Source organism: Spermophilus citellus (genome assembly GCF_964194105.1).
Source record: "Spermophilus citellus genome assembly, chromosome: 13".
Lineage (NCBI taxonomy): Eukaryota > Metazoa > Chordata > Mammalia > Rodentia > Sciuridae > Spermophilus > Spermophilus citellus.
In genome coordinates this window covers 25,300,461-25,439,632 of record NC_138193.1, presented here as the reverse complement: position 1 = coordinate 25,439,632, position 139,172 = coordinate 25,300,461, and the positions used below count along the sequence as shown (strand labels likewise).

General features: G+C 50.3%; 7 protein-coding genes across 16 annotated transcripts; 3 read left to right on the top strand and 4 right to left on the bottom strand.

Moving 5' to 3' along the window:
• Positions 1 to 55,845: 55,845 nt before the first annotated feature.
• SFTPB (surfactant protein B) lies at positions 55,846 to 63,157 on the top strand. Its single transcript, XM_081264281.1, has 11 exons — positions 55,846 to 56,193; positions 56,492 to 56,619; positions 57,702 to 57,773; positions 58,087 to 58,212; positions 58,730 to 58,900; positions 59,108 to 59,197; positions 60,334 to 60,517; positions 60,630 to 60,790; positions 61,558 to 61,638; positions 62,058 to 62,135; positions 62,808 to 63,157. The coding sequence occupies exons 1-10, from the start codon at positions 56,133 to 56,135 to the stop codon at positions 62,118 to 62,120; spliced, it is 1,137 nt and encodes a 378-aa protein (XP_081120407.1). The 5' UTR covers positions 55,846 to 56,132; the 3' UTR covers positions 62,121 to 62,135; positions 62,808 to 63,157.
• Positions 63,158 to 66,422: 3,265 nt separating this feature from the next.
• USP39 (ubiquitin specific peptidase 39) lies at positions 66,423 to 102,228 on the bottom strand. 3 transcript variants are annotated; one of them, XM_081264419.1, is made up of 13 exons: positions 101,919 to 102,228; positions 100,931 to 101,000; positions 98,723 to 98,817; positions 97,039 to 97,175; positions 96,060 to 96,212; positions 87,520 to 87,745; positions 86,253 to 86,330; positions 83,914 to 83,981; positions 83,184 to 83,372; positions 79,616 to 79,758; positions 69,012 to 69,147; positions 67,546 to 67,632; positions 66,423 to 66,844 (listed from the first exon to the last, which is right to left on the bottom strand). In XM_081264419.1, the coding sequence occupies exons 1-13, from the start codon at positions 102,184 to 102,186 to the stop codon at positions 66,797 to 66,799; spliced, it is 1,698 nt and encodes a 565-aa protein (XP_081120545.1). In that variant the 5' UTR covers positions 102,187 to 102,228; the 3' UTR covers positions 66,423 to 66,796. The 3 variants fall into 3 exon arrangements, with proteins under 3 accessions (XP_081120545.1, XP_081120546.1, XP_081120547.1); XM_081264420.1 differs by having other exon boundaries at positions 83,232 to 83,372; XM_081264421.1 differs by lacking the exons at positions 97,039 to 97,175; positions 98,723 to 98,817; positions 100,931 to 101,000; positions 101,919 to 102,228 and having other exon boundaries at positions 87,520 to 87,705; positions 96,060 to 96,196.
• Positions 102,229 to 102,880: 652 nt separating this feature from the next.
• Positions 102,881 to 109,133, top strand: LOC308632362 (UPF0561 protein C2orf68 homolog). 2 transcript variants are annotated; one of them, XM_081264430.1, is made up of 4 exons: positions 102,881 to 104,059; positions 104,139 to 104,254; positions 104,922 to 105,073; positions 105,434 to 105,974. In XM_081264430.1, exons 1-4 carry the CDS (start codon positions 103,953 to 103,955, stop codon positions 105,554 to 105,556), a joined length of 498 nt encoding a protein of 165 aa, XP_081120556.1. In that variant the 5' UTR covers positions 102,881 to 103,952; the 3' UTR covers positions 105,557 to 105,974. The 2 variants fall into 2 exon arrangements, with proteins under 2 accessions (XP_081120556.1, XP_081120557.1); XM_081264431.1 differs by lacking the exon at positions 105,434 to 105,974 and adding an exon at positions 108,834 to 109,133 and having other exon boundaries at positions 102,884 to 104,059.
• Positions 109,134 to 110,679: 1,546 nt separating this feature from the next.
• Positions 110,680 to 114,552, top strand: TMEM150A (transmembrane protein 150A). 5 transcript variants are annotated; one of them, XM_081264424.1, is made up of 8 exons: positions 110,680 to 110,806; positions 111,221 to 111,375; positions 111,778 to 111,825; positions 112,118 to 112,204; positions 112,720 to 112,787; positions 113,065 to 113,192; positions 113,506 to 113,683; positions 113,876 to 114,552. In XM_081264424.1, exons 2-8 carry the CDS (start codon positions 111,311 to 111,313, stop codon positions 114,121 to 114,123), a joined length of 822 nt encoding a protein of 273 aa, XP_081120550.1. In that variant the 5' UTR covers positions 110,680 to 110,806; positions 111,221 to 111,310; the 3' UTR covers positions 114,124 to 114,552. The 5 variants fall into 5 exon arrangements, with proteins under 5 accessions (XP_081120550.1, XP_081120549.1, XP_081120552.1 ...); XM_081264423.1 differs by lacking the exon at positions 110,680 to 110,806 and adding an exon at positions 110,815 to 110,944; XM_081264422.1 differs by lacking the exon at positions 110,680 to 110,806 and having other exon boundaries at positions 110,819 to 111,375.
• A 661-nt stretch (positions 114,553 to 115,213) lies between these two features.
• RNF181 (ring finger protein 181) lies at positions 115,214 to 117,162 on the bottom strand. Its single transcript, XM_081264432.1, has 5 exons — positions 117,007 to 117,162; positions 116,093 to 116,223; positions 115,824 to 115,933; positions 115,604 to 115,678; positions 115,214 to 115,356 (listed from the first exon to the last, which is right to left on the bottom strand). Exons 1-5 carry the CDS (start codon positions 117,090 to 117,092, stop codon positions 115,297 to 115,299), a joined length of 462 nt encoding a protein of 153 aa, XP_081120558.1. The 5' UTR covers positions 117,093 to 117,162; the 3' UTR covers positions 115,214 to 115,296.
• Positions 117,163 to 119,845: 2,683 nt separating this feature from the next.
• VAMP5 (vesicle associated membrane protein 5) lies at positions 119,846 to 126,919 on the bottom strand. Of its 3 annotated transcripts, XM_081264427.1 has the most exons (4): positions 126,763 to 126,780; positions 125,429 to 125,704; positions 120,657 to 120,794; positions 119,846 to 120,288 (listed from the first exon to the last, which is right to left on the bottom strand). In XM_081264427.1, exons 1-4 carry the CDS (start codon positions 126,763 to 126,765, stop codon positions 120,079 to 120,081), a joined length of 627 nt encoding a protein of 208 aa, XP_081120553.1. In that variant the 5' UTR covers positions 126,766 to 126,780; the 3' UTR covers positions 119,846 to 120,078. The 3 variants fall into 3 exon arrangements, with proteins under 3 accessions (XP_081120553.1, XP_081120555.1, XP_081120554.1); XM_081264429.1 differs by lacking the exon at positions 125,429 to 125,704 and having other exon boundaries at positions 126,763 to 126,919; XM_081264428.1 differs by lacking the exon at positions 125,429 to 125,704 and having other exon boundaries at positions 120,657 to 120,857; positions 126,757 to 126,913.
• Positions 126,920 to 128,902: 1,983 nt separating this feature from the next.
• On the bottom strand, positions 128,903 to 131,975 carry VAMP8 (vesicle associated membrane protein 8). The gene is made up of 3 exons (XM_081264433.1): positions 131,660 to 131,975; positions 130,217 to 130,375; positions 128,903 to 129,232 (listed from the first exon to the last, which is right to left on the bottom strand). Exons 1-3 carry the CDS (start codon positions 131,660 to 131,662, stop codon positions 129,089 to 129,091), a joined length of 306 nt encoding a protein of 101 aa, XP_081120559.1. The 5' UTR covers positions 131,663 to 131,975; the 3' UTR covers positions 128,903 to 129,088.
• Positions 131,976 to 139,172: the final 7,197 nt, after the last annotated feature.

Genomic DNA, 139,172 nt, shown 5'->3' with positions numbered 1-139,172 from the left:
TCTTTTGGCAATCTGGAAAGATTAGCGATGGAAAAAAAAAACACCCCAAAACATGAAACAACAGCATCGACAAAAAGAAGGAACAAATCAACAGTTAAGCAGGTCTGGTGCGGTGCCCACACCTGTAATCCCAGTGGCTCGGGAGGCTGAAGCAGGAGGATCAAGAGTTCAAAGTCAGGCTCAGCAAAATTGAGGTGCTAAGCAACTCAGTGAGACCGTCTCTGAGTAAAATACAAAATAGGGCTAGGGATGTGGCTCAGTGGTTAAGCACCCCTGGGTTCAATCCTGGTATCCAAAAAGAAAAGAAACAATTAAATAAATGGCTCAGAACGGAAGGCTGCACATTTCCACCTGTGCTCAGGAAAATGGTAAAAACGTACCCATGTCACTATGAGCACACCATTGAGATTTCAGAGCCCTGGAGAGTAACAAAGAGATGACAAGCTTCGAAAGGAGAAGCAGAACCCATAAGAAAGATCCAGATCAGAATGGTGTCTGACTGCTCAACCCTGAGAGCAAGACACAGAAGCAATTCCACACAGAAATTTGTCTCCTATCTGGATTTATAAGCCCAGCCAACCGTCAATCAAGCAGGAAGGCCAAAAGAGGTTTCCAGACAGGCACGTGCATCCTTCTCTCCAAGCTACCGAAGGGTGTGTGCTACCAAAGCAAGAGAAAAATCCAGAAAGAGGGAGCTGGACTCTAAGAAGCGGGCGCTCTGGGCCAGGAGAGTGGCAGGAGCTGTCACCTGGTGGTCCTCCCTGTGGACAGGCGTGGCCCACAGTCTCCACCTGTTCCACCTGGGAACAGGACAGACCTGGAGTGTGGCCCAGGCCCCTCATGCTCTCGCCCATGTGCTGCCAGGACAGAGGGTTCTGGACAGGCGGGCCTCAGGTGGGATGGTGGCCTGGAGAGTAAACGCAGAGGAAGTGAGCAGGTGATCAGAGGAGGTCGGAGTGACCTGGCTTCTCCCTCCCCCTCCCCTCTGATGGCCGCTGGGCTGCCACTGCCTGCCTGGCTTCCCCTGGTGCTCTCCTCCTGCGGGTGTCCGGGGTAGCTCAGCTGGGGTGTGCTGCCTGACTGGAGGTGGACCCTGGCATGACTGGATTCACCATGATGCTTCCTTCAACTCCCCTCCCCCGCCCCCCAAAATGGATTTCCTCACTCTCTCAACCACAGAAGAGCCTTCAGCCAGCTCCTGCTTCTCCCAAGGCCCACTCCTGGGCACCCTGGGCCAGCCAGGTGCCAGTCACTGGCTTGGTCCTGGTCAGAAGGAACAGGGTTAACCCCAGGGAGGGTCTGGATACTGAGCCCACCTCCTGTCTCCAGCTCCTGACACCACCTGCTGCTGGCTAGGAGGCTCTGCCAGGCTCCTTCTGGACAGCTCAGGGCCGGCTCCAGCCCCGGTAGGCTCCATTCCAGGACGGGCCTTCAGGGTAGGCTGTTTGTATGATTCAGGGGGTTGGGGTTTGTTCCATTTTAGGAGAGAGGAAGGGGAAAGAGGAGGGAGAGGAGGAGGATGGGAGGAAGAAAAGGAGGAGAAGGAGAAAGGGAGTAGGAAGGAGAGGAGGAAGAGGGAGACGGCTTGCTCCTCGCTCGCCCTGGGCAGTGGGGGAGGCAGACAGAGAGCAGGGCAGAGACCCAGCAGCCACAGGCCTGGCACCATGGGGCTGCCTTGGCTTAGCCCAGAAGCTGGCAGCCCTTTGGTGTTGTGAACTTGGGGACCCGTGCCGTGAGCAAGGGGACTGTGGGCAAGACGGGTGTCTCTGAAACCCAACCTGGAGAGGTCTTGAAGAGCAGGTGCTACGCCAGTGAGGAGGCAGCAACTGCTACACACTGTGACCTGTCAGGAGACTCGTGGCTGCCAACAGGTGGGCTGCAGCCCTCTGCTCACCTCCCCGTTCGTCCAGGGCTCTAGGTGCCATTCCCAGGATTGACACCTGCCAGCAGACCCTGGTCTCTTCGGGGATGGCACTCTGGAAGGCACTCTGAAGGGCCTGGACTGTGTCCACTCTCAGACCCACCCTCTGGTGTCAGCGTGCTCCACAGCCATCTCCTCGCCTGCCCAGGGCCTGACTTGCTCTCCTAAGCTTCCTGGACCCCTGAGACCCATCTGGATGCACCTCAGCCAATCTGTGGCCCTAATATGGGAGAGAGGCCTCCACAGGGACCACCAGCTGTGGCAAAATCCAATATCTGATCACACCTCTAGCAACTATTTACAGAGAACGTGTAGTGGTGCGTGATCTGTGCTCAGGTGCTTTGCATGTGAGCTCAGATTAACCTCCACAACATCCTGGCTGGGTGGTAGCTCACTCTCCAGGAGGGCTCAGCTCAGGAGGCCACTTTCTCAGGGATCGTGCTCCAACAGATCGGGATGGGCCTGTCAAGGTTCATGACTGAAGACAGCAGAATCCTCTCGAGCTAGGAGGAAGGGCTGGCTCAAGAATTTCTAGAAAGGTGGAGAAGCAGGCTTTAGGTGGCTTCCAGAAAACTCCTAGGGTCCAGCTGCTGAGCTGGCCTGGTGTGGAGCTGGCCCTCCTGCCAACTCCCAGACCCAATGCCCTGGTGTCCCTATATAGCAAAACCACTTCCCCGTGGCCCAGCTGCTTCACTGCTCACTGGACTCAGATCTCCATAAACCTAAATCCCACGTGGCCAGAGAGGCTGGGATTTCCAGGTCCCTCCTAGGGAGAGCCAGAGCCACAACGTGGGAACTGGTTTTAGGCAGCTTTTTTGCTGCGTAACCAAAAGATCTGATAGAACAATTTTAGGAGGATAAGTTTATTTGGGGCTCCTGGATTCAGAGTTCTCAGTCCGTAGATGGCCAGCTCTATTCCCTGGGACCCAGGGGAAGGCAGAACACCCTGGGGAAGGTGTGGTGGAGGAAAGAGGCTCAGGACGCGGAACCAGGAGGCAGAAAGAGCCCTGCTCATCAGACACAAAGACATACTCGAAGGGCACACCCCAGGACCCTACTCTAGCCACACCTGCCTGCCCCCAGCCACACTGTTGATCCCATCAGGGGGTCAGCCACTGATTGGATCAGGGCTCTCACGGTCTTCGTCTCACCTCTGAAGGTTCTTCATTCACTCCTACATCTAAACCACAACAGAGCTGAATGGGTGTTCAGTAAGCATGGCCAGCCCCAAATGACAGGCCTTCCAAGAGTGACAATGTGCTCAAGGGCTGGTCCCCTGACTGCTTGAGTCCAACAGGTGCCCTTGGGAATGTGGCACCGCTGACCTGGAGGGGAAGACTGGAGGTCCTTGGCAGTGAGCCTGCTTTGGGGACGCTCTGGGGCAGGCAGTGCTACTCCCTGGGAGCTGTGGTCCCAGGGGCTGTGAGCACCCCCTTCAGTCCCCAGCCAGGTGAGCACAGAAGCTGCTCCGGCTTCCAGAAGCTCAGACACAAGTTGGCGCAGTAACTGTCTGTGAACCTTAATAATAGAACAGGGGCTTCTGCCGTCAAGCCCTCTACTCCATTTACTCCTAGTTTGACTTCATCGCACTTTCTGAAGCACTGGACTAGGACGTCACAAAATTTTTAAGAACTGATCCTTCAACCACAGAGCTTGAGTAGCTAGCTGCACCACCAGGATCATTTGCCCTGCTGACGGCCCTGGACCTGTCCTTCCTGGCCCTGCCTCAGAAGCTAGGAGGCACTCACAGCCCTTCTAACGTCACTTGTCTGCTAAAGCTAGCCAGAGGCAGTCCTGACATTTGCCACTATGAGGACTTTAACATAGTCACTTCCACTCTGCAGATATCAAGAACAAGCCTCAGAGATGTCAAGAAATTTGCCTCAGCCTGAAACTAGCAACCTGCGCAGCCAGGCTGCTCCCTAGCCCCAGCCCGTCCACTGCGCTGGGCCGAGACGTAGAACAGCAGGCACGGGGACTCAGAAAGGGTTTTGGGTATTGCTGAGGGATGGGGAAAGAGGTGTATTAAATAATGTTGCTGGACAGGTAAACAGGTAAAAAAAAACCCCAAAATGAACAAGACAGGGATGCCCTCTCTCACCACTTCTGTTCAACATGGTTCTCGAAACACTGGCCAGAGCAATTAGACAGACGAAAGAAATTAAAGGCATAAAAATAGGAAAAGAAGAACTTAAATTATCACTATTTGCAGATGACATAATTCTATACCTAGCAGACCCAAAAGGGTCTACAAAGAAACTATTAGAGCTAATAAATGAATTTAGCAAAGTGGCAGGATATAAAATCAACACGCATAAATCAAAGGCATTCCTGTATATCAGCGACAAATCCTCTGAAATGGAAATGAGGAAAAACACTCCATTCACAATATCCTCAAAAAAAAATAAAATAAAATACTTGGGAATCAACCTAACAAAAGAGGTGAAAGACTTATACAATGAAAACTACAGAACCCTAAAGAGAGAAATAGAAGAAGATCTTAGAAGATGGAAAAATATACCTTGTTCATGGATAGGCAGAACTAACATCATCAAAATGGCAATATTACCAAAAGTTGTCTATAGGTTTAATGCAATGCCAATCAAAATCCCAACGGCATTTCTTGTAGAAATAGATAAAGCAATCATGAAATTCATATGGACTCAGAATAGCAAAAACAATGCTAAGCAGGAAGTGTGAATCAGGCGGTATAGCAATACCAGACTTCAAACTATACTACAGAGCAATAGTAACAAAAACAGCATGGTACTGGTACCAAAACAGGCGGGTGGACCAATGGTACAGAATAGAGGACACAGAAACCAATCCACAAAACTACAACTATCTTATATTTGATAAAGGGGCTAAAAGCATGCAATGGAGGAAGGATAGCATCTTCAACAAATGGTGCTGGGAAAACTGGAAATCCATATGCATCAAAATGAAACTGAATCCCTTTCTCTCGCCATGCACAAAAGTTAACTCAAAATGGATCAAGGAGCTTGATATCAAATCAGAGACACAGCATCTGATAGAAGAAAAAGTTGGCTACGATCTACATACTGTGGGGTCGGGCCCCAAATTCCTCAATAGGACACCCATAGCACAAGAGTTAATTACTAGAATCAACAAATGGGACTTACTCAAACTAAAAAGTTTTTTCTCAGCAAAAGAAACAATAAGAGAGGTAAATCGGGAGCCTACATCCTGGGAACAAATCTTTACTCCTCACACTTCAGATAGAGCCCTAATATCCAGAGTATACAAAGAACTCAAAAAATTAGACAATAAGATAACAAATAACCCAATCAACAGATGGGCCAAGGACCTGAACAGACAATTCTCAGAGGAGGACATACTATCAATCAAAAAGCACATGAAAAAATGCTCAGTATCGCTAGCAGTCAGAGAAATGCAAATCAAAACCACCCTAAGATACCATCTCACTCCAGTAAGATTGGCAGCCATTAGGAAGTCAAACAACAACAAGTGCTGGCGAGGATGTGGGGAAAAGGGTACACTTGCTCATTGTTGGTGGGACTGCAAATTGGTGCAGCCAATTTGGAAAGCAGTATGGAGATTTCCTGGAAAGCTGGGAATGGAACCACCATTTGACCCAGCTATTCCCCTTCTCGGTCTATTCCCTAAAGACCTAAAAAGAGCATGCTACAGGGACACTGCTACATCGATGTTCATAGCAGCACAATTCACAATAGCAAGACTGTGGAACCAACTAGATGCCCTTCAATAGATGAATGGATAAAAAAAATGTGGCATCTATACACAATGGAGTATTACTCTGCATTAAAAAATGACAAAATCATAGAATTTGGAGGGAAATGGATGGCATTAGAGCAGATTATGCTAAGTGAAGCCAGCCAATCCCTAAAAAACAAATGCCAAATGTCTTCTTTGATATAAGGAGAGTAACTAAGAACAGAGCAGGGACGAAGAGCATGAGAAGAAGATTAACATTAAACAGGGATAAGAGGTGGGAGGGAAAGCGAGAGGGAAGGGAAATTGCATGGAAATGAAGGAGACCCTCATGGTTATACAAAATTACATACAAGAGGAAGTGAGGGGAAAGGGAAAAATAATACAAGGGGGAGAAATGAATTACAGTAGAGGGGGTAGAGAGAGAAGAGGGGAGGGGAGGGAAGGGGAGGGGGGATAGTAAAGGATAGGAAAGGCAGCAGAATACAACAGACACTAGTATGGCAATATGTAAATCAATAGAAGTGTAACTGATGTGATTCTGCAATCTGTATACGGGGTAAAAATGGGAGTTCATAACCCACTTGAATCAAAATGTGAAATATGATATGTCAAGAACTATGTAATGTTTTGAACAACCAACAATAAAAAAAAAACCCAAAATGTCTGGGGAGATAATATTCTCCAAAGAAACAAGACCAATGGGACTCACTATAGGACTTGGCTCCCATGATTGTGGTGGCCAAGAAGTCCCACCACTGGCCATTGGACGCCAGTGGGTCTGAAGGCCCGAGAACCAGGGGTCCAAACCCACAGGCTGAGAGTCATCCATTTCCAAGGTATTGATCACGATCTGTACTTGGTGACACCCAAGCTTGTCTCTCCAGCCAGACCTCTTTACCAAACTTCAGATTGGCATGTCCACCCCAAGCCTGCCCCTGCAGCACCACTCTCCACTCATCTCACAGCTGGGACCCCCAGCCACCCGTTGCACACGACCCTGGAGTCAGCCTCACCCTCCCTCTCCTCCCTTCTCTGCATGGGACTCCTCCATACTACCGCCCCTCCACTCCTTCCAAACGGACCTCCAGTTCATCCATTCCTCTCCATCTTCATGCTCACAAACTCTGGTGGTCATTAATGGGGTCCGGCCTTCCTTGGGACACAGTGGGATGACTCTTTCCCACCACATGTGAAGTCAGGCACACCTGCAGGACTGGTTTAGTCAACAGCACATGAGAGGAAACGACTCCTGTCCCTTCTGGTGGGGAATCATAAGAGCCAGGACACTCACCTCCTTTTCTCCTGCCATGGAGATTAGAAATCCTGTCCAAAAGATGCCATGCTGCCTGGATCCCTGATGCTTAAGACAGCAGATCCCCTCTGCCAACCCAGGAAAGAGAGCTAACATTTGCTAAGTTAGGCCATTGAGATCAGGGGCTGTTTTGTTACTGCAGCACACCCTGCCCGTCCTGTCCAAGAGCCCAGCTCCACAACAGCCTGCTACTCCACTCTCCCCCTCCACACGGCAGGCAGCAGCAGGTATAATCGGATCCCAGCATTCCCTCCCGAAAACCCCAAGCACTTTGTGCTGGACTTGGGTATCCAAGCTCCCTTCTGTGACCCCAAAGGCCATGCCATCTTGGGCCTGCCGGCCACCTGTGGTCTCACCCCCTCCTCACTCATTCAGCCCACCCTCCCCACCTCAGGGCTCAGCACCTGCTGCTCCTTCCGCCTGGCACAGCTGATGCCCATGCCCAGTTCACATGCACCTGCTCCAAGGCCCTCGACGTGGTGTCACAGTTCAGTTGTTTCCTGGTTGCTGTCACCATGAATCGGGATCACATTTTTTGTGTTTTTCACTAAAGAGAGCTCCTAGGGCCATGCCAGCCCCGGAACACTTTGTGTGTTGGGGAGTGGCTGAGCGGGTGGGGGTACTGTGAGAGCAATTGTAGGTGGAGGTTGGGAGGCCAAGACACACTGACCACTCCCTTCAGGCCACCAGCCCAGGCTCCTCTCCAGGTGCCTGTGAGACACTGGGGCCCTTGGACAGCCTGGCCTGGGGCAGGAACCGCCAGGCTGAGGAGTGGGCAGCCCATCCTGGCGGGGGAGAGCACTTGGCCGCTGTCCAGAATGGTCCAAGGTCGAGGTGGGGCAAACGAGCCCTGCAGAGGGACAGCCTTGGGGAGACTCCACAGCTGGCTTCCCTTGCACTTCCTTCAGGATGGCCAGTGTAGGCCTGGTGCTCCCAGACCCCAGCGGCCCCTCTGCAGCCCCTCCGCAGCCCTGCTCAGGAGCTGGCCGTCCAGCCCTCTCCCTGACACCTCCTGGGCAGGAGCAGAGGACGGCATCCCGCCTCTCACAGACCAGACTCTGCAGCCCAGGGTGCTGAGGCCTCTCCCAAGGTCACATGGAGAATGGAATTCCCACCCAGGCCCATCCCAGGTTCAGGCCCTCCCCCTGGGGGGTCACACAACTCTCCCCACAGCACTCCGACCCCAGCTCTGGGCTCTGACCTTGGCCCTGGACTCCGAGGCCTGGCCTTAAGGGGCCTCCTGTGGCCTCCCTGGAGCGGTCACTCACCTGCCTCTGTCCTGGCTACTCGAGGGCCTGGCTTACTCTCCAGACCCCACCGCTGGCCCCTCGGGCTAGGCCACTGCGTTCACCCCACCTGAGGACCTCAGGAGCCTCCCTCTGCTTGGAGGTTCCTACAGCCCAGGGAGGAGCAAGGAGGGAGCCACCTTGAGGACCAGGCAACTGAGGAGACCAGGGACTCCTGTCTTCCTGTTGTTAGCAGCCCAAGGGGGCACGAGAATGCGTAGAGATGAAAGGCAGGGTGCTCCCCGAGAAACGGCACTGTCTCTAAAGGACACTCCACAGGGCCAAGTGACAGCTGGTGGCACATCCTCCATACAGCCCGGACGCCCTGGCCTGGGGCCCGTGCCACGCTGGACCCAGCAGCCCTCCCACTGCGGCCACAGTAAATGCCAGTGTCTATTCCTCTCTGGGAAGGGCGGATATGTTCTCTGATTCTGTAGGAAAGCAGGAAACTCTGGGAATACTGAAAGTCTCCCATGGCATTTGCCCCTCGTCCCATTAGCATGGCAGCCCCTTCCTCCTGGAGTCCGCGAGATAGGGAAGATTCCCTGGGTCCTTAATTACAGAGGCCAGACGGATGGGGGGCACTCTCCCGAGCAGGGGCGTACTCAGCACCAGCCTGCAGTCAGGCCTGGCCTTATTTTAAGCAACCTGTTAATTTGGAAACCCCACCACCCTGTCTTGCTCCCCCTGACGGTGCTCACAGACCTCTCCGGGACTGTGCGCTGCCCTGGGCCTGTACTTTGCCCTCCCTGCTTAGCTGCATCAGAATTCCAAAAGGATCCTTCCTGCTTCTCGGGTTTAATTGGGTACAGGCTTTTGAGAACTCACTCCTAATGCCACGGGCTATTAATTAACATGCTGGGAAACCTTCTCCAGCGCTAATAGCTCCTGCACACTGAGGTCTCCAGAACTAGGGAGGGCGGGGATAGTTCCCAAGTGGGTTTGTGGGATTTTTTGGGGGGGATACTGAGGATTGAACTCAGGGGCACTTGACCACTGAGCCACATCCCCATCCTATTTTGTATTTTATTTAGAGACAGGGTCTCCCTGAGTTGCTAAGCGCCTCACCACTGTTGAGGCTGGCTTTGAACCCATGATCCTCCTGACTCAGCCTCCGGAGCCACTGGGGTTACAGGTGTGCCCAGGTTGTGTTCTGTTTTGTTTCTTTGCAGTGCGGGGACTGAACCCAGGTGTACTCTACCACTGAGCTACACCTCCAGCCCTTTTTATTTTATTTTAAGACAGGGTCTCATTAAGTTGCAAAGGCTGGCCTTAAACTTGCAATCCTCCTGCCTCAGCCTCCCACGTCGCTGGGATCACAGGTGTGTGCCACCACACCTGACTTCCAAGTGTATTTGACCACCGCAAAGATCCATGTCCAGTAGGTAGGACATCTCTCTGGTGGCCCCCCATTCAGCTACAGCTTCCTGGCCAAGGTTGGCCCCAGCATCAACTCGTCCCCACCACTGTCACTCCCCTGTTGAACTGGATCTGACCCTGGACAGCAGGTTTGCACAGCTGATCTGAGAAGCCCAGCTCTGGCCTGAGCAGCCATGACTTAGGCACCTTTTGAAAGCGCTCTGCCTGCAGCGATGGCCACAGGCACCTTCCTCGGACACCTGGCCCTTGGAGGGAACTTACACGGTGAGGAGGGCACTTAATCATCAGTTCATTGTGTTTGGGGTCTGATGGCTTGAGGAAGTACTGGAGTGAGCCAAGAACTCTGGGAACACTCCAGGCCAGAGCAGAACTTCTACAGAGCGCCTTCCCTGCTCGGCTTCTCACGGGGACGGACTCTGTGGGAAAGTGTGGCCCGGTTTTTATCTTTTGACTTACACCACCTTTTCCTACAATATGACCTAAGTTTGAACAATACCTGCTTCTTTGTTTTCTTTACTTGTGAATGTACATGTGTGGGTGTGAGAAAAAACAACACTCTCCAGGACAGGGCAGGGCAGAGCCTGTGCCCGGCCTGGGAAGGCGGGAAGAGAAGGTACTGTAAGGCCCTGGGGCTGGGTCAGTGCTGGCCCTCTGACCCTCCAGCTCTGCCCTCCCACCTGTGTCCACCTCAGTAGGCTCTCATGCACAGTGCCCACGGCCTCAGCTTGCCCAGGACCAAGGGATCTCCTGGGGGCAGAAAAGGGACCAAGACACAGGTGGGTCTGTGAGCAATGCCGCATCCTCACTGCACACCTGGTGCAGGTAGAGCCAGCGCTGCCTGCTGAGAGGTCAGCCAGCTCCACTGACGGACACGGAGCACCCCACCTCTCTGCACTGTGAGCCCCTCAGAGGCCCGAGGCCCAGGGACCAGCGGGCTGCACCACGTTAGCTTCCATCCGCACTCTGCGGATCCCTGAGCCGTGGTGGGGAGAGGGGCATGGCCACAAGGGTCCCACAGCCCTGGTGCCCGTGGCAGTGAGCTGGGAGCTCTGTCCTACCCTGGAGACTCTGGGGCAGGTGCCTGGGCAGGGCCCAGGAGTGAGCGCGTGCTCTCTCTCTCTCCCCTAGACCTTTCCTTCATGGTTTCTTTTGTAAGGGTCCAGCGAAACGTCGGAGAAGGAGAGACCACACGAGACTAGCTCCATGCAATGGCAAGGGGGATTTATTAGGGATCCGTTCCAGCGCGCTGGGGCTCCGTGCTCACTCAAGAAGGGAGAGCAGCCCAGAGCCCAGAGCAGAGGTCAAGCAGAGCTTAAGTACACTTTTTGGAGAGGGTGGGGGGCTTTGCATACATCAGAACAAATCATCATGAGGCGCGGGAAAATTGAACAACTCTGATACATGATTAGTCCATTCATTGGCGGGAACAGGCTGGGCAGGGGTGATTGGTCACTTCTAAACTGGGTACACATTCAAACTGATTGGTTCGGGCCCTGTGACAAACTGCACAGGGCCCTAGGCTGAATGGCCAGTAGGGCGTTGTCTTAACTATCTCAGGAATCTGGGTGTAACAGAGGAACTTAATAATACCTAATCTTTTACATTTTAATTCAAGCTTTCCAGCTTAGAAACTTTACCCTTTCACTTTCTAGGCAGGAAATTTTGTCCTGACCATGAAAATTCTCATCCCTCTCAAGTACTCTATTGTCTCTGAGATTTTCTAGATCAAAATGGCCTCCTGGGAACATCACACATCAGATGACAGACTGTCTTCATGGAAAATTCTAATTTATGAAATGCTACTCTAAGTGTGAATGAGTGGTACAGCTCCTGGGTGGGGATATATTTTGTCCCAAATTGGAAGAGCCAGGTGCTGTGGCACAGGCCTGTTATCCAGCGGCTCAGGAGGCTGAGGCAGGAGGATCATAAATTTGAGGTCAGCCTTGGCAACTTAGCAAGGCCCTAAGCAATTTAGCAAGATCCTGTCTCTAAATAAAAAGGGCTGGGGATGTGGCTCAGTGGTTAAGTGCCCTGAGTTCAGTTCCCAGTACCAAAAGAAAATTAATAAATACTGAAAGGGTAAAGTTTCTAAGCTGCAAAGCCTGAATTAAAATGTAAAAGACGGGCATTGTAAAGTTTCTAAGCTGCAAAGCCTGAATTAAAAAGTGAAAGACCAGGTATTGTTAAGTTCCTCTGCTACACCCAGAACCTGAAATTCCTGAGATAGTTAAGACAACGCCCTACTGGCCATTTAGCCTAGGGCCCTGTGCAGTTTGGCCCGAACCAATCAGTTTGAATGTGTACCCCCCCCCTTAGGAGTGACCAATCACCCCCGCCCGACCTGTTCCCGCCAATGAATGTGCTAATCATGTATGAGAATTGTTGTTCAATTTTCCAGCGCCTCATGCTGATTTGTTCTGATGTATGCAAAGCCCCCACCCTCCCCAAAAAGTGTACTTAAGCACTGCTTAGCCTCTTCTCTGGGCTCTGGGCTGCTCTCCCTTCTTGAGTGAGCCTGGAGCCTCAGCGTGCTGAATTGGATCCTCAATAAATCCCCTTCTGCAATTGCATGAGTCAGTCTCTTGGTGGTCTCTTCCTCCGACTTTTCGCCGGACCCTTACAATACAAGTTATCAAATTGGATTCCCCTTCCTTCTACTCTCCTTGACTCTCCCCGCTGAGCCCCAGGTCAGGAAGCCTCCTGGCCCATCCCACCCTGCTCCTGCCTGGTCTCCTGGCTCCTGTGCTGCCCTCCTTTCTGCCACAAGGACCGCAGAGGAAGTGGGGCTCGCCCATGGCCCTGGGGCCTGCCTCACCTGGCCACAATCTTACCGTCTGGGCTAGCCATGCTGTGCCCCTAGATCCAGGGCTGGGACCAGGGTCTGGGGACAGTGGGGCACACGCTCTCCCTAGAGATCACAGCCTTAGGGCGGAGACACCCCAGGGAAAGGAGCCTGAGGCCCTGAGCAGCAGAGACCAGCTGAGAGGCTGTCAGGGAAGAGGCAGCCCGCAGGCCAGCCAGGGACTGAGCCCCGGCAGAGCCCACTGTTTCCAAAGGAGGCTGGGGGGCGGCACGTTGAAATCTGTCCCCAGCCACTAGGCCTCCCCTCTGTGGCCCGAAGCCCCTGTAGCTGAGGCATCATTAACAGACACCTGTGGCCAACCCCCATCTGCCCCAGAGCCACCTGCTGGGAACCACTTGGGCCCATCTGGCTCAATCCAGCTCCCCCAGCCCCTTCTCCTCCACCACTTCCAACCCAGAGGGGCTGGCTCTGTCCCAGTGGTCCCTTTACCTTCTGAAGGTAGCCCTCATTGTGCTAAGGCTTATTAAAAAAAACACCTTTTTCTCCCTTCTCCCCTCCCTTCGCCCCTCTCCCCCCCTCCCTCCCTCCCCTCTCTCTTCCCTTCTCCCCTCTCCCCTCCCCTCTTCCCCCTTCCCTCCCCTCTCTCTTCCCTTCTCCCCTCTCCCCTCTCTCTTCCCTTCTCCCCTCCCCTCCCCTCTTCCCCCCTTCCCTCCCCTCTCCCCTCTCTCTTCCCTTCTCCCCTCTCCCCCCCTCCCCTCTCCCCTCTCCCCCCTCTCTTCTCCCCTCTCCCCCTCTCTTCTCCCCTCTCCCCCTCCCCTCTCCCCTCTCTTCTCCCCTCTCCCCTCCCCCCCTTCTCCCCTCTCCCCCCTCCCCTCTCCCCTCTCTCTTCTCCCCTCTCTCTTCCCTTCTCCCCTCTCCCCTCTCTCTTCCCTTCTCCCCTCTCCCCCCCTCCCCTCTCCCCTCTCCCCCCTCTCTTCTCCCCTCTCCCCCTCTCTTCTCCCCTCTCCCCCTCCCCTCTCCCCTCTCTTCTCCCCTCTCCCCTCCCCCCCTTCTCCCCTCTCCCCCCTCCCCTCTCCCCTCTCTCTTCTCCCCTCTCCCCTCCCCTCCCCTCCCCTCTTCTCTCCCCTCCCTTCTCCCCTCTCTCTTCCCTTCTCCCCTCTTCCTCCTTCCCTCCCCTCTTCCCTCCCCTCTCCCCTCCCTTCTCCCCTCCCTTCTCCCCTCTCCCCTCCCTTCTCCCCTCTCCCCCCTTCTCCCCTCTCCCCCCTCTCTTCTCCCCTCTCCCCTCTCCCTCCCTAACAAGATCAGGGAGAAGGGTGTCTTTCCTTCCCCTGGTGAATTGCCCTTGGACACACCCAGTACCGGAAGGAGAGGCCCTGGAGCATCTGGGAAGTGAACATCTCCCAAATTAGCAGCAGCACTTAGGGCGCCCTGGGGCCCCTCCTGGAAGGTGACCCTTGAAGTTCCTTTGAAAGCCCCTGTCCCTCCTGGTCGGGAGAGCCACAGCCTCTGGGACAGGAGTCCCCTCTTTCTCCTTTGGTAACAAAGCAATAAATCTTCTATTTCCTTTTTCCCAAAACCTCCTGCTCCTTATTAAACTGGCATTGATTGGCAGTTACAGCCTCGCCCGCATCTCTGGTGCGGCGCCTGGCCTCTTTAGCCCGTCCTCTGCCGGCCAGTGTGGAGGAGGCGTTGAGGGCAGCTCTTGAGAGCCGAGTAAACAGTGGCTTCCTCCTGTTCTCATCCACCTTTGTTCCTCAAGACTGAAGGGCCTGGCCTCGAGAGCCCCTTGCCTGGGGCCCAGCCTTGACCCTGATGGGAGGGACCTGCAGGGTGCTCCCCTGGGCCCCGCTCTGGCTCAGGAACAGGAGTCGTCAGGCAGCGGCCAGGCCCTCAGCTGGCCAGAGCAGACAGCTCTGGTGCCCAGCTGCGCTGGCCACTGCACCACCAGCCTCTCCTGGCCAGGGCCCACACCTCCCAGGGCGGCTCCCTGAGCTCAGCCCTGGCTTCTCCTCCAGGACATGGCATGGCCTCTGGGAGGCTAGAACAATACAGGCCTTATCAACAGCCAGTCCACTGGCCCACTCCTGGACTTCCCTTCTGAGAACCCAGGACCCTTATTTAACACAGGCGCTTCCTCGCCTGAGTCAGCCCTGATTGTGTGCAGACAGTGGACACTCCCACCCCACAAGCCCTCCAGGAATGGGCCTGGCTTCCTTGGCTCCACCAGGAAGAGCTGCAGGCAGAGACCCCAGGAACAAATCATCCCTCTGGAAACCCAGAGAGGGCAGGGCTGGTTCAAGGTCACACAGCAAGACCTGGAGCCTTGGCTGTCCATGTCTTGCGCAGTACTTCGTAGAGACGGGAGGGCCAGCCCAGGAGGTGGGACACCATCTGGGTTTGTCTATTTCAGCTTCCCTTCCACTCTTGCCTGGAAGGGTGTGTGTTCCTTCCCTGGGCACACAGAGCAGCGCAGCTCCCCAGGAGTCAAGGTGACTTGGCCCAGAGGGGATGGCAGGAACCCAGTGAGCTGGAACCTCGGTGTCACCAGCAGCCCTCACAGAGAATATGCTATAAGCAGGGGCTCCTAGTGCCAGCCCATCCTGTGCCTCTGTGACTGGGTCTGAACGCTGACCTGTTCTGTGGCGAGACTCAGTGAGGATTTATACCAAATCTGAACAGGTTGGAGGCCGACCCCCATGGAACGCTGCACTCATGCCCCAAACTCACCTGACGGCGTCCTCATTCTTCAGAGAATGGGCTCCGCACAGCCGTCTGGCCACAGCCAGCTTGCCACTTGGCTGGCCGGGTCTGCAGGGGACCTAGTGGTCACCCCCAGTCCTGGGAGCAGGCAGAGCAGCGCCTCCTCCTGGGTTGGAGCACCGTCCATGTGCACGCCCGCACGTCCACTCCAGCCCTGTGGGCCTCGCTCAAGGGCTGCCCTATGGCCCCCGGGCAGGCCTCTGACGGTGCCTGGTCCTCCTCTGACGGTGCCTGGTCCTCCTCTGACGGTGCCCAGTCCTCCTCTGATGGCGGAGCTCCCCCAGGTGGTGCTCCTCGCTCACTCGCTTGCCTCTGCTCTGTGCTGATGAAGGTGCAGCCCGCAGAAGCCCACATGGCCCTACATGGCCCCGCAGGGACGCAGGCCCAAGAGCCCTGAGGTCCCAGGGCTCTAAACCCGTGGGAGTCAACCCACTTGTCAGGCCTTGTGTGCCCGGGCATGGTGCTGGGGACAGGACCCAGGGTGCTCCTCCACTGAGCCGCACCCCAGCCCTTGACATTGTACTTTGAGTCAATGTCTCGCTAAGCGGCTCAGGCTGGCCGCGAACTTGCCATTCCCCTGCCTCAGCCTCCCAAGTAGCTGGGACTGGAGATGGAAGCTACCATGCCTAACTTTTCTTTTTTTTTTTTTAATATTTATTTATTTTTTTTTAGTTTTCGGCGGACACATCTTTGTTTGTATGTGGTGCTGAGGATCGAACCCGGGCCGCACGCATGCCAGGCCAGCGCGCTACCGATTGAGCCACATCCCCAGCCCTACCATGCCTAACTTTTCACCTTGAAATCATTTTGAACTTTAAAAACGTTGCAAAAACCTGGGCTGCCTGGCACACAAGGCCTTGGGTTCAAGCCCCACCACTGCAAACCAAAAGAGCAAAAATGGCACAAAGATGCAGATTCCTACAGAGCCTCTCTTGTACGTTGGCCAGTCACGTAGCTGGAGTGTTCACAGAACCTGACTGGGGCTCTGTCCCGGAGGGACTCCATTCACTCATCCCCCAGCCTCCTTCAGGCTGATAGCTGTCCCGCAGATGTCCTGCCACAGGACCCATCCAGGACCCCACAGTGTGCCGTCCCACTGTCTGAGCCTCCGCCACCCGGGATGGTTCCCTCACCTTCAGGCTTTCGTGATGAAGGGTTGTGAGGTTATGGCACAGCCGTGGGCGGGAGGCTGGCAGTATACTCCTGGTGGCATCCGCTCTGGTCACTTGGAAGAGGTGGCGTGACTGCCGAGCCCTGTCTCGGGGCCATTCTATCCTGTGGTTCCGACGAGTGAAGAGGAAGCTGCGGAGTGTCTGCCCCTCACACCTGCACCCCCCCCCCAACGTGGCCGTGGTGGGTTTTCGTGGCCGCAGCACTCACCACTGTGAGGCTGGCTGCAGGCTGGTTTTCTGTTTCCATCAAGCCTCCCACATTTGTCACCTGATATTCTAAGGAAAGAGGAGCTTCCCTCCCTCCTTTCTGTTCCTAATTCTGCTGTTGTAATCTGTGACAATGATTATTGTTACTCACACTGTCTCAGATCTGACCATCCGGATGAAGCCAGATTTAAAGTTAGGTAGTCAGTGTAGTTAGGTAAATCGGGTCTAATACCGAGTAAAATCTAAAATGGAGGCCATGCTGGGAATGACTCAGGGAAAACACAGGAGAACTCATGGAATGTTAATGAAGTCCCGAAAAGGCACTGGGCCAAAGTCCACCTCAAAGAAGTGTTAATGAACAGCCCCCAGCAAACTTAAAGATAGCCCATCACAAAGAAGTGTCCCACCCCTCGGGTCTTCCAACCTACATTCCATCCCCAAAACTATAAGAAGGGGAGACAACCGCACTTCCACGGATTCCACCTCTTGGGTCCCCTTCTTCCTCCGTGAGAAGTCTTTTCTGCTGTCCTTTAATAAACTTCTAATTTCTCCTCTGACCTTGCCTCGGCGTGCTTCTTTGGTGTTATTCTTCAACATTGGGGAAGCAAGGACTCCTCACCGGTCAACAGCGGTAACACGGAGCCCTTCAGTGTGGCTCCTGTGTCCTTTGGTAGTGTCCCCCCTGGCTCTTGAGTGATTTCTCTAGCTCTGCCTTGTCTTCCCAGCTCACTGCTACCTTCCCTGCCCTAGCCGAGAATCAGCCATGTCCCCCAGGAGCTCAGCTGCCTGGTAGAGAAAGGTACTTAGCGACCAAGGTCAGGGCAATGGGGCTAACAGGCTCAGAGTACCAGGAGTTCCTGATCCAGACTAGGATCAGGACACAGCTAGAGTATCCACTGTCCCTGGATACCCTACAGGGGCCAGGTGCAGGACACCCCGAAAAGACCAAGATCCCAGGTGCCCACGCTCCTAATAGAAACGGCGGGCATAGTCTTCACATGGGACCTAGGGCATCCTCCCACACCTGAGGCATCTCTAGATGACCTGTCACACCTCGTACCCCATGAATACTACCTGAGCAGCTGTCTCACTGAGTCCTGGGGCCGCGACAGGGTACTGTCTGGCCTACAGGGCAGACGCAGCCATCGCAGACCCAGCTGCTCATCCACCCAGGAGCAGCTGCCTGGCCTGCCGGGAGCCGGGGGTCTGAGCTGAGGTGAGGGCTGCAGGGGGACACTCCAACTCAATCAAGTGGCTCCGGCACAGCACTCGACACACAGAGAATTTGTTTTGCTTTTTAGAACTTTCTGGAAACTTCCCCCAGAGTCAGCCTGTGGGTGGCTGAATGCACAGAGGCGAGCCTGTGGAAGCTGCCTCCATCCTTCCTTGTCTGCACACCTCTTCCCACGCGGGCACCTGGTTTTGCCATCCCTTACACTCACCTCCCCACACACACACCCAGACCTGGAGCACACTCAGGGGACTCTGGGACTTCTGCGGCCTTTGTAAGCATTTATGCTGTTAGAAAACAGGCTGAGGGTGCGCTGTGGTCAGAGGTGGGGGAAGACAGCTGAGTGGTGGCGGAGAATTAGTCTGAATCTCACCTTCCTCGACTGCAAAAGGGGGTAATGACTGTTTCTGGCTCTGGGACAATAGAGGGAACAAGAGGACACAAGAGGCCCAAGATGGAGGGCCCAGGGTTTCCCAGATACCCTGGAAATGCAGAAAGTCTCCCTTTGGTCCCGGTCCTATCAGCTGACTGGGGAACCAGAGAGCCCTGAGGCTCTAGGGTTACCAACTCTTTTCATTCAGCTGCAACAAAGCAATCTCTCCAGTAGGTGGCAGCAGCTGCCCCAGAGCGGGTTCTCAGCAGGGAGCATCCACCTCCGCTGGAGAGGGGCAACTGCGGAATTCACATCCACATGGGGCATGTGAGAAATGACCCACAGCTTCTCAAGAACGCATGCTGAACATCTAAGCTCACATGAAAGGGACCCGCAGTGAGTTGAGAAGTCCTGCCCTTGAAAAACCAGCCTCTACCTCAGAGCAAAGCCTGTCCAAGAAAGGGACATGACCTTTGTCCTTGGAAAAACCCACAGAGCACTCCTAGGCACATTCCCACCCTGCTAAGTTGTTTATCTACAAATAACAGGAGAGATCTGCTGTGCCAGGTGTCCCTGACTCAGTCAGGCTAGGTGGAGATCCATAGCAACCCCCTAGCAGCCACCAATCAGCATGGGACAGGGAAATACCTGGGATGGCCAGATGACCCTCCCAGTAGTTTATGGTGGTTGATAACATTGGGAAACCATGTAGTTTAGCATGTACACCCCTCTTGGCTCAAACCAATCAGTTCAAACCAATACCCCTTTTGTTCTGACCAATCACCCCTACCCAACTTGTTCCCGCCAGTGAATGTGCTAATCATGTTTTAGAGTTGTTATTTGATTTTCCCGCGGTGTGTGATGATTTGCTATGATGGGTGGACCTCCCCCAGGCTCAGGGCCGAGGCAGGACACATGGACCCTCTGTGCATGGGGCTGAGAAACAGGGGTCCCAGTCCTCAGTGGGTCAAGAAAGAGACCCACTCAGCACCACTGAGAAGGGGCAGAAGGAGGAGGAGAGGTCCCATGGCAGTGAAGCCAGATTTAAAGTTAGGTAGTCAGTGTAGTTAGGTAAATCGGGTCTAATACCCAGTGAAATCTAAAATGGAGGCCATGCTGAGAATGACTCAGGGAAAACAGGACAACTCATGGAATGTTAATGAAGTCCCAAAAAGGCCCTAGGCCAAAGTCCACCTCAAAGAAATGTTAATGGAGCCCAGGAAACAGTCCCCAACAGATTTGGAGATAGCCCATCCCAGAGAAGTGATAAGCCCATCCCAAAAGTCCTTCCTGCCCATTTGGCCCACCTGTGTCCTAACACTTCCCACCTACATTCCATCACCAAAACTACAAAAAGGGGAGACAACCGCACTTCCACGGATTCCACCTCTTGGGTCCCCTTCTTCCTCTGGGAGAAGTCTTTTCTGCTGTCCTTTATTTTTTTTTATTTTTTATTTATTTATTTTTTTTAGAGAGAGAGAGAGAGAAACTTTTGATATTTATTTTTCAGTTTTTGGCGGTCACAACATCTTTGTTTGTATGTGGTGCTGAGGATCGAACCCGGGCCGCACGCATGCCAGGCGAGCGCGCTACCGCTTGAGCCACATCCCCAGCCCCTTCTGCTGTCCTTTAATAAACTTCTAATTTTCCACTCTGCCCTTGCCTCGGCGTGCTTCTTTGGTGTTATTCTTCAACATCGGGGAAGCAAGGACTCCTCACTGGTCAACAGTGGTAACAGCAGCATCCATGTCAGTCCTGCCAGAGGAAGACATTCAGACTCAGGGGGCTGCTGAGCTGCCTCCCCTCCAGGGTCCTTCACCACCAGCCCTGCCCCCATGAGTGGCAGGAGAGAGCGGGACCCGCCAATGAGCCGAGGTGGCATTCTGGAGGCTGCCAGTGAGCTCCCAGCTCTCGGCTCTCCATCACCTTCCTGCAAGCAAACGCCCCTCCAGATTCCTGCCAGAGCGACAACTTGTAGTGTAAGGGTCCGGCGGAGCATCGGAGAAAGAGACCACACAAGAGACTGACTTCATGCAATTGGCAAGGGGGGATTTATTGGGGATCCATTCCAGCACGCTGGGGCTCCGTGCTCACTCAAGAAGGGAGTGCAGCCCAGAGCCCAGAGCAGAGGTCAAGCTGAGCTTAAGTACACTTTTTGGAGAGGGTGGGGGGCTTTGCATACATCAGAACAAATCATCATGAGGCGTGGGAAAATTGAACAACAACTCTGAGTCAGGATTAGTACATTCATTGGCGGGAACAATCAGGGCAGGGGTGATTGGTCATTTCTAAGCGGGGTACAAATTTAAACTGATTGGTTTTGGAGCCTAGATGCTTACGTGCCATGCTACCTGGAGCCCTTAGCTATTAAACAACCAGGGAATCAATGGAGATATTTACTGGGCAGTTCCTGCATTGTCCTAACAACTCACAGAGATTACAGGTTCGGGGGTAGCAGAGGAATTTTAACAATACCTAGTCTTTACTTTTTAGCCCAGGCCTTGCCATTTAGAAACTTTACAATGCCTAGTCTTTTACACTTTAACTCAAGCTTTTGCAGCTTGGAATCAGCTTAGAAATTTTACCTTTACAGTAGCTAGAAGGAGCACCATGGTGGCACCTCCTGCCTTTGCAAGTGTGCGTTTGGACACATGACGTCTGTCCATCCTTCCCACCATCACCATCGTCTCCTGTGGGGCATTATCTGAACCTGCAGTGCACAAGCCCCAGGATGCGTCCTCTCTCCCTAAACCAAGAGGGTCTTCTGAGCCTCCTACTCCGGCCTCCCCTCACCTCCCCCAGCAATCAGGCAGGCCTGGGGTCAAAGCTCAGTGAGTTAGACTTGTTTTCCTGGGGAGTTTGGCTTTGGAGCGGGTTGGAGCGGGGAACACAAGGGGTGGCAGAAGTTCCCTCATCCCAACAGTCACACTTGGCATGACCAGGGAGCTGGTCAGCCATCCACCCATGGAAGCTGCGGGTTCCTGTGGAAGCTTGGGTGCCTCCACCTCATGGCAGCAGTGGCCATGGCCACCTTCCTTGTCCTAGTGAAGCCAGATTTAAAGTTGGGCAGTCAGTGAAGTTGGGTAAATCGGGTCTAATACCTGTGAGATCTAAAATGGAGGCCATGCTGGGAATGATTCCGGAAACGCAGGACAACTCATGGAATGATAATGAAGTCCATCCCAAAGGAATGTTAATGAACAGCCCCAACAGATTTGGAGATAGCCCATCCCAAAGAAGTGTTAATGAAGTCCTTCCTGCCCAGATTACTTGTTTGGCCCACCTGTGTCCCAACCCTCCCCCCTGCATTCCATCACCAAAACTATACAAACGGGAGACAACCACCTCTTGGGTCCCCTTCTTCCTCTGGGAGAAGTCTTTTCTGCTGTCCTTTAAGAAACTTCTAATTTCTATTCTGACCTTGCCTCGGCGTGCTTCTTGTTATTCTTCAACATTGGGGAAGCAAGGACCGGTCAACAGCGGTAACATTAAGTTAGCCTGGGTCAGGTTCTGTTGCTGGCCCTCAATGAAGTGGGCTGATGAGCCCCCTCGTCCGGAGAAAGAACCCTCCTTTCCCCGCCCAGCGAAGCCCAACATGGGGCCCAAAGACCAGTACATCCCTCCTAACCTGAGACGACTGTCCCAAGATTCCTTGGCAAAAAGAAAAGAAGTTCATATAACATGGTGGCCCAGCCAAAGCTGGTTGGGAGCCCGTATAAGACCGTGGGGACCCACGCTGTCCTGCAGAGCTGGGCCCTGTGCGGGCGTGAGGCGTGTCCAGGGGAATCTCAGAGCCTGGTGCCCACCCAACCTTTCCTTGTGGGCACAGCATCCCATCCTGCTGCTCCTCAAGGACACTGCCCCGGTTATTTGCCCCAGTGATGAGGGAGCCCAATGCGGTATTCTTGTTGCTGCTAGGCAGTGAGAGGCCAGCTGCCGGTTCAGGTCCCAGACCTGCCAAGCTCGGTGATTATTCCCTCCTTGGCCTCCATGGGCTGACATCAGTCACTGTGGGCGAAGCATTGAGCACTGGAAGCAAGTCCCACGTCACTGTCGCCCAGCAGGCCACAAAAGAGTGTGATGCTGAGCAGCTGGCCCAAGGCCTGGCCTGTGTCCACCTTCTCTGGTTCCCTTGCAGCTGCCCTGCCGAAGGGAGGCATCGCAGGGCACCCATCTCCGCCCATCTGAGGAGCTCCACCAGCCTGGCACTGTTCAAAGCGGGTATTTCCAGTCCTGGGGAAGAACCCAGGGCAATGCACTGGCAGTGCTTGCTGGGCAGTGTCCGCACATTCTGGGCAGTGCTCGGCCCCAGAGCCACACTCTCAGTCCTTTGTATTTCAAGGCAGAGTCTCCCTTGAAAGGGTAAAGTTTCTAAGCTGGAAAGCTTGAATTAAAATGTAAAAGATTAGGTATTATTAAGTTCCTCTGTTACACCCAGATTCCTGAGATAGTTAAGACAAGGCCTTACTGGCCATTCAGCCTAGGGCCCTGTGCAGTTTGTCACAGGGCCCGAACCAATCAGTTTGAATGTGTACAGTTTAGAAGTGACCAATCACCCCTGCCCAGCCTGTTCCTGCCAATGAATGGACTAATCATGTATCAGAGTTGTTGTTCAATTTTCCCGTGCCTCATGATGATTTGTTCTGATGTATGCAAAGCCCCCCACCCTCTCCAAAAAGTGTACTTAAGCTCTGCTTGACCTCTACTCTGGGCTCTGGGCTGCTCTCCCTTCTTGAGTGAGCATGGAGCCCCAGCGCGCTGGAACGGATCCCTAATAAATCCCCCTTGCCATTGCATGGAGCTAGTCTCGTGTGGTCTCTCCTTCTCCGACGGACCCTTACACCCTAAGTTGTCCAGGCTGGCCTCAAACTCACCATCCTCCAACCTCAGCCTCCTGAGTTGCTGGGATCATAGGGTGCTCCACCACACTCAGCCTGAAAGTCATTTTAAAAACAACTATTTTAATTCTTTGGAAACTGACCTAAGTGCAGAGAGCAAACGAAGAAATATTTACTCAAGAATGTTGACTGAAACTCACTGAGAACTGCAAAGAGTCTGTGGTATTTGCACCAAGGCCAGATCCTCCCTGCCCCCCAGGCAAGGGTGGGAGCTCCCCTCCGGTGGCCCAGCCAGGAGCACAGGCTCTCCCGGCACCTGTCCTCACGTCCTCCCACAGGGGTGGCCTTGCTGGTCTTGCCCAGCCACCTGCTGATGAGGCAGCTCCAGGCGAGGGCAGTCCCTCCTCCCCCACAGGTGGGACTGGGAATGCAGGGGCCAGGCCAGGGGGTCATAAGTTCCTCAGGAGGGCCAAGAGAGGAGACCAAGGCTGCCACTTCCCCGGGCACTGAGTGCTCATCTCCGGAGGGGGCTGCCAGCTCCCAGCCAGGTTGAGAGAAGCCTGCTAGCAGAGGACTCCAGACCCAGGCGCAAGGCCTGCTTGTTCTCCAACACTGCGGGAGTCCTATGGAAGGCAGACCCCAGGGAACAGAAGGAAAACTAGAGTGAAAGCAGCATAGGGAGCCTCCTCAGGGGATGCGGAGGCTCAAGAGAGAGGGCCTGCCACTGCCTGGACCAGGGAGCAGGTAGCCAAGCACGCAGTGCCCAGGCCTCCAGACCCGTCCAGATCATGCACTCTCGGCCTCCGTGGACGTTTTCACTACGTGTTACACTCTTTCCTTCATCTTCTACAGTCCCGAGGCCCCTGCACCTGTTCTCAGCTCCAGCAGAATTTCCCCCGAAGGAATATTTACTACCTGGTAAAGAGCAACAGTTTGCTCTAAGCCCTGCCTCCCCGGCCTCCTTCCAACACTGATCTAGAAGTATCTACATCTGTGTCTGGGATTAGGATTCTTAAGACCCCATTGAGGTCCTTCTGCCTCTACACTGGGTCCACAGAGTCACCGGAGATGGTCAGCCCCTAGGTGCTGGAAAAAATGGGGCCAAAGAGCCGTGAAGAGGCCCCCCAAAACACCTCCAGCCCGACCTCGGTTCCACTATGAAGCCATTTGTGTCCGGGCTTTGCTAAGAGAAACCAGAGCCTGCATATGGCGTGAGGAGGCTGCCTCGGCAGCACTGGACAGCCGGGCCACTCACACCCCGGAGTGGAAAAGCACCAAGCTGGGAGAGGATTGGGGGGTGGGCCACCCAGCACCTCGCCTCTGCCCCACGTTGTTCAAATACCCAGTTTCCAACAATGGAATGATAAGCTAGGAGAAAAATAAGGAAGAAGGACCCTGGGTGGGGGTCACAGCGGTCCAGCTGCCTGTGAAAGCCACCAGGCCCTAACAGCCACTACAAAATATTCCTAAACAGTGGGAACTGGATTGAAGAAGTAAAGGGAGGTACGAGGCCAATCAAATAGGAAGGAGGGGTGGAGTTATTTATAAACAAAGAACCAAATGGAAATCTGGAATTAAAAAGTACAACTGCTGAACCTAGCACTGTGGCCCACACCCGTGATCCCATCCACCCAGGAGGCCGAAGAAGGAGGCTGGAGAGCTTGAGGCCAGCCCAGGCAATGTAACAAGACCCTGTCTCAAAATAATAATAATGATGAAAAGGGGATGTAGCTCAGTGATAGATACACCCTGGGTTCAATGTCCAGTACCACAAAAAAAAAAAAAAAGTTTTTTCTTTAATCATGGAGAAGCCCAACTACAGATTTGATCACTCTTTTATTTTCTTTTTTTTTTTTTTTTTTTTTTTTTGGTACTGGTACTGAGGATTGAACCCATGGACACTTAATCCCTGTGCAACATCTCCAGCCTTTTTATTTTTTATTTTGAGACAGGATCTTGCTAAGTTACTGAGGGCCTCACTAAGTTGCTGAGGCTGGCCTCAAACTTATGATCCTCCTGCCTCAGCCCCCTGAGCCACTGGGATTACAGGCATGCACCACCACACTACCAACAGAAGATCTAAACAAGCAGAAGAAAGATTTTCAAAATTAAAGATAGATTATGCAACCCAAATGACAGAGAAGATAAAATGAAGAGAAATTAACAGAGCCTCAGAAAACCACGGGACACAGAGCCTTCCAGCGTGTGCCTGACAGACGTGCCAGAAGGAAAGGAGAGAAAAACAGTAGAGAAAAGATTTGAAAAACTAATAATGAAAACCTCCCAGATTTAGTGAAAAACAACCCACACTCTGGGGAAGCTCAATGAACTCCTGCTAGGAAGGATGAAAGAAGGCCCACAGATAGACAGGCGATAACAAATGCTGAAAGTCAAAGACAAAAAGAAAACAGGAAGGAAAGCAACTCATCACTTCCTAGCGGGGCTAGTGGCATTAACAGCTGGCTCCTTATGGGAAACCAGGGGCCAGAGAGCCATGGCTAGCATTGCTCCTTGGGAGACTGTGCTCACCTGGATGAATTGAGGATAGAAATAATAGAAACTGGGCTGGGGATGTGGCTCAAGCGGTAGTGCACTCGCCTGGCATGCGTGCAGCCCGGGTTCGATTCTCAGCACCACATACAAACAAAGACATTGTGTCCACTGAAAACTAAAAAATAAATATTAAAATTCCCTCCCTCTCTCTCTTAAACAAAACAAAACCAAAAAAAAGAAATAATAGAAACTACATTCTCTGGCCATCATGGAACAAAACTTGAAATTGGTAATAGGAACAAATGTGGGGAGCCCCCAAACATGTGGAAATGAAATGAAACCTCTCACTCCTAAACACCAAGCAAAAATGAAAAGGAAAATTAGAAGATACTTAGAGGTGGCCTACATACACACATGAAAAAAAAGAAGAAGAAGAAGAAGAAGCTTAGAGGTGAAGGGAAATGAAAGTATCCCATTCCAAAACTTACAGGGTGCAGCCAAAGCTGCCTAGAGGCACATTTACAGCTCTTGATGCCTACATTGAAGAAGATCTCAACTCTTCCTCTTGGGAACCTAAACTTCCTAAGACATTGGAAAAAGAAAAACAAGCTAAACCTAATCAGAAGGAAGGAAATAAAAAAAAGATAGAGTGGAGATTAATGAAATAAAGAATATAAAACAAAATTTGAGAAAAAACAGTGAAATCAATACCTAGCTCTTGCCAGCTGCTGCACAGAGGCTCACAACATCTCCCCTGTCTTAATTTATAAATGCAATCAAAGAGTTAAAACTTCCAGTCACAGGATCCTGGATCTGAGGCAGTCATGATCTATTATGACATAAGAAGAATTAATAGAAAACATATTATTTCAATAACATACCGTGTAAAATGTTTCAACATGTTTTTAGGATTAAAGCCATTTAGTTTTTGAAGTATTTGATCACCTAGAGAGGTAGGATCTAAAAGATCGATTTTATCATTTTTTTAATATCCTGGATATGGTGACATCACTCATTTCCAATATTTATTACAGTGGCTTGTAGAGTGTTCAACTTAGTTTCAATCCTTTCATCAATATTTATCTGATTATGGAGGGCTTTGGAAGTATGTTGAGTCAAATTTTTAAAAAATTCCCATGTTGTAAGTTGTAAGACTCAGCCACAGAGGCTGTAATCATAGAAACAATGAATAGAATTAAAGAAGCCACTCCAAAGGTTCTGAGACCAAGGGCTCACTTAGGTCTGGTTAACTGGGCAATCATCTGTTGCAAAGCCTGAACACTGACTTCAGGACACGGCGGTTCTGAAATGTTGGCTGGTAATAAGACAAAAAAGGGTTGGTGAAAGATCAATATTCCTTTCCCTCTCTGATAACTAGTGATACAATTAGTTAAGTTGCATTTTTTACAGGCTACAAGATATTTGTCATTCTTTCTGCTAATTCTCACATTTCCAATAATTGGAGCACAAGGAGATGAACATGGGCCTGCAGGCCATAGCAGGAGCCCTCCTGAGAATTCCTGCCTACAAAGTAAGGCACAGGCCTGTCAGTAACGCAGGAAACCTGAGGCAGCAACCAAGTGCCAAACCTCCTTCGCCGTATTACCCACGAAACCCCAGGGGTCGTGGCACCCTTGACTAATTGTCTTTTGTCAACTCTAGGAGACCAGTCTAAAATATACCCACTGTTTCTAGACATTTATGTTGCACTGACAAGACATTTGTACAATCCATCCATTTAGGAAAGTTGCCAAATTCTATCATAGAATGATTAGAGCAATAAAATATTGGTGGATATGTTTTGTAAATAACTGGCTTGTATGGGAAAATTCTATTTCAATGATCTCTCTATTCTGACAACTGTCCAGATATATAAACATAATTGTAATTTCTAAGGAACAGCTTGACTGGCTGGTCTAGGCTCCCCATATGCTGTTTCTTTCCTCATAATGCTGTTTTTTCCCCTTAGACAGCCAGCATGCTTATCATGGGGCCAACACACAGGTAGCTGATAACGATAACCAGTATAATTAAACCCAGTCGCATGGGTGGATTTTCCAGTCCACATTGCAAGGCACATTCAAGGCACACCTGGGGGAATGGGCCCACAGCTCTTCATCGGTCTTTCTGACCTGGCAGCTCATGAAACTCACATGGCCGTCAACTCTGTGGTTTAATTCACCTTCCTGTGTCAAGTTTTTCAGCTGTTTCCAAGATGACAGGTTTAGATTCCATCCTTTGAAATCTGATTCGACTTACTGAACCATGTTCAGCAACAGTAAGACTTTTAGTATCACAGTTTAAGAAAAATTTTTTGAAATATTTCATAAGATTTAGTGCATGCATGTAGGTTCTTGTTTTCCCCTTCTTATTTATTAAAACTGAATAAAAGGCTAGCATAAGTCATAGTGTCATTAATTTTAAGTTATAGACAATAGTATAGTACAAGTATTTAAATAATAAGAAGAGATTTATTATCTTTAGTTGGCCATGAAACTTGACAACAGTTACTCATCAGTTAGGTTAAGGCCAATATTATTGAGTTGGAAAGGGACCATGGTCAATAGAAACTTAATTCTTACCAAATGTATGGTTGGATTTTGACTTTAACAGAATTACAAAAAAGAAGAATGTGATAAATTGTATATAAAATTTGCATTTTGAAATTATCTCTAAATGATTATCTTAATTTGGAATGAGGCAAGAGACAGAGTTTTAATTTAAGATAAGTGTCCTTTACCAGGGGCACACGAGAGATACACAGAAATTTTTCCAGAATAGGAAGCATACATGTTTAATAAGCATAGGAAAGATATTTTGTTTCTCACCATTAAAAAAAATGAAATAGAAAGATGAAGAGCCCTTTACTTACCATTTATGAAAAACTTTTATTGTCATTACTAAATCTAATGTTAATTTAAGTATGAGGAATCAGTACCTTAAATACCATGGGTAAAAATAAGTAAATAGCATTGTTTAGGACAGTGATCTAATTTAGAATTTTATATGGTGTTGACTTAGCAATGACATCTTAAGTGACTTATGACAAAATAATCTTAATATATAAAGAAACAGTTGCATGAACATCTTTAATAACTTTACTTAATGTACTAAGATTAGCTTTAAAAATTATGTGTAAGGGCTGGGGATGTGGCTCAAGCTGTAGTGCGCTCGCCTGGCATGCGTGCGGCCCGGGTTCGATCCTCAGCACCACATACAAACAAAGATGTTGTGTCCACCGAAAACTAAAAAATAAATATTAAAAAAATTCTCTCTCTCTCTCTCTCTCTCTCTCTCTCTCTCTCTCTTTTAAAAAAAAATTATGTGTAAGTCATGACTTTACTAATTTTAAAAATATCAATGTGTGTTGTAGGGCATTACCTTGTTTTTAGTTAAAGTTGAGAATGGGCTTATCATGTGTAAGCTTTATATTGAGATAAACTATTGGCTGTTGAGCTGATTTGTTTATGGCTCTCTAATATTTTAGGGGTGACTATTTTTAGGGTTATTTCTCTCAGTGATAAACTGATGACAGGGTTTCGAAGGAAGGACCTATTTTAATATTTTAGAGGCTTCCAAAGCTTGTTAATAACTTAGAGAATTTATTCCTCTCAGGGACAAGACTAGTATTTTAGTCTTTTTGTGTTTCTGTGTTTTTTATTTCTTTCATTTGCTCTCTAATTAAACTGCAAGGTAACATCTAAATTTGATTAGGGCCATGTCAATCTCTGTAATTTCTTTTGGAATGTTCAGGGCTGGCTGGAATAAATCATCCTTTGAAAATGCATGACCCTGTATAGATTTAGGGTGTGGTGTATTGTCTCTTTGAGTCTCTCCATGAAAATAGTAGGACTTTCCTAAGGCCTACTATAATTATTTTCTAGGAATTCTGTTTACCTGTTGGATCCTAATCTGCTTTTGGGGAATTGTCTGTGCTCCAGGCAAACAATCAGGCTTGTCCCTATTCTGTGTTGTTGGGACCTGGTTTGTCAGGGACTAGAAGGAAATTCTCCTTCAAAGATTAGCCTGACAGCCCCCTGGGAGACATCCTGCCTGGGAGGCATCTTGCAGCTACCTATCTCCCTGGAACATCCTGCGGTTATCAGGATCATCAGACATCTTGCAGCTGGCAGTTTTACCACCCACATCCAGCAATTTTTGATAAGAGAGCTTCCCCATCCCCAGCATATAAATACCCCTGTGTGAACAATAAAAGTTTACAGCTTGATCAGACTCCTGTCTTGCTGTCACCTGTTGTGTCTCTTGTCCCTTCATTCCTCCCCATCTAGGTTCGCTGCCCACGTTGATGTGTCCTGCCGGATGGGACATTTGGCGCCCAGTGTGGGGCTCGAGCCTTTGACTGAGAAGGGACGCCGTCCTCCGGGAAGACTTGGCCAAGCAGAGCTTGAGATCGCCTCGGCAGACACGACCGAGAGACAGATCCAGGAGGAGAGTGAGGACGACGCAAGGTTAGTGACCCACCATGGGACAAGCAGTTTCGTCACATGATTTGTTTTTGTCAGGCCTCAAGGAGGCCCTCAAGACACGGGGGGCACGTGTTAAGAAAAAGGACGTAAAATTATTCTTTTCATACATAGGAGAATTGTGTCCGTGGTTTCCCCTTGAAGGGACCATTGATGGTAAAAGATGGCTTAGAGTAGGAGACTGTTTAAAAGATTATTATGAATCCTTTGGCCCAGAAAAGGTGCCTGTTCCTGTTGGCAAAAGTATAAACGGCAGCCGTACCCCAGAGAAAAAAACCCAACATGGCGCCTAAGGACTTCTTCTTCCTACCTTCTTCTTCTCTGCAGTGGCGCGAAAAGTTCCCGCCCTTGTGAATTCTCCCGCTGGCGCCAATTTCAAATCTCGCTGGCGGGGAACCTTGGCCCCAATGAGAACTAATTCCTGGGTGCGGGAGCTGATATCTGGAAGAACTTGCCAATAAACGGGTGGCCTGCCATTTATCTAAGCCCTACCATCTCCCCTTTAGTTCTATATAAGCACACAGCTTTTTGCAATAAAATTGGAATTCTCCCGGCGAAGTGTCTTTGCGTGGGGAATTCTTTCATTCTGGTGCCCCGCATGAGGATACGGGTGAGCTCTTTCCAACAAGAGCCCCGTCCCCTGCTCCGCCGAAGACTCTCCGCCCAGGTCCGCTGTTTTCAGACGCCGGCTTTTCTGCACTCACCACTGATCCGACCGTAGGTAAGGTTCCCTTGACCCCGGCTCGCCAACTCCCTTCGGGCTAGAGCTGGAGCTGTGACCGTTGATCCTCTGGCGCACCCCAGATGCCCGGTGGGGGGAGGGAATTCACACCACTAAGACCTTTACTGGTCGCAGTGGACCCTCTGGTGATCCGTTTCCCTTTGGGGCGTGAGGCTTCTGAGTTTACACGAGAGGTTCTATGTTTTTTTTTCCTCCGCCGCCGCCGCCGCCGCCGCCAACGCCGCCGCCGCCGGCTAGAGTTGCTGTTTCCTGCGGGGCTCCTGTGTCCGGCTAAAGCGGCCTTTCTACTTGGGGAAAACTGAACTCCCGGCCTGGAACTGCGTTCCGCCGGAGCCAGAGTTCTGTTTTCATTACTGACTTTTTCCGCTGCCATCGAAAACTTTCCTGACGTCAGGTTGCCTGTGGTTCCGACCCCATTGGGTCTCACAGATCGCACTTCACTGGTGACGACCGGGTAGTGCCCTCTGTAGTTCCTGGCGACGGCTGGTCATTTTGGGGACGCCTACCTGACCCCCGTTCGCCCTGGGCTTCCTGGAAGCCGTTCCAGCCCGGGTTTTCCCTTTGTCTCTCTCGCTTACGCTTATTCTCTCTTTCTCTCTTCCATCTCTCCCTGTGACTATGGGCACCTCTTCGTCTGTACCTGAAGCCTCACCTCTCAAATGTTTAATAAAAAATCTGGCCACACTCTCCCTCACACCAGACATCAAGCCCAAACTTTTAATCAAATTCTGTACCCAAGATTGGCCTACATATCCACTGGATAATGGCAATCATTGGCTTCCAGAAGGCTCCTTAGATCCAAACCTCCTTCGAGACCTTTTTAACTACTGCCAGCATCTGAAAAAGTGGAGGGAGATTCCCTGCGTTGAAGGTTTTAGCCTTCTTGCATAGCACCCTGCTCTCTGCTCCTCCTGCTCTCCTTCTCAAGTCCTCCTTGCTTGCAAACCCCTCCCTTCCCCTACTTCTACTCCTGACTTCGCAGATTCTTCCTCATTCGACCCAGCAGATGAACCCCCACCTTATCCCCCAGCCCCATCTGCTCCTTCTCTCCCGCTATACCCTCCTCTTCCTCCGCCTGGTTCCACGGATCCTCAGCCTTCTGTTTCATCCCCCTCCCCTCTGCCCTCTTCTGCCTGTTCCACCTCCTCCTCCGCAGAGACACCCCCTTCCCCTCCCTCTCCTTCCTGTCCGCCGCCTGCCTCTTTCAGTCCTCCTGTTACCAGGTCTAAGGGACTCCTTCCCACCCCCAAGACAATCTCACCCCTTCGTGAGGTAGCTGGTCCCGAGGTGTTATCAGAGTCCACATGCCCTTCTCCATGTCGGACATTACTCAGCTAGAGAGGAAGCTAGGCTCATTCACTACTGACCCCACCACTTACATTCGGGAGTTTCAATGGGTCCTGCAAGCATATAGCCTCACTCATCATGACATCTACATGCTCTTGGCCAATACACTTCTCCCCGAGGAAAGGCGACGGGTCTGGGAGCTAGCCCAAGCCCATGCTGATGAAAATCATAGGACCAATCCCAACCACCCCACGGGCCCTCATGCTGTCCCAGAGCAGGATCCCCTATGGGATTACAACACCCCTGAAGGCTTGCAGTCTCGTGACCTTTTTACATCCTGCCTCTTGGCGGGCCTGAAAAAGGCCACCCGCAAGGCTGTTAACTTTCAAAAGGTGCAGGAGGTCATTCAAAGAAAGGAAGAAACACCTTCAGAATTCTTGGATAGACTAACCAAGGCCCTTCAACAGTACACAAACCTCGACCCAGAAACCCCTGATGGCCGTCATGTCTTAATGACATATTTTCTGGCCCAAAGCTACCCTGACATTAAAGCCAAGCTTAAAAAGCTTGAACAGGGCCCTGCTACTCCTCAGACCAAAATCCTCACTGTCGCTTTCAAAGTTTTTCATGGTAGAGAGGATGAAAGCGAACGCCGTAGGCAGAGGGCTGAAAATGCCAAGTTCCAAATGTTGGCCCAGGTCATTCAGAGAAGGTCATCACCACGCCGTCCTAATAAGACACCCCCTGGAGCTTGCTTCAAATGTGGTAAGGAGGGACATTGGGCCAAGGATTGTCCTTCGCCGAGGACACCCTCCACCCCCTGCCCAAAATGCCACCAAAGGGGACACTGGGGGGTGGACTGCCCAACAACCCGGAAGGGAGGTTGGTCAGCCGCCCGGCAACCCCAGCCTCTCCTGGGCTTGGCAGAGGAGGATTGACAGAGCCCTGGGCCTTCCCTCCCGACTATTACCATCAAGAAGCAAGAGCCTAGGGTCACATTCCTGGTGGACGGACGCTTCATTACCTTCCTCTTAGATACTGGTGCCACTTTTTCGGTCTTGAGGGAGTATTGGGGTCCTACCACACCCTCAAAAACTCCTATTGTCGGGGTAGGAGGTAAACAGATTTTCCCTCGAAACCCCCCCCCATCATGTTATATGCAGGGATCCCTTTTGTCCTTCACACACTCCTTTCTCGTTATGAGCCATTGCCCCACTCCCCTTCTGGGAAGGGACATACTCTCACTATTGAAAGTCACCATTCACATATCACCCCACATCTCTCCTACCTCTCATTTCCTCATGATGTTCCTAGGGGCAGATACACCTCCTTCACACACTCTTCCACAACTATCTAAACCAGTTAACCCTGAGGTTTGGGACACAACTACACCCTCTATGGCTAAATGCAGTCCTATTCATATTGTCTTATGGGACCCTTCAAGATATATTAGTCAACCACAATATCCACTCACAACCAAAGCCCTCCTCGGATTAGAACCCATCATCCAAGATTTATTATGAAAGGGATATCTTAGGCCTACACACTCTCCTTTCAACACCCCCATTCTGGCAGTTAAAAAACCTAACGGGTCCTACAGGCTGGTTCAAGACCTTCACCTTGTCAACTCCTCTGTGGTCCCCATCCACCCGCTAGTGCCCAATCCTTACACCCTCCTCTCTCAGATCCCTGCCACTACTACCCACTTCTCGGTCCTAGATTTGAAAGATGCATTCTTTTCTATTCCCTTGTCCTCAGAATCTCAGGATATCTTTGCTTTTACATGGACTGACCCTCACACCCGCCATTCTCATCAGCTTACCTGGACTGTCCTCCCACAGGGATTCAGGGATAGCCCCCATCTCTTTGGCCAAGTTCTTGCCCAGGACCTCACATCCTTTCACCCCACCTGTCCTGACTCTACTCTCCTTCAATATGTCGATGACATATTCCCTCTTGGGAACACTCTCAATCCCACACCGCCCAGCTTCTTAATTTCCTAGCAGACAAGGGATATAGGGTGTCTCCCCACAAGGCCCAGGTTTCCCAGTCTTCTGTCACCTATCTTGGTTTTCGCCTTAAACCCGGGAAAAAGGAAATAACACTGGATAGGAGGCAACTCCTCTCTAATCTTCCAGTGCCCCATACGAAAGCCGAAATACTATCATTCCTAGGACTAGCAGGTTATTTTAGGGCCTGGATCCCAAATTATTCTCTTCTAGCCAAACCCCTGTATGACCTAGCAAAGGGACCCCCTAGTGAATCTCTTGCCTCCTCCCCCAACTACCACTTCCGCAGGCTTCAGCAACTCTTCTTAAAGGCACCTGCCCTTCACCTTCCTGATCTTTCAAGACCATTTCATCTATATGTCCATGAAAAAAGGGGGCAAGCACTTGGGGTCTTAGGTCAAAACTATGGGCCTACATTTGCACCTGTGGCATATTTGTCCGAGTGACTAGACCCTACCATCCGTGGGTGGGCCCCTTGCTTAAGAGCTCTGGCTGCTGGACAAATTTTACACAAAGAAGCCTCTAAGCTGACTTTTAGGGCCCCTTTAACTATCCACTCCCCACATCACTTGAAGGATCTTTTAGCTTATAAGGGCCTTCAAACCCTTCCTCCATCCAGAGTTCTGTCACTCCTCACTTCCTTTCTGGAAAACCCTAATATTACGTTCCTCCCCTGCTTTGCACTGAACCCTGCCTCACTGCTCCCAACGACTCCCACGTCTGACACACCAACTCATAATTGCTTGGAAACCTTAGATGATTTCCTCCCCTGTCATCCTTCCATTTCTGAGGGACCACTCACCAAGCCTGACCTTATCTGGTTCACTGACGGCAGTTCCTTTAGACAGAACGGCACTCATTACTCTGGATACGCTGTAGTTTCAGCCACTGAGATTATAGAGGCCAAAGCTCTGCCTTCAGGAACTACCAACCAGCAGGCTGAACTCATAGCAGCCACTCGTGCCTGCCTTCTAGCTCAAGGCAAATCCCTCACCCTTTATACTGACTCAAAATATGTCTTCCATATTCTATTATCCCATGCTGCAATATGGAAGGAGCGAGGCCTACTTACCACCAAAGGTAATGCGATCACTAATTCGGCTCTTATAACCAATCTGATAGAGGCCTCCCACTTACCTACCCAGTTGGGAGTTGTCCATTGTAGGTCCCATCAGAAGGACGGCTCTCTTATCACTGAGGGCAACGCCAAGGCTGACCAGGCGGCACGAATGGCTGCTACCACTTCCAATTATGGCCCCCCTGGGGGACATATAATGGCCACCTTAGACAGCTCATCTGAAGCCCCTACTTCTTCCAGTAAGAACAAGGATCTTTTCGAGTTCCTTCATACTCTATTCCATTCCAACTCTCAGTCTTTGACCCTCTTTTTACAGAGCTTCTTTTCCCTCACCCCCTCTGACAAAGCCATGCTACAGAATATAGCCTCTAATTGTCAGATCTGTCAGCGGACCAACCCTCATACTCCTTTAAGGCCTAAACCTTTCCCCTCCCACCAAGCTCGGGGACACACTCCTGCTGCTGACTGGCAGGTAGACTTCACCAACATGCCCACAGTACGGCGCACTAAATACCTCCTTGTCTTTGTGGACACCTTCTCTGGTTGGGTTGAGGCATTTCCCACTTCCAATAAAAAGGCTTCCACTGTAGCTTCAATCTTACTGACAGACATCATCCCTAGGTTTGGTATGCCCACTTCCTTACAATCTGACAATGGTCCTGAGTTTATTTCTAAGATCACACAAAAGGTCTCTCAAGCCCTCTCCTTCAAGTGGCATTTCCACTGTCCATATTGCCCCCAGGCTTCAGGGAAAGTGGAAAGGGTAAATCGGACTCTAAAGGAAGTCCTTACCAAATTGACAATGGAATTAAACTTAGACTGGGTCAAACTCCTTCCCTTGGCTTTGCTTCGAATCAGAGCTCTTCCTAAGAAACCATCTTTACTGTCTCCCTTTGAGATAATGTATGGAAGACCTCTTATACCCCCTGGGTTGGTCGTTTCACAAGGACCTCTCACCCGAGATTTGTCTTTGCCTCTCTTGTTTCATCTCCGCTCGGAATTCTGGAAATATCAAGACTGGCTTCTTCCGGACCCAGTCTCCTCTCCAAACACTCCCCCCTTAACACCTGGAAGTCTAGTCTACTATAATACCCCAGAGGAGAAAGGGCCTCTTACCCCAAAATGGGAAGGCCCCTATCCTGTCATTCTCTGTACCCCCACCGCCGCCAAACTCTCCTTACCAGACAACCGTCTCACTCCCTGGATTCACATTTCTAGGTTGAAGCCATATCACCAGGAGGCCCCACCTGCTGACGACAGGACCACCCCAGAGGAACTCCAAGAATCACCTCCTGAACCTCCCCTTTACTCCTGCTCTCCACACCCATCTCACCCCTTTAAGTTGCGGCTCACACGGTGTTCCCCGCAGCCCAATTCCTCTTAAAGAAGGCACAATGAGCTTTCCCAACACCTCAGTCTTCTCTCTCTGCTTGTTTTTTGTGCTCTGCTTCTTTTCTGTGCTCTGTCAGGACCAGTCTTTACCCTCCTCTCCTACCATGTATCTATTCACTCTTTGGGAACGATACTCAGAACATGGCATGCTGAAGGTCCGCGAAGTGGATGCAACTACTTGCTTCATCCACAACTGCACCTCTATTTCCCTAAAATTGTCACCTTCCAGGACCTTCGTCCCTGGTAGCTGGAACTGGCCTTTCATTTGCTTCCTTTTTGATCAAACCAAAGGCTATTGCCATTGGTGGCCTGAGATATATAATGGGTGCCCCTTTTGGTCATGCAGGTTCCATGATGAACGTGGTAGCTATTCTTACCACTCACTTGGTTACCCTGTAGGATGGACTTCTAGTTACCTAAAATGGCATAAAGGCTCTTCATCCGATAACCATGGATGGTATACTTTAGATATACCTGACCCCAAGGCCAAACCTTGGGACTATGTTGAGTTTGCTGTCTATGCTCGGACAACCTCAGCCAGACCCACAGGGTGGATGACTGTTGGCCGCACCCTGATTACGCCACCTAAGGCAACCATTCAGGTAGTCGAGCACATCAAGGAGTCAGAATCAAAACTTCAAGATCTTATCCATAGCCCATCCAAAGAGGATTCAGAGCCTTCAACTCCCTCAGGCCTCCCTCCCACATGGCTCAATTTGCTACACCAAACTCTTCGATTATTAAACTCCACCCCTCTTTCTGTGCCTACTTCTCAGTGCTTTCTCTGTGCTTCACTTAGTCGTCCACTTCTAGCAGCGGTCCCATTAGCAGCAGGAAATATTTCAGCAAAAACCTACAATTTCTCTAAGAAAGGACAACCCCTACACGTGACACGTATCCCACTATGGGAAAGTTATTCCACCAATACTTCATTTCCTTTCATCTGTTTCCACCTGCCAACAATGAATCCTTTACCCATTTGTTCCCTGAGCTATAGCACCCCATCGAGCCCTGTGTTTATGCAACCTGGACATTTCCTCTGGTGTAACGGGTATTTAAGTACCTCAACAATTAATGTCTCTGGCACCTGTTTCTTGGTTACTGTAGTTCCTCAGCTGTCTTTGTATACTCCCACTGAATTCCGACAGTTGTCCCTACCTTCCTGCACCCGTAGGGCAGTCTTTCTGCTGGTTCTGGTAGGCCTCACTTTAACAACCTCAGTGGCAAGTCTCGGACTCTCCAGTGGAGCTATAGGTCATGCTGTATGGGCATCCAATGACCTGCAACAAAAACTGCAGGAAGCACTCGATACCACTGCTGAGTCTCTGGGCTCCTTGCAGCGGCAGGTTACTTCATTGGCACAAGTGGCTTTACAGAACCGAAGAGCGATTGATCTTCTCACTGCAGAAAAAGGGGGTACATGCCTGTTCCTCAGAGAGGAATGTTGCTACTATGTTAATGAGTCTGGGCTAATAGAAAAAAATGTTGTTAAATTGCAGGAATTATCGACCCAATTGCTCAAACCCACCTCCTCTAATCTCATAACGGGGTTCTCCCAATCCTCTCTTGCCACGTACTTACTACCTATCTTGGGGCCCCTTATTGGGATGCTCCTTTTTTGTGCTCTCTTGCCCTGCATAATGAAGTTCCTTCAAACCCAATTGCAGAAAATTTCTAATCAAACTTTCAACCAGCTTCTGCTTAGGCACTACCAGCCTCTGATGACCGATGAACCCCCAACATCTCCAAGAGAACAGCTCACTCAGTGCTGAAGCTCCCTACCAGGCACGATGGAATGCAATGGACATCAGACAGCGGGAGACAACGAGCTCGGAGAACCTCTTAATCTGCCATCCTGGATTCATGAGTCTTTATGTCCTTTTAAGCCTCCTCATGGCCCTTGGCCTCTTCTCTGTCAGTCCCCCAACATGGAACTTCTGGCAAAAATTGACCTTTGCTTTAATTTTTATCTTCATTCTGTTTTTATTCGTTCTGATCTTCTTCAGGTGCTGGTGACGCCATGTCCAGGCAACGCTTCCAGTATTTCCTAGAGTCTCTGTTACAGGACCAGTGGCTGATACCAACAATCTCCTCCATCCAGGACTGGTTCCATGCCATCGACGACTTGTGGCTTCAGGGAACTTTCATAGACTTCACCCCTACGGAAGTAGCTGTCTATAGCCACTGGGTTTTATTTCTGACTGCCATGATATCCCCAGACCTGCCCCCTGAACATTCCTCCACTTCCCTTTCTAGGCCCTACGGCGCCCCCACACAGCAGGAAGCAGCCGGATCTGACTAACGACGCCCCAATTCCTAAGAAAACAAAAAGGGATGAATGTTGGGAAAAGTATAAACGGCAGCCGTACCCCAGAGAAAAAACCCCAACATAGCGCCTAAGGACTTCTTCCTACCTTCTTCTTCTCTGCAGTGGCACGAAAAGTTCCCGCCCTTGTGAATTCTCCCGCTGGCGCCAATTTCAAATCTCGCTGGCGGGGAACCTTGGCCCCAATGAGAACTAATTCCTGGGCTCCGGAGCTGATATCTGGAAGAACTTGCCAATAAACGGGCGGCCTGCCATTTATCTAAGCCCTACCATCTCCCCTTTAGTTCTATATAAGCACACAGCTTTTTGCAATAAAATTGGAATTCTCCCGGCGAAGTGTCTGCGTGGGGAATTCTTTCAGTTCCCACCTTTTCTTACTGGAACTTAATTAATGAAATTCTTAAAAGTTCACCCTTTGACAATGGTACCTTAAAACTTGTCAGGATTGGGGAAGAGGCTATGCAAAAGACCTCTCATCTCCCCTCGGCATGCCCTTCAGTTAGTATAGAGATAGACCCTTCTCAGTCTCCCCAGGACCCTGGGAACCTTCTTGGTCCCCCTCAAAATCCCACCCTAATGAATAAGGCTCCAACGGTTACCAACCGCCTTTATCCAGTTTTAAATCCCAGAGACACATTGACCCCTGGGGAGGAGGCTACCTTGGAGAAGGAAGCAGCTACCTACCATTCAGAAGACCCGCCACCTCTCAGGACCCTGCCACAGTCTATAGGACTTATACATCCACCTCCCTCCTATATCCCTCCTGCCTTTTGTGCTCCGGCCCTTCAGGGGCCAACTGCCCCCTCAGATATTTTTTCCCCACTTCCCCTGCCTAACCTGGCTCCCTTGCGAGAGTCTCTCCAACATAGACAGGAACAGATCCAACTTTTAAAAGAATTAAGATCCCTTGACTCTGAGCTCCGCTCATTAGCCTTAGGCACGGAGTCAACCCGAGCTGGCCCAAGGCGGTCTAATACAAAGGCTAATGGCCTGTTCTCACCTTCCCAGTCACCCGTAGTCAGATAGATAAGCCCGCCCAGGCTGAAGACTCAGAGGAGGATCTAGAGGAAGAAGTGGCAGAAACAGATCAAGGGGATGAAGCGGGGGAAGGGCAAGAGGAAGATCAGGACTCAGAGGATGAGGAGTTCACCCCTAGGCAGGAAGGAACCCAGAGTGTCTACAAAAAATTAAGCCTACGTTTTCTTGAAAAACTTAAAAAGGCTTGGGCTCACTATGGGCTCACTGCACCTTACACATTGGCTTTATTAGAAAGCCACAGTGTACAATGGCTTACTCCTAATGATTGGAAATTTTTAGCCCGAGCTACCCTCAGTGCCGGAGACTTCCTGTTATGGAATGCAGATTTCAAAGAGCACTGTTGGGAAACTGCTCAAAAAAATTTAACTAAGGCCTCCTCTAAATCCTGGACTTATGTTAAGCTAGTGGGCAATGAGCCTTTTGATACTAACCCTAAACAGGCGAGTTTCCCTGATGGACTTTTGGCGCAGATTCAGACGGCTGGCTTACATGCTTGGAGACGCCTCCCTCAAAAGGGCTTGGCTACCACTTCCCTAGCAAAAATTCAACAAGGGCCTGATGAGCCTTATAGTGACTTTGTTGCCCGGCTTAACCTAGCCGCGGAGCGCCTACTTGGACCAAGCGAAAGCAAAAGCACCTTTGTAAAACATCTTGCCTTTGAAAACGCCAACCCGGCATGTCAGGATGTTCTTCGACCACATAAGGATAAAGGGGAACTTTCTGACTTTATTAGACTCTGTGCCAGGGTGGGTGAAGCCCATGCCATGGGTCTCGCCATAGGTGCTGCCTTTACCAAGGCCTTTCACAATCCTGGCTCACGTACTTGCTTTACTTGTAAACAACCTGGCCATTTTGTACATGAGTGTCCGACAGGCAAACAAAGCCTAGGGATAGCATCTCCTCAAACTGGGGCTAAACCGCCCCCAGCCACCCTTTGCCCTAGATGTGGTAAAGGTCGTCACTGGGCCAATGAGTGTAGATCTAAGACAAATGCCCTTGGACAGCCTATTTCTTCCTGCTTCTCGGGGAAACTCCCTGGTCGGGGCTGGCCCTGACCTCCCCCAGGACAAACCCAGGGGCAATAAGGTTTGTTCCCTCCCAAACTCCCAACCTACCACAAAATCCTTCTCCACGATTGCCTCCCTCCAAGGAGCCACCCCAGGCAGCGCAGGATTGGACCTCTGTGCCACCACCAATACAATATTAGACTCCATGCAAGGGCCCCAGATAATGCCCACTGGAATTATGGGTCCCCCTCCATCTCATACGTGTGCCCTTTTTCTTGGAAGAGTCTCTACTACCTTACAAGGTGTTCAGGTCTTCCCTGGCATTATTGATAATGATTTCACTGGAGAAATAAAAATACTGGCCACAGCTATCCAAGGTAATGCCCAAGCTGATGCGGTAACTCGTTACATCTTTCCAATTTTTGTTGGCTCTGTTCAAAAGGCCACGGAGTTACACAATCTTCACCATTTCAATTCCCAGAGCCTTCGTTTACTTTGTAAAATTACCAGGCAACAGGCATGAGAAATAGTAAAAGCATGTCCTGCTTGCGCTGTCTCCCTCCCCATTCAATACTTGGGAGTTAACCCTCGAGGATTACTGCCCAATCAGGTTTGGCAAATGGATGTTACTCATCTTCCTGAATTTGGAAAAACCAAATATATACACGTTTCTATAGATACCTTCAGTGGCTTTATTTTTGCATCACCACATTCTGGAGAGGCTACCAAAGATGTCCTTTCTCATCTTGTTTCAGCCTTTTCTGTAATGGGTAAACCAATACATATTAAAACAGATAATGGTCCTGCATATACCAGTGCCAAGTTTAAACAGTTTTGTGCTACCTTACAAATTTGTCATACTACTGGAATTCCATACAACCATCAGGGCCAAGGCATTGTGGAACGTGCCCACCTTACCTTAAAGACTTGGCTAACCTGCCTTAAGGCTTCCGACCTTGTGTTTACCACTCCCAGGGATCGCCTTAACCATGCATTATTTGCCCTTAATTTTCTTACCCTAGACAGTGAAGGCCATTCGGCCGCAGACAGACACTGGCATCCCTTGTCCAATTCTGTTCACCCACCTGTTATGTGGCGCGATCCCCTTACAAATAAATGGAAAGGCCCAGATCCTGTCCTCATCTGGGGAAGAGGCTCAGTTTGTGTTTTGGACCAAGAGCAAGCAGCCCCAAGATGGTTACCAGAACACCTGGTTAAACAGGTTAATGACTTACCTCAACCCAGGGACGGAGGCCCTCCCCCTGAGGACAAATTTTCCTCTTTTTCAGATGCAGCCAACAATCTGTGTGAGGATCCTGCTTAAGGCACTTCTGCTGAACAGGTTTGTATACAGAGGCCTTAGCCCTCCACCTTCCAACATCAGGGAGTACATTTTTGGCCCCCTCTGAGAATGCAAGGGAGGATCTTGGACTCAGGCTCCCACTAGTTGGACCCAGACTGCTGACTGCTTGACTAAGGTGGCTTACCTCCTTGCCGAGGTTGACCATAAACTCGGAGGAGTTCATCAGCCTGAATGGGTATGTGTTAACAAGTCAAAGATTATTCCCCCCAGTACAAGTAAAGCTCTCCAAAATTGTTCTGCAACTTGTACACATACCCAGGTGATGCATGTCTCTTGTTATGCGTCAGCCTCAATTTGTGTTAACAAGCAGGGAGAACAATTTTTTTAAGCCACCTTAACTAAAACTCATGCAGCAGAGGGGACCACTATTCATTATACCCCTGTTCTCTTTGACGGGGAGGAGAAGGCATATACACCAAGTTACAGTCAGCTAGATGCCAAGGCACTGTGGGTAAACCCTCCTGCTGGCCCATTAAGGCCCCTGCAGGGGTCTCTGATGGTGAAGGACCCACTGATGCTATCAAGCATCTTCAGATAATCAAACTTTTGAAACCCCAAATCCCTGAGCTCACATATCATCCCTTAATGCTGCCTAAATCCCAGCTCCCAGATTTAGATACCAATACATTAGATATTTTGGAAACTACCTTCTTCTTGCTTAATAATTCCAACCCCACCCTTGCTGGTGATTGCTGGCTCTGCATGACAACAGGGGCAATCATGCCTATAGCAGTTCCTATTAATTCTATCATAGACAATTATAATACATGCCAACCCGGATTTCCTTTTAAAGTACAGCCTATAGGCACTTTTACATCATGTCTTGAAAGGGTAAAGTTTCTAAGCTGCAAAGCCTGAGTTAAAATGTAAAAGACCAGGCATTGTAAAGTTTCTAAGCTGCAAGGCCTGAGTTAAAAAGTGAAGGACCAGGTATTGTTAAGTTCCTCTGCTACACCCAGAACCTGAAATTCCTGAGGCAGTTAAGACAACGCCCTACTGGCCATTTAGTTGATTAATAGCCTAGGGCCCTGTGCAGTTTGTCACGTAAGCATACAGGGCCCGAACCAATCAGTTTGAATGTGTACCCTGCTTAGGAGTGACCAATCACCCCCGCCCAACCTGTTCCCGCCAATGAATGTACTAATCAAGTTTAAGAATTGTTGTTTGATTTTCCCGAGCCTCATGATGATTTGTCCTGATGTATGCAAAGCCTCCGCCCTCCCCCAAAAGTGTACTTAAGCACTGCTTAACCTCTGCCCGGGGCTCTGGGCTGCTCTCCCTTCTTGAGTGAGCACGGAGCCCCAGTGCGCTGGAATGGATCCCCAATAAATCCCCTTCTGCAATTGCATGAGTCAGTCTCTTGGTGGTCTCTTCCTCCGACGCTTCACCGGACCCCTACAGTCTTTTAGGCGCGATGCAGAATAATACCTATGATATTGATGTTGGAGTTACTTCCTTTGGAAACTGCTCAACAGTACAAAATTATTCCTCACCCAACAGGCTGGTAAAATTTATTAAAGAACAGATTAATATTTTGGCCTCTAAGACCATACAGGTCCACTATCATCATCTGGAGATGGAAGACTGTGCTGCCAACATTTAAAAGGATGTTCTACCCTTCGCTCAGGCTTACTTCTTAAGTTTACATCCCCACAGATCTCTCTTTCTTATATAAAAGTGTAAGTAACAGCTCTGACCAACCATCTTCTGCCCTTGCCATAAGGGTTCGCTCCTCCATGGGCCCCTCCACTTGGGGGAGGACGCACCCATGGAGTGAAGACATTAGGCCATATTAATGGAGGGTGCAGGAAGGACTGCAGGAGGATGGATCCACGGATCCCAAAACCCAAGACCTCTGAGTGACACGCTCTGGTGATGGTGGTTGGCATGCTCTCCCCTCAAAGCCGTCTCCTCCAAAAACATGCCAAGGTCACCTCGAAATCTCCTAGTGAAGATGCTCGCTCGCATCAGGAGATATTCTAAGGCCTCCTAGAGGAACAGAGCCTCTATCACCCCCTAATAACATGGCCGGTAAGGTATGGTCAAATATTTTATATAAGAAAGGGGGAGATGTCAGGGACTAGAAGGAAATTCTCCATCAAAGATTAGCCTGACAGCCCCCTGGGAGACATCCTGCCTGGGAGGCATCCTGCAGCTACCTATCTCCCTGGAACATCCTGCGGTTATCAGGATCATCAGACATCTTGCAGCTGGCAGTTTTACCACCCACATCCAGCAATTTTTGATAAGAGAGCTTCCCCATCCCCAGCATATAAATACCCCTGTGTGAACAATAAAAGTTTGCAGCTTGATCAGACTCCTGTCTTGCTGTCACCTTGTCCCTTCATTCCTCCCCATCTAGGTTCGCTGCCCACGTTGATGTGTCCTGCTGGATGGGACACTGGTTAAGATAGATCTTTAAAAATTGTTTTTAGGGTGACCTCACCTTTTAAAGTTTAGCTAAGTAATAGCATAACATCTTTCTAGGTGAGGTCAGACACCTGGCATAAGTTCTGAAACATTACAATATATACATTTGGATCTCTCAGAAATCTCCCTGAATTTGTTCTTGTCTGTATGAAGTTGGAGAGGTCCTTTTGATCTTTCTTCCTTAAAAGGTAATTTTTAAGTCCTTCTCTCATGACAGTGATCGAGGTTAGACCTAACAATACATGAAAATGAGACACTTCTTTTGATCATTTGTAATTTCCCATTACAAATGATCCATTTGATGGGATATGGAAAATGAACAAATTAAGAGAACCTTCAATCCCTTCCTGAGCGAAGGTCTCCAAATAGCCCTGTATCTCATAATAGTACACATTGAACAAGTCAATTTCTCTCAATTGTCTTTAAAAAGTAGATCAAGCTTACTTTCCAGTGTAGGAAACAACATATAAGTCTTACAATATAGCTTATTGATAATATGTCCAGTTAGAGAGCCCTATATGATAAAAATGAATTCCCAATAAAATTTGTAATTTCTATAGTTTATAATTAACATATAACTTTAGTTTGGAGAACACCAGTTTTGATAAAATGTTCTTTCAAATCCCATATCCCAAAGACCCATATATTTAGTAAACCAATAGAATTAATATGTGAGAATTAGTAATAATTATCATAATTATTGATGTTTTTAAATCAATTAAATTTAGTCCTCAAAGAGAGGCTTGAAAACTGGAACTTAAGGTGGTATTTGGAGACATCCATTATCTAGTCAAGGATGTATGAAATTTAATTCATTAAAAATTAGTCCTTATTTAAACAGCAAGAGTCACTAGGGGTATGTAATGACCTTATTGGAATAAAAATAAGCTAATATTCCAACAAGTTTTTTTCACCTCAAAATATGGACAAAAATCTTGGTTCACATCAGCATAATAATATCAGGGAAAACCCTGAAACATCCTAAAACAGATCATTTTATATACTTATAGTCAATCTAGTTATGCATAAATCTTTTTCTCAATTACTTCTAGATAACCATATAAAGATTTTTTTATTTAAGAAAATCTTTTCATCATTAAAGTCTTGAATACATAAAGTCCTTTTTTTTACCCAGAGATGATTTCTTTCTTCCTTTTAAGACTCTCCAGTTTTTGTTCCCTCTCTGTAGAAGCATTTCTTTGTCTCCTTCTAGTATTCTTTTTGGTTATACTTTGGAGCAATTCCTGTAAATCTTAGAATCTAAGCAAATTATTATACCTTGATAAGAAGAGATATCTCAATGAAAATGTGGCCAAAGCCTTTGGATACCCTGTATATAAGATTATATTGTTCGTCATTTTATAGAAACCTGAACAATGATTAGTAATTAAAGATTACTTGATGGTTGTATCTTAACCTTCAGTTAAAAGTATCTCTTGAAATAAGTATTTTATAGTAAAGTACATTTATCTTGAATATCTCTAACTAGTACAAGCATAGCATCAGATAAATGCATGTATGAAAACATAAATTATGTGTTTCCTATTCAGGGAAAATGATTAGAAGCAAATAGACATATATGTTAATTATCCTATGAATTAAAGATTATAGATTACTTAAGCAACTAGGAAAATATGCATCAAGAATAAAGGTACAGGGGGTGGGGATGTGGTTCAAGCGGTAGCACACTCGCCTAGCATGCTTGAGGCATGGGGTTCAATTCTCAGCACCACATAGAAACAAAATAAAGATATTGCGTTCTCCTAAAACTAAAAAAAAAGAAGAAGAAGAAGAAGAAAGGTATAGCTTATTATTATATAATTACCCAATTTAAAATAAATCTTATTAAACCACATGGTTCTTAAAAAGTGTTTGGATGCATTTTTATATTATTTCAACATTCGATGGGCACTTTTTTTTCTATGTGACATCACGTAACGTAGTTAGAGGCAAGAAGTGCAGGTGAGTAACTGGGAGGCGGGGCCCGAAGCCCCGCCTGAGTGGCAGCGGTAAGGACTACACAGAAGCCGGAAGGCGCTGAGGCGGGGCTTATCCGCCATGTTGTTCCGCCCGCCGCGTGGCTGAGGAGCCTTCTGTATTTTATGACCTCAAATTCTGCCTGAGGTCCTGGGGGGTTCGCCCCGCGCCTCCCTGGTCCTGAGCCGCCTGTCCGCTGTCAGCAGTGCTGGCCGAACCCACAAGCCTCGCCGCCGCGCCACGGCTGTGCCTGCTCATGGTTCCCCATCAGGTGTCCTGGTTGCCCTCTAGGAGCAGGGCCCACCCTGTCCTCATCAAAGGCCCGGCCACCTCGCTTTGCGTGTCCCTCCAGCCGCCTCCTGCCTGTGTTGCCATGGGCACAAGTGTGAAGTCCACCATCGGTCCACGCGCTTCTGCCCTTTTTAATGTTTTATTCACTCAAATCCTTAATACAACTCACTCTTCAGGTTCTTAGTCAAGGAATGATAGTCATAATGCTGGGCACTGCAGTAGACATCATCCACTGGGAGCAAACAATTCCTCGTGACAGACCTACCGCATACATTCCCTCTGCGTGCTACATCTACATCTTTTCTTTTTTTCTATTCACAAAGAAAAAGCTCCAGTCCATCTTTTAATTTTTTTTGAAAAATTCCTGAAATTACAGAACTAAAATGTATTAATAGTCCACTCTTACATTTCCATGACAAACAGAAAAATTCATCAGCAAAAAAAAAAAAAAAAAAAATGGAGAAGAAGTTTATAAAACTAAATATGGATCTCAGCACTAACAGCTAAACAGAGAAAGGAATTAAAACGCTTTAATTAAAAAATCAGAGTGGGGCTGGGGATGTGGCTCAAGTGGTAGCGCGCTCGTCTGGCATGCGTGCGGCCCAGGTTCGATCCTCAGCACCATATACAAACAACGATGTTGTGTCCGCCGATAACTAAAAAAATATTAAATATTAAAAATTCTCTCTCTCTCCCTCTATTACTCTCTCTTTAAAAAAAAAAAAAGACATTGGATTCTTTAAAAAAAAAAAATCAGAGTGGGGGCTGGGGATGTGGCTCAAAGCGGTAGCTCGCTTGCCTGGCATGCTTGCGGCCCGGGTTCGATCCTCAGCACCACATACAAACAAAGATGTTGTATCCGCCGAGAACTAAAAAATAAATATTAAAATTCTCAAAAAAATAAAAAAATAAAAAATCAGAGTGGATGATAAAGTGTGTAGAAACTGAAAATTTACAAACTATTTAAAACCTGGAGTCGCTGACTATTCAGAAACTACACAGATGGATCATGGGTGGTGGTAAACAGCAGAAAGGGATAATGGATGAATCTGTATTGTTCTAGCTGCTCCCCGTGCCACCCGACTCCAAGGAAAGCTTGATGTTGATTAGATACTGAGCCAGGCTAATGCTAGCAGCAGATCCAGTGATGGTAATCTGCCTATCAGTAGATCCTTCCACTGGGTTCCCAATTTTGATCTGCTCCCCAGACATCTGACAGATCTCACTGATTATGGCGTCTTGACGCCGGATTATGCAGCCAATCAAATCGTTTGGAATGGTGAGTTCATGAGAAGTAGTCTGAGCAGATGCATCCAAACCTGCGCTGAATCCGGTGTTGACATGCGTCATAGGAAAATCAGGCAGCCCCACCCCCATAAAATCTCTTAGTTGAATTTTTGTCTTGGGTGAGTCACTCACCTCTCATTGGTTCCGTGACTCGGATGGGACACCCCTGCCTTTAAGCAGGACCCCATCCTGCCAGAGATCACACCTGAGCAGAGACCAACCTGCGCCCATCTTCTCGACCACCTCCTTTGCATTCACCATCGGCCTATTAATTGGTGAGTCCCCCTCTCTGGACTCCTAAAGCTGCAGAGGCACGGTAACAGGGAACTGGCCGTTGACCATCCAGAAGCTCGTATGGTGTCTCGTGGAGAGGAATGCACCCCACCCAGAACTTCACGGTCCCAGTGGTCCTCTTGGACCACTTCCAACATGCCTCGGCCAGTTTGAGAACTGGCAAGCCCCCTCCCCTCCTCGAGCTTGGGTCTCTTCCTCCCCACTCTCGTTTCGAAAAGCCTGGCTCCAGGTGACCCATAGCTCCCACAGCCCTCCAGGGTCCCTCACTGGCGGATATCGGCGACGACCAATTCCTTGGCCTGAGGTCTCATTTTGATATTTGGCTTGAGTGGGATGCCTCTCCAGTCAACATATCATGCCCTTCCTCATAGCCCCGTGCGGGGGGCTCCTCCTCCCTGCTGGCTGACTCTCCTCTCAAATGCCTCCTCAACAACTTGGACACTCTCAGCCTAATCCCAGAGATCAATCCCCCAAAATTGATAAAATTCTCTACTCAGGATTGGCCCAATTATCCCTTAGATAACCAAAACCATTGGCCCCTTATGGGTCCTTAGACCCTGCCATTTTGTGGGATCTCTAAAACTATTGTGAGAGATCGAAAAAATGGGCAGAGATTTTATATATTCAGGCTTTCTCCCTCCGCCTCACTGTACCTCCTGCAACCCAAAGCATGTCCTCTTGGCCTCTAAACCCTCCTCTCTTTCTACCTCCTCATCCACGGATTTTGATCCAGCCGACCCTGCCCTTTCGGTTCCTCCTTCTTCAGCCTCTGCCCCCACTTCCTCTTCAGTCCTCCTGTCACCCCGTTCCCACGCACAGTCTGTCCAGCCACACCCTGCTTCAATTATGGCTCCTTTGAGAGAGGTTGCTGGGAAGGAAGGGATCGTTAGGGTCCACGTGCCCTTCTCCATAGCGGAATCAAAAAACGCTTGGGTTCCTACACCACCAACTCTGTCTCGTACATAAAGGCGTTTCAGTACTTGCTCCAAGCCTAGAGTCTCACTTTTCATGACATTTACATGGTCCTGGCCAGTACTCTTCTCCCAGAGGAAGGCAGGCAGTCTGGGAACAAGTCCATAATTATGCTGACTAGGTCCATCAAACCACCCTGGCCCACCCACTAGGTGCCCAGGCAGTTCCTGACCAGGACCCTAATTGGGACTACAGTACCATGGCAGGATTAGCCCTGAGGGACCAATTTTCCACCTGCCTAATTGCCGGACTGAGATGGGCAGCTCTAAAGGCGGTAAACTTTGAAAAACTCCAAGAAACATTCAGGACAAAAAACGAGAACCCTTCCACCCCCTAGATAGACTGACTAAGGCCTCCAGCAATACACTAATTTAGACCTTGAGACCCCCAATGGCAGACAACTCCTAATGACCTACTTCTCCCAAACTGGAACAGGACCCTTGACCCCGACTGAAGTCCTAGCCACAGCCTTTAAGGTGTACCACAACTGGGATGAGACAGCCAGAAAGCAAAAACCCAGATGCTGGCACAAGCTCTACGGGGACCCACCCCAAGGGCCCCTTCATTTCTGGCCAAACTCCCACCACTAAAGATGGCCCCTGGGCCCTATTTAAAGTGTGGGACAGAGGGACACTGGGCACAAGAGTGCCCAAATCCCAGCCGCCTATGCATCCATGCCCTAAATGCCAGTTAAGGGGTCACTGGGCTGTGGACTCCCCTGGCCCCTGAAGGAAGCTGGATCTGCCGCAAGCCCAGACCTGGATCTTTTGGGACTGGCAACGGATTACTGAAGGGACCTTGGGCCTCCCTCCCCAATGACCACCATCACCTTTCACCAGAGTCACTATTATGGTGGGTGGATGCCCGATTAACTTCCTTTTAGACACAGGGGCCACTTATTCAGGCTTGTCGGAGTTTTGGGGACCTACTGTTCCATCCTGTTCCCCCATGTCAGAGTAGGGAGACAAACAATCCTTTCCCTTAAAACCCCCACACTCTCTTGTAGGTTTTACCACCATCTTTTCTCCTGCCAGTTTCTGGTAATGCCCCAGTGCCCCATTCCCTTATTGGAAAGGGACATCTCAGCCAAATTCCAAGCCTCCATCACACTCCACCCCAGCCCTTCTTTACCCTCACCCTTGCAGAAGCAGCCCACATGTCCACAGGCTCCCCTCTTTCTCTTCCTCCAGAAGTAAACCCTCAAGTTTGGGCACTTTCACCCCCCCCTCTGGCTCACTGTGTCCCTGTCAGAATTCATCTAAGGACCCTCAGCATTTCCCCTGTCAACCTCAACTTCCAACTAGCAGTCTTCAGGGCCTAAAGCCCATTATTAAAGACCTATGGCACAAGGGCTTAATAAGACCCACCCATTCCCCTTACAGCACCCCAATTTGGCCGTAAAGAACCAATCCAAACATCCCTCTCAAGCCAGGCTCCTTTCCCGCCCACCAGGCTGGAGGACAATTCCCAGCAGCCATCTGGCAATTGGATTTTACACGCATGCCGAGGGTCTAGAGGTATCTCTATGTCCTCATCCTTGTAGACATCTTCTCAGGATGGGGGGAAGCTTTTCCTACCACCAACAAAAGGGCATGCACGGTCGCCTCTGTTTTGCTGTCAGATATCATCCCAAGATTCGGGGTCCCTATCTCCTTGCCATCAGACAATGGCCCCGAGTTTACCTCACAATTCACACAACACATTGCTGGGGCTCTCCACATTCCCTGGAATATACACATTCCCTATCACCCCACCTCTTCAGGCAGGTAGAATGCGGTAACCCACCCTAAAGGAGACCCTCACCAAGCTCTCCCTCACCACATCTCAACTGGGTCAAACTTCTCCCAGTCGCCCTGTTTTGCCTTAGGGCACTCCCCAAAAAGCCAACTCAAACATTCCCTTTTGAGGTGATATATGGACGCCCACCCTTACCCCCTGGGGTGACCCCTTCACCCTGCATTCTTCCAGAATATCTCAGCCATCCCCTTCTTAGTTTCATCCGAACACAGATTTGGAATCACCAGGAAACTCTAATACCTGATACCTCCAGGTCACATGTCTCCTTCCTCTTAACCCCAGGCGGCTGGGTATATTTTTTTCCTCCTTCTGGTGACATGCCCATCCTGACACCTAACTGGAAGGGCCCCCAAGGGTCATCTTGTGCACTCCCACCGCTGCCTGCCTACAGGATCCCCAGGCAAACTGACTTCAAGGATTCACACTTCCAGGCTGAAAACCAGCCCGGCCTCCAACCAAGGGAGCCCAGCCTGACCATCCACCATCCTCCTCCCACAGATACGTCTGCTCCACTGCCCCTGAGCATCCTCTAAAGCTCCACATCTCACGTCTGAGGGTTCCTTCCCCCTTTCTGAGGAGGACCTTCCTCAGCCTGAGAAACCCTCACAACAACATGCCTCCCTCTAGCTCACCCTACTCCTTGCCACCCTCCTGGCACCCACCTTCCTCACACCCACTCCGTCTGCAGGGGATCATCGGGTTTCGAAAGGTGGAGTCTTACTTCATGATGTCTTGTGGTCAGCAGATTAATTGACATCTCGGCAAGTCACATCCATCTCAGGTGCTGTGTGGGACACAGGAAAAACCAGAGGACAGGCGCCATTATGAGGCACAGCCCAGTCAGCGTGCAACGCCAGGCCTATCCCCTCGTATCGCTCCAATGCGCATAGCTCACACACCACCCAGGGATGGCTCATGGCACCTGGATCTTTTGGACCAGAAGAACTAACACCAAGGTTTCACAAGCTCTTGTAAATCAGATGGTTGCCCTGGTGCCGAAGCCGGAAGACGACCTCAGGAGAAAGTTGCACGAGGAGTGTGGAAGCAGAGATCGAGGCACACTGAACAGGGCAGTGGTAGAAAGAGCCGTGCACCATGACCAGTAGGACTCATCCAGGGTGCAAGGAAGCTCGCATCCAAACCCAGTTAACAGAATTCCAAAATAAGACAATCAGAAGGACACAGCCTTGTACTGAGGTGTGGATCAGCAGTTCAGCGCGTGCCTGGCATGTGTGAGACCCCAGGTTCCATCCGACACTCCAGAAAACAAGACCAAACAAACTCGGACACAAAGAGAAGAATGAGGTCCCCTGGGGCTGGGGAGAAGGAGCCACGGACAGCTGGCCACTGGGGGGGGGGGGTTCAGTCCGCTTTGCAAGATGAGAGTTCTGAGAGTTCTGGAGACTTAGCTCACAGGGTGTGAACGCACTCAACTCTGCACAACCACACGCACAAAAATGGTTAGGGCAATAGATGTTGTGTTGTGTGGGGTTTTGCTTTGCTTCTGCTTTTGTTTTGCCTTGGGGTGCTGGGGGTGGAGCCAAGAGCCTCGCATGTACCCACTAAGTGCTGTACCCCTGAGCTACTACCCGAGCCCCTGTTTTGTATTTTTACCACAATAATAAATAATAATAATAATAATAGTGTTCTCTGAAAACAGAGGTGGTTCAGCCTGTGACTGCCGCCTGGGGCTTTTTCTGGGAGAACCGGGGACCGCTCCGGCAGCGAGCACTCTCTGCCTGCCTCCTGCTCCATGGCGACCAAGCACTGGGCACCTGTCCACAAGGCAGAGTTTCATAGAGGCCATAGTGTTTGGGGCTGGGATGAAGCTCAGTGGCAGGTGCAGGCTGAGCCCTCGTTCCACCCCAGCACCCAACAATGATATTTGTACTTCTTTATGAAAGGGAGGCTGTGGTCCTCAGCTCAGAGGAGGCCACGGAGCAGCTTCCTTTGGTCACCCCAATCCTGTGCACCTGACACCAGCGGGCTCCATCAGGCCTCTTAGTTGTGCCCCTGAGACAGCAGTGACACTGCCGGTCAGCGCCAGATCTGTCCTGGCCCCAGGTCATCCCCTGGGGACCATCTGGGTGGAGGATCAGAGGGAGGCTGGCCTGAGGGCACGGTTGTGAAGCGCCCTAGGTGGCTGCAGGCCACAGGAGAGTCTTCTTCATGGAGTCCACGGGTCTGAAGCAGGCGAGCAGCTCTGGGCAGCCCTTCCTGCCTGGCCCAGCCCTGCTGGATGCCCATCCTTGCGCTCCCCAGCCGCAGCCCTGTCCCCCAGTCTCCCTGCACTGTCACCTGCTACTCTGTGTCCACATTTCCTTCTTATGGGCCCCAGGCATTGAATCAGGGCCCCACAGCCACATCATGACCTGGTTATATCTGCAAACACTCATTTCCAAACAAGGTCCCTTCCTCACTCCTCCTAGGGGACGCAGCTCAGCCCACAGGTGGACGCAGAGAGTGGGGGATGCGAGGAGGGTCAGAGACACCGCCAGCTCCTCCCTTGGGAGACTCAGCTGGGCGTGAAGAGGCAGGCAGGGCAGGGTCTGGGGCGCGTGGGCTGCTCAGAAGTAGTCAGGAGCTGGAGAGTGGGGCTGGCTGTCGGTCCACCAGCTGCCTGCCATCTGGACCTGCTGTGTGGAGTGGGCTCCAGTTGCCTCCCCAGCCAGTGAGGACCACTCAACCTGGCCAGCTCCAAGTGCTCTCCAGCAGGCCTTCCCTGGACAGGACTCCTCGGTATGGAGCACCTCCTCCCGGTCCCACCAGGCCAACCCCACACCTTGAGTCTCCAGGCCTGGGTGGAGCCCAATCCCCGTTGCTCTGAGCCCTACCTACTCCCACCCTGTAGGTTCCTGTTTGTTTTTTGGTGTTGTGGTGCTGGGGGATGAACCCAGGGCTCTGAACTTTTTGGGACTGGGATTTGAACCTCAGCCCTTCTTATTTCTTATTTTGAGACAGGGCCTCACTTAATTTGCAAAGGTTGGCCTTGAACTTGCAAACTTCCTGTCTCAGCCTCCAGAATGACTGGGATTCCTGCTGTGGCTACTACTCCCGGATCTCCATAGATCAGAGTCCCCAAGGCATTGACCATGTCCTTCCACCTCCCAGCTCATTTCTCAGTCAATGCATGAAGGAGCAGGAGTTCTTCATAAACTGAGCATCCTGCCAGGCCTCCCTGCCCATCCTCTAGAGAAGTCCCTTTTGAAACAAGACTAAACGGAAGGATGGGGCTGTGCTCAGGAGGGCTCTCCTGTGGCCCCAGGTTGGCATTCGCTTTGGACTTCCCAAGGCTGCTCTGGAGACCACACTCACATAAACTTGAGGACAGGAGTGTGCTGAGGGAGGGCAGAGGCCCAGGTCCTCAGGGAAGGGCGGCCCAGCACACGCAAAGGACCTGCTATCACACAGGGGCCTCGACGCCTTTCTTCCTTTACCACGTCTCTCTTCTTATTTGTAGTGAGGAGTAGAGAGGCCAGGCTGGCAGCCATCTGGGAGGCAGATCCGTGCCCAGGCCACTCAGCCCAGCCCTGTGGCGATTGTGCCCTGAGGGAGCACCAGGTACCACGGCCTGGCACGGCCAGTAGGCGGGCAGCCGTCCACAGCTAGCTTGGTGTGCTTCCTCGGCTGCGCTCCTGGAAGGCAGCCATGAGTCCAGAGATCCCCCTTGGAGGGTTGGGTGGAAGCCATGGGCCACCACCTGTCCCAAGGGTACCCAGACCCAACGCAGCTCTGCTTATTTGGTGTGTTGTTGGATTCTGTTTGGTTTTGCTCTGGGTGAGGGGCTGGAGCCAGGGTATCCCCTAAGGACGCTCTGTACTCGGCCCTTGGGTCCCACACCCAGGTACAAGCATGGTGCAGGTCCACGGCCCTGGGGTTTCTGCAGGCCTCGGGTTCCCAGCCTTGGGTCAGGAACTCCCACATACTGGGTTAGCTTCCGTGGTGGCAACTGTGTCTGTCATGTGACAAGGGCTCAGGACCAACAGAAACTACAGGGTGCTCAAGTGACCTCGAGTGTCATGGTACCACCTTGGGCCCAGCTCTCATCACGGCTGGCTCCCGCCCTGCCCTGCCACCTTGAGCGCTCGAGGTGCCAGGCATCCTCTGGTAGGGAGATGGCCCCGGCAGGAGTAGGGGAGAGGGCCGTGGTGGCAGGGCCATCAAGATGCTCCCTCCCTCCCTGCATCAGCCCCTGCCCACTTCAGGCTCTGGGCCTTCTCTCCAGTGTGCCCTGCCCAGTGAGACCCAGCTGGAGAGATCTGCAGCCACAGAGGACTGTCCCCTGAGCCACCAGCTGTGCCCAGCCCCCCGCCTTGAGGGGCTGTTGGGACGGCGCTGAGAACCTCTGGGAGCCAGTGCCTCAGCCCCACGCCCACCTCAGACTCCTGGTATGAACTCTTCTGCCCCACAACAGCCATCTGTGCACAGAGGGTTCTAGGGAGGGGTAAGGAGGGCAGAGAGGGAGGTGGCCCAGACTGTGCCTTTCCGGCACTTACCTGGATCAAGAGCCAGGCAGGAAGCTCTTGAGAACATTGCTCAAGAGCAGAGGAGGCCGGGTGGGAGGGGGACAGGGGCCTGCTCGGCTTCCCGCCACAGCCCAGAGAGGCAGGACGGGGGGGGGGGGCCTCAAAGCCCCCCTGTCTGGAGGGAGCTGTGCCTGGGCCAGGGGCAAAGGGAGCTGCAGCTGGCCCTGAGGAGGCCTAGGCGGGTGGAGGTCCTGGGCGTGTCCTGCTGGGAAGAGGCTGACCAGGAGTGGAGGGCTCTCCAGGGGAGGCAAACACTGCTCCCTGTGCTCCCACGCCCATCCCCAGCCCGCTCCCCAGCTATAAGAGCCTGCCCAAGCAGGGCGCCCCGCTGCAGGGGCCATGGCCATGTCACGCCTGCTGCTGTGGCTGCTGCTGCCCACCCTCTGTGGCCCCAGCACTGGTGAGTCCCCTGCCCTCCTCTCGGAGCCCCCTGCCACTCACTGAGACTGGATCTGAGCCCAGGTAACCCAAGTCCATCCATAATCTTCACTTAAGGACAAGTCAGCTGAGGTCCAGAGAGGCCCCTAGGCTTGGCCAAGGTCACAGAGCTGGTGGGTTCTGCAGTAGGGAACCAGAGTTGTCCCACATGTCTGTTGGCCATGAATTCCCAGAAAAATTGAGCATGAGAAAAGTTGGGTGAAGTCCAGGCACAAGTGTATCCTGGGTCCTGACCAAGATTGCTCTGGCCTCCACTGCAGCTGTGGAGACCACCTCATCCCTGGCCTGTGCCCAGGGCCCCGAGTTCTGGTGTCAAAGCCTGGAGCAAGCACTACAGTGCAAGGCCCTGGGACACTGCCTTCAGGAAGTCTGGGGACATGCGGGAGCCGTGAGTACCACCCACAATGTCCTGGAGGTCTGGGAAGAAGGTGCTGGATGGGCTTAAGGGGATTGGAGCCCTGACAGGTGATGGGATTGGTGGGTGGGATGAGATGGAACTGGGGAGGATGGCATAGAATGGGGCAAAGAAGGATGGCTGGGATGGATGGATGGATGGGATGGGATGGAATGGATGGGATGGATAGATAGGATGGATGGGTGGATGGGTGGATGGATGGATAAGTGGGATGGATAGATAGGATGGGTGGATAGATAGGATGGATGGATGGATAAGTGGGATGGATAGATGGGATGGATGGGTGGATAAGTGGGATGGATAGATGGAATGGATGAATGAATGGGTGGATAGATAGAATGGATGGGTGGATGGGTGAATAGATGGGATGGATGGATGGATAAGTGGGATGGATAGATGGGATGGATGAATAAATGGATGGATAGATAGAATGAATGGGTAGATGGGTGGATAGATGTACTGATGGAATGGATGGATGGGTGGATAGATAGGATGGATGGATAAGTGGGATGGATAGATAAGATGGATGGGTAGATGGGTGGACAGATGGGATGGATGGGTGGATAAATAGGATGGATGGGTGGATGGGTGGATGGATGGATGGATAAGTGGGATGGATAGATGGGATAGATGAATGAATGGGTGGATAGATAGAATGGATGGGTGGATGGGTGGATAGATGGACTGATGGAATGGATGGATGGGTGGATAGATAGGATGGATGGATGGATAAGTGGGATGGATAGATAGGATGGATGGGTAGATGGGTGGATAGATGGGATGGATGGGTGGATAGATAGGATGGATGGGTGGATGAGTGAATGGATGGATGGATAAGTGGGATGGATAGATGGGATGGATGGGTGGATGGATGGAGAGATGAATGGACAGAGAGACAGATGGACGATGGGCTCAATGAGTGGGACTGGACAGGATGAAGTGGGAAGCTGCCTGCGCCTTAAAAGGCCCCCTCAGCCTGTGTCTGAGAGTGCCTCATTCCATGGAGCTGGGAGCACTTCCCCACTCATGGGCCCCACCTTGGGACTCCTCCCCAGGATGACCTGTGCCAAGAGTGTGAGGACATCATCAACATCCTCACAAAGATGACCAAGGAGAACATTTTCCAGGTGATGAGGCCCAGATCCTGGAGGAATGTGGGCAGAGGGGCAACTCAGGGCATTTCCAGGCTGAGGGTGAGGCCTGGGGCACCAAGCTCCTCCTGGCCAGGCCCAAGCCATAGCATGGAGCTTGGCCAAAGCCAGAAATGGTCGTTCCTGGGCGGGGAGAAGCCCTCCATGTGCCCAACCGCTTACTCATTGGTAGTTTCAGTCCCAATGCCCCGGGAGAAGTGGAATCAGTCTGCCCTGCTGGTGGCCATGTGGGATTGGAGCAGGTACAGGCCTCAGAGAGGCCAGCTGACCTTCCATCCCCTCCTCCCAGAAAACCATTCGGAAATTCCTAGAGCATGAGTGTGATGTCCTCCCCTTGAAGCTGCTCGTGCCCCAGTGCCGCCAAGTGCTGGATAACTACTTCCCCCTGGTCATTGACTACTTCCAGAGCCAGATCGTGAGCGCCCAGACCTTCCACCTACCTGCTCTGCCAACATGGCCCCTGGGGCCACCACAACCAATCACCCAACCCAGAGCACCCCAGGCGACTCCAACAGCACCATGGCACCCCAGATAGACAGACAGGCAAACACACACACACACACACACACACACACACACACACACACACAACCTCAGACCACACACACTCACCCCCAACCAGGAGACGAAGCATCCTCAGCCAGGCAGGTGGAGGGTGCCCACCTGCTCAGACCCACACACACTAGGCCTGCCTGCCCTCACCCCGTGTGCACGCACATTGTCCTTGCATGTGAGCCCATGCTTACTCACACAGAATCCCAGACACCCCATCCCCACACACCCCACCTCTGCCCTTCCCCTCCCCCGGCACCCAGCCTGCTCCCCACCATTCCAAGCCCAAAGAGTGGCTCTCGGCCCTGAGCCCTGGGGCCAGCCTGAGTGGGAGGGGGTTCCCTCCAGGCCACCAGCCCCTCACCTGCACTGTGCCCTAGACCCCAAAGGTCATCTGCCAGCACCTGAGCCTGTGCCAGCACAGGCAGCCTGAGCAGGAGCCTGGGATGCCAGATCCTCCACCTGACCCTGTGCTGGACGCTCTGCCAGATAAGCTGGCCCTCCCCGTGCTGCCAGGGGCCCTCCTGGACAGGCTTGGGCCTCATACACAGGTGAGGGAGGCCAGCCATGGCCAGTTAGCTGGGGTGCAGAGGGCCAGAGGGACAGCTGAGACCCAAGGCACTTGGGCCTGGAGGGGCAGAGCCAGGGACAGATGAGGAGCTCCAGGCAGGGCCTGCCTGAGCCGGGGGTGGGGGAGGCGAGACCTAGAGGACAGTGGCCTCGCCCAGCCACAGCCACCTCCCTGGCTCTCTCCCCAGGAGCTCTCCCAGCAGCAGTTCCCCATCCCCCTGCCCTTCTGCTGGCTCTGCAGGACTCTGATGAAGCGGGTGCAGACCATGATCCCCAAGGTGAGGCGCCAGGGCCTCAGCAGGAGCTCCATCTCACGGCTGCCAGGTTAAGCAGGGCCACCTGTGCTCCGCCCACCCAGGAGCCCAGGCTCAGGTCCCACTGTGCCCTGGCACTCCTGCAGGTCACTGGCTGTGGCAGGTCCTGGCTGTCTGTGGAAGACACTGCAGTCTCTCAGTAGGAGAGTCCCCACAGATAGGTGCCCATCCTGCCATGTCCAGCCTGAAATCTTCCACATCAGCAGTGGCCTTTGCCCTCTGGCCTCACCAGTCATTCCCAAATGGGGTCCTGCAGGCCATTGATCACTGAGGGACTACAGCAGTGGACAAGCTTCCTGCTGTCCCAAGCTTGGCCGAGGGGTTGGAGAACAGAGTTGGCATAGCCCATTGAGACACCATTAAGCCAAGTCAAGAGAAAGGTTTGGGGCTCGGGAGGAGCCTGACGTGCAAGGCCTGAGTCTGACCCCAGCACCACGAGGAGAAAGGGGCTGGCCTTGTTCTGAGCGCACCCGCTGCTGCTTGAGTAGCACTTGGAGCAGGACAGAGCCCTCCCTCCTGCTGTAGGCGAGCAGCAAGGACGTTCACCCATCAGGAGGGAAGGAGGCCCGGCCAGGGACAGTGCCAGTGGGACCCTGATGACAGGGATGCTGGCTCACCTACCTTGTGGTTAGGAGCAAGCGGGTGACATGTGACCTTGGGGAACTGCCAGGGCCCAGCTTGCCCCAGGTTGTGTGGAGTCAGGGCGAGGAGGAAAGCAGCTAACTTTCCCAGGGTCTCCCCAAACAGGGGCCTGTTGGCCAGAAGTAGGGCCATCTGCTGTTGAGGGATTCCTGTGGGGAAGGGTAGTGAGCCCTGGTCAGGAGGGAGGAGGCGTGGCTCCCAACTGGCCGGGCAGCGACCCTGGCGATGCCCTCCTCTCTGGCAAGCCATGCCTCTTCCAGTGAGTCTGAGCCAGACCCGGGTCCATCGAGACTGCTGCTCTGACCACAGAGCACTCTGACCAGTGCCCCCATGTGCACCTCGTGAGCTGCCTCTCGCGTCCTCACCTGCAGTCACCCTCCCTCCTAGAGGGAGGGCATGTGCAGGAAGGCCACGCTGGGACAGGGAGGCCCACATCGCCCTCTCTCGGCCCGCCCCAGGGAGTGCTGGCCGTGGCTGTGGCCCAGGTGTGCCACGTGGTACCCCTGGTGGTGGGCGGCATCTGCCAGTGCCTAGCCAAGCAGTACACCATTCTCCTGCTGGACGCACTGCTGGGCCGCACGCTGCCCCAGCTGGTCTGCGGCCTGGTCCTCCGGTGCTCCAGTGAAGATGGCGTTGGCCCAGGTGAGTCGCTGCCCACCCTGCCCTCTCAGGCTCTGCGGCCCAGGCCCTACCTCTCTGGTCCAAGGACAGGACCAGACATTCTGCAGGACAGACGTGACTGCTTCCTCTGCAGCCCTCCCTGCTGTGGGCTCCCTGCCCGACGAATGGCTGCCGCCAGCCTCCCAGTGCCAGCTCTGCGTGTCCGTGACCACCCGGGCCTGGAACAGCAGCGAGCAGGCCACGCCACAGGCCATGCGCCAGGCCTGCCTCCGCTCCTGGCTGGACAGGGAGAAGGTAGGAGGAGCCAGCCAGAGCAGCGCAGCCAGGCTGGCTTCCAGGGACACGGGGCCCAGGTCCTGTCCGCCGTGGGCAGCCGAGCCCAGAAAGCCTTTGTGGCCAGAGATACAGGATGGGCGGGGCTGGAGCCCAGCTGGGCATCCAGGACGTGGTTGGAAACAGTGGTCTGTGATGGCTTCATAGGCCAGAGCTGCTGAGGGTCAGGTGTCTTCTCTGGACAAAAGGCCACACCTCCCAGGACCAGGCGTCCCTGCCTGGGTCAAGTGCCAGGCGAGTCCTGCCAGCCCGGGAGGGCTTGCCCAGGGAAGCCCATGCAGCTCTCAGCCCTGCCTGGGAGTGCTGGCTGTAGGGGAGGCCCAGGTGTGCCATGTGGTACCCAGGATACTCCTAGTGCTGGGCAGTGTCTGCCAGGCCTGGTAGATTCCAAGTGACCAAGGCCAAAGCTATAGCTGGGAGAGGACCCTGAGAGACCCTGGTCCTGCCCACCCATCTCTGGGGCAGTTTAGCTGAGACTGGTCACCTGCACATGGAGAGGGCGGGGCCTCTGCCAGTCCTCCTCGGTGCCCCTGGCTTCCCTGACAGAAGCCCTCTATTCCATACTCTCTGCCCTGCTCCCAACAGCCAGAGCTGCTGGGGGCTGGTGCCTGGACCTGCACCAGGGCCCAGAGGGAACCAAAGAGGCCCAGAAAGGGCAGGAGCCAGGACTCTGGGGAGGGAGGTGCTGCCTCAGGCCTGGGTCACCCCCTGCCTCTGTCTTTCCTCAGTGTGAGCAATTTGTGGAGCAGCACATGCCCCAGCTGCTGGCCCTGGCACCTTGGGGCTGGGATGCCCACACCACCTGCCAGGTACCTGCCCCTATAGCTGGCCAGGACTTCTCAAAGCCCCCAGAGCCCCCACTCTCCTGGATCAGGAGTGACATGGGCCAAGATGAGGTGCCTATGTTCTCATGCAGAACAGGCCTTGGCCTAGAAGAAGCTGAGAAAGTGTCACGGGAGATGGGGGCTGTGTCAGGCTCGGCTGCGGCCCTCCTTGACTGGGCTACAGCTGCTGGCCTACAGCCACTGGCCAGTGTGCTTGAGGGCCCCGGTGGGTGTCCTGGGACAGCAGCCTCCTCCTTAGCTCTAGGCCTGCAGGCAGTGGCTCGGGGAGTGGCCTGGGTCTACTAAGTCACACGAGGGTGGCATGAGAAGGCAGGTACAGCACTGCCCCTATGTCCCAGAGCCAGGAGTGAGGCACTAAAGTCCCAATTCTGTCCCTGTGGCAGGCCTTGGGGGTGTGTGCCACCAAGCTCAGCCCCCTCCAGTGTCTCCAGAGCCCCCTCTTCTGAGGACCCAACCTCCAGGTGAGTCTTGACCTACGTGGGGGAGGGAAGGGCAGGGGCTGCAACGGGGCAGTGAGAGGTGGCCACTCCTGCAGGCAGTTCCAGTCACCTCTGGGCATAGCTCTGGGCACAGTGCCAGGCCCCACCAGGAAGAGGCCCTTCTCAGGGGGAGGCCACCCCTCCCTTCAGAGCCCTCGCCCCCCGCCCTGAGCAGCCCTCCTCAGCTCTGCCTGGGCCTTCAGACCAGCTGCCTTTGGGACCTGATGTACTCAGACCAAGACAAGGTGTCCCAACCTCAGGGGAATCAGCTTTGCCTCCAGAGGCTGCTGCCCCTCAGAGCCAGGAACACTACAGCCATCTGAGTCCACGGGCTTGAAGTCCCTCCTCTCCCCCTCACCATCCTTTCCCAAGTCAAAGGTAGTACATGGGATGGAGGGTGGCCCCAATGACCTTGAGAGCAGGAGGGTCCTCATGCATTTCACCACTTGCTCTGTAAGAAGGCAGGGAGGGCCTGTGGCTGGCGAGGGCTGCTGGCGAGGACTACAGCCGAGGTAATGCGGTGAGGCCTGCCCTCCTCCAGGAGAGGAAGAAGCCCAGCCTACCCTGAAGCCCTGGTGTCACGTGCACTTGGGGCACGTGCCTGGACCCAGACCTACCTCACAGGGGTCAGCTTAATAAATCCCTCCCCACCAGGGACCCTGGAGTGAGGCCACCAAAGAGAGGGACAGAGCATTCCCCAGTTCCCAGAGCTGCCACTGAAACAGAAAGAGGCCTGGCTGCAGCCCCAGCTCTGCCGTCAACTGTGGCGGGTCCCCTGGCAAGATATAGGTTCCCCCTAGATGTTCCCCTCCTTAGGGCAAAGGAAGAAGCGGGTGAGGGTCTCTAGCCACCGTGGCAAGGCTCCTTGTGGCCCTGCCCTTCCAGCTGCCCTGGCTGGAAGGAGCTTCACCCCACTCGCCTTCCCCTGCAAAGTGACACTGGCGGACCACCAACCAGAGTGGTCCAGCCCTGGCCCCAGCCACTCTGTGCTCAGTAAGGCCAGAAAGAACAGTGCCCTCTGGACAAGGTCTGCAGAGGCTGCTTCTGACCTTCACAGCACCAGAGCCAAGCCAGCTCCCACCGCTCAGGGCGGCTGGGGGGGAACATCGCAGCTCCAGGACAGCTGAGTGACTGGGCCAGTCCACACTGATCCCCACGTGCTCGAGACCAGCGTCTTGTTTGCCAACACTTCCAAGAAGTTCAAAATTCAGAATAAAATGGGATCATAATGTACTCTGATAAACACACAAAATCCTTACATTAGGCTTTTTAAAAATAAATCAGGAAACCCGATACTCCATGCCCTGGGTGACGGGAGGTGACTGGGCAAAATTCCGTGTCAGAGACACTCTGCCTGCGAGCTGCTGCTTTGTTAGGACAGGGATTTCTGGGTTGGGTATGGCTGGAGATAGCCTGGAACGCATCCTGGGTTCAACCCCCCAGAGCAAAACGAGAGAGAGGGTTTTCATCTTTTTTTTGTTCAAAGTTCCAAGGGTGATTCTATTTTTGCTGTGACTTAAAAAAAAAAAAATACTTTTAGTTGCAGATGAACACAGTGCCTTTATTTATTTTCACGTGGTGCTAGGGATGTAACCCTGTGCCTCACACATGCTAGGCACGCGCTCCACCACTGAGCCCCAGTCCCAGCCCTTCTGCTGTGACTATTCTGCTCAAAGCTCAGCGGGACAGTGCAGGCAGGCTCAGATCCCACGTGGCCACACCCTAACACTGCCAATAAAGCCCTATGCACTGGCATGATCCGGGCACTGTCCTGGAGGTGCTCTGGGGCTGCAGCCCCCTGGAGGGGGCCGCCAGGACCTCCCTCTCCCCCCATGGGCAAGTAGGCACCCCATCTCCATCTCCTGCCTTTCCAGCAGCCTCCTGCCTGGCCTCCACCTGGAGCCCAGGAACTGCAGGAGCTGAGGGACCCCACAGCAGAATGCACATTCTGCCTCTGGCTTGGGGCTTTCTGAGTCTGTCCTGGCCCTCCTCCACCCCACTGTTCATGCACCAGGACAGGCTCTGTGCATCCTGCTCTCGGGCCAGGCATGAGACACAGGCCTCTGCATCTGAGCGGAGGCAGTCTTTGGTAAACTCATCACAATCCTGGGCCTCCTGGGAGGACGGTGCTGGAGTAAGCAGCAGCAGCAGCAGCTGCTGAAGGACAGAGTGTTAAGTGTTTCCCAAAACAAGAGGGAGAGCTCGGGTTTGGCGAGGAAGCCGAGGCTAACTCCAGCTGAGACAAGAGACGGGTGGAGTGGCCAGCAGGAGGAAAGAACTCAGAAAATGGCTTCCCTAAGACTGAGGACTGAATAAGGGTGCTCTCTCACTGAGCTGCATCCCCTGCCCTTCTTTCGACACAGGCTCTTACAAGTTGCAGAGTGTGGGATCACAGGTGTGTGCCACTGTGCCTGGCTTTGTGTTTACTGTCCACTTACATGTTATACACGATGATCCACTTGTTGACCGTTTGTGACCATTTTCCCATCTTTATGTAGCTACAAGTTGTTGGAAGTTAACTTTATAACCTCATCTTCAGATAACAGGATACAGTATGATGGTGACTGGATGTGGGAGTAACAACAGTGACCACCCCCCCCAGGACTGCGTCTCATTTTTGGGTACAGGTGAAAACTGTTTGCTCATGAAAAGGGCAGATGTATTATGCAGAAATTCAGAACCTCCACCTTTGTTGTGCGAGAACTCAGATACAAGCAGGAGTGCAAGCACATATGGAAGCTGAGCTGTCCAGCGGAGACCTGCCAGTCAGCAACTCACCACCCCTCACTTCCAAATGACTCTCTGGGCCTCTGTTGTGAAAAGAGCCCTTTAGGTTTTCCTTGGAGAGCTGACATACAGGCTTCGTCAGAAGAGGGCTTTGCAGACCCGCAGGAAGGGCAGACTCCGGTGGTGCTAGTAGATTTTCCCTCCGCAGCTGCTGCGGGGCATAGTGGCCCCACCTGACCCTCCCCTCCCTGGAAAGTCCTGTTAGGGTGCCTTGGAGGGACACCACTGCGAATGGCTTTCCCCAAGTGCTACAAAGCAGAATTTTAGTATTCTGAGGTGCACATGTTCTACACATGTTTGAAACCACACTTGGCCCCAATTCTCAGCAAGGCCACGAGTGCCCTCAAGCTAGATACAGGGGCTCCTCCCATGTCTGCCGCTCTTCCCACTAGGCGAACCCTGGTCACTCCCACCTGCTACCGTTATGAATCATTGAAATGATACCCTCCTTGACCAGACTGTGCTGTGGCTCCACTCGCCTGACTGGGCCCAGCCCAGCTGGACCTACACAAAGCCCCTGCTACCCACATGGTGGCAGAAGATGACAGGTGAAACTGCCAGGGCATGGCAACAGCAGACGAGGGGCTGGAGGGCTGTCCAGGGTGACTCCTGGGCCATCTCCAGCTGATATAATGAGGAGTGGTGGGATCTTTCACTCAGGACACACTGGAAAGGGGCTGTTTGAGAGAAAACCACACAAGCTCAGTTTTGAAAATGTTCAGTGTGAGTTGACTTTAACACACCCAAAACTGTATCAAGTAGGCAGCTGGCTCTAAAGATGAGAATTTAGCCAGGTGTGGTGGTGCCTTCTTGTAATCCCAGCCACTAGGGAGGCTGAGGCAGGAGGATTGAGTCTGAGACCAGTCTGGCAACGTTTTTCCTAAAACAAAACATAACAAACCTTAGAGAAGTTCTGGGTAAGGTTTGTTTATGAATCATGCTTTTAACATGACAAGCGAGGCCACAGGCAGAGTTGAAACGGCCCAGAAAGTAAACCTCGCTGCCAGCGAGGTAGGGGAAGGAGGACAGTGCCGGGCACAGCAAGCGTGCTTGTGGCTCCACGGGAGCGGCTGGCTGCCCACCACTGTGTGCAAGGCTCCCTGCTCCTATGGACCTGCAGCAGCACCCAGGTCCAGCCGCCAGGCCCACCTGCAAAGCCATGTCTACCTGAGCTCCCGACTGGCAGTCCTGCTCTGGGCGCTGCGCTGGCCTGGCCGAGGCTTTCTGAGAACTCCCTCAGAGGGCTGAGCTGCAGTCTGGACCTCCCACCCAGCCTCGGGTCCAGCACAGTAACAACTTGTCACTTCCAGATTTAGAGATAAACGCATCCCAGGTGACACCACCTTCGAGTGGGCAGGAGGACACAGGAGGGTGTCCACCAGATGACAGGCCACAGCATAGGCAGTTAGTGAAGACGGGAAAGGAGGCAAGTCAGCCTCCATCTGCCAGCAGCGGGTGACGCACATAGGACAGAAGGCTGGCTTAAAAACAGAGAATTTAATCCATCCAAAAACCCATAGGACCTAAGGGAACCACAGAGAACCACCTCCCTGGAGGAGAAGGCGTGACTGGCTTCATGATATGACTCCCACAACCCTGAAGCTCGATGTCTATGAGGAATCATCCACCCTTCAGTGCACCAGCTGCTAAAGAGAAAGGACAGCCACCTGCAAAGCACTCAGCCTGCTGCAGTTGAGAGGACGGCAGGAAGGAGGGAGGAGCGCTTTCTATAGGACTGGTGGAGGGCCCCTCAATGCGTGGCGTAGCCAGGACCCACGGCACCTGCAGCCTGCCTCTGCTCGGCTCCACTTCTGGTCCTGTTCACTGGGCTGTCCTCAGGGGGAAGCTGGCCCGCCTCACGCCCCCTGCTGGTTGGTCTCCCCAGCATCCCGCCTCTTCCATATCTGTCAGGAAAGAGGACGTTTCTCCATCTGCAGGGGGCAATTGGTACCCAACCACGCGTCGCGTCGGCCACCATCACCAGCCAGGACATTCCTTCAGTCCTATTCCCTGACCCCACCCAGCCTCTCCTCTTCTTACCTTCCATTCAAAGCTCCTTTCTAAAAAAGGACCCACAGGGGCTGGGAGTGCAGCTCAGGTGTAGAGCACGACTCACATGCCAAGGCCTTAGGAGCGATCCCAGGCACCAAAAGACCCCACAGCCCAAAAGAGGCATGGCCAAGTCTCAACCCAGGAGGAAGCCACAGAGGAGACAGTCACCTCTCCGACACTCACTCCTTCTCTTCTACAAAGGCACGGCTTTTCACATCTCAGTTTCCCTCTGTTATCTTCTAACTAGAGTAGTTACAAAGGAAGACTCCGCCTCGAAGGCACTCACTCCACTGGAGCAGTCAAAATAACACGGTCAGCACTCCAAAACAGAGATGGACAAAGCACAGTGCTGACTGGCTGTGCCGGGGCCCTGGGCAGAGCTCAGGATCCTGGCCACAAACGCAACCCGGTTTGCTCACTCACAGATTCTCACACTCCCCTACTCTTCTCTTCTGAAAACCTGACTGACCTTCTGGACCAGGTAATCAGCTGAGCCTCTCTCAGAACCTCTTGGGGCTCCCTCTCAGTCCACTTCCACCCTGCCCACACCCACCTGAATGTAGGCCTCCGACAGTGTGATCATCTGGGGCAGGATGTCCGTCACCTGCAGGTCCTGCAGTTCGTACCACTTGCCAGTGCCCTGCAGACGGCAGAAAGTTTGGGTCAGTGCAGAAGGAAGGGACCATACCCCAGAGCCATGAGACCCTGCCACAGAGGCAAAGGGAGGAGGGCAGGACTCAGCCACCTCGACTCCTGCAGCAGAGGCTCACACACCCCTGTCCACCTCCTAAGAAGAAACTGGGCAGATGCCAAGAGCAGGAAGAGGCTGCCTCTCATGCTCACCCTTGCTGTCTCCTCCTGTGCTGGTGACAGAGCAGGCACACTCAGGCAGGAGGGGCCAGAGTTGGCTAGGAGGAGAACCTCCCCCAAGAAGAACAGCAAAGAAGGTCAAAGGAAGTGTTTCTGGGGGTCACTGTTTGCCACGCTGGCCTGCAGCTCCAGCAATACCAGTTAGACTACCTCACTATAGGCTTCCCTGTGCTCCAGAGCCAGGCAGCTCCTGCAGCAGTCCTCCTGCTGCACCTTCACATTGTCTGAGAGCAGCATGATAGAACAGACATGGCAGACCTCCTGGATACTCCAAGAGTGCAGATAGAGGACAGCAAGCAAGCCAGCCCAGGGCCCCTGGCCATGGCCTGTGCTCTGAGGCCAAAGACCAAATCCCAGCTCTGCTGACTTCAGACAATTACTCAATGCTGAGCCTCAATTTATCTGTAGAGAAGAGACTACATCTGCCTTGGGTTTGTGTGTAAGGACAGAAATGAGACATACAGGAAGCACTGGGTATGCGTCCTAGCACTCAGAATAGCACTGATAAACACACATAGTGATTATTAAACCCACATTCCAAGAGACTAATCGGATTAGAACAATTTGTGCTAAAAATCTGGTACCAAATATATCTCAGTTCATGTTTTCTGTTTTTAGTTTGAGACAAATTCACAAACTCGTGAGCTAAAAAAAAGTCTCTAAACCAGTGCTTTTTGAAGTTTGAATTCCTAAAGATCAGGTCTGTTAAGTGAAGGTTCTAGCTCCGTGGGCTGAGGAGGCTGAGCCTCTGCAGTCCCACTGCACTCAGGGATGCCAACGCCTGGGCTGAGAACCCACTCTGCCAGGTGGGGCTCTGGTGGGGACAGGGTCTCAACCCTGGCTGCTCACCAGAACCTCCAGGGACCTATACCACCATGCCTCTCTCCACCTTCAGGAGCCAGAGTCTCTGAACCTTGGTAGGACGTTCTGGACCACAGTCTCTGTGGCAGGGCATCCAGTGCACTGTGGGACCTCCAGCAGCACCACTGGCCCCCACCTGGTGGACCTGGGTGAGCCCAGGCTTCAGGGTTCTAAAAAGCTCCCCAGCGTGCCTGCCGCCCTAAACCACCGACTGATGCTCAATGCTGTCCCAAGGGCAGGCCGTGCCTAAGGGGCATGCCATTCCTGCAGGAGGCGCTGGCCACTCACATGGTGCAGCACATGGATGCGGTAGGAGCCCTCAGAGGGCTTGCCGTCGTGCACAATGTTGGCGATGAGGTCATAGGTGGTATTCTTGTGCACTGCCTGGACCTCTTCAGACAAATATTCTCTCAGATCCACATTCCTGTGGTGGGAAGACAAAGCAGAACATCACAGCAAGCTGCAGTCAGGGGGACTGTCCACACAGGGACCACAAAGCTGCTGACCATTTTGGGACCCCAGCTGTGGGCAGGCTCCAAGAGCCCTGGACGCTTAGGTCAGCTGGCATCATAAAACTTGCCAACAAGGACAGACTGTGAAGGAAAAGCATCTTCTAGGTACAGGCCTGACTCGGCCGACATCCTCGAGAACCCTGGCTTCAGCTCAACCACGAGCCTCAGGGCCACACCATGAATATCTTCATCACCAGGGCTAGGGTCACTGTCTCCTCCAGGAGCGCAAGGAGCAGTGAGCCGGCAGGTGTGAGCCACCCACCTGGCATGCAGCCGTAGGACTACAGCAGCACCACATATGGGATGGACATTGCCACCTGTCACCCAGTCTCAGTATGATACCCAGGCAGAGTGTCAGACTTTTTAGTTACTTTCAAGACCTCACTTTCTTGTTTTTCTTTCAATCAAGTAAGTTGCCAAGTGGTTACAAGTAACTACCCACTAAGGTAGCTTCGGCACAAAAGGGAACGTGTTCAGGTTTCAGACAGGAATTGCACCTGAAGCCAGGCACTGAGGAAGGAGCAGGGTCCAAGGAGCCGCCGCCCTGCTCTGCTTCCTCCTGCCATTAGCACTTTCCCTCTCACTTGCACCTGGCTTTCTCTCCTCCACCTGACCCACACCCTGACGACCCATAGCTTCCAAGTTTCTCCATTCCAACTGCCAAAAGAAACTGACTAGGTTCCTCCCATTGGGACTCAGAGACATTAGATTTGTTTTTAATATCTGAAACTTCACATTCAAATGTGGAGAGCATTCTTGATATCAAGAATAAAACTTTGGGCTGGGGATGTGGCTCAAGTGGTAGCGCGCTTGCCTGGCATGTGTGCTGCCCAGGTTCGATCCTCAGCACCACATAAAAATAAAATAAAGATATTGTGTACATCTAAAACTAAACTAAAATAAATATTTTTTTAAAAAAAGAATAAAACTCTGATACCTAGAATAAAACTTTATCCTGGACTTTGTGTTGAATTCTATCAGTTTTTTTATTGCAAATTAAGTGCTATAATGAACACCTACTATCACCAGGCACAGTGGCATACATCTGGAGCCCAGCAATGTGCAAGGCTGAGGCAGGAGATTTCCAGTTCAAGGCCAGTCTCTCGACTTAGTGAGACCTTCAGCAACTCAGTGAGACCCTTTCTCAAAAAAATTTTTAAAAAGGACTGTGGATATAGGTCAGTGTTAAAGTCCTTAGTGCCCCCACCCAAAATGCTTATGTCAAATATTAAGAACTTTCAAATAGTTTAATAGAAAGGTTAACAGGAATATTTCTTGTGTGTGTGGGTGTGTGGGGGGTATTGGCAACTGAACCCAGGGCATGTTATCACTGAACTATATCACAGTCCTTTTTATTTTTTATTTTGAGATAGGATCTCACTAAGTTGCCTAGGGCCTTGCTAAATCGCTGAGGCCAGTCTCCAACCTATGATACTTCTGCCTCAGCTTCCCACGTGCTAGATTACAGGCGTGCATCACTGTGCCCAGCAATTAAGATGAATATTAAGAGAACATGCTTGGGCTGGGGATACAGCTCAGTTGGTAGAGTGCTTGCCTTGCATGCACAAGGCCCTGGGTTCAATCCCTAGCACCACACACACACACACAAAGAGAGAGAGAGAGAGAGAGAGAGAGAGAGAGAGAGAGAGAGAGAGAACGAACCAACATGCTATGTAATTTTAGGGAAAATAGATCATTTTTTAGAACCTGCAAAATATTCATAAAATACAAGGCACAAATAAGATGACATCACATTTCCAATCTCTGAAAAATCATCCTGATGCTGCCACTCGTAACATGAAACACAGCAGTGCCATCTCGAGGAGGACTCACAAGAAACCACGAATGGTGGCATGTCCAGTGCCTGACCCAAGGCCTCCTCTACACTCATTAAGAGCTCTGCATCTCTAGCCTGTCACGTCTGGTTACACTTCTTCCTCTGAATTTAGTCTACGCCAGGGTGTTCACAGTTCAATAACACAAAGGGATTTTAAAAGTGAACCACATGGTAATAAACAAGCGTGTGGCTTTGTTCTGGACCTTTCTCTATGCAGGGAGCTGTTTCTAATGGTAGATGGCATCTAGTAGACTACACAGCCAGCCAGCAGAAGTACACACTGTGAAACCTGACTTTAACACGCATCCTAAGAGTCCGTGAGCTAGACAGCAGCTGCCTGCAGGCTGCCAAGAGCGGACTACCGGGTATTCCTGTTCAGCCTGAACTGCCATCTAGAGCTGGGTGACCCAGCAGTGTTTACTCTCACATTTCAGGCTGGACCAGAACTGCTCAGAAATCGGGCAAAGGAGCAAAGTACATCTCCCACCATAACAACAGATCCAGCTGGACAACAGTTTCCTGTGGTCTAGATAGCTGAACGTGAAACTTGAAACCTGCACACAGAAAACTCCATTTCCAGTGACCAGAGGGCACCACCCACCACTGGAAGACGGATGATTCTCCAACACAGAATGTGTCACGAATAGAACACAAAAGACTGAGGCACAAAACGTGTCCTTCTGAGAAGGAGGGATGTCTGGATCACCACACCACATTATTCTCAAAGTAATTCCAATGTGTGAAGTAATTAAAGAATGGGTTTCCAGAACTCGTCACACATAGCGATGCCCCTAAAGGCTGCCAAGTTAAGAAGCCATCCATTCCTTCACTGCTCCAGACAACTTTCTGAAGGGTAAACTGCTGAAGTCAATCCCAAAGTACCAAATGCAACTGGTGGGGAAACAAACATGCTCTGGCCCTCATGGAAGACCGCGGGCAGGGAGCTTCTGTGCAACTGAGCAGGTGGCCGTCCACAGTCCTCCCTGGGGGCTACCCTGCAGCCAACACCACACTGCTACCAGGAACAGGCTGGTGACTGTGGCCACTCACAGAAGGCCAGTTCTGAAATAACACCTCATCCAGGGAGGAGCAGAGACTGCCGCGAGATAGGGGCAAAGTGACTGTGCACGCACCACGGGCGCTGCACCCCATCTACCAGTGAATGTGGGGTGGCCTTCCCCGACAAGAGCCAGAACCTACAATGCCATTGCCCAGGTCCCTGCAGGCAAGGTGTGGGTGACCTGCAGGGACACTACAAGATTACAAGGTAGGAACAGTAATACCTCAAATCCACACTGCTGGAGAGGAAGACACCCGGACAGTATGAAGAAACAAGGGAAGAAAGTGCCGGAAACACACCAGCTAATGCACTAACAGATTCCATTGACTGCACAGCAGATGAAATGTCAGAGGAGTTCAGAATGTAGATAATTAAAATCGTCTGCAAAGGAAAGAATGAATCAAGAGAGCAAACACAGGCAGCAGTTGGCCACCCCAACACAGAGACAGGAGAGAAGTAAAAGATCCTGTCAAGGGCCGGGGCTGAGGCTGATGGTAGAGTGCTCGTCTAGTGTGCGTGAGGCACCGGGTTCCATCCTCAGCACCACGTAAATGTAAAATAAAGATATTGTGTCCACCTATAACTAAAAAATAGATATTAAAAAAAGAAAAAAGAAAAGAGATAGAGGGGCTGGGGACATAGCTCAGATGGTACAGTGCTTGCCTCACATGCACAAGGTCCTGGGTTCAATCCCAGCACAAGACAAAAGAGAGACTGTTAAAAACAAAACAAAACAAAAAAAAACAGAAATCCTTGAAATGAAGGAACCAATAAACCAAATAAAAAATTCAATAGAAAGCATCAACAACAGACTAAAACCACTTGGAAGATAGAACCTCAGGCAAAGAAGACAAAATATATAATCTTGAAAATAAAGGTGACCACACAGCTTAGGTGGTGAGAAACCATGAACAGAACCTCCAAGAATTATTGGACAACATGAAAAGACCAAATCTAAGATTTATTGGGATAGAGGGAGGCAGAGAGATACAAACCAAAGGACTGTACAGTCTCTTCAATTAAATAATATCAGAAAATTTCCCACATGAAGAATGAATTGGAAAATCAAATACAAGAGGCTTACAGGACATCAAATGTACAAAATCACAACAGATGGGCTGGGGATACAGCTCAGTTGGTAAAGTGCTTGCCTCACATGCACGAGGCCCTGGGTTCAATCCCCAGCACCACAATAAATAAATAGATAAATAAATAAATAAGATCACAACTGATCCTCACCAAGGCACATTATAATGAAAATGCCTAGCATACAGAATAAGGATAGAATTTTAAAAGTTGCAAGAGAAAAGTTTCAGATTACATGTAGGGGGAACCAGTTCAGATCTCAACAGATTTCTCAAACCAGATCATCAAAGCCAGGAGATCCTGGAACAACATATACCATTTCTGAAAGAAAATGGATGCTGACCAAGAGTCTTATATCCAACAAAATAAGCTTCAGATATGATGATGAAATAAAAACTTTCCATGATAGAAAAAAGAATTTACAATGAGAAAGCCTGGACTACAGAATATTCTCAGCAAAATATTCCATGAGGAGAAAATGAAAAACAACAATGAAAATCAGCAAAGGAAGGAAGTATACTAAAGGAAAATCCATCAAAGAAACAAACTCAAATTAAAAGCCAAAAATAAACAAAAATGACCAGGAATACAAACCATGTCTCAATAATAACTCTGAATGTTAATGACCTAAACTCATCAATTAAAAGACTCAGACTGGCAGATTGGATTAAAAAAATCAACAATATGCTGCTTTCAAGAAACTCATCTCATAGGAAAAGACATCCACATACTGAAAAAAATATGGAAAAAAATCATACCACTAACATGGTCTTCGGAAACAAGCAGGGGTTTCCACCCAAATATCAGATAAAGTGGACTTCAAGCCAAAGTTAGTCAGAAGAGATAAAGAAGGACATTTCATACTGCTTAAGGGAACCATACATCAACAAGACATAATAATCATAAATACCTAGGCCCCCAAACAATGGAGCATCTATGTTTATCAAACAAACTCTTCTCAAGTTCAAGAGTCAAACAGACCACAATACGATAATATTGGGTGACTTTAATACACTTCTCTCACCACTGAATAGATCTTCCAAACAAAAAGCTAAACAAACTATAGAGCTGAATAATACAATCAGTGATTTAGACTTAACAGACATATATAGAATATTTCATCCAAAATGAGTTAATACACCTTCTTCTCAGCAGCACATGGATCTTTCTCTAAAATAGACCACATATTATGCCACAAAGCAACTCAGCAAATAAAAAAAAAAAAAAAAGAGAGAGAGGTACTACTTTGTATTCTATCAGATCATAATGGAATGAAACTAGAAATCTATGATAAAATAAAAAATAGAAGCTATTGCAACACTTGGAGACTAAATAACATGATATTGAATGAGCAATGGATAGCAGAAGACATCAGGGAGGAGATAACAAAAATTCTTAGAGGTGAATGAGAACACTGACACAACATATCAAAATCTCTGGGATACCATGAAAGGCAGGAATAAGAGGAAAGTTCATTCCATGCAGTTCATTCATTAAAAGGATAAAAAGTCAATAAATGACCTAACATATCTCAAAGCCCTAGAAAAAGAAGACCAAATCAACACCAAAAGTAGAAGACAGGAAATAATTAAAATCAGAGCTGAAATCAATGAAACTGAAACAAAAGAAACAATTCAAAAATTGACAAAACGAAAAGTTGGTTCTTTGAAAAAATAAGTAAAATCGATAAACCCTTAGCCATGCTAATAGAGAGAAGGAGAGAAAAAACTCAAATTACTAAAATTCATGATGAAAAACGGAAACATTATGACAGACACTATTGAAATACAGGAGATAATTAGAAATTATCTTGAAAATTTATATTCAAATAAAACAGAAAATTTCGATGACACCAACAACTTTGTAGAAACATATGATCTACCCAAACTGAATCAGGAGGACGTACACAATTTAAACAGATCAATTTTAAGCAAGGAAATAAAAGACTCCATCAAAAGCCTACAAACCAAGAAAAGCCAAGGACCAAATGCATTCTCAGCTGATTTCTATAAGACCTACAAAAAAAGAATTAATACCAATACTCATCAAATTATTCCATGAAATAGAAAAGGAGGGAACCCTTCCAAACTTAATTCTATGAGGCTAATATCACCTGGATTCCAAAAACAAAGATACATCAAGGAAAGAAAACTTCAGACCAATATCCCTAACGAACAAAGATGCAAAATATCTCAATAGAATACTGGCCAATCACATACAAAAACATATTAAAAAGACAGTGCACCACGATCAAGTGAGGTTCATCCCAGGATGCAAGGTTGGTTCAACATATGGAAATCAACAAATGTAATTTATCACATCAATAGACTTAAAGATAAGAATCATATAACCATCTCAAAAGATGCAGAAAAAGCATTCAACAAAATACAACACCCCTTCATGTTCAAAACACTAGAAAAACTAGGGATAACAGGAACATATCTCAACATCATAAAAGCTATCTATGCTAAGCCCTAGGCCAACATCATTCTAAATGGTGAAAAATTAAAAGTATTTCCTCTAAAAACTGGAACAAGACAGGGATGCCCTCTTTCACCACTTCTATTCAACATAGTCCTTGAAACTCTAGCCAGAGCAATTAGACAGATCAAAGAAATTAAAGGGATACAGAGAGGAAAGGAAGAACTCAAACTATCACTATTTGCCAATGACACAATACTATACCTTGAGGATCAAAAAAAAATTCCACCAGAAAACTTCTAAAATTAATAAATAAATTCAGCAAAGTAGCAAGATATAAAATTCAACACCCACAAATCAAAGGCATTTCTGTACATCAGTGACAAATCTTTGAAAAAGAAACTAGGACAACTTCCCCATTTACAATAGCCTCAAGAAAAATAAAATACTTGAGAATCAACTCAACAAAAGAGGTGAAAGACCTCTACAATGAAAACTACAGAACACTAAAGAAAGAAATTAAAGAAGACCTTAGAAGATGGAAAGATCTCCCTTGTTCTTGGACAGGCAGAATTAATATTGTAAAAATGACTATACTACCAAAAGCACTATACAGATCTAATGCAATTCCAATCAAAATCCTCATGACATTCCCCATAAAAACAGAAAAAGCAATCATGAAATTCATCTGGAAAAATAAGAGACTCAGAATACCCAAAGCAACCCTTAGCAAGAAGAGTGAAGCAGGAGGCATCACCATACCAGCCCTTAAACTATACTACAGAGCAATAGTAACAAGAATAGCATGGGATTGCCACCAAAATAGACACACACAGCGATAGTACAGAATAGAGGACACTGAGACTAACCCACAAAATTACAGTTATCTCATCCTAGACAAAGGCACCAAAAATGTACATCTTTAACAAATGGTGCTCTGAAAACTGGAAATCCATATGCAGCAAAATGAAATTAAACCTATATCTCTCACCATGCACAAAATTCAACAAGTTGATCAAGGACCTAGGAATTAGACCAGAGACCCTGTGCCTAATAGAAGAGAAATTAGGCCCCAATCTCCATCATGTCAGATTAGACAACCACTTCCTTAACAAGACTTCTAAAGCACAAGAAATAAAATCAAAAATCAATAAATGGGATGGATTCAAACTTAAAAAAGCTTCCTCTCAGCAAAAGAAACAATCAGTGAGGTGAAAAGAGAGCCTTCAGAATGGGAGCAAATTTTTACCATACGCACCTCAGACAAAGCACTAATCTCCAGGATATATAAAGAACTCAAAATGACTTATCACCAAAAAAACCCCCAAACACGGGCTGGGGATGTGGCTCAAGCGGTAGCTCGCTCGCCTGGCATGCGTGCGGCCCGGGTTCGATCCTCAGCACCACATACAAACAAAGATGTTGTGTCCACCGAAAACTGAAAAGCAAATATTAAAAATTAAAATATGGGCTGGGGATGTGGCTCAAGCGGTAGCACGCTCGCCTGGCATGCGTGCGGCCCGAGTTCGATCCTCAGCACCACATACCAACAAAGATGTTGTGTCCGCCGAGAACTAAAAAAATAAATAAATATTAAAAAACAAAAAAAACAAAAAATTAAAATATATATATATATATATATATAAACATCCAATCAGTAAATGGGCCAAGGAACTGAACAGACACTTCTCAGAAGATATACATGCCATCAACAAATATATGAAAAAATATTCAACAATGTTAGTAATTAGAGAAATGTAAATCAAAACTACTCTAAGATTTCATCTCTCTCCAGTTAGAATGGCAATATCAAGAATACAAGCAACAATAAGCGTTGGTGAGGATGTGGGGAAAAAGGCACATTCATACATTGCTGGTGGGACTGCCTATTGGTGCAACCACCTTGGAAAACAGTATAGAGATTCCTTAGAAAATTTGGAATGGAACCACCATTTGACTCAGTTATCCCACTCCTTAGTCTATACCCAAAGGACTTAAAATTAGCATACTATAGTGACACAGCCACATCAATGTTTACAGTAGCTGAATTCACAACAACTAAACTGTGGAACCAATCTAGATGCCCTTCAATAGATGAATGAATAAAGAAACTGTGGTATATATACACAATGGAATATTACTACAGCATTAAGAGAGAATAAAATTATGGCATTTTCAGGTAAATGGATGGAGTTAGAAAATATTATGCTAAGTGAAGTAAGCCAATCCCAAAAAACTAAAGGCCAAATTTTTTCCCTGATTAGTGGATGCTGATGGTGGGGGGCCATGGGAAAAATGGAGGAACTTTGGATTGGGCAAAGGGGAGGGTGGGGAAGGGTTGGGGGGGTAGGAAAGATGATGGAATGAGACGGACATCATTATCCTAGGTACCTGTATGATTGCACGAATGATGCGTCTCTACACTGTGTACAACCAGAAAATTGAAATGTTGCGCTCCATTTGTGTATGATGAATTGGAATGCATTCTGTAATACAACTAAGTATTACAAAAAAAAAAAAATCTTGATCCACAGAATTTCAAAGAAAGTGTCTCTGTGGTTCCATTCGAGATAGCAGAAATCTATTACATGTCCCCCACTGATTCTACTTATCACACAAACGAGATATGAGTGAAGAACAGGAAGACAAAAAGAGTGGAAAAGAAAAAAAATTCCCTTGGAATTATCGTTAAGAAGTTATCCCAGCAGGGTGTGGTAGTGCATACTTATAATCCCCAAAACTCAGGAGACTAAGGCAAGAGGATAGCAAGTTCAAGTTCAACCTAGCAACTTAGCAAAATCCTGTCTCACAGTAATTTTCTTTTTTTTTTTTTTTTGGGGGGGGGTGGTGGTGGTGGTGGTGGTGGTACTAGGGATTGAACCCAGGTGTACTCTACCAATGAGCTGCAACCCCATCCCTTTTTATTTTATTTTGAGACAGGGTCTCACAAGATTGCTAAGGACCTCACCGAGTTGCTGAGAGAATACATGCAGAAAACAGGCAGATGACCTCTCTGTGGTCACCACTAGGGCAGCCCAGAACTCAGGCCTCTGAATTTTAGACATCATTCTCTTAAACACTACAGAGAGCTAACAACTAGAACTATCTTCAAAGGAAAAAACTGGCAGTCCTGCGTTAACAGGGGGACTAGGAAATGGAAGAAGGCAGAGGGAGAAAGAAACAAGGAGATAAGCCTTTGTCCACTAACAGCTTCCAAACTCCTTTGTGAAAGTTTAGAAAAATAAAGACTGAGAAGTAACACCTGAGAAACAACCACCCAGCTGGACATCATATGCCCACGCAACTGTCTCCCTGACCCTCTGCCCAGCTCTCTCTGTGACTGCTCGCCTGGCCTGGTCCGATCCCAGGCAGCCTCCTCCCCTTCTCAGAGACTTCTCTGCAGTGAGAAGAACCCTATCTCTTGTGTACTCAAAGACCCCCAAGGTACCTCCCAACAGCTCTTTCCAAGTTAGAAGGCAGCAAACTAGAAGCTTTGGGTATAACTCCTCCCAATTTCCCATTCAAGTGCAATAGCTTCATAAAAACACACTGCAATGACAAACTGAATGTCACGACTTCACATCCACAGGAGGAAACTGGGAGTCTAGATGTCGATGTCTTGGAAGAAAAGAGAAGGGGCAGACTCCATGAGGGCAGGCCATCTGGAGCCTAAAGCGCCCCCCCCCCCCCGTGCCAGAGTCTGCCGGGCAAGCAGCAGACGGAGCCCAGGCAGCCCCAGTGACTCCTCCCTGTGCTGCAGGACGAGTCGCAGCATCCAGAGGCAAGAGCAGGCTGCCTGCAGGCAGACATCCTCTCACGGTCCCTCAAGATCAGCACCCCCACAGTGAGACCCAAGGCAGGCAGAGTGGTCAGGCTCTGCTCCTGGCAACCCCAACACAGGCAGTCCACAGGTAATGATAGAAGGATGGGGAAAGTGCCCCGCCCCTCAGAGGGAGCTAGGAAGGAAGGCACTCACGTGATAGGGAAGTTGACAATGGTGGGGTTCTTCTCCACAAAGAAGTTGTTCTTAGTGAACCTCTTGATACAGAAGATAAGGTAGGGAGGCAGCTTGGTGAGCTGGAAGCGCTTCAGGAAGTTCTCCTTGTAAGTCTTATATTCCTGAGAATGGAATTACCGCATTAGTGACAGAGTTCCGCAGGTGCTGGTGCAGGGACATGAGTTCGTTTGTTTGTTGTTTTTTTTTAAATATAATTCTGCCTCATATCTAGACTTCTGAAGATACTTGGCTGAGGCCAGCAATTCAGCTGAGTGGTATTAAAAAGACCTTGACCATCGGCTGCTTCAGTCAGTGTATGATCACTCTGTCAACTACGACCACAATGCCTTGGCACCAGCTACCTAGGAAGCCAAGCAGCCAGAGGAAAGAGGCCCTGCTGAAGCTGGTGACCACCAAGCAAGGCAGGACCTCCTGGCCTTCCCACAGTGAGGACCCCTCACCACACATGTCCAGTAGAGGTGGCTACCATCTTCCCACACTTCTCCCTCTTCAAAGATCCCAAAACTTGGGCTGGGTGTGGCTCAGTGTGAGTGTGTATTTGGCAAGCATGAGGCCCAGATTCCATTCCCAGCACAAAAAAAAAAGAAAAAAGTCCCTGAATTATGGGTCAAAGCATCTGCCAGGCCATATTTCCTAAGGTCTTACTCAGTACACTGAGGAGGAGGAATGGCAAAGGAACGGGGTATCTGCCCAACCCAAGGGGCTTTTAAGCTGGAGAACATGAGCCAGGCGTGGTAGCGTTCGGAGGCTGAGGCAGGAGAATCATGAGTTTGAATCTTGCCTCAGCAACACAGTAAGGCCCTAAGAACTCAGTTGAGAGACCCTGTATATAAATAAAATACAAATAAGGGCTGGGGATGAAGCTCAGTGGTTAAGTTCCCCTGGGTTCAATCCCTGTACCAAAAACATGGTGGACATGAATCTGTTTTTAATAAATTCTTATCCTTAATAAAGAGAAAATAAAATTATCAAATTAATGCTGAAGTTAGTAAAATTCTAATAATCAAAAAGAAAGCACCAGTGACAGCCTCCTCCTTCGGAGCAAGGTCAGGAAGGAACAGCAGACCCCTCCAAGGACCACCCCACTGTATTGTTTAAAATTAGACAAGCTGGACGTGGTGGCGCACACCTGTAATCCCAGCAAATCAGGAGGCCGAGGCAGGAAAATCACAAGTTTGAGGGCAGCCTCAGTAACTTAGCAAAACCCTAAGCAATTCAGTGAGACCCAGTCTCAATATAAAAAAATAAAAAGGGCTAGGGATGTGACTCAGTGGTTAAGTGCCCCTGGCTTCAATCCCCAGTACCCACCCCACCAAAAAAAGTTGGAAATGTCAATACCCCACTTTCAATAATAGAAAAACCAGGCAGATGATCAACAGAGAAATGGAAGACCTAAACCACACATAAATAATTAGATGTGGCAGACATTTCTCAGAAGAAGATACGCAATCGATTAACAAATATATGAAAAACTGTTCAACTTCTCTAGCAATTAGAGAAATGAAAATCAAAACTACTCTTAAGATTTCATCTCACTCTGGTTAGAAGGGCAATTATCAAGAATACAAGCAACAGTAAGTGTTGGAGAGAATGTGGAGGAAAAGGTACAGTCACTCACACATTGTAATGGGACTGCAAACTGGTGCAACTACTATGGAAAGCAGTATGGAGATTCCTGAGAAAACTTGGAATGAAACCACCATCGACCCAGCTATCCCACTCCTTGCTCTATACCCAAAGGACTTAAAATCATCATATTATAGGGACACAGCCACATTAATGATTATAGCAGCTCAATTCACAATAGCTAAACTGTGGAACCAACCTAGATGTCCTTCAGTAGATGAATGGATAAAGAAACTGTGGTATATATACACAATGTAATATTACTCAGCGTTAAAATGACACATGATCTTGTATTTCCCAGATTACTGTTGAACATCTTTTCATATATTTGTTGTCCATTTGTATATCATCTTTGTGAAGTGTTCTTTCAGATCCTTTGTCTGTTGAAAAACTGGCTGTAATCAATGACAGGAAGTGACAGGTGTTGGTGCAGACATGAAGAACAGAGCCCTCATAAGTTACGGGTAGGAGTGTAAAGAAAGTGGTGCAGGCACTTGGGACACAGTCTGCAGCTCCTCGAACATCTGAATGCAGAGTTGCTACATGACCCAGCAGCACCCCTTCTTAACATGTGCCCTGGTGAATGGAAAACACGCCCACATAGAAACTTGCAGACCAGTGTTGACATCAGCACTAACAGTTGACAGGTGAAAACCAGCCTAAAGCCCACCACCTGATGAATACACAAAATACAGCATGTTCACTCAATGGAATGTAACTGGGCCACAAAAAGGAATGAGGTCCTAACCCATGTCGTGCTGCGACATGCATGCAGCCATCACCCAGATGAAGGTTTTGAACACTAAGAAACAGCTTCGTGACAGATGCAGTGCGCGTGTCTATCACCCCAATGACTCAGGAGGCTGAGGCAGGAGAATGGTGAGGGCAAGACCAGTCTCAGCAACTTAGTAGACCTGTCTGAAAGTAAAAAATACAAAGGGCAGGACTGGGACATGGCTCAGCAATAGCACACTTGCCTAGCATGCTTATGGCCCTGGGTTCAATACCCAGCACCACAAAAAAAGGAAAATGAAAATAAAAAAGGCTGGGGATACCGCTCAATAGTAAGAGCACCCTGGGTTCAATCAATCTCCAGAACCAGGAAAGAAAAAAAAAATCATATTACATCACCACTATTAATCAATTAGTTAAAAGTTCTGTACATCATCTGTAAACATGTTATAGCTCTGTATCTGCTTAAAAGCTAAAGCCAGAAGAAACTGTCTGTACTAGTCCATGCTAGTATTATTAAAATAAGAATGAGGGGCTGGGATTGTGGCTCAGAGGTAGAGCACTCGCCTAGAATGCGTGAGGCACTGGGTTCGATCCTTAGCACCAAATAATTACAAAATGAAGATATTGTGTCCACTTATAACTAAAAAATAAATATAAAAAAAAGAATAAATTTAGATCAATACTAAGGTCTCATGGGAATCTTGACATTACGTAAGCTTAAAGAAAAACTTAAAAAAAAGGCTGGGGATGTGTCTCAGTGATAGAGCGCCCCTGGGTTCAATACCAGTACCAAAAAAAAAAAAGAGAGAGAGAGAGAGAGAGAGAGAGAGAGAGAGAGAGAGAGATGGCGTGTTTTCCTGCCTTTGAGTTTCTGAAGCACATCTGAGGTGGGAGCTCGGAGGGACAGAAGAGACATAGAAGGGGGCACGTGAGTTAAGAGCCGAGACTCCAAGGAATTCAGGAGCTTGATCAAAACAACACACTTTATAACAAATGCATCACATACAAGTGGCAACGCACAAGTACAAAAAGAAAATGATGGGCAGGGGTACTGCCCAGTGGAAGAGCACTGCCCACAGGCCCAGGCCCTAGGCGGTGGGAGCAGGAAGATGAGGAAGTCAAGAGGGCAAGGGAAGCCTGGCAGCACAGAAGGACACGTGGCTACCTTCTCAGTGATGCCATTGAACTTGGCCAGGATGTTGAAGAGCGGCACCTGGGGGATAATGAGCTGTTCCTTTTCGTCCTTGTAGAGCGGGGCAGTAGGAAGGTCCAGCGTCAAGTACATGAACGTGGACTCCACCATCGTCTCCTGGTACTCATCATTATGCAACAGCTGCTCTTTTTCTTCTGCTGGCTAGAAACAGGCAAGAAGAAACAGGAGGGAAGGCATGTGAGCAACACAGAGCAGGTGCCGGAGCCTGGGCAGTGTCCATGACTACACTATTCAAGAATCCACAGCTCGCTAGGTGTGGTAGCGTTCACCTACAACCCCAGTTGCCTGGGAGAATGAGGCCAGCCTGGACTTAGCAAGACCCTGTCTCAAAATAAGATAAACCAGCTGGGGTACAGCTCAGTGTGGAGCACCCTGGGTTCTATCCCTAGTACCAATCAAACAAACAAAACAGCCTCTTCTGGGTACGTTGCTCAGAGACAGACTATCCCAAGGCTCTGTGACAGCAGGGGAGGCATGGCTGAGCCTTCTCAGAACACCAGCACACTCGGGGCCAGGCCGTCCCTCCAGCATGCTACCCCAGCCCCTGCCTCCAGAGCCCACAGCCACCCCACAGGGGCCTGAGCAGAGGCTCTGGGCAGCTCTATCCTCCAAGTGTCTCTCTGCTTCTCCCAAGTCCACTCAGGCAACACAGATCAGTTCTGTACCGGCTCCACCCACTCACCAGATCAGGATGGGGAAGCTTCTTAGTGAAGATCCGCATGGACCCCTGGAAAACATCCGTCACAATTGCTGCACAAACAAAAGGCAAGCACAAACACTGTGAGCCTGAGAAGCATGTCAGAAACACATCGCAATTTCTGAAATAAACCTGCAACTTTCAGCATGAGACCCAAAGAAGCCCTCCCTAAACAGAAGCTTCCCTGGGAAATAGACACCATGCGGTACTTTCATAATTGTTGTGGAAGTGATCACATGTGTATCCTCCCCAAGGCATGTGGGCCCTCCAAGACAGGGCCTGGCCCATGAGAGATGCATGAAATGATGAATGATTCGCAGAGCCTGAAGATGCATGACTCAGAAAAAATTCACAAGCAACCGGGCACAGTGGTGCATCCACACAATCCTGGCAACCTGAGAGGCCGAGGCAGCAGGATTTCAGGTTTGAGACCAGTCTCAGCAACTTAATGAGACCCTGTCTCAAAATAAAAAATAAAGGGTTGGGGATGTAGCACAGTAGTTGAGTACCCTTAGGTTCAATTCCCAGTACTGAATGTGTGTGTGTGTGTGTATGTGTGTGTGTATTTTCACAAGCAAACAGGGCCCAACCAAGGAATTGCCCTAACTATATGCTGCCCACAAGGGAAATAAAGTCCAGTCTACACTGGACACAAAAGCAAAACTATAGACTAAGATATGGGCAAGAGCAGAAGCAAAGGCCTAGGGCTGGGGCTCAGTGGTAGAGCACTTGCCTAGCATGTGTGTGGCACAGGGTTCAATTATCAGCACCACATACAAATAAATGAATAAAATAAAGGTTCATTAACATCAAAAAAAATATTTAAAAAAGAGTAGAAGGAAAGCAAAGAGAGATCAAGCACACTGGGTCCTAGAATCCTCCCAGGACATAAGGCGAGGATGCAGAAGACATGCACAAGATGAAGACACCAGGTGGGGCAGGCCTCAAGTAAGAGAGTACAAGGCCTGCAGGACACCTCCAGGGCCCTCAACTCAGAAGTCAAGAAGTCTACCTAGGTCTCTACAATGGCTGGCCCAGCTCTGCAGCCTTTGAGCTGATAGATGTGTAGGTACCCCTAAGCCAGTGAAAACAATGAGTGGCACAGGGACTCTAGGTCTGTGACCCTAGCAGGGACCCCAGCAGGCCAGCCTCCTGCCTCCAAGTACAGGTCCAGCAAGCGTGAAGAACTGGCAGCGAATCAGCTCTAACCTTCAACTCAAAGGCCAGGCCACCACCCATATTAGTGCTTGCAGTGGCAAGAGCCTGGGGGTCCATAACATGCTGTCCTGCGTGTTGAAACTGGGTCAGGATTTCTGGGGCACTGTTGTATCCATTCCTGATAAAAAATCTTATTATAAACAGGAATAAATCAGATTAGCATGTGAGGAAGTCAAACAGACAAGTTGACCTAAAAAGTTATTTTTATTTTTGTGGTGCACCTGCATCGTTAAAAGAAATTTTAATTGATACGTAATAATTGTACAGTGTTAACAATTTAGAACATGTATACAGTATGTAATGATCAAATCAGGACAGTTGGTATAACTATCACTTCAAACATTTACCATTTCTTTGTGTAAGAATATTCCAAATTCTCTCCACTGCCTATTTCAAAACCCAAAGTGAAGTGCTGTTGCCCAGTTACCCTACCGTGCTACACACAGAGCATCAGACACTCTCCTCCTGTCCAGCTACACCCTCCACCCTGCCTCAGCCTCCGGCGACCACTCTTTACTCTCTGCTACCAGACTCTCTCAGCTCCCATGAGTGAGAATGTCCAGGATTTGCCTTTCACTTGACTTGTCTTCCAGGCACTTCTGCCACAGAAACAGCTGGGGCTGCAGCTCAGTGGCAGAGCACCTGCTGAGCACACCTGAAACCTGGGTTCAGCCCCCAGGACCACAAAAAGTAAAAAAAACACTGGGCATAATTATCACATTCTAACATTAAAAAATTATGGACAGGAGCTATTCAAGAATAAAATTTGGTGTATACAATAAATCCCAACCCTCTCCCCATAAAAGAGACAAACAGTTAAGAACAAGAGGACATGAAGCTGTAGTTTTTTAAAGATGGACCAGGGCTGGGGATGTGGCTCAAGCGGTAGCGCGCTCGCCTGGCGTGCGTGCGGCCCGGGTTCGATCCTCAGCACCACATACCAACAAAGATGTTGTATCCGCCGAGAACTAAAAAATAAATATTAAAAAATTCTCTCTCTCTCTCTCTCCTCTCTCACTCTCTCTTTAAAAATAAATAAATAAATAAATAAAAATAAAGATGGACCAGCAAAGAAAAACAGCTGTTTTATAAGCAACAAGACTTACTCTTCTTCTTCTTCTTTGTGCCCCCCAGGGCCGAGTGCAGAGCATTCAGAAACCAGGACAGAAAGTCAACTCCGTCTCCTGGGGAAAAGGAGGCATAGAACATGAGGGAACTGGAGGCAGGAGGGGAAGCCCGCAACCGGCCATGCTGCAGTCCTGCTACCCACTCCCAGAAGAGGCCCTCAGGCCAGGCCGCAGACTACTACCACCATGCGCTCAGAGACTATGACCTCTGCCCTTGGGAATGAGCCAACATTACCACCCCAGTGTGGGTGTTACTTCCTATCACCCCAAGTCCCCAAGGGGCCTGGGCCCACTCCTTACCTACTCACCGATCATGCCTTACTTCTCCTTTCCTAAGTGCCTGAGACTCTTAAAAGCCACTAAGTTGTTCCCCAGTCTGCTGTCACATGTTCACATAGAAGTCTTCACTGGCCCCCACCTTTGACAGAAGAGAATCGCAACTCCCACAGTGGCACATAAACCAGGAATTTGGTCCTTCCTTCCCTGTCTCCACCTCAGCTCTCCACTGACCCCAGAATCCAAGGTCCAGCTAAGTGCAGGCAGTCAGCCTGGATCCCGTACCTCTATGCTCCTACCCAGAATGCCTGCCCACAACCCGCCTCCCCCTGTTCAGCTGGGGTCCTTGTCTGTGTTCCCTCCAGAGCACACTCTGCCCTTTCTTACCGCAGCGCCTAACACTCTGCAATTACCTTTCTCTGCAACTACCTTGCCTTTAGCCTTTAGTTCCCTGTGGCTCCAAAGTCTAGCCTCACAAATGCATGCTGAGCAAACTAATGTGCACACTAGCAGACAGCACCCAAGATCCAGGTACTAAGAGTTATTTTATTCACAAGGCAATGACAACCTGGGCCCAAAGAGATGACAGCAACCTGAGGTTCATCAGAGGACCCATGTGTAGACCTGACAAGGTAAGAAGCACAGGTGGCAGGGACTCAGCATGGGCTGCTGCCTTGCCTAGCCTCTCGGCATTCCCTACACCAGACAGTCCACCTCACCAAACAAGACAGGCCTTCTGTTCAGCTTCTGGGACTCTGAGCAGAGAGGAGTAAGGAACCCACCCAAGCTACTCACTCACTCACGACTATCATCAAGATTCACTGCAAAGCAGAAGTACATTTTCTTCCTCAAACTAGCTTTGATGTCCTCAAATCAGAGAAACACAGATGACCTTTCTGACCTGTGTTTCTGCCTGTGGTGCTGGGCAAATGCTCTGCCACAGAGCCTCCCTCCAGCCCTTGCTCCTTACCTTGTTTGGTGATCTGAAAGGTCTTCCTGCTGCAGAGGACCACAGCCTGGAGCATCTCATGGGGAGAGACATGAGCCTTGAAATTTCGAGGGTTCCAGAGCTTTCTCATCAGCTCTCCAAAACGCTGGACCAACAAGAACATGATGTCCCCTGGAGGACGCTTGATGTTCTTGTAATTGTCTTCTTCTAGGAAGTAGTTCCGGAGAGGAGGAACGTTAGACAGAGCCTGGAAATCAAACACTGTACTTAATCCAAAGCCCCTCTGCAGGGTCGTTGGGCCCAGCCCTTCCAGCCAACATTCTTCTGGTAGAGCCCTGCAAGGGGCCTGGGACAGCCTGAAGAGTCCAAAGGAAACAGACCCTTTGAGAATCCTATCTAGACATGATATTACAAAAATATCCTTCACACTAGGTTCCAGAATACAGTTCTGCAGACTCTTGGTAGATATGGACATCACAGAGAAGTTAATAAAAAGGTATTCAAATCACTATCTACTGCCACTCAATACTTCCCTTTCTTACTCTAAGTAGACCTGTGTCAATACTGAAATTCACGAGGTACTAAAGGCCAAAAACCAAGTACTCTTTTATCACCTCCTTTGACTGGAGTAGAGACAACTATCTGGGGAACACTAGCCCCCACTTCTCGACTCCATACTAAAATAATGTGACCATGCATGTATGAGTTTGGCAGAATGAACTAACTACAATGTATAACTATAAAGCTCTAACAAACAAACAAACAAAAAACCTGAAGGAAAAAATATGAAAATCATAAAATTTGATGTTTCTCTAATAAAACCATGCAATTTGCACATAAAACTGAATGTACTTGTTATGGTGAAAAATGGCCAGACATTTAGAACAAAAACAAATCTGACAAGGGTAGGAAAGATGGTGGAATGAGATGGACATCATTACCCTAGACACATGTATGATTGCATGAATGGTATGTTTCTATACCATGTACAAGCAGAGAATTGAAATGTTGCATTCTGTTTGTGTACGATGAATTGAAATAAAAAAATTTAAAAAAACACACACTCAATGGGGCTGGGGATGTGGCTCAAGCAGTAGCGCGCTCGCCTGGCATGCGTGCGGCCTGGGTTCGATCCTCAGCACCACATACCAACAAAGATGCTGTGTCTGCTGAGAACTAAAAAAAATAAATATTAAAAAAAAAACCACACACACACACACACACTCAAAAAAACAAATCTGACTTCATCAGGCAAAAAGAGAAAGACTAGTCATGTAAGCTTCAGGAAGAAAGGCATGGTTGCTGATCTCAGCTCAGAACTGGGAGGGAGACCACAGAACAGACCTTGAATACAAGCAGAGTATACCCTGGATCATTCCCAATGGGTTCATGAGTCCCAGAACATTTTCCCTTGGCAACCCACTTAGGAAGGAGGACAGAGGTTTTCTGCTAACTACGATAGGTCCAGGCAAGGAGGTCTTGGGACCTGGAGATCACCATAACCTTACGGGGATCAGGCCTCCTCAGACGCTGGGATAACAGGCATGGGTCACCGTGCCCAGCTACATATAGCACAAGCTCAGCTAAAGGAACACGAGCTTGATGCTCAGGCAGTAATTACTAAAAAAGATAACTACTCTCAAAAAGAGGGAAGTATAGATAAAGTTAACCCTAATTCTCAGTTATCCACCTTATAGAGAGAGGTGCTCTCAGGGCTCAATACATCTAGTGACAGGCAGCCTCAGAGAGAGACTAGAGTCAGATCCCCTCAACTCTACTTCAGTGGGAACATCACCAAAAGAGGGTTTGTTCACCTAATATTTTAATAAATAAAGAGACTCACCCATGAGAATTAAGATTCAGAAAGCCAGGACTAACCATCCTACCCATGATAGTTTTCAAAGTCGTGAGAGTTTACAGGAGGAGGAGTCTGAAACATCTCTCTCCACCTAAGAAAATGACCTTTCCAGGAACTAGTTACCACACCAGGAACCATCACCAAATAGAATAGACAGGTTCATTTAAAAAAAAAAAAAAAATTGTTCTTTTTAGTTATCCATGACAGTAGACTGTATTTTGACCTATCATACACACATGGAGCATAACTTCCCATTCTTGTGGTTGTACATGAGGTGGAGTTTCTACTGTCTTTCCCATTTTCATCCCTCCTTCCTTTCCCCCACTTAGCTTTTACACAATTATTTTTTTGTGGAGGCGGTGGGGACCAGGGATTAAACTCAGGGGCACTCAACTACCGAGCCACGTCCTCAGCCCTATTTTGTATTTTGTTTAGAGACAAGGTCTTAACGAGTTGCCTAGTGCCTCGCTTTTGCTGAGGCTGGCTTTGAACTTGATCCTCCTGCCTCAGCTTCCTCAGCCGCTGGGATGACAGGCGTGGGTTACTGCGCCCAGCTACATAATTCTTTATGGTAAAAATACATTTAAAAAGTTTAGCGCACTGCTCCTCAGCTGCCGTGAGCTGGCACCTTTTACTATGATGTTCTGCCATGGAGCTGGTTGACAGAACGAGTTATCTGAAAGCTTTCAAGAATGGTGGGCGTTGATCAATTATAACTACTTCCAGGATCTCATACGAAGACAGTGGCAGATCAAATCCCTTCAGTGCTGGAAGCGGTGGCATACGCCTGTAATCCCAGCTGCTCAGGAGGCTAAGACAAGAGTATTTCAAGTTCAAGGCCAGCCTCAGCAACTTAGCAAGGCCCTAAGCCACTTAGCAAGGCCCTGTCACTAAATGAAATTTTAAAAAGAGCTAGGGATGTTGCTCAGTGGTTAAGTGCCCCAGGATTCAATCAAACATTAAAAAAAAAAAAAAATTTAATGTTTTACCAAAAAATAAAAAAAAAACCGCCACCCTCAGTGCAAAGGATTATATGATCAAACTCCTCACTGTGAATTATTAGGTGCCAGCAAAAGTGGCCCTGATCCCAAGGACACAAGATATCAGAAGAAAGAACAAATCCAGGGATACTTTTGGATGTTGAGCTTATCTGATCTCAAGATGGTCCCATAAGGTTCTTGAACTCCAGACTTTCCCAAGAACAATCGTGCAGATCACATCTCCTCTAGCTGAGTACAGGTCTCCAGCGGAGCTGGCAACAGGACCCACACTGGAGTGCCTGGGACTGGTCTCCACCCTTCTTGTCAGAACGCAGTCCTGTCCTAATTTTACTTCTGAGAGGAGAACCATATGGGGAGGGGAGGCTGGCAAGGGGAACAGACAGCTGCAATTGGGATCTAACTCACAGTTCTGAATGATATTTTAGAAAGACTTCCTGAAACATTCTTTATCAGAGTGCTGAACAAGGAATGAATACCTGTCCCCTCTTTTCTGGGTCCTTGGCTTTCTATGGGACAGTCACCTGGCACTGAACTGTAGCACCCTGAGCTAAGTGTATCTGTTCCCTCTGAGATAAGAACTCCATCCCTTTCTTTTACCAAGATAACACTTCCTGTAAAGAATTTAAACAGCCATGATTTTCCAATATTTTTAAATATTGAACCAATTATTTAAATTTATGCTTATCACCAACCTTTTATGAAAATGTTTTGGATTTTAAACTGTACTAGGTCTAAAACAGACACGTAGACCAATGGTATGGAATAGAGGACCAGAGACAAACCCAGATAAATACAGTTATCTCATACTAGACAAAGGCGCCCTAAACATACATTAGAGAAAAGATAACCTCTTTAACAAATGGTGCTGGGAAAACTGGAAATCCATATGTAGAAATGAAATTAAACCCCTATCTCTCACCATGCACAAAACTCAACTCAAGTGGATTAAGGACCTAGGCATTAGACTAGAGACTCTGTGCCTAATAGAAGAAAATGTAGGCCCAATTCTCCATCATGTTGGCTCAGGAACTGAATTCCTCAACAAGACTCCTAACGCACATGAAGTAAAATCAAGAATCAATAAATGGGCCAGGCATGATGATGCATGCCTTTAATCCCAGCAGCTCAGGAGGCTGAGGCAGGAGGATCATGAGTTCAAAGCCAGCCTCAGCAAAAGTGAGGTACTAAGCAACTCAGTGAGACCCTGTCTCTAAATAAAATACAAAATAGGGCTGGGGTTGTGACTCAGTGGTTGAGTGTCCCTGAGTTCAATCCCAAATTTCCGCACCCCGCCCCCCCCCCAAAAAAAAAGAAGAATGGAATGGCATGAAACTAAAAAGCTTCTTCACAGCAAACAACGTGAAAGAGAGCCTAGAGAATGGGAGAAAATCACAACCGTCTGCACCTCAGAGCATTACTCCACAGGATATATAAAGAACTCAAAAAACTTAACACCAAAAAAACAAATAATAACCCAATCAATAAATGAGCAAGGAATTGTACAGGCACTTCACAGAAGAAATATGATCTCTCAACAAATTAAAAAAAATACGCGTGTGTATATGTGTGTGTGTATGTAAATATATATAAAATGCTCAATATCTCAAGCAATTAGAGAATTGCAAAAATCAAAATTACACTGAGATTTCATCTCACTCCAGTTAGAATGGCACAGTTATCAAGAATTCAAGTAACAATAAATGTTGGCCAGGATGTGGGGGAAAGTACACTCACACATTGCTGGTAGGACTGCAAACCAGTGCAATCACCCTGGAAAGCAATGTGGAGATTTCTCAGAATACCTGGAATGGTATTTGACCTAGTTATCCCACTCCTCAACATATACCCAAAGGACTTAAATCAGCATACGGTAATGTAATGTGTCATATCCATATTTATAGCAGCTCAATTTACAAAAGCTGAACTATGGAACCAACATAGGTGCCCTTTAATAGATGAATGAATAAACAAATTGTGGCATATATACACAATGGAATATCACTCAGTCATAAAGAAGAATGAAGTTATGGCATTAGCTAGTAAATGGATGGAACTGGAGACTACCATACTAAGTAAAAGAATCCAATCCCCAAAAACCAATGGCTGAATGTTCTCTCCGATGTGTGGATACTAACACATACTAGCGGGGTGGGGAACAGAAGTTCAATGGATTAGACAAAGGGGAATGAAGGGAAGGGTGGGAATCCTAATAGGAGAGACAGTAGAATTTTTCAGATATCACTTTCCTATGTTCACATATGAATACACAACCAATGAAACTCCACATCATGTACATCCACCAGAATGAGAAGTTACACTCCATGTACGTGTGATGGGTAAGAATACACTCCACGTCATGAATAACTGAAAAGAACCAAATATAAAACCCTTCCTAGGTATCCTCCTGTTCCCATACAAGCAGCCCCAGGATGTAGTGTGGGGAGCCATTCTGACACGTGATTGGGTGACTCCCGTTAAGGGCCTGAGGCACTCTGGCTGTGTCGGAGTTATCCCGACCCTTTCCTGATGAGAGAGCCCATCCGTGTGGGGGTGTGCGTAACCACTGACCCTGGAGACCCAATCACTGACCCTGACCTTGGAGTACAGCCCCCCCTCAACCTTCATTGGATGGAATTCTCCCCTGAATCTCTTGTTTCCCCCAAATAAAAGGCTGATCCCCGGCGTGTTCGCTCTCTCTCTCTCCTGCTAGCCCAGAGTAATCCTCGCTGCCCTGCTGAGCGGCTGGAGGCAGGGAAACAGGGAGACCGAGCCGTCTCGGACCTAGCATTAAAATAAGGTACTGTCTGTGTGTTTTATTTTGATCTCTTCTAACTAACTGAATGCCAGAACCTCATTAATGAAACCACTGCGCAGGCCGCGTGGTAGAATGTAGGGCACGGACTGGTCAGAGCGCAATCTCTGTCTGGAAGAGGCACTGGCAGTCCACACACCTGGGAAGGAAGGAGTCCCTTCTGCCCCTGGCTTGGAAGTGGCTGCTCAGCCTCTTCCTGCTGCACCCACAGCAGGAATCCATCTCTCTCTCTCTCTCTCTCTCTCTCTCTCTCTCTCTTCCGGAATCCCTCTCTCTCTCTCTCTCTCTCTCTCCCAGAATCCATCTCTCTCTCTCTCTCTCTCAGCCTTCGTTGCGTTACACAATTTGTCCTCTAAAATTCAGGCTTTTCTAATTGAAAACATCACACTCGATTTTTCCCCCCAAGTTGTCTGTTTTTTTAATGTAAAATTAGATACTTAATTTATGTAAAAACTAATCTTTTTTAAAAAATATTGTTTTAGTTATAGTTGGACACAATACCTTTATTTATTTATTTATTTATTTTTAAATAGTGTTGAGGATCAAACCCAGATCCCCACACGTGTTAGGCGAGTGCTCTGCCACTGAGCCACAGCACCAGCCCTGAATTAGTAATCTTTTATAAAGACCAAAAAAAAAAAAAAAAAAAAAAAACATTTAAAGGCCAAGTTAAAAACTGCAAGAAAATACTTGCAATATAGCAACCTGTACAATAAAACCAAATGATGATTTTCTTATATATTTCATAAAGCTCAATAAGCTGAAACAATAGGGAAAAGAGTACTTATGACCCATTCATTTAAATACATAAATTATATACATACACACAAATAATTAAGGTTGGAAGTGATCCAAAAGACCTAAGTTAAAAATAAAGATACCTAGGACTGGGGTTGTGGCTCAGTGGTAGAGCAGTTGCCTAGCATGCATGAGGCACTGGGTCAATCCCTGGCACCACATAAAAATACTGGGTCAATCCCTGGCACAACATAAAAATAAACAAATAAAAGGTACTATGTCCATCTACAACTAAAAAAATATATTTTATATATATATATATAAAAATAAATAAAGATACCTATAAAATAGAAAAAAATTTTCTCAATGCTAACAGTGACAACACAAGATGAAAGAACGCTCTTTGGGGTTGCTGGTGGGTTTAGAGATTGTTCAAAACACTTATATCTGGAATCTAGATCCTATGTACACTAGTATAAGAACGGGTGAATCAATTCCAACTCAATAGCATGTAATCATTAAGGATGCTGCCAGGGATGTAGTTGAATCAATTCCAACTCAATAGCATGTAATCATTAAGGGGCCAGGGATGTAGGTCAGCAGTGCAGCCCCTGCCTAGCAAGCAAGAAGCCCTGAGTTGAACCACTAAAAAGAAGAGAGACATGTACATACTATGTTGCTTCATAAACAGTTATGTGCATTTTTAAATTACAGAAAATAAATATAATAAAACGTGTCACAAAAAGTAAAAAGACTTGGGGCAGCAAGGCCCTGGGTTCAATTCCTCAGCACTCACCCCCCACCAAAAAAACAAACAAACCAGGAGGGGGAATGTGTGTGTGCAAAATAACATGTCAAAAGGTACTGCAGGGCTGGGTTGTAGCTCAGCAGTAGACGCTTGCCTAGCACATGTGAGGCAGGGGGTTCGACCCTCAGCACCGCAAAAATAAATAAATATATTGTGTCCATCTACAACTAAAAAAAGAGAAGAGACTGCACACTGGTCACAAGAGACAATGTGAACTACGTCAGATTTTACAGCAAAATAATCATGTTACCATGTGACAGAGTATTATGCTATACACATTTAGAAAAAGTTCTATTTCTTTGTTTCTAAAATATTTTTTAGTTGTAGATGGACATAATAGCTTTATTTTTTTATGTGGTTCTGAGAAGTAAACCCAGTACCTCTCATGTGCCAGGCAAGTGCTCTACCACTGAGCCACAACCCCAGCCATGTTTGTTTTGGGGACTGGGAATTGAACCCATGGGTACTTTACCACTGAATTACATCTCCAGTCCTTTTTATTTTGAGGCAGGGTCTAAGTTGCTAAAGGTCCCCTTAAGTTGCTAAGGCTAGCTTCAAATTTGTGACCCTCCACCTCAGCCTCCGTAGTCACAACAATTCTAGAACTATATACTGTTAAGTACTCCAAGACAGAATACTAAGGAGAGAAAGGAATAAGGCTTTTACTTTATAATTCATATACCTTCCCTTCAATAATCCTGTTTATGTCTATAATTTTTTAAATCAATTTTTTCTTGGTGAAGTGAGATTCTGCTTACCAACATTTTCTAATTTTTCTATAATAAACATATATAACTTGTGTAAATAAAAAAATTGGGGGGGGGGGGAATAAGACAACAGCCCACACAATGAACATCTACACCATAAAAAAGAAATGTACCTGATGCAGAGGCCACACCTGTAATACCAGCAACTTGGGATGCTGGCAGGAGAATCACAAGTTCAAGCCCAGCCCAGGCAACTTAGTGAGACCTTGTCTCAAAATAAAAAATAAAAAGGGCTGTGGGTATAGTTCAGTGATAGAGTTTCCCTGGGTTCAATACTCAGCACTGGGGAAAGAAAAATTCTTATTTGGTATTTCCTGGCAACACGGATTCTATCCCTCCTTCCCCAGCAACTCCAAGGCCATGAAAAAGCTGGAAAATGCCTAAGCATCTGGCAGCAGCCCCATGAGCAGAAACAGGAAAATTTGGCTTACTGTAGAACAAATACTCAAGGGAAGCTCCTAGCCAAACCCAACGTCTGGGCCCTTTGACCACACTCAGCAAGAACGCAGCAATATCTTGGCAGACTTGATACTGCTTCTGCCACCCCCTCCCCTCAGCCTTCCTATCTGGATCCTACCTGAAGGACGGCATTGGCATAGTCGTTGGCCTTTATGTTATTCAGTCCCACAATACCCGGCAGATAAGTGGTACCGTCATACGCCCGGGACAATTTGGCTTGCTTGTCCAAGTTTGCAATTTGCTGCTTTGTAAAAGTGGGCTTCAACACATACTGTGAAGAAAAAGAAAATCCTACGTTATTTTTGAGATATAAACAGAGTTCAGAAGATATATCCAGAACAGTAATTTCTACCAAAAACCAAAAATGCTTTGGTCATGAGCACCTCCCACTCACCCAAAAAGACCCGCAAGCAACAAGGATGAAGACGAAATAATTCAGCACAGCTCCTCTCCACACTGCTGGTCAACCCCTCTCAACAAGGTGTTCTCCGTATCCCAAATCAATAAATCCCACATCTCTCTTCAACCTCATGTCTGACCATTTCCAAGATAAATGGCTGTCACACTGTAGGACACTCGATCTCTTAGAGACAGCAGGAGCCTGAGCCTTACCCAGTATGGCATGTGTGCCTAGCTTAGGAGAGCAGTACCTCCTCCCCTTGGGCAGGACTGGGGACTCTAGGACTCCCTGGGAGTGGACGGTGGGAGCAGAATACTCCCAAAGTTACAGACTGGATGGAGGTCATCGTGAACTCCCTTTGGAACCTCAAATTTATCCCAGTTTCTCCATCTATCCAGATTCTCCTTGATTACAGGTGAGGTAGTTGTCAGGGAACCCTGAGTTGGCTCACAGAAGAATCTGCCTCAACTGGGTATAATTAAACAGACTGTAATCCCAGTAACTCAGAAGACTTGACGCAGGAGGAATGCCAAGTTCAAGGTCAGCCCCAGCCATTTAGTAAGACTATGTCTCAAAATTTAAAAACAGGCTGGGGATGCAGCTCAATGGTAGAACACTTGCTTAGCATATGTGAATTCCTAGAACCACACACATACAAAACTGCCCCAAGCCAGCCTCCCTGGACACAGACACACACCGTGATATCCTCCAGGGAGGAGTCGATGATCTCATAGTTGTCTGGAAGGCAGTAAAACTTGAGGGTGTGGAGGTTGAGGAAGACATGGTGGCTAAACTGGACGCTGTGGATGTAGGCATGAGACTTCAAACCTCTGCCTATAGGGAAGGACAAGAGACTATAAGAGGGGCAGGCCCAAGGAAGACACAGACAAGATCTGCTCCTCCTTCCCTTATTTTGTATTGGAACATGTTAAAAGCAGCACAAAGTATTACACCATCCATAAACGAATCTCCACATGAGCCTATCTCATCACAAGATTAGCTAAAAACAATAGCATGTTAGTTACTTCACTCACTGGAAAGAGGTTGGGGAAACTGATTTCAATACAAAATATATACACACGCATACAAGAGCTAGATTCCTAAGTATCAGAAACTAGGACTATCTATGATGATATCTGACATTATGTAGGTAAATACACATGCCCTGTGATAGCCCCATCACCCAGTCCTTAACCTCCAACTGTTCATATTCAGACTGTCCCGTTCCTGTGCACTTCACTCAGGCAGCCACTGCTGTCTAGGATCTTCCTCCCCTGCTCCGTTCAAAACCTGCATGTCAGCTGGGCGTATACCCATAATCCCAGCAGCTGGGGAGGATGAGATAGGAGGATCGTGAGTTCAAAGCCAGCCTCAGCAATGAGAGTGAGACCCTGTCTCTAAATAAAACACAAATAGGGCTGGGGATGTGGCTCAGGGGTTGAGTGAACCTGAGTTCAATCCCTGGTACCAAAAGGGGGAAAAAAAAAATCTGCATATCCTGCCAGCTCAAGTTCTACCTCACTTCCTCCATGAAGTCAACATACACCCCCAGTCAGCACTGACCTCTGTATTTTTCAGCTCCTACTGCCCCTATTTTTATTCACTGACACACAGTCTAGCAGGAATCTTTTTGGTCTTATAAGATTCACCAATTGTTGTCAAAACTGGACTTCTCATAAGCTCCTTGTAAGAGCAAAGAATGAAGTTTATACCTTGTTTGAAACATCTGCCATACTATGTGCACAGTATTCACTTAGTCTGAATGAGGTGAAATAAATTTTTAGAAAAAAACAGAATAAAAAAGTCCTTAGAACAAAAGTAGTGCTGGGGGTATGGCTCAGTAGGAGAGCGCTTATCTACCAGCATGTGTAAGGCCCTGGGTTCTATTCCCAGGACCCCACCCACCCACAAGAAAGACATAAGTAGCCGGCACGGTGGCTCACGCCACTAATCTCAGCAGCTCAGGAGGCTGAGACAGAATGATTGTGAGTTCAGAGCCAGCCTCAGCAACAGCACAGTGCTAGACAACTCAGTGAGCCCCTGACTCTAAATAAAATACAAAATAGGGCTGGGGATGTGCTCAGTGGTCGAGTTCAATCCCCGGTACCAAAAAAAAAAAAAAAAAAAAAGGAAAGATATAAGTACAGAAAACATTAAAGTCAGAAATCCAAAGTCTTTGGCTTTCACAGAACTAGTCCTCTATCCCTCTGGAAAGATGTATTCAGGTTCTGACCACAGACCTTTTTATTGGTTTTCTAAGAGTATTCCAATGTCCCTGGAACAAAGAGGGATTACAAGACATGACTCTCAAGAACAAACTGGTTTCTTAAAAAAATAAAATAAAAGAAGACCTGCAGATAGCTCTGAAAACATCCACTCACCTTGAAAGTACTTGCCACACACCAGACAGGCATATGCATTGATATGTGAAAGGGAGATAGAGCACAGTTTCTCAAAGTCAAAGTCCAACACACTCCTAAAAGAATCAAAACACACAAAAAAAGACCACATAATCAATAGGTCAGTGTCTGGGAGGGCCCTAAACAGCTGTGTTGGCTTCAAGTCTAAGAGGGACCCAAACAGAGCCCCAGATTCCACGTGTCCCACAGTACCCTGCAGAGAATGGTTTAGAATCAAGTGTAAATTGTGGAGTGCATTAATCATTCTCCATTTCCAGCTACCACGCCCAAGGCAGTGTGGAGGTGTCTGCACCTGACACATAATGCCCATGACCCTTTTCCTTAATAGAAGTAGTGTGCACTTATCCATGGGTTCTACACTGGTGGGTTCAACCAAACACATCAAAAGTATATAGGAAAAAACAAAAACTATATCTGTAATAAACAAATACAGACATTTTTCCCCTGTCATTATTTCATAACCAATAGAGTATGGTACCTATTTATACAGTACTTATATTAGCATTAATTAGTGACCTAGGATAATTTAAAGTGTGCAGGAGGATGAGCATAGATCACATGTAAATACCATGGCAATTCATTTTATTTAAAGGACTTGATTATCCACAGATTTTGGTATCCATGGGGGTTCTTAGTACCGGTCCTCCATGTACCAAGGGATGATTATATTTGTAGCCAGTTAAGAACCCTTCATTATCATGACCTTCTCTGAAGGGAAAGGTAGATATAGGACTATAGTAGGGTCCCCACAGCATTCTGGGAGATGAGAGGACATAAACAGACTGAATACACCATTTTATAAGAGAAAAAAATTCTTGGGCTGGGGATGTGGCTCAAGTGGTAGTGCGCTCGCCTGGCATGTGTGCAACCCGGGTTCAATCCTCAGCACCACATACCAACAAAGATGTTGTGTCCGCCGAGAACTAAAAATAAATATTAAAAAAAAAATCTCTCTCTCTCTCTCTCCTCTCTCACTCTCTCTTAAAAAAAAATTCTTTTTTTTTTAACTATTTACTGTTTAGTTTTAGTTGGACACAATATCTTTATTTTACTTATTTATTTGTATGCGGTGCTGAGGATCGAATCCAGGGCCTCGCACATGCCAGGTGAGCGCTCTACCTCTAAGCCACAACCCCAGCCTGAGAAAAAATTCTTTTTCTCCATAAAAATAAGGGGGAAACTTGAAAGATTTTAGGAGAATACCTACAACTATATTATGTATTCAAATGTCAAGTAACAGCATGTGAATACTGGACAGAGAGTAACAAAAAAAACCTCTACCTCCACCAAACCCACATAGGGATTTCTCTAATGAATTATAAATGATCCTGTACAGTGCAGCTGTAACTACTGACAATTGTGTGTGTGTGTGTGTGTGGCGGTGGGGGGGGGGGGTACTGGGGGTTGAACCCAGGGGCACTCTACCACTGAACAACACCCTCAGCCCTTTTCATTTTTGAGACAGGATCTGTTGCCCAGGCTGATCTCAAACTTGCCATCCTCTGCCTCAGCCTCAGCCTCCCAAATAGCTGGGACTTCAGGCGTACGCCACCATGCCTAGTAGTAAATACTTTACATTTGCTACTATTAAGTCTGTTGAATCCTCAGCATGGAGAATAATACCTGATATACAAAGAATGCTCAATAAATATTTGTTATTGCTATTTTAAGTACAATATGTGTCCTCTTATTTAAAAAAAAAAACAAATTAAGAATAAGCTAAAAGCTCTTTAAGTATATGCCCGCCTTTTAAACAAAGAAAATGATTTCTGCCACTTTATATTTGAAGAACAAAGATTAAATAGGGTATAGTGGCTCACATTTGTAATCCCAGAAACTTGGGAGGCTCAGGCATTAGGAATGCTAAGTTCAAGGTCAGCATCAGCAACTTACTGAACCCTACAGTGTCTCAGCAAAACCCTGTTTCAAACTAAGTAAATAAATAAAAAGGATTAAGGATGTAGAGTCAGTGGTAGAATGCCCCAGGTTCATTCTCCAGTAGACGCCCCCCCAAAATGACATTAACAAATATTGCAAGAAACACAATTTTCTTGGCAGAAAGCTTTTAAAGGAATAAAGTGTTGTTTGATGTACAATCCAAAGAATTTTCCATGCAGACCCCCACACACACTTTTCTTAAGCCATCCTCAGCTTCTCTATCCTACTGACCTGTTAATGGTATCCAGATATGGGCAGTGGCGGCTCCTCCGATCCTCAGAATCCACGCGACCATTCTTTGCTAAAAGGAAAATCATTGCAGATTTTGAAAATGACAACCCTATATTCAGAATCAACTACCAGTGCTAAGAAACAAAGAAATGGAAAATCTAATCCAGGTGAACTCCTAATTTCTTATATGGCAGATCATCTTTTTTAAAAGTCCACTAGGGGAACAAGCCAGAAGCTGGAAGGATGTACTTGCTATGTATTTAACCAACAAGATTCACTTATACATTACATAAAGAAATTCAATGAGACATCGAAGATCTCGTGAACTATATCACAAGTGCTAAGATAAGGCCAATGCAATGCACAAGTACAGTTTAAAGAGGAGTGTGTATGGATATCCTAAATGTGCCACTTGTCTGGATCCATGTCACAGATTTAACCTTTAACAATTTAGCCTACCAGTTTTCATGGATACTGAAGGACCACATTCGGCATTGGGTCCAAAACAAAAGACTGTTTAACAAGCAACAGCAGTGGCCAGAATATAGCACGGGTGTCCGTCCCACAAGGCCCCGGGAAGAGAAACTGCATAGGTGTGGTGCCTGACCAAAGAGCCCAGAGCCTATAGAACTCGCACCTTCTAGAGCTGGTTGGAGCCTGTCTCCCCTTGCTGTTCACTGAACCCACACGCTAAGCCGGGAGCCAAGGCCGCCAGCCTGTGGCCCACACCGGCAGAACCTCAGGGCCCGACGGAGAACAGTCTCCCAGGCCGTCCACCTTGCCGGCGGGACACAGCCAGTCTCAGGCGCGCGCCGACCCGTCCGTCCGCAGTAGGCACCGCAGGGCCCTATGAGGGGTACAGTGGCTGCGGAAACCCTGGGCATTTGCTAAGAGGCGGCCGCTGGACCCGACCCCGGCAGAGCAGTGGCGGGGCCGTAGGGAAAACCCAGACCGCCCGGGTGGCGCCCGCCCGCCCGGCCCCGCGCACCTCGCACCTCCCGCTCGGGCTCCGAGTCCTCGTCGGCCTCACGCTCCCGCTTCACCCGCGGCGCAGGGACGGTGGGCGCCGGGGCCTCGCGCGCGCTTGCCGGCTCGACCTCGCGCTTGACGCGCACCGGGCTGCCCCGGGAGCCGGCCGCCTCAGGCTCCCGCTCGCGCTCGCGCTCCCGTTTTGAGCGACCCGAGCTGCTCCGCGCCTCGGACTCGCGCTTCCCGCGGGCCGAGCCCCGCGACTCTCGCTTAGACCGGCTGGACATTGCCACCGCCAGCCCAGCAACCCGCGCAGGCGCCTGGACGCCAAGCGCGCGGCACGGGGCCAATCAGGAGCCTCGGGGCGGCCGAACTCGACGCGCTCTACGAGTCGCCGGCGGAGACAATTCACGCGGCAGGAAGCGCCGGAGGTGCGGCGCGCCGAGCTGCCTGACCCCCTGCCTCAGGACCTGTTGGCTCTCCTTGCTTATGAGACAGGGACGTTTTATCGGTACTGCGTTTTCTATAGTGGCAGTTGTACTTGGAACCCAGATTTCAAGACACTTTATGCCTCGAAACCGCCATCGGAGGTTGTCTCGCGCAACCTCCTCGCCTTGGAGGCTGATGAGCTCTTAAACAGCAAAGCCTGGATTTGAACCCAGGCAGAGCTCTGTCCACTCTTCCACTCCCTTCCAATCTCATTGCTGGACAAATGTGTGCTGTGCATCTACCTTGTAACAAAACCTTCACAGGAAAAGGGAGCTATATGCATGCCACCTTAACCCCTCCGTGCGGGAACCTGGCGGCACAATTCCGCATTTAGAGGGTTCTTGGTATCATGAAACTGCAAACGCCCTGCCAGGAGTGTTCACCATGCAACCATTGAAAACCCCACGGCTGTCTCGAGCTCCTTTGCCCGTCTTTATGGGTGTGGGGGTTTGCGGGGCTGGGAGTCGCACGGGTCTCACACACGCTGGGCGGGTCTTACAACGCTGGGCACAGGCAGTTCCGCCTGCCTGTCTGAACTGGTCTACTGCGGTGCGTTGACAGGGAAGATGCTGTACGTCTAACGTCTGCAGTTTGCTAAATTCTGACATATGGTTGCACCTGCAAAGCCATCCCCGCAGGGAAAAGAGGGAAACTGTCCTTGTACGCCAGGGAGGCCACGCGGTCTGCTGACCTGCTGTACCCTAGAGTGGCCGTGCTCCCTGGAGCGCAATGCCCAGGCCCCACTACGCTCGCTCTCTAGCTAGGCTCTTTCGCCCGGCATCGGTTTTCCGGGATCCGGGCTCTGGCCGTGTCGTGCAGGGGTAGAGACTGCTCGATTCTTTGCTTGGGCAGTAGCTTCCATCGCGGAAATGGGCCACAGTTTGTTCCTGTCCTAACATGAATTCCTGATTTTGACCTTTGAAGTGAGAGCCTGACGCGAGAGACCGGTGAGCCGTGCAGGCTGCAGGCCCGAAAGCCTGCGCGAACCCAGTGCTGCCTCGCGGCCTGAAGCAGGCGCTCTGTTCTGGGTGCCTCCAGTGCACAGCGGGGTTAGGGCGTCCTCCCAGGACTCGAAGCTGGTGAAGGAACGTCACAGTTTGTGCGACAGGAAGAGTGACACGTGGGGTGCTCTCACGTGGGTTGCATTTTTCCGAATTTTCCCTTTTTTTCTGCACTAGGACTGAACTCGGGGCTTGGCCCGTGCCAGGCAAGCGCGCTGTCACCGAGCCACACCGCCTCAGCCCTTTTGTTCCCTGGGCTTCCCTGCCGCCCGCCGTGGGCCGACACCCTCGCTTCCTGCTAACCGCGTCCCAAGGAAAACAGTCCCTCGGCAGCCGCGGGGGCCCAGCTAGGCCGCCTCCGCCGCAAACCACACTCGCTCCGCACCGCGCCTCTGGCCCAGGGCCGGAAGTCGAGCCTCGAGCCGGAAGTCGAGCCTCGAGCCGGAAGTCGGGCCTGGGCCGGAAGTCGGGCCTGGCGAGGATCTGGGCCGCGGCTGGACCGTTCGCCTGGGGCGCCGCGGGGTCGTTGGCGGCCGGCGGTGGCTCCGCACCGCGCGTTCCGGATGGAGGCGGCGCCGGGCCCCGGGCCGGGGCTCTGCTGCCGGCCCGGCGGGCGGCTGGACATGAGCCACGGCTTCGTGCACCACATACGACGGAACCAGATCGCTCGGTACCGCCCCGCCCCACCGCCACCCCTGACCCGGCCCGGCCCGGCCCGCCGGCCCTGACTCCCGCCCGGCTCCCCGCAGGGACGACTACGACAAGAAGGTGAAGCAGGCCAAGGAGAAGGCGAGGAGGCGGCACACGCCCGCGCCCACGCGGCCGCGCAAGCCCGACCTGCAGGTGTACCTGCCGCGGCGCCGAGGTGAGCCGCGGCCCGGCTGCAGCCTCGGCGGTCGAAGGGGCCTGCGAGCCGGCGACGAGGCTGCCAACCGCTCGTCCCGCCGAGTCCTGTGCGAGTGTCACCGCTGCCTAGCAGAAACGCCTGGCACAAATATAAGTAACCAGGACATAATTACGGAGGAGTCCAGAGAAATGGCCCTTTGCCCAGCTTCCTTGTGATGTGCAGGTCACGTAATTGACCTGTGGCACTGAGCTTGTTAAGTGTTGTTTAAAATGCTTTTAGGTCAAGTGTAGATCCGTTCGTTGAATGCGAGTTAGAACTGTTCAGGTTTCCTTATTGTTGGTTGGCAACAGGCGTAGACAAGTAGAGTAACTTGTCCAAGACCTCAGAGCTCTTAAACAGCAAAGCCTGGACTTGAACCCAGGCAGAGCTCTATCCACTCTTCCACTCCCTCCCAATCCTATTGCTGGACAAATGTGCACTGTGCATCTATCTTGTAAAAAGATCAAGCCAGCCCAGAGCAGGGATACCAAGGGTAAGAAACCTCCTGGCTGGAAGCACAGCGGGCACGAGCACAGGGGTCCTCAGAAGAGCAGGGCTCTCTTCCCTGTGTTCTCCTGCATCATCTCTGTGGGCAGGCCCTTCAGCAGCATCCCTTCTTCCCTCTCATTCTGGTTCATCCCTACAGATGGTTCTACCCACCCAGGCAACCCAGACTGTGAGGAGTCCGGTGAAAGCAGCAGTAGTGTTGGCTCCGAGCTGGAGCCTTCTGGCCACCAGCTCTTCTGCTTAGAATACGAGTCGGACAATGGAGAGGTCACATCAGTTATCGTGTATCAGGTACGCCTCATGGAAACAGCTGCCACCTGAAGGTCCTGGGCTGTGGTAGAAATCACTGCCAGACCCAGCGCCACTATTTGCTTCAGGGCCAGTGTGAAGATTGCCCCACGTGAGAGCACAGAACTGCCAGGCGATGCTCAAGAGCACATCTCAGTTCTGTCTCGGTCATTCTCAGTGGGAGAATCATCATTGTGACCCCCAGTTGAGAATCACTATTGCAGGGGACACCTGAGAAATGACAGGTACTGACAAGAAGCCTTGAGCCAAATGGAGTTCTGTGAGAGTGTTGTCTGGGGACAGGGAAGGTTGCCTTTCTGCAAGAGACGAAGCCCTGAGCTTCCTGACTCTTCCTCCACGTAGGACGATGACCCAGGAAGGGTGAGTGAGGAAGTGTCAGCACACACACCTCTGGATCTGCCTATGCGAGAGGCCCTCAAGTTGCGTATCCAGGAGGAGATTGCCAAACGCCAGAGCCGACACTGACCAGGTGGAAGGCATTCTCTCCAGGCCAGAATCCTGCACTTGGATGAATTCTGACTAGGGAGCCCACCCTACATTGCGGTGCTAGGACTTGTCTGTCTGATCTTGAGACCCTTATAAGCTGCTGCCTCCACAGGGGTGTTGCAGGGCTACACCTAGCCCACCTCCCTTGCAGCAATTCTTTCTTGTATGTTGACCCATTTGGCTGGCCTATTGTCTTGGAATTTTTTGAGAATTTTGATTAGAGAACCTGGTGCTCTTGAAGCTAAGAACTTAGGGAGAGCCAGGGTTTATAAAGCCTTTTGCCAATGCGCTGCTCTCTCACTGAGGTCATATGCCTGACCACTCACGCCATGAGCCGTGTTTGTTACTTTATTGTTTTCTTTCATGTTTCTGCTTCCACCATAGTTTCCTAGGGACCCCCCCCACCTTAAGTTTTGTTCTTTTTGCCTCAGGTAGAACCCATCAGTTCCTTTCACCCCATCTCTTGACATGACTATGCATCTCCACAACTAAGGGCTTTGCTGGTGGGGAGTTCTGGGCATCTACCTTTCCAGCAAGTTCTCCGAATATTTCTGGCACCAGTAAGATGAGAGAGGCCTGCTTGGAAGCTTGTTCTCTTCCCCTTGCATGACTTCTTCCCATGCTCCACTGCTTTGCGCTGTTTAGATAGGCCACCTAGGAAAAAGATGCTGTTGTTAAATCTGGGGATCTCAGTGAATCCTGCTTTAGTTAGAGTTAAGCAATTCCAGCTTTTGATCCCATCCCCAGTTGTGAATAGACTATTCTCTGTTCAGACTAAAGGGGAATTGTCAAAACAAGGTATTAAAGTCTAAACAGTTTTGAATGTATGTGCAAAGTGGAAATCAGCATAAGTTTAGCGCCCCAGTAGCCAGAAAAAAAAAAAAAAAAAAAAGTCCCAAAGAAAGCCCATACTAGAAAAAGTAAAATTAGCCCCTTATCTGCCCCACGTGTTTTCCTGTCCTACCTCCAAAAAATATACAACTAAGAGTCTTGTAGAGCCCCAGTAATAGTATGTTGGCCCATTTGGCTGGCCTATTATCTTGAAATTTTTTGAGAATTTTGATTAGAGAAACTTGTGCTCTGGTAGCAGAGACCTTAGGGAGAGCCAGGGTTTATAAAACCTTCTGCCAATATGCTGTATGTAGAGAATTTTTATTTTTTGGAATGTCCCAGGAATCAAACCCAGGGCCTCTTGCATTCTAGGCAAGCACACTGTTTGCTACTGAGCTCCATTCTAACACAGGGTTAGACAAGAGGACTGAGGGTGCAGCTCAGTGGTAGAGTACCTGCCTAGCATGCACAAGGCTCTGGGTTCAGTCCCCAGCACCACTTTGGGAGGTGGGGAGGCTAAGGTCTAAAGTCTACAAGATATCCTGTGCACTGAAGCTCCAAAGCACCTCGGTTTCCCAGCAAATCAAACTAACATCAGTGACTCCAAATGTGGACTGTAAGTGAGCCTGTGAGCACTGAGTCCCTGAAACCAAAATACCCATCCCCAGGGGTTTCTGTATACAACAGGATCTCAAGATCAGTCTGACTGTTCCATCTCTTACAGAACACCTAAGGGCATTGTTGGTTTGTGTCCTGCACCCCTGAAAACTGACCCCTGGAGAATGGGGCAAGGCAGCTACTTCAACTGCACTATTACAACATTAAACACTATGAGCCACAACTTGCAGTGTCAGAGAAACACTGGGAAGTGAGTAGGGTGGTAAGTTAGAGGGGCCTGTGCTCCAGACCTACATTGCTAGCCCAAGGTCAAGTGCCTTAAACCTTAGTCCCAGGCTCAGTTCTGCTTTTAGAGGAGAAAGTCTCTGACCTCTACTTATGCATCTAGCTATAAAGTGCCTTTGGACCTAGAATGTCAGCTACCGTCCAGCACCTGGGCCAAGGGGGCCCTTCCAGACTCTACCCACTTCTTCCTGCAGGGAAAGGACCAGTCTTTTTAGTCTTCCAACTCTCCAGCTGATGTGTGACTTGAAACATGGGCTCTCACTGGAAGTCTGCCTCCCTGGGAGGGAAGCGGTATCTGTCTTCTCGCAGCTTGATTGCCTGTTTCCTGGTTTTATGATAGAACATAGAAAGAAGGTCCCAAAAGGAGTTGGGGGACACGGCACCATTCCTGTCTCTTGAAGGGGGAAGAGGTAAAAGAAGGCAGTGTTTAGTGAGTACCTGTTGGGTCCCTTTATGTGTTTGTCATGTGAGTCTCACAAAGGCCCCTTAAGGCAGAGGAGGACAGAAAGTCCTTACTTTTACCCCTTTTTTCTTTAGGAACTTTTGTTTATCAAGGACATATATTTTCTACCCATGACAGCATTCTAATACATGTATGACTTTTGCAGTGACTAAATAAAGTGCTGAGGCCTGTACTTCAGTGAGAGGTGGTCCTTCAGAGCTGCCCTGCTGGAGCAGATACTGCTGTCTGCCCCAGAGCTCAGCCCCACTGCTCTCCACCACCGTCCATCTGGGGCCAGGATGGTGCTATCCACCTTATTTAAACCTGCCTCCAGACAGCCTGCACCTGTTTTAGAAACTGCTTTGCCTGGAGGAGCATGTCCACAGCATTTCTCACAGGTTCTAGAGATGTCCACTCGAGGAGTGCCCTCTGCCGGTCAGTGCTGAGGCAGCAATCTTAGCCTGAGTGAAGCAACACTCACTTGAGTAGATATGTTCTCTGCTGTCTTAAAGAAAAGTCTGATAGGCATGTCCATTGGGTATGGAGTGTTCCTCCTTCTGTTCTTAACTGAGGTTAAGCCCGAATCTTAAAGCTTTTGTTTCCTGGGCCACAAAGTGATTACCAAGAGGAGGTAGCCGTCATGCAAGGTCTTGGAACTGTGCTTCAGTGAGCTGTGAAGCCTGAGTTGGCAGCCCACTGGCAAGCAGGAGGCCTTGGAGTGCAGCGCAGGGAAAGGAAAGGAAAGCTGTGTGAGGTGGGAACCCCAAGCCCCACCAGCCAATAGGCTAACATTCACAGGAAGAGCCTCTCTGGACAGGAGACTGCCAATCGGAGATGAGTCCACAGGATAGGAGGAAGCCCTTGGGTGGTGAGTGCCCAACCTGCTGTGAATTTGGCAAGATCCATGAACTCAGGGTGCTGGGTTCCCTGATGGTTCACAATTTAAATGAGGCCTTTGCTTATCAAATGAGGAATGAGAATGGAGTCCCCTCTTGTCTCAGCCTTTGGGAGAATCACCATGAAATGCTGACCAGTATTTGACATACTTTAACTCCTCCAAATTCCTGTCCTGTCCTCCAGGAATCACATGACCAAGAAGCCATAGGCACCAACCCTAAGTTTCCCCAGGAGTTGGAGTGAGATAGAAGTGAGGACCTGCTGAGTGAAGGGCTCCTCCGCCTTCTCGGAGCCAGCAGAGCCCGGCAGGTTGCACTGGCTGCTTCGAGGTGCCAGGTGTGAAAAGGCCTTGGTTGTGTTTTCTGGCTCCCAGTGTGTCTGCTGTTGTGGGTAAATAAAACAGTGTATTTGAAAGTCCCAGATAGGAGACACTTTTCAAAAGCAGTATTTTGTTAAACCAATAAACTATGTTTACAACACTGTTTTGTCAAGAGTTGTGAAATCATTTGTGTATGTGGGCAGAGGAGATTAGTTCCTGCCCTGAAGTCACTCTAGCATCTCCTCTTGCTTTGCCTGTTTTAAGAGCACAACAACTAGGCCTACTCAGCATTAGCAGTGGAAGAGTTTTGGAAACATCTGATTTGCCCCACCAGGTACTCAGAAGGAGACCCTTTGTAGTAGGGAGCTCTAGCTTGGACTTATTCTAGTTTAGGAGTATTGGGATTGTCATATTAAGCCTAAAAGTACCTCCAGTGTCACAGCTCCAGAATGCTAATGCCTTATATACCCCACGTCATATTAGAACAGCCAGTTGAATCTGAGGAGTCCTCTCAACCTGGTGATTGGACAGTGGTGCAGACCCAGCTCAACAGGAGCACAGTAAGTGTTGAAAACCACAAAGCTTGGCAGGGATGGTGGTCACACCTGTAACCCAGCAACCTGGGAGGCTGAAGCAGGAGGATCACAAGTTCAAGGCCAGCCTGGGCAGCTTAGTGAGACCCTGTCTCAAAAATGAAGGACTGGCTATAATCCCCAGTCCCTTTGACCTTGGGACCAGCCAAAGGTAGTCTGATTTTATGTTCCCTAGTTCAGCCAGGTTTTTTGAGTTGTTTTTGTTTTTTGAAAGAGTCTCCTAAGTTGGCCAAGCTGGCTTCAGCCTCCAGAGTCAGGAGGGTCACAGGCCAGCACCACTACATCTGCCACAGCCACACTAGTTTTTATTTCGCATTATAGCCATACTTTTTTTTTTAATACCAGGGATTGAACCCAGGGGCACTTAACCACTGAGCCACATCCCCTTTTTGTATTTTACTTTGATATAGGATTTCACAAAGTTTCTTAGGGCCTCACTAAATTGCTGAGGCTGGCTTTGAACTTGCCATCCTCCTGCCTTAGCCTCCCTAGCGCTGGGATTTCAGGCTTACGCCACCGTGCCCGGCTACAGCCTTATTTCTTGACCCTGCTTTAACTCCTACTCCTGATGTGAGCGGGAAAAGGACTCCCCATGTCCACCTTCTTTGGGTGTAGGTTCCATTTCTACCCCCAGTGGGGTCCAAAAAGGTTTCTCTTCGCCATTGCAGTTTCTTCTGCTGTTTCCTTGCATTCCGGGGCCCTGTTTGTGCACATAACCTTTGCCTCACCAGTGTGGCCGCCTCTTGCCCCTGAGCGCTGGCCGTCCCTGTTGGACCGGCTAGTGACCTGACTCCGTGGCCGCCCAGCAGTGCCATCGTAAGCCGGGCTGCCTTCAGGCAGACCCAGGCACACTTGCGATATGTGAAAGCAAGCATTCCTGCCTCTTCAGTCATGAAAAGAATGTCCTTGGCCTCTACGTTATGGTGACGCTAGTGGATAGCTTAGCCCGCACAACCCTGCCTCCTCCTCCCGGGGCCTGGGGCTCGCCCTCCTCTCCTGCCTCCCACACCTGACCACCAGAACCCCTACCACCCTGCACCTGGTGGGTTGCTCAGAGCGCACACCCCCTGGTGCTGACCAGTCGGAGAGCGCCTGGACGCAGCGACCTCTGGCCGGCTTTCGGTGTTATCGTACGTGCGAAGAGGGAGCGCGAGGAAAGCCGCGCGGGGTCGGCGGCCGGTGCGGACGCGCCTCGGCGGCGCGCGGCGGCTCGGGAGTTGTAGTCCCGGCAGCGCGGACTGCAGGTCCCGGCGGGCGGCGCGGCGCGGAGGGGCGGTGGGGCGGGGCCGCCGGCCCTTTAAACGCGCGGGGCTGCTCCGGGGGCCGCAGCCCAGGACCGCGCCACGAGGGTCGAGCGGGGCGCGGCGGCCAGCGCTCGCGCGGTGCGTAGCCCCCTCCCGGCGCCCCCGCACTCTCCCTGCGCGCCCTGAGCGCCCCGCGGCCCTCGGGCGAGGGAGGGGTCCCTTGCCGAAGCCGCTGCCCGCGGAGTCGCGCGGCACGCCGGGGCCCTGCGGGTACCGAGAGCTGCAGGTTGAGGCGTGGGCGCAGCCCAAAGTTTGCACGCCCACCGGCCCGGGGCGAGGTGTGGACCGCCTCCCCTCCCCCGCCCCTTTCCTGCTTGGCAGGGGACCCTGGACTTCGATCTCTTTCCCCACCAGGCCGGGGCAGCTGATGGTTGTGGCCCGCCCCCTCTTCCCCACCTGCCTGCTGTCCGCCCCTCACCTCCATCACCCTGGCTCCCCTCCCTCATGACCGCCTGGATCCTCCTTCCTGTCAGCCTGTCAGCGTTCTCCATCACTGGCATATGGACTGTGTAAGTAAGAGGGGCTGGGGGGCGGGGGACAGCGACCTGATGCTTGATGGCACACACAATGTCCCTTGTCCTGTAGTAAGCTCCAGGGTGGTGCCCAGGGTCACTCTGGCTGCCTCCAAAGCCTGGCCTGGTGCCTGGGCACACAGCCCCTTGGACAAGCTGGCACCACTGCCGGGCAGCCCAAGAACCGACTGACAGGCTGTAGCCCGGGCAGTTTCCAGAGGGTTTCCAGCTGGGGCCCTGCCGCAGCTCTGGTGTAGTCAACGCTCAGCCCAGCCGCGATCCCGGCCCAAGTCCCCAGCAAGGCCAACAGCCTGGATGGGACCAGCAGTCAAGATGGAGAGGCAGGGGGTGGCTGGGCCAGGAGGGACTGTCCGCAGGGTGACGGTTCTCCTCCCACAGGTATGCCATGGCCGTGATGAACCGCCACGTGTGTCCCGTGGAGAACTGGTATGCAGATCTCCGCAGGCAGCTCGCTCTAGAGCTCCCTTCATCTGTCCCCTCCTGGGCCCTCTGCTGCACAGCTGGGCACAGGCCCTGGGCCTCGCTCTCTGACGTTGGTCCCAGGCACGGCTTCCTGCCCCTCTGCCCACCTTCCACCATCCCTTCACCCCTCTGGCTTCTGCTTCAGGCAGGCTCTGGGGAGCAGGCTCTGGTTCCTTGCTGGGGAGGTCTGGGAGCAGGTCATCCTTGAGGCCTAGGGCACCCCCTCCCCCAGTCTACTCAGTGTCCTGCCTGCCAGGTCCTACAACGAGTCCTGCTCTCCTGACCCTGCTGAGCAAGGGGGCCCCAAGACCTGCTGTACTTTGGACGATGTCCCCCTCATCAGGTAAGTCAAGGAGACATAAAGTCCTCCCAGACTTCCAGAAAGCCCTTAAACCAAGGCCTGTCCCTGGGTCACAGGAATAATCATCATACTAAGAGCTACTTAATACCATTTGGTTGCTAGGAGCTGGCTCTGCTGAGGGCATTGTGTGTGATGCCCCTTAATTCTCCCAGCAGGGAGGCTGCTGTTTTGTTGTAGGTGAAGAAACTGAGGCTCAGAGTTATTGGGCAGCTCAGAGATAGTAAGTAAGCAGCTGGATTTAAGCTGACATCCTTTGTTGCCCAGCCAGAGGCCTCAGCAGGGACTCAGCTCGCCAGCACTCCAGGGTACCCCAGGGAACCCCTTAATCGCTCCACACAGGGCTCTGCTGGGGGCTCAGTCTGGGGCCAGTGTTTATGGGGCTCACCAGCCCTCCTCGTCACTCAGTGCTTTGCCCACTGAGGAGCAGGCAGACCAAGGAAACGGGGGACAGAGAGGCTGACCAGTGCTGCTGCCTCATGCCATCCTTCCCTCCACAGCAAGTGCGGCACCTACCCCCCCGAGAGCTGCCTCTTCAGCCTCATTGGGAACGTGGGTGCTTTCATGGGTGAGTGGTACCTCAGCCCCACCTCACCAGTCCAGTCAGCCCCTACACTCTTCAGGAAGGCCCAGAAGGCCTTGCTCCTCGGTCATCCTCCAAGGGGAGACCAGAGGGGCAGCAGCTCTCCTGTTCCTTGAGGACCAAAGGCCAGTTCCCACACTGCCACCCCAGCTACTTGCCAGTCCCAGCCTTGTCTGTCCCCTTTGGGCCCTCAGAAGGGCCTTGGAAGGGGCAGGACTGGCCGGAAGTGCCAGGCTGGCCCCAGCAGTGTCTCCTCCCCCAGTGGCCCTCATCTGCCTCCTGCGGTATGGGCAGCTCCTGGAGCAGAGCCGGCACTCTTGGGTTAACACCACAGCACTCATCACAGGCTGCACCAACGCCGCGGGCCTCGTGGTGGTTGGCAACTTTCAGGTGCCCCCCAACACCCTATGGACTTCCCCTAGTAGGGCCTGATTGCCTGCAGGGGCACCACCTCAAGGTGGAGGTGGAGGAGAGGGGCTGGGAGGGACAGGAGGGCCTGCACGTTAGCACATACCTGTAATCTCAGCAGCTTGGGAGGCGGAGGCAAGAAGATTTCAAGTTTGAGGTCAGCCTCAGCAACTTTGCAAGATCCCATCTCAAAAAATAAGGGCTGGGGATATGGCTCCCTGGTAGAGCACTCCTGGGCTCAGGCGCCAGCTCTGTGGATGTGGGGGGACCTTACAATGGGCCTCTGCCTTGTCAGGTGGACCATGCCAAGCCTCTGCACTACGTGGGAGCTGGTGTGGCCTTCCCTGCAGGGCTGCTCTTTGTATGCCTGCACTGTGCCCTGTCCTACCATGGAGCAACCACCTCCCTGGACCTGGTAGTGGCCTACCTGCGCAGTGTGCTGGCTGCCATCGCCTTCGTCACCCTGGTCCTCAGTATCCTTCTAAGATGGTGTGGCCAGGAACTCACCCACTAGTTCCTTTCTCCTCCTAGATGGGGTGGGCCTAGTAGATTGTAGTCCACACTGTCCATGGGGAGGCCTGATCCTTGTCCCAGCCTGATCAATGTGTGGGACTGCAGAAGGGGTGCTGCCAGGTCCCCGCACAGCCTCCTGAGCCCTTCCTTAGCGGTGTTCCAGGTGGCGTCTTCTTTGTCCACGAGAGCTCCCAGTTACAGCACGGGGCAGCCCTGTGTGAGTGGGTGTTCGTCATTGATATCCTCATTTTCTATGGCACCTTCAGCTATGAGTTTGGGGCAGTGTCCTCAGACACTCTGGTGGCCGCTCTGCAGCCTGCCCCTGGCAGGGCCTGCAAGTCCTCAGGCAGCAGCAGCACCTCCACACACCTCAACTGTGCCCCCGAGAGCATCGCCATGATCTGAGGCCTGGAGGGCGGCTGGCCAGCTCTGCAGCACCCCTCATCTTCTTTGCATTTACTTTGTACCAAAAACCATTTTTAGAAAGTATTCTGTTGGGATCTGGGCGTCCTCGCCCTGGAGAAGTGGCCATGCGTGTGCCGCAGAGCTGCTTTGTGCTCAGCCAGTCCTCCCCTCCAGCCAGCCCTCAGGTGCCTTCTCCCAGTGCCACAGCCAGACCACTGGGGCTTCCTGCTGCAGGAATTGGGGGCTGGGGACAGCAGGGAAGACGAGGGAAGAGCACGCCTTAGCCTACAGGAAGGCCCGCCCTGGGCCCCTGAGCTGCACTGGATCTTCACTCTGCCCCTCACTTCCTTTAGGGCAAATAACACAGCAGAACCACATGGGTATTTTAGTACTTTTTTATATCTATTAAAAGAATTCTAATTTGCATGTTGTAGTCTCTTCTGGAATAAGGGAGAGCGTAATCCGGATGGCTTTCCCTAACCCCCTGCCCCCAGAGAGAGCCCAGAATATACACAGCTCTTTAAGAGCAAGATTGTCAGGAACCAAGGATGCCAGACACTATCCAAAGACCCACCAGAGTTTGAAACCCTTCCTGGGCCTCTAAACTGTCTAAAGTCCTGACCTGGCCTGACAGCCTCACTTCCTTCCCCCACTCAGTCTGGTTTGAACTTTGATTCTAAGGTAGGGGGATATGGGGAGGGAAAGATACAGAGCAACTTTTAAAATGTTAAAAGCAATTTTCTCTCTGGTGCTAAAGAACACTCTAGGATTCCAAGGTTAACTGAAGGTTCCAAGGTTAACTAGAAATTGCAGTGGGGGGAGGGAAGTGCAGGTTAGTTTATCAGCTTTAAATAGCTGCGGGGTACAGGCCCTGGCAGAGTGTGCCTTCCAACCACCAGTACAGGCCAAACCTTGGCTGCCTGGTGGCAGGCTCTTTACCTGAGCTCCACCACCCTGAGTCTAGACAGGCCGCTGGGGAGGGACATGCAGCCTGGCACCTTCTGCTGTTAAGCACCACCTCACCCAAGAGCAGCAGGGACCTGGTAGAGGACGCCAGCCCCTGCCCCAGCCTGTGAACAATGCAGTTGCAGGTGGGCAAAGACATGTTTAATGAGGGTTCAGGTGTGGAGGGAGACGCTGTGGAGGGTAGGCACTCAGCCCAGCTGCCTCACGTGTACATGGCCCCATGGAGGTTCTCCAGGCGGTGTTGCTGCTGCTGCTTTCGAGCCTGGAAGACAGAGGGAACACAGGCAGAGCCAGCCTGAAGACCCACGGGGAGGGATGGGCAGCAACCACAGGGCTGGATCTCGTGTTGGGCCCCTAGCTTCTGCACTCTTGAGATTTCTGCTCCTTAGTGATCACTGGAAAGGTGGCCAAAGCCAGGGAATCCAAAGGCCTAGCCCAGCCTGCTGAGGAAGAGAATGAGCACAGCGGGGCCAGGCCAAGGACCCACGATAGCCCTCATCAGGTCCTACCTTATCTCGTTTATGCTCCTCGTATGTATCATCATCAGTGGGCAGCTCGTGGCGGCACAGGGGGCAGGAATTTGTCTGGGAAAAGTAGGTTATGTTTCAGCCCAAGTCTGGTCTCATTCACAAGCTAATCACCCTCTCCAGCTCCCCAACCCCTACTCCACTGTTCTTTGATCCCAGAAAAAACCCCAAGAACTGATGATAGGAAGGAAGGAAGCAGTACCTTGCTCAGCCAGGGCAGAATGCAGTTGGAATGAAAGAGGTGATGGCAAGGCATCTCAATGACAGTCTCCTGCTCCTCAAATTCCAAAAGACACACGGGGCACTTGAGCTCTTGAGGAAGGAGTGCTGATCAGGAGAGCAGCTGCAGGCTCCCCCACCCAGCTCCCACTCCCGAAGGTCAGGCTTGCCCCAGTGGGGGTCTGGAACACTGAAGGGCCAGACCACAGTCTGCAGACCTGCCCAGACAGCAGAAGGATGTGATGTCCTCACCAGCCTGAGAGCCACTGATGACTGTCCTGGGGAGGCTCTCCACCGCAGCCTTGGCAGCTGGTGGAGGCAAGTGGTGATCCCAGTCTACGACCAGTCCCAAGTCTTCAAGATCCATCCTATTAAAGAGAGACCTGGGAGGAGGCTGCAAGGTCAGAACCAAGAAAAGCCACACTTCCTCCTTGCCCCCAAAGTAACTGAGGACAAACACACAAATATCCTGCCCAGCCTGGTACCCAGACACTAGCAAGCCTGTAATCCCAAAACTCAGGAGGATGACACTTTCAAGGCCAGCCTCAGCAACTTAGCAAGACCTTGTATCAAGAGAGAGGGACTCGGGGTATCGCTGGGTGATAGAGTGTTTTCCAGCATCCCCCTGAGATCCCAGGATCTATCCTCACTACCAAAAATATATCCAAAAAAAAAAAAAATGTGCCCAGTACCAAAAAATGTGTGTGATGTGTGTTTGTACACACACACACACACAAAAATTTAAATAAAAAGGGCCAGGTGCAGTGTTGCATGCCTGTAATCCCAGCGACCAGAGAGGCTGAGGTAGGAGGATGTAAGTTCAATGCCGGTTTAGCAATTTAGTGAGGTCCTAAGCAACTTAGCAAGACCTTGACTCAAAATAAAAACTAAAACGGGCTAGGAGCGTAGCTAGTGGTTGAGCGACCCTGGATTCAATTCCCAACTAGCAGTAATAACAGCTACCCTGTACACAGTTGACGCTCATTATTAGATAAAAAGCACGGTGGGACTGGCTTGCAGCTGATCTGAACACCCCGGCACATCGGGGGAGTAGCCCAGGCCACGCAAGGCCCTCCGGTAGCGCCTGGGCCCGAGCCGCGGTGGGCTGGGCCGCTTCCCCTCGGCGCCCCGCCCCCAGGGCCCCGCCCCGGCCGGCCCGCGCCCACCTTGCGAGCTCCAGCAGCATATTGGTTCGGGCATCCTGCTCGCGGTCCAACGGCTCGCAGTCGTGCTCGTCGAAATAGGACGCCATGGCCGCTGCGGTCTGACACAGCCCTCGGATCCGCTGGATCGCGGCCCCGAGGCGCTGGCCAATAAATTGGCGACTTGGGAGGAGCCAGCCAATCAGGATACTGGAAGGGCGGGCGTAGTGGTTGGTTAACGTACAAAAAGCGGAAGTACTGATTCTGCCGTCTCTGGTTGGTAGGACGAGTCAGGTGACCAAAGACTGAGCCCAATGGGATCGGAGGAAGAAGGAATTCCCGGGAATTTCTGGCGTGGTCGCAGTCGTGGAGGCGAAAGGGCGATTGCGGTTTTCCACCGTCCCGTGGCCTCGCCGTCTCAACGTGCGGGTGCTGGAATCTGCACCTCCTCGCTGCGCGGGGAAGAGCTCCTGCGCTTCCGATATATTTGCTTGGCGATGAACGCGGGCAGCTTCACCTTTGCTCGGGGCTGTTTACCTTAGCCCCCTGCGCAGCTTCTTGAGCTGTTACTAGTTTGCATCCCTGGCTGCATATCATTTCCCACCCCCCACCCCCAGAAGAGCGGGTAGCGCTCTTATCTGGAAGATTTCAAACTAGCCTGTCTGCGGAGCGGCGTGTGTCCGTTCTGCAGGTGATTCTAAGGCGAGGCAGTGCTGAGAATCATTGCACTGGATTATTTGCACTGATGGATGTTTTACAAACAGTATCAGTGATCCTTGCAATAGTCCTGGGAGCTAAACACAATCATGCAGTATTGATTTTAGCTGCTGGGGATTGAACTCAGGGCCTCTAAGTGCGTGCTTTCCCCTGAGCTACTCCCTCAGCCTCTCTTCTGCCCTTTTAATTACGTAAAACGCAAGTATCAGAAGTGACTGGCCCGGCCTCAGCAATTTAGGGAGTCCCTCAGAAACCTAGCGAGACCCTGTCTCAAACTAAAAAACAATAAAATGGCTGGGGTTGTAGCTCAGTGGTAAATCACGCTTGGTACCAAATCCCCAGTGCCAAAAAAGGGTTCACTCAAAATGACACAGTCTGTAAATGGTGCTTCCTTCTTTCCCAGAAGAGAAAGACCGTGATAAGTCCAGTGAAAGTGTACTTTCACTGTGTCACACTGTGAGTAAAGGTCACAAAACTCTTTGAGTTTTTTCTTTGTCAGTAGCCCTCTATCTAACAAGGAACTGCTAATTTTACACACTTTACCTCTAATTCCTTTGCCACTCACTTTTGAGTTTGAGCTGCAGTTAAGTAGCCCATGCAGAGGCTGCCCTGCTTCCAGTGTGGGACCTTCTTTCCTTCTTCCGTGCCTGTGGCCACATGTGTCTCTGGAATGTTGAAATGTCTGGATTCTTTCCTACAGGACGAACTTCTTTGTGACCCTACACTGCAGTACCACAGGCGCCTCCCTGCAGGTGTTAAAGCTTAAGAAGGAACATAGGCAGTGAAATTGGGGAGGGGGAGTATTGAGAGGGGAAATGTCCATCTGACTCTGCATCCCTCTTTTCTCTTCCCTGGTCCATTGGGCCTGGATTCCAGAACCTCAGCTTCCTCTGAGCTGTTCCAGGTGGGGAGCTTCCTGGGACCCCACTGCTGCAGGTGACGGCCTCATGAAAACATCTCTGAAGTACTGTCCTCCCACCTAGAGTCCCTCTGAGTTTCCCAAGATGTCAAAGGTAATAGATTTGATGTTCAGGAAAGCAGGCTCAAGGTTCTGGTTTGATGACTGTTGTTATAACAAGGAGTTAAGACTCTTAAGTCTTAAGACTGCAGATGTCCAGGGGCTGGGGATGTGGTTCAAGTGGTAATGTGCTCACTTGGCATGCATGAGGCGCTGGGTTCAATCCTCAGCACCACATTAAAAAAATACAACAAAAATGTATATATATATATAAAAAAAAAAAAGACTGCAAATGTCCAAAGGGTTCCTAAAAGCAGGATTAAAGACTTTGCATCTCTGCCTACATTTTATATCCATCTCCTTTACTCCATGTCACCTTTGATTCCAGGAACAAAGTGTGATCTGATGAGCATTTTGTGATGAATCCAAGCTCCTCACTCCCCTACCCACAGGCAACAGTACCTTCCTTATCTCAACAAGGCCTGCCTGACCAATCCTGAGATAATGATGGACAGACCACACCTGATCAAGATCACCTGCTTTGGGCTTATGCATAGTGGCACACACCTGTAATCCCAGCAGCTCAGGAGGCTGAGGTAGGAGGATCAGAAGTTCAAAGCCAGCCTCAGCAACTTGGTTATGCCCTAGGCAACTTAGTGAGACTGTCTCAAAATAAATTTTTTTAAGAAAGGCTGGCGATGTGGCTTAGTGGTTAAGCCCCTCTGGGTTCAATTCCTCATGCCAAAAAAGGAAAGAGATCACTGCTTTGGCAGCTATGAATAGCCTCCAGCTATGCAGACCCCAAACCCCTGCTCTCATTCCCCTTTTGATAAAACCTCAGAGTCATAGTTGTCCCCTCAAAGACAGGGCTAAGGACATGGGTCCCTTTACAGTTCCTTTCCTGCTCTTCACTGTTCCCCATCCTGTTTCTGTTTGGTTTCCTGGTTAGGTGGCCAGAGCTGGTTCGTTGTATTCCCAGAGTTAGGCCCTGGCCTAGGACACCCGACAATACTGTGTCCTTGCACTCTCACTCCAGAAAGGTGAGCAGGGTTGGATCAAGGAAGAAGCAGGGAAGATAAAAGAGGGGGATGCAGCCCCTTGGGTGGAAGGCTAAACAGCCCCAGGGTGGCGGCAGAGGAGCTTCAGAAACACACACACACACACACACACACACACACACACACCAGCTTTTAGCCAGACAGTGGCTTTTACTGAGCTCCAGTGGGGCTGGCCTGGTGTTGCTGGTGCGGCAAGCTGCCACTGAGGACCAGTCTGTGGCAAGATGGGAGGTGCAGTGGTGCACATCTCAGGGTTGCCCTTTGGTGTCACTGGGGTGGCTCAGAAGGGGACAAACACCAGGGTTCTCTGGAGACCAGAGCTGACCACTGAAGCCCTTCAGCCTCTCCCCCAGGCCTGCTGTGTCAGTCCCCAGGCCCTGAGGCAACGCCTGTGTCCTGGGCCTGTGGGGCACTGCTGTCCCCACTGCTCTTCGGGAGAAAGATGGCCAGCAGTACAATCAAAAGTAGGAGTAGGCCACCTGCCACCGCCAGCCCCATGTAGATCCTACAGCGGATATTCTCCCAGCGCTTCTTCTGGGCGAGGGTCTTGGTTGTCTTGCTGAAGGCTGAACTCTGTGGATACCCCAGACACAGGTGGGAATTAGTGGCTCCCATGGGGCCTCTGAGCCAACTCCTCCCGTCCATCCCAGCAGAGCCTGGTCCCCTGGTCCTCCTCACACACTGCCCTGGGACTCTCCTGGTCTGCTTCTGGTCTCAGACACCAGGTAGCCCTTGGCTATTAGCCCTCCCGGCTCACCCCTGGTTAGCAATGCCAGCCCCCGACCTTCAGACCCAGGCCTTCTTACTGTGTGAGGCCTACCCAATTGCACATCTAGGCTAGGGTGCCTCAGGAGACCCAGAGGCCTCCACCAAGGGCCTGGAGGCCTTGAGAACAGCCTGAGAGGCTCTCCCTCCCATCTGTGCTTGCCCGGGCCTCACACCATGTCCAGGAGTTGGTCTGAACGCTGCTCCAGCTCTGCCAGCTTCCCGTCACGCTCCAGGACTTTGTCGAAGTTGTTGAGCATGATTTCCGTCACCTCGTCCGCCTGCCTCTGGCATCGCTCCAACTCGTTCCCTGCCTGGGCACCAAGCCCAAGGTCAGGGCTGTATGAGGCTCCATCTGGCCCTAAGATGGAACCCTCCTTCCCCCATGGGAGGTGTAACAGCATCCTTCACATAAGGCAAGATGTGGGCAGAGAAGGGCTGACCTTCCGGGTGGGTGGGGCTCCTCCCTGGTCCATCAAGGCCAGGCATAAATCAGGCCTGGCTTCCAGAGCCTCACTTCCTCTGAGCTGCCCCAGGTGGGGAGCTTCCACAGGACCCCAGACCTGCAGGCGGCATCTACCCAGTGCACATCCTCCTATGGCTTCCCACTGAACTCAGGCTAAGGTGGCCCAAAGAAACAAGTGACTTGGTGGCAAGACAGGGAGGAGAGCCACTCCACAGGGCTAGAAAAATGGTTCTGGACCAGCTCATGTCACAGTGTCTGCCTAAGCTTTCCCAGAGTGACTCCCAGGTCCCCTCCTTAGACCTCTGGCTGGTCAGGCCTGTTCTGCTTCCTGCCCATCCCCCATCACGTCAGTGCCCACATCAGTCCCCTTCCTGCCGGGGGAACCTCAGCCTCTAGCCTCCAGCCTTCCAGTCAGCACAGAGGTGAGACCAACCCCTAAATTTCCCATCCCAGGCAGCAGCTCTCACCTGAACCAACGCAGCCTACTCTGTAGGACTGGGAAGGGAAGTGCAGGTTCCGAGCCAGCTGAGCACTGGACACACGACTAAGGACCAGGACAGGAAGCCTCCACCCCCCTACCCCCACCCCCATCCCCCATCAGCTGCAGGCCCAGGAGCAGGTCCAGGGACAGTTCAGCTCCCTCCCCTCCTAACCCTCATCCCCACAACCCTGTCCCTCTTCTGTCTCCTCCTCAGAATGTCACCAAGCTCCCATTCCTGCTCTGTGGCCATTGCCCTCAGCAGACATTCTGGCATTGGAAAGGATCTGGTGGTCCCAGGGGACTTCCTCCCCCTCTTCCTTCAGGACCTCTGAAGCTCCCCAGTGGGACCACAGACTCCCAGAGAGACAGCAGGGACATGCCCTCCTTCTGCACCACAAGCACAGCACTGACCCTTGCAGGTCTGGTGAGCTGGCCAGTTCTTTACAGCCTATCCAAAAACAACTCTGATGGTCAGAGATGTTCTCCTGGTGCGCTTATAAAGCCCAGTGGGAGTTTCGGGAGTTTCAAGAGACAAGCATCTGAAACCCAAACAGGTCAAATATTTACCCAGGAACTAGACAAACAACCTGTTTCTTTAGAAGGGTCTGGCAACCACAGGTGGTGGGGTGCACTCACAGGCTGGGGAAACAGGGGGAGTAATGGCTGCTTGCTTGTGTCCTCTCCCAAGTCCCCCTCCCCTCTATTGCAATATCTTCCCAGACAGTCTTATTCCACATTCCGGAAGTCCAAGGCAAATGCTCAGGAATGAACAAAGATTCAAAAATGAGAAACATGGCTAGAGACAGGAAGATGCTGGGTGTTATCTTTTGTGTGATGAACTCTACAGCTGTGGCTATCCTGCTCCAGTACAGGGTGACACCGGGTCAGTTCTCCTAAGAGCTGGCTGTGCCCCCAGATGCAGTCAACAGCAGTCTCCCTCTCCGAGCCCAGAGAGGCCCCTTCCTGAAAGACATGCTCTATCTATCCTGAGAGAAAACAGAGGCTCAGCGCTCCTTGGTCCTGCTCAGCCCTGGGTAAAAGGACACCAGGTGCACAGTCTCTGTTGGCATGTGAGAGAGAAAGCACTGGGGAATGTTGGAGGAGAGGACCCGGAGGGCAGGGTCCAGGCTGCCCTGCCTCACTTGTGACTCAACCCAGTGCCTGGCAAAGGGCAGACACAGCACGTGACATGTGTTTTCTGAATGGACTGAGCCTGTTTTTGCAGGGACACCACCCAGACAGTGAAGAACCAGAGCAGGACAGAGGGGCCGAGTGGGCTGGAGAAAGCGAGTGTCAGAGGGGAGCCGCTGGAGGACAGGAAGCCCTCTGACTTCCCTCAAAGTGAGGGAAGTTGGGCAGAGAGGTCAGAGAGGTCGGCCAGCAGGGTACAAGGGCAAGCAGAGGAGTGTGAGGAGAGGCCTGCCAGGCTGGGGTGAGGAGGGGCAGGAGCGCAGAGAGGAAGGGCAGTTTGGAGAGGCACTTCTGAAACCTGCCAGGGGCCTGCAGGACATGGGGTTTGGAGCCAGGGGGAGGGGTAGCAGTTGTTGCCAGACAGGGTGGCAGTTACGCAGGAAATGTTCTTGACAGATGTTCCTGTCTGTCACTCAACCCCACCTCCACACTAGGGACAGAACCCAAGACCACACATGCTAGGCAAGTGCTCTACCCCCAAGCTACATTCCCCACCTTCAAATCCCCTTTCAGGCATTTCCAGGCCACATCCTTAGTTTCTCCTCTGAAAATGCAGCTCCCCCAAACCTCCCTGCTGGGCTAGGGGAGTCTATTACTTGCCCAGCACCCAGGCCCTGAGCTGGACCCCAGCACTGCAAAACCAAAAGCAAAAACTGGGCCTATTGCCAGGTGCAGGGGCATGCACCTGTGAACCCAGCTGCTGGGGAGGCTGAGGTTGGAGGCCAGAGCTTGGGATCAGGTTGGGCAACACAGAGAGACAAATCAACCAACCTCCCTCTCCAACTCTCTTGTCTCCTGTATCTTGTTGAGTCTCCAAGAAGTCCTGTTCCCATCTGCTGGGGATGGGCGGGTGCAAGTTCTGTCTTGTGATTTCCCTGGCTCAGCGCTGAGCTCAGTCACAAAGAGCAGGGTCTTTGCTGTATCCTGTTCAAATCCTGCCTCTGCCACTCACCAGCCCAGTTACCAAAAACGGAGGATATGACCTTGCTTCCTCATCTATAAAGTGGTGGTAATAACAATACCTACCTCACAATATTAGTTGAAGATTGTGTGATATACTCTAAACAAAAAGCTTAGCACAATGCCTGACACATACCAAATGCTCAATAAATGACTATCATTAAAATTAATGTATCCCGGGCTGGGGATGTGGCTCAAGCGGTAGCGCGCTCGCCTGGCATGCGTGCAGCCTGGGTTCGATCCTCAGCACCACATACCAACAAAGACGTTGTGTCCACCGAGAACTAAAAAATAAATATTAAAAAATTCTCTCTCTCTCTCTCTCCTCTCTCACTCTCTCTTTAAAAAAAAAAAATTAATGTATCCCCAATTTCCCTAGCTTTCCTTCACATGTTGTCTAGCAGTCAGATCTTAAGAACTGCACCTCACTTGTGGTGGTGCATGTCTGAAATCCCAAGGACTTTGGAGGCTGAAGCAAGAGAATTGCAAGTTGGAGGCCAGCCTGGGCAATTTAGGGAGACTCTTCTCAAAATAAAAAATAAAAAGGGAATTTAAATACATGTATGTAAAAATATGTAAATAAAAATAAAAAGTGTTCCTGGGTTCAACTCCCATTACCAAAACAATAAATAAATAAATAATAAAACCTCTTGCTGGACATGGTGGCACACACTTGTAATCCCAGCAGCTCAGGAGGCTGAGCCAGGAGGATCATGAGTTCAAAACCAGCCTTAGCAATTTAGTGAGGCCCTAAAAAACTTAGCAAGACCCTGCCTCAAAGTAAAATATAAAAAGGGGCTGGTGGCAGTGGCTGGGGCTATACTTCAGTGGCAGAGAGCCTTAGCACCACATAAAACAAATAAACAAAATAAAGTCTGTTGTCCATCTACAACTATAATTTTTTTTATAAAAGGGACGAGGATGTGGCTAAGTGATTAAGCATCCCTGGGTTCAGTCCCTGGTACCAATCAATCAATCAATTAAATCCTCTTAGTTTTCACAAAATGCACAAGCAATAAAACTCTTCTCTGTTGGACACTCCTTCCTTCTTTCTCTTTCCTTCTTCCCACTCTCCCTTCCTTTCTTTTCGCAGTGCTGGGGTTTGAACCCAGGGCTTTACACATGCTAGACAAGTCCTCTACCACTGAACTTACTCCTCAACCCTTTGTATTTTTAATTTTTGAGACAGTATCTGGCTAAATTGTTTAGGCTAGCCTCAAACTTGCAATCCTCCTGATTTGGCCTCCCAAGTTACTGAGATTACAGACATGTGCCAGTCCTATTAATTAATTAATTAGAGACAGGATCTCTGTGGGTTGCCCAGGCTGACCTTGAACTAACTTTCGACTCTCCTCCCTCAGCGTCTTGACCCACTGGGATTACAGGAGTGTATCACCATGCCTGGTTGTTCCTAACCTAAATAGGGAATTTTTCATGAGAACTAGCATCTAGCTATAACGTCTGGTGTTATGGGCCCTTGAGTCTTGAGCAGGAACGTGGCCGCCTTTCAGAGGACATGTGCCCTGGCCTAGGCACCAGGCTGCCAGCTGCTCACTCACTCTATTTCATTCCATCTTCACAACAACCCACTGAATGCAGTATTACTATCCCAGTTTTATGAGGACTTTGGCCAAAGGTGTTAAATCACCTGTGGAAGGTCACAGAGCCAGTGGGTAGAAAGTCTGGGAGTCGAACCAACTGGAACCCAGGGGTGTGTGTATGTGTGTGTGCATAGCCCCAGAACCTCACCCTGATAGGCAAGGGATCCACCACTGAGCACACCCCTGCCCCGGGGATCACATGCATAACCCCTGCTACACCCGATCAGGTGAAGGAGGTCCAGGGCCTACCTGGCCCAGCCAGCCCAATCTGTGTGCCTCTGAGGGGCTTGTGGCTCGGCACCCAGACGCTCTGGGGCCTGTCCAAGGTGACTGGCTGCAGGCAATCAGCTCCCACCTTTCACATCTTGGCTTTGTTCCTGCTTTAATCCCTTTACTGTCACCACATCTGGCACAGAGGAACTGCCCGAAAAATTCTGTGTTGATCGAATGAGGCACAGAGAAGAGGAGCAGAAAAGGGAAAGGAGGAAAGGCCAGGGAAAGGGATGGAAAGAAGGAGGGGAAGAGCTAGGGACAGAGAGGGCAAGAGTGGAAGAAGAACAGGGCTGGAGGTGGCTGATGGAGGAGAGTAAGCCTGCCCCGGCTCTGACACCTCTGACACAGAGGGACCTCGGAGAGTCCAGAGGTCCCCCAGTGCCCCCAGTAAGTTACCCTGGCCCTGCCTTCTTCCCTGAGGCTAAGGGCAGCCAGAAGCTTCCTCTGGCCCTGCTTGCTCTCTTGCCCTCCGTGCTCAGGAATGGGCTCTGGCTCTGTCCCCAAGCTTGGAGCACCAGTTTCCTGGTGGCCCCAGAGCTCAATCTAACCTTCCTGCACCACTTCCCCTTCCTGCCTCCAGGTCCCTGGAGACTAAGCCATCCAGCATCCTGACCCTGCCTGGGCCACCTCCATCACACCTCTGCCAGCTTCCCAAGACTGTTTCCAGTCTGGTGCATCTTCCCAGGAGCCCCAGGGGAGGTGGGAGCCTTGGACCTGCCCTCCCTAACACCCTTGCCTCGGAGAAGCAAGTGAGGACAGCCCAGAGTCTGCAGCAGGAGTGGGGTGACAACTCAGAGATGTCACTGAATGGAGGCTAGGAGGAGTCAGGCCTGGGCCACCCGATAACGTTGGTGGAACTTCTACAGTAAACAAGTTCTCTTCTCTCTCCCAAGGGATGTGTCCTCCAGCACTAGCCAAGGGGCTGGAACAGCCTCTACCACCTCGGCCTCTCAGGTTCCCACCCCCGGGCCAGGCCTGGCTCCTCTCCGGGATGGCTGGAGTGCCATCGGGCTGGAGTGCCACCACCTTCCACCCGCGGTGGCTCCCAGCTCCCGGTCGGCCAGGGGACCGCCTTTAACAGCCAAAGGTCCCAATAAGGCGGGTATTGCCGACCCCACTTCACAGTGCGGAAAAGGAGGTTCCGAGGTTAAGTGACTCTCCGGGTCGAGTCGCCGGAATCCCAGCCCGGGTCACCCGGTCCGCCCGCGCCCCCCAGGCAGATGGGCAGTGCAGCCCAGGGCACCGTCCCGCCGCCCCCGCCCCCGCCCCCGCCCGGGACTCTGGCCCGCCCGGCCCTCCTGGACCCTCACCATCGCCGCGCTGCTCCGCGCCCGCTGCCCCGGAGGAAGCCGAGGGCGGGGCCGGCGCTGGACCTTCCGAGAGGCGCGACCCAGACCTGGTAGAATCGAAAGCGGCAGGCGACAGCCAAAGGTCCGCGGGGCGCCTCCTGCCGGGCTGCGGGCGCCGGAATATGGATGCCACCTGATGGACGGGTCTATGCTTGGCGGAGGGAGCTAGTTTGGTGGATAGGGGTGAGCCTGCTGTGTGGGGCTATGCCCAGTGGGTGGGCCATGCCCGGTGGGTGGAGGTATACCTGGTAGGTGACGGTATGCCGGGTGGGTGGGGCTATGCCTGGTGGACGGAGGTATACCTGGTAGGTGGGCTATGCCCGGTGGACAGAGGTATACCTAGTGGGTGGGCTATGCCTGGTGGAAGGGCTATGCCTGGTGGATTGGCTATGCGTGGTTGATGGGCTATGGCTGGCGGATGGAGATATACCTGGTGGGTGGGGCTATACTAGGTGGGTGGGCTATGCCTGGTGGATGGAGGTATACCTGGTGGAAGGGTTATTCCTGGTGGATGGGCTATACCTGGTGGGTGGGACTATTCCTGGTGGGTATGTTATACATGGTGGGTGGGGCTATACTAGATGGGTGGGCTGTGCCTGGTGAGTGGGGCTGTGTCTCTGGTAGATTGGACTATTCCTGGTGGTAAAGCTATTCCTGGTGGATTAGGTTATCTCTAGTCAGCCTGCGCTAGGTGAATCTGCATGCTGGCCACCCCTCGAAAGCCCACTATAGGAAGTGGCACGGTGGTCATAGTAGCACTGTGGCCCTCCCAGGAGGCATAGGAAGTGGGTTCATGGGCTTAACAGGGAGGTGTCATTCACTCACTCATCATGCATATGTGCCTGCCCCATCCATTCCTTACTGGGGCCTGGAGATATCCCCACAGGACAGGATGGGCTTTGCCAGCTTGGTAAGTAACTGACCCATAACTGGCCAGTCCCCACTCCGAGTCTCAGTGAGCACAGATCTGCACTCCACTGTGCAGGGCCTGCGTCCCAAGCTTAGATGGTGCATCCAGGAGTGCACTGAGGAGAGTAAGGACTGCAGTCTCCGGAAGCCTGCCTTCCCAGAGTTCAGAGAATGTTCCAGAATATGACTTCCAATCAGTCCCAATCCTCTCAATCCGACCCCTTCCCCACTCTTCCTAACAAGCTGCTTCCAGTGCTGTGAAGACTATGGAGGAAACAGGACAGGAACCCTACCACCCACCAGGCGACTGGGCACCGGACAGAGCCCCAGGGACAGTGAGACCTGGTGGGGAGACGGAAGATCAGAAGACAGAAAGCTCATTGTGCACGCAGGGAAAGGAGGGCCACAGGCCTGTCCTGTGACCCTGACTGTGCCCAGCCCGGGGTGTGGGGGAGAGATGCTCACCCCCTCAGAACAGCCAAGACCCAGGGCCTGCTCAACCTCAGGGAAGGGACAGACAAAAGACAAACAGAATGCTCAACTTCCAGAAAATGAAAACAGGCTAATTCCTTCAACTTTTGGCTCTGAATTACAACAGGGCCATAGAAGGGAGATAGATGGCAATGGCAGGCCTAACATTGCTCCACCAGGCCTAACATTGCTCAGGAGCGCTTCATGACTCAGCCAGTGTTTCCAAGGAGAGGAACGAAGGGACGTGACAGGGCCCAAGGGGGACACTGAGTCTCGCACGTCACTCTAAGGTATTGTGAAGGGTTTGCATTTTCCTTATGTCAAGATCCTCAAGAAAATTCTTGTTCTTGAGAATAGGGTGGAATGAAGAAAATTGATGTGGTGGCCATGCCTGTATCCCAGCGACTCAGGAGGAGTGCAAGGGTGAGGCCAGCCTGGGCAACCTAGAAAGACCCTGTCTCAAAATAAAAAAATATAAAGGACTGAGGGTGTCGCTCCGTGGTAAAGTGCCTGCCTAGCACACAGAGGCCCTGGGTCCAGTCCCCAGCACTATAAATAAAACAAAAAAAGACAGGGATCTCCCCCCTTCCTTCTGCAAACATGCTTTCCACCCCTCCAGCAGCCTGGGCCTGGACAGCAGAGCCTTGGCCAGAGGGCAGCCCAGGAGGAAGGAATGCAAGGCCCAGGGCTAACTGCGGAGGGAGGACACCTCACACACAGGGACACTGAAAGGTCTTTATTGCCCACCAGCCACCAACAGTTTCCCAGCCACACACAGGGTCCTCTGGGTCTTCCCAAGCAGCTCTAGGGACCAGTCCAGCTCTCGCCTTCTGGGCATCAAGTTGCTCCTGGGGCGTGGCAGGGGCCTCACCGGGTAGCGTTCCTTGGAGGAGCCGGGCAGGGCAGCCTAGGTGGGGATGGCACCCGTGCTGAAGAGCACGATGAGGAGGATGAAGATGAACACGACCACGCAGATGAGCACGATCATCTTCACATTCTTCCACCAGAACTTGCGTGCCACCTTCTGTGACGTGGTCTTGAAGTGCTCTGACTGTCAGGGACAAGGCCAGGTGAGGGGCCTGGGGCCTGCCCACTGGGCATAAGCCCAGGCAACCAGCTGTGAAGCAGAAGTTGCCCTCCCCTCCCACCTTCACAGATGCACTGATAGCAGGGTCACAGCCAGGCCCAAGCTGAGGTTCCTGGGCTTCAGGGACCCTCCATCTGAATGTGTCAGGGACTAGGAGTTCCCCTGCTCTTGATGTGACCCTAGCAGCAGTCTGTCTCTGGGAAGGCAGACCTTGGGGCTGAGGGCTGCAGGTTCCAGGTGAGTACATCCCCTGGCTCCAGGACTCCTTGTCCCCTGGGAGCTATGGAAGCTGGAGGGAGGACCAGAGCAGTACAGGGGGTTGGAAGTAGGGGGCGCTCCTCTTCCCCCAGCTGCACCGGCACACTTGTATCTAGATGAGGCTGCAGAGGGGCACTCAGTCTCCAGAGACCAAGGAGCATCCCACACACAACTCTGAAAAGCCAGATCCAGTCTCTCCGCGAGACATGGGGCCTGAGGCTGCAGCCTCATCTGAACTTGGAAATGACTTTCTCCCTAAGCCATTGGCCTGGGCCCCTAGCTGGAAAGGAAAGGCCTAACAAGATGAGTGGAGGTATTCCAGCCTTTGCAGATCCTGGCTTCAAAGGGTTTCACTGCTCTTTCCAGATTCTCTTTAAGGCCTACTCAGCAAGACTCCAGGAGGTTTTCACCCCCACCTAATAACCCTTGGGAATGCCAAAGGCCAGAGGATTTCCCTAAAGCTGATACTTTTTCCAGGCCAAAATGACTCAAAGGCAGGCATCAAAGGGAGAATCGGTTTCAGAGGAAAGACTGAGCTGTGGCAAAAAATGTCTCCTCCCCAAGCCCAGTTACTGGATCCATTTCCTGGACTCCAAACCAATCTGGAGTGGTGCTGAACCAGAATTGGGGACTCATGTCAATTCCCAGAACAGTCAAGAACCTCCCTCCCCAGCAGGCTCCCCGTCTCACGGTGGCTTCCAGATCCTCGGTCTTGTTGCGGAGATGGTCCAGGTTTTCCCCACGGGCCAGGATCCGCTCCACATTCTGGGTCATGATATTCTTGACTCCCTCCACCTCACTCTGCAGGTTCCGCACCTGGTCATGTCCCCTGCCTCCGCCGGCCTCCTCCTGGAGGGCAACATAGGGGTTAGTGAGGCCAGAGGAGGAGGATCCAAGCAGCCAAGGAGGTACAGTGCAGGGTGGATTCCAGTTTTTTGCAATGCTTGAGTTGTTTACAGAGAATGTTTTCATGTATCGCTTGCGTCATCAAACACAAGTGCATTTTTAAGCCCCAGAAAGTGAGCTAAAGCTAGACAGAGAGGACCAACCTTCTTTTTCAGTTTCAGGGCCACTGACTCTTTCCCGGGTGCTTGGTGAGGACTCTGGGGCCCCAGAGCTGGTGTAGAGTGTCACTCTCCAGTGCACAGCCAAATGCTACTTTCCAGTTCCCAGAGCCACCCCTTTCCTCGATTCCACAGGTTCTCACTAGAAGAGTGGGCTCTGGCGTAGGAGCCCTCTCTGGTCCAGCCCTTCTCCCTCTCCAGGCAGCAGTGGGAGAGCTGTTCTGCTCCTGGACCTCCGGGCAGGGAGCCTAGCTCCATGGCTGAGACCCAGCAAGGCCCCATGAGGGGCTGCCACCGAAGTTGCCCACACTTCAGCGTCCCCACCACTAGGGAGGCTGTACAGGCGCCTTCTGCTCATGCAGATACTAAGGAAAACAGTGCCTGTCACGAGGCACTGGGGAAGTGGGGCGCAGGCCTCCCTGGTGCAGGCCTGCTTGTGCTGAGGCCTCAGATCAGGGTTTTGAACAAGGAGGAAAAACAGTATTAGGCTCTCCCCTTGATGGTCCTTCCGTGGGCCTCCAGAAACATGCCAGGGTGAGGGTTGGGCCAGATTATCAGGAGAACCACTGGTTCTTGTCCTGGCTGTCTTCCTATTCACAGAGAAGGGGCTGATCCTTCGATTCAGGGGACAGATGAATCCACTGGGCGTCTGCACAGGGTCACGGTGAAAGGCCAAAGGGAGAAACTACCCCCGCCTGTCCTGGAATCTGAGCCGGAGTGGCAGAGGCGCTGGCTGTCTGGTGTCACAACACCGGCCAGGCCCAGCTGGAGCGGGAGGGGGGAGGGCGCTGGCGGACTCCGAGGAATTCCGACCCCCACCCCCACCGAGCCCTGCTCAGGTCCAGCCGAGGTCAGCCGAGCAGCAGGAGCCCCCGCCCAGGCGACTCAGGGCATTGGCGGCCAAGCTGTCAACGCCGGGAGGCCCCGGGCGGCTCGAGCCCAGCCTCTGCTCGCCCTTCGCGCCCCGGCCACCAGCTCGCCCTTCGCGCCCCGGCCACCAGCTCGCCCTTCGCGCCCCGGCCAGCCCCGGGCCCGCACCCCGGCCCGGCCCGGCCCCCAGCCCGCTCACCATGTCTGGGCGGCCGCGTCCGTCGGCAGCAGAACTCGCCCGTCGGCTTCCTGCTGCCCGCGGCCGTCGCTCACTTCCTGCTGCTGCAGCCCGCCCGCCCCCGCCCCCCGCATCCCGGCGAGGCCACACCTAGGCAGGTCCCCAGGTAGGCGGCGGCCACGGCTCCTCCCGAGCCCAGGCTCCCCGGCGCCCGGGGTCTTACGACTCCCGCGGGAGAAAGGAAGGGTCTGGCCGCCCTCCCAGGTCCACGTCTCCCTTGGCGTCGGGGATACTAATGCCAGCGCTGGACACCCGGATCCGCGTGAGCACCCTGGGGTCAGCTGGAAAGAGAATGGAGGTGTGAAGCTTTCTTACTGGACGACCCTGTTCCCGGTTCCCTGGCCGAAAGCACTAAACCCCACCCCCCCCACTTCTTTGGATTGTCAGTTCAGGCTCTGAGGCCAGCAAGCTGGGGCGACTAGATGTGCGACAGAGCACGACCACCTCGGCCTTTGCAGGTGCCGAGGCTGAGCTCAAACAGTCGTGGCAGGAGCAGAAAGAGGCATGTGGGGGTGCCTAGCACCAGGGCGGGAGAAAGGAGGAGACGTTCAGGAAATGGGGGCCTGTCACCCCTCGCTTTGCCGGGTGATTTCCCTGCAGGGTCACTGACCTCCAAGCACAGAGGGGGCCCAGGGCAAAGGAATTTTCCACCGACCTGGCTCTGAGCCAGAGAAAATTCACTTTTCCTGGATGGTGTTTATCAAGACAGAAGAACAAGAACAGGGCCACATAGGAGGGAACCAATATTCTTGTCCTTCCCAAAAGAAATCCCAGTTCTGAGAGGGGATGTCAGCTTCTCCAACAAATACTTTTTTTTAAAGGCCTTTATAAGTTTTGGACCCATTTCAAGACATTTTTTTCCTTTGTGTACATTTATTTTGAGGTGTTAATGATTGAACCCAGGCCCTCATGAATGAACTATATATCCCAACCACTGCCTGCTCAGTTTTAACTGTAACAGAGCAACTTGTACACTTTTAACATTTAAAACTGAGCATCACCCTCCCTTTCAAGTGAAACCAAAGAAAATTTAAAAATAAACAGGAACAAGGGGCTGGGGATATAGCTCAGTTGGTAGAGTGCTTGCCTCACATGCCCAAGGCCCTGGGTTCAATCCCCAGCACAATAAATAAATAAATAAACAAACAAATAAAATAAAATAAATAAACAAACAGGAACAAGATTACACTAGGGAATTTCACTTGTAAATAAGATCGTACTGTGTAATCTCAGCTACTCAGGAGGCTGAGGTAGGAGGATAGCAAGTTGGAGTTCAGCCTCAGAAATTTAGTGAGACTCTGTCTCACGATAAATAAAGAATGGGAATGTATCTCAAGTGGCAAAACAGTCCCAGTACTGGGTGGGGCAGGGAACATTCTACAGGTTGATTTTCCCATCAAGTGGCAAGACTCAGGTACTCATGGGGAGAGAGGGTTTTTGTTTTTGTTTTTATTTGCAGCATTGAAGATTGAACCCATAACAACCCATTTAGCTACATCCTCATTGAGCAACATCCTTGCCCTATCTATCTATCTAACTATTTATTTTCATGGTAGTGGAGATTAATCGTAGATGTGCTTTACCGCTGAGTCCTTTTTATTTTTTATTTGGAGACAAGGTTTGACTAAGTTGCCTGGCTTGGCTTGGAACTTGCAATCCTCCTGTCTTATCCCCCCAGGGTTGTTGGGATTATGGACATGCGCCACCACCCAGGGCCTGAAAGAGTCATTTTATACTACAAGTATGTCCACCAAAATGACAACTGACTGACCCTGCCAAAGGAGAAGCCATGTCATCCAGATGCCTTCTAACCCACTTAAACATCAAGAATAGTTTTTTTGGCACTGGGATTAAAGTGGCCTGGTGCCTACTAAGCATACACTCTACCACTGAGCTGTACATCTAACATGAGACGCTTTAATAAATTCAAGTTTACACAGTCGGGGTGTGGTGGCCAAGTCTATAATCCTAGCGGCTCAGGAGGCTGAGACAAGAGGATTGAGAGTTCAAAGCCAGCCTCAGCAATGGCAAGGCATTCAAGTAACTCAGTGAGACCTGACTCTAAATAAAATACAAAATAGGGCTGGGGATGTGGCTCAGTGGTTGAGTGCCACTGAGTTTAATACCTGATACCAATCAATCAATCAATCAATCAATTCAAATTTATAATGTAGTCCCCATTGAATTATAAGGCTACTGGATTATCCAGATATGAACTTTGGTGGCCAGGTCATCCTACTTCTGCAGAGATTGTGGCTGCCTACTTCACTATCCTTAGGAAGCCTGCAGCATGGCCAGGTGGAGATGGTTAGAATCCTTTTTTGTTTTTAAAGAGAGAGAGAATTTTTTTTTTAATATTTATTTTTTAGTTTTCGGCGGACACAACATCTTTGTTTGTATGTGGTGCTGAGGATCGAACTCGGGCCGGACGCATGCCAGGCAAGCGTGCTACTGCTTCAGCCACATCCCCAGCCCTGGTTAGAATCCTTAATCTCCACACTGCTGCTGTCCAATACAGCAGTAGCCACCAACCACATGTGGCTGTTGAACATCTGCAATGTGGCCAGTCTAAATTAAGGTGTATTGTAAGTGTAAAATATGCACCGGATTTCAAAGGCTTAGTATGAAAAAAAAAAAAAGAATGTAAACCTCAATAATTTATATACTTATTGGCCTATTGAAATGTTTTGGATATAATGAATTAAATAAAAGATAATAAAATAAATTTCACCTGTTTCTTTTCTTTGGTACTGGGCACTGAATCCAGGGGTGCTCTAACTCTGAGCTATACTTCCAGCCCCTTTGTTAATTTTATTTTGAGACAGGGTCTTGCTCAATTGCCTAGGTTGGCCTAGAACCTGCAATCCTCCTGCCTTAGCCTCCTCAGTCATTGGGATTATAGAAGTGCACCCCTGAGCCCAGCTTTTACTTTTTAATTTGGCTTTGTAGAAATGTTTAAATTACATGAATAGTAAAAAAAAAAATATTACTTATTTATTCTTAGTTTATTCATTTATTTTTTGCTACTGGATATTGAACCCAGGAGCATTTGACCACTGAGTCACATCCCCAGCCCTATTTTGTATTTTTATTTAGAGACAGGATCTCACTGAGTTGCTTCACCTTGCTTTTGCTGAGGCTGGTTTTAAACTCTTGATCCTCCTGTCTCAGCCTCCCAAGCTGCTGGGATTATAGGCATGTGCCACTGCACTCAGCAAAAAATTTATTTTTTATTTATTTATTTTTACCATACTGGATGGTGATTGAACCCAGGGTCTCTCAAATACTAGGCAAGCTATGTTCTCTAATAAAATATTTAAAGTTATACATTATATTGTAGTTCTAACATATTTCTATTGGACATGCTGATCTATGATTAGTATTTACTTGGCCATAGACAAACTTGTATAATAACTCTAAGCCTCAGATACCTCATCATCTGTGCCTGATGCTTAAAAAAAAAAAAAAGCAGTATAGTAGATGTTGGCTATTGTGGTTATTATTAAGAATTCCATAATTCCAGAGACTTGGGAGGCTGAAGCAGGAGGATTACCAGTTTGAGGCCAGCCTGGGTAATTTAGCAAGACCCTATCTCAAAACAGAATAGAAAAGGTTGGGAGGGGCTGGGATTGTGGCTCAGTGATAGAGCGCTGGCCTAGCACAGGCAGGACCTGGGTTCCATCCTCGAACCACATAAAAATAAAGGCATTGTGTTGTGTCCATCTACATCTAAAAAATAAATATTAAAAAGAGATAAAAGGTTGGGGATGTAACTCGGAGGCACAGCACTCCTGGGATCATCCTCAGTATCTGCCCCCACCCCCATACACAGAGTTCCAAGGGGCTAGGGCCACAGTGACAGACTGTGTGGCTAGCATGCCCGAGGTCAACCCCCAGCACACAAAAAGAAAAACGAGAAACAATTCCAACTGCTGAGTGTAAGATGGCAGGCTGGGGACATGAAAGGTGCCAAGAAATTAAGGACCAGAAAGGCGTGGATGAGGGGAACAGAAAGAAATGGAGGATGAGCCTCCTGGGTGGGAGTTCAAATCAAGAGCCAAGGAGTCCCCAGAGCGTGGGCACCATAGCCAGCCTCGGAAGACAGGATGTCCTTGAGGGAGCTGACCCTTGTCCTGGACCCATCCACCTGCAGCAGGAACCGTCCAGAGTGTCCCAATTGGGCCTGCAGCCTATTGTCTTCACAGAGTAGGACCTTGCAGGTCTGTTCTCACCTGTGCAGACACTACAGAGCTACGCCTTATCAGGAGGCCGCCTTGATATGACTCCTAAGGTGACACATTCAATAAGGCACTGAGCCAGCCTCTGTGACGACCAGAAATGGCCATGGACTCCCTTAGAGGCCAGGAGAGCTCTACTCCAGAAAGAATGGTTTCATCTGCTTTGTAAGGAAAAAATGCTAGGTGGTCGGTTGTGGCCACAGAAGCAATGCCTTGGTGGCCAGAAAGTGGGGTACCTTTGGATCTAGGCTGCTGTGTCGTCCTGGGCACTTCACTTCCCGCTGGGAGCTTCTCTTTCCTGGTATGCAAACAGGAATGAGAATGAAAGATGCCTTAAGAGTCATTCTTGCCAGGAATGGTGGCCATATCTGTGATCCCAGGGACTCAGGAGCCCGAGGCAGGACTGTAAATTCAAAGTCTCAGCAACCCAGTGAGGCCCTGTCTCAAAACAAACTATAAGAAGGGCTGGGGGGCTGGGGATGTGGCTCAAGCGGTAGCGCGCTCGCCTGGCATGCGTGCGGCCCGGGTTCGATTCTCAGCACCACATACAAACAAAGATGTTGTGTCTGCCAATGACTAAAAAAAATATTAAAATTCTCTTTCTCTCCCTCTCTCACTCTCTTTAAAAAAAAAAAAAAAAAGAAGGGCTGGGGATGTGGCTCAGAGCTTAAGTGCCCCTGGGCTCAATCCCCAGTACCAAAAAATAAATAAATAAATAAATAAATAAAATAAAATAAAAAAATAAAACAACAACAACAACAAAAAAACAACTTTCAAAGGCCCTGGGTTCCATCTCCAGAACTTCAAAAACAGAAAGGGGGGGGGGAGTCATGTAGATGTGTACACTACATAATCCATACTTCTGCTAAAGTACTTTACAAATGAAAAAGGAGGCTAACAGAGAAAATGGAATGAGAAATGGGAGGGAATATTATAGCCTGAAAAGGCAATGACCCAAATTTGGGGGGTGTGGCTTTTGGCATCCATCCCAGTCTTCTTCCCTGTGGCCCAGGTTGGCAGTGTACCCCTGAGGTGTCATCCAAGTCTACTAGGACATTCTGTGGTTCAGCCTTAGCAGGTGCGCAGTCTCCCTGCCATCTCCCACTTCATACAGTCGGCCTTGGGCATGCTGTCCCAGGTACTTGGGAGGCTGAGGTGGGAAGACGGCTGCAGCTAGCCTGGGAAACAGAGCAAGACTCTGTCTCAGAGAAGTAGAGTCAGCCTTAAGGGCTTCCCCTCACAGCAGGCAGGGGCTGAGCCCTCACCTTGTGGCCCATGACATAAGCCGTACACATGGTTGACAACTTACTCAATGGTTTGGATACTGATGCAAGTATTTGCCACAGAGAAAAAAATTGTTGCAGACGGATAATTTTTATTAGAAAAATCACCAAGAAATTTCTTTCCTAACTTGGGACCACTTGATGGATAAATGAACACTAATGCAACAAGGCTTTGTACAGTGGATCTGGGGGATGAGCAGGAGTCCAGGCACCCCCTAAGTAAAGAGTGCACATGAGGGGAGAGGGGCTGAACAGCCTTGCACTTCTTGTACCCACAGCGCTTAGTTCATCCAGGACTATGAAGAACTTGACTTCCCTCTCAAAATTTTACCTATCTTCAAAGCCAGTGCCAGCACTGCTACTTCAGAACAAGTGTTCCTGATTTCCCCAGTCCTCATCCCTTCCTTCCTCTGTGCTGCCCTCACCTCGCTTAGTATCTATGACTTCCTACACTCAGCTAGCACCAACTGTTTCTGTAGCACCGTGTTTGGTGTTGGATCCCACACTTGTCCAGGACCCAACTACTCAGCCAGTCACTGTCCCCTCTATATTTTATTATCATTGTCCTGTTCCTTTGCCTTTAAACTCCTAGTTTAAGGATACAGGCCACAACTTAAGTCATTTTTCGCCCTGTGTAACTTGTCCAGTCCTTAGCACATAACAGATCAAAGCACTAAACTTAATGGAATTTTTTTGTGATGCTGGTGGTGGAACCCATGGCCTCAGATATAATCCTAGCTACTGGGGAGGCTGAGGAAGGAGGATCTCAAGTTCAAGGCAAGCCTGGGCAATTAAGGGAGATCCTATCTCAAAATAAAAGAAAGGCTGGGCATGTTGCTGCATGCCTATAATCCCAGATACTCAGGAGGCTGAGGCGGAAGGATCATAAATTCAAAGCCAACCTCAGCAATTTAGTGAGGTCCTGGGTAACTCAGCAAGATCCTGTCTCAAAATAAAGAGGGTTTGGGGATGTGGATCAGTGGTAAGTTACCCCTGGATTAAATCCCCAGTACCAAATAAATAAATAAAAATAAAAGAAAAAGAGGCTGGGTGCAGTGGCACACACTTGTAATCCCAGAGGCTTGGAAAGCTGAGGCAGGAGAATCATGAGTTCAAGGTCAGCCTCAGCAATTTATTGAGGCCCTAAGCAACCAGTGAGACCTGGACTCTAAATACAACATAAAAAAGGGCTGGCGATGTTTCTCACTGGTTAAGGTCCCTTAGGTTCAATCCTGGTCCAAAGAAAGAAAGAAAGAAAAGAAACAAAGAGAGTAATCTCAGTGGTAGAGCACTTGCCTGGCATATGCAAGGTTCTGGGTGCAATCCCAGCACTGTCAAGAAAGAGAGAGAGAGGAAGAGGGAGGGGGAGAGAGAGAGAGAGAGCTTGTGAGCGACCATTTTCTTTCTTTTTTTTTTTAATTTTTAATATTTATTTTTTAGTTTTTGGCAGACACAACATCTTTGTTTGTATGTGGTGCTGAGGATCGAACCTGGGCCGCACGCATGCTAGGCGAGTGCGCTACCGCTTGAGCCACATTCCCAGCCCAGTGACCGACCATTTTCTTAAGGTGTATGGTTTCTGAAGTGACTTGGTCTGCCTTGCCTGTCCTGATGAACTGGTAGTCGGCTCTATCAACAGCAGGATTCCAGCTGCCAAACACATCTGGCCCTAGCAACTCCTACTTTTATGTCTACCCCTGCCATTTTTTAAGACAGTGGTCAATGGTGCTTAGTGTGGCCCAGGACCCCTGTGATCTTCAAAGACAAAGCCACTATAATACTGACATATTTGCCTTTTTAATTAAATTGACATTTGTACTGATGCAAAAGTAACTGGGTAATGGTGGGTAATTTGGAAGGAATGAAGACTGGTAGCAGCAGTGATGGTCATTGTGTTCCCACTGATACTGCTTTTTCTTTATTTCTTTTTTTCAGTACTGGGGAGGAACCCAG

What these genes read in the sequence shown, in the direction of transcription:
- TMEM150A (XM_081264424.1), top strand. Translation starts at nt 111,311, where the DNA reads ATGACCGCCTGGATCCTCCTTCCTGTCAGCCTGTCAGCGTTCTCCATC. An exon ending in GACGATGTCCCCCTCATCAG is followed by an intron (nt 112,205 to 112,719) that starts GTAAGTCAAGGA and finishes TTCCCTCCACAG; the next exon opens with CAAGTGCGGCACCTACCCCC. An exon ending in GAACGTGGGTGCTTTCATGG is followed by an intron (nt 112,788 to 113,064) that starts GTGAGTGGTACC and finishes CTCCTCCCCCAG; the next exon opens with TGGCCCTCATCTGCCTCCTG.
- USP39 (XM_081264419.1), bottom strand. Translation starts at nt 102,186, where the DNA reads ATGTCCAGCCGGTCTAAGCGAGAGTCGCGGGGCTCGGCCCGCGGGAAG. An exon ending in CACAAAGAAGAAGAAGAAGA is followed by an intron (nt 83,982 to 86,252) that starts GTAAGTCTTGTT and finishes TTGTTTGTGCAG; the next exon opens with CAATTGTGACGGATGTTTTC. An exon ending in GCATCCATGTGCTGCACCAT is followed by an intron (nt 67,633 to 69,011) that starts GTGAGTGGCCAG and finishes TGCCGTCTGCAG; the next exon opens with GGCACTGGCAAGTGGTACGA.
- SFTPB (XM_081264281.1), top strand. Translation starts at nt 56,133, where the DNA reads ATGGCCATGTCACGCCTGCTGCTGTGGCTGCTGCTGCCCACCCTCTGT. An exon ending in CCAAGGAGAACATTTTCCAG is followed by an intron (nt 57,774 to 58,086) that starts GTGATGAGGCCC and finishes CCCTCCTCCCAG; the next exon opens with AAAACCATTCGGAAATTCCT. An exon ending in GGCTTGGGCCTCATACACAG is followed by an intron (nt 58,901 to 59,107) that starts GTGAGGGAGGCC and finishes CTCTCTCCCCAG; the next exon opens with GAGCTCTCCCAGCAGCAGTT.
- VAMP5 (XM_081264427.1), bottom strand. An exon ending in GATTGGGCTGGCTGGGCCAG is followed by an intron (nt 120,795 to 125,428) that starts GTAGGCCCTGGA and finishes CTTGGTGCCCAG; the next exon opens with GCAGGGAACGAGTTGGAGCG. An exon ending in CAGACCAACTCCTGGACATG is followed by an intron (nt 120,289 to 120,656) that starts GTGTGAGGCCCG and finishes GGGTATCCACAG; the next exon opens with AGTTCAGCCTTCAGCAAGAC.
- LOC308632362 (XM_081264430.1), top strand. Translation starts at nt 103,953, where the DNA reads ATGGAGGCGGCGCCGGGCCCCGGGCCGGGGCTCTGCTGCCGGCCCGGC. An exon ending in CGACGGAACCAGATCGCTCG is followed by an intron (nt 104,060 to 104,138) that starts GTACCGCCCCGC and finishes GGCTCCCCGCAG; the next exon opens with GGACGACTACGACAAGAAGG. An exon ending in CATCAGTTATCGTGTATCAG is followed by an intron (nt 105,074 to 105,433) that starts GTACGCCTCATG and finishes TCCTCCACGTAG; the next exon opens with GACGATGACCCAGGAAGGGT.
- RNF181 (XM_081264432.1), bottom strand. Translation starts at nt 117,092, where the DNA reads ATGGCGTCCTATTTCGACGAGCACGACTGCGAGCCGTTGGACCGCGAG. An exon ending in CATCAGTGGCTCTCAGGCTG is followed by an intron (nt 115,934 to 116,092) that starts GTGAGGACATCA and finishes TCCTTCCTCAAG; the next exon opens with AGCTCAAGTGCCCCGTGTGT. An exon ending in AGGAGCATAAACGAGATAAG is followed by an intron (nt 115,357 to 115,603) that starts GTAGGACCTGAT and finishes TCTGTCTTCCAG; the next exon opens with GCTCGAAAGCAGCAGCAGCA.
- VAMP8 (XM_081264433.1), bottom strand. An exon ending in CCGAGGATCTGGAAGCCACC is followed by an intron (nt 129,233 to 130,216) that starts GTGAGACGGGGA and finishes TGTCCCTGACAG; the next exon opens with TCAGAGCACTTCAAGACCAC.